Consider the following 121,896-nt stretch of genomic DNA (forward strand, 5'->3'; position numbering starts at 1 on the left):
ATTAAATTAATTATTTTTTGTGGGCAATTAAGAATAGAATAGAATAGAATAGAATAGAATAGAATAGAATAGAATAGAATAGAATAGAATAGAATAGAATGCATGATTTATTTTATTTTAACATTATAGGATTAGACTTTCCTCTATATTTGTTAAACTTCTAGATACATAGTGTGGTAATGTTAACATTAGAATGAAATAGTAGGCAATGGTGACAAGAAGACAAACCTACATTTTATGGGGGTCGTAAATACTTTCAGCTGGGGGATAAACAAAACATATCCCAAAACCTTAGGTATTGACCAGATGCCTGTGTCAGGCCTACTCAATGACCCATGCTGATAAACAAACACCAAGGAAAGTGTCACCTCACCCCCTAGGCAAACAAGAAATGTAAGATTTGTTTGGTGAAATGTTGGTCTCTCTGGAGCAAGCAGAATATGCTGCTTTTTGGAGCTCAAATCCATACATAGGCCTATATATAAAACAGCTGAAGGCAAACACTGGAAATGCTACCACCAACTGCTCCAGCAGTTCACAGTGCGTGTTGCTACTTGCTTAACCCCTTTGCCCTGCACTATGGCTCTCTGCAATATCATAGCAATGTTGTTATGAAGTAGTTAAGCATTTTCAGCGAGTGAATAGGGTCGCCGGCGACCCCAGCTGCAGTACGAGGCTAAGTTAGTAACACTTAATAATAATGGATGCATAAAAGCATTATAAAGACTTAGTAAATAAGTAACTAATGATGGACAAAACATAAATAAATGTTTGTAAATGAGTTGGAATTGTTATACTATTTGTATTCATCAAACATTTGCAATTGTTGTAAATAAATAAGAAATACTGTTGAAATGTAAAATCTTGAACATATTAATTGTAAATATGTTATGAAGCATTAATTAAGTTAGTAGACGATTCAATAATTATTTGCTAAGTCTTTATAATGCTTTATACTGTCATATAGTATAAACTCTTTTTGCCACAATGTGCAATACATGCCACTTGGAATCTAAAACTGTGATAATTTTCATGTACATTTCAACCACTTTATTTCCTTGTAATTCATTAAAATTAATTGAGTTAATTCCCACCCGTTATTGTTGCTGTTGGTAATTGTTGTTATTTGTTGATTACCCACCTCAGATCTGTTCGCCACCAGCACTACACCAATAATCAAGTAGATCAACATCCCTGCAGACACGACAACTGAATACTGAGAAGAATTTTTAAAAAGAAGGAAAAAAAACAATTAGCCTACATATTTTCCCTCTAAAATAGTTCAATGAAAATATATGTGTGTTGATATTGTCCTGGTCTGAGCATAAGCAACACACTTAACCTTAACCGTACTTGGTGAATGATACTGTCATGGAATGAGGATACTGTATTGAAGAAGTATTCTATGAAACACAATATAATATTTTCCTTACCGCAATAAGAGCCCATGTCTTAGATTTGAAGACACCAAAGATCCCAAGAGAGATAATAGTTATTGCTATCACACCACCAAGAAATGTCGTCAGATTGGATTGAGCCTATTGGACATACACCATTATTTAGGTAGCATCATTCCAAAAACAAACCAATGCAATGTCTTACTTGAGAGGAAATTAAAACAGTACACTTTTGTTAAGAGGGAATAGGGGCAGAAAAGAACCCTGAAAAGACAATAAAGGACAGTTACTTACACCATGGCCGGACAGAGCTGCAAATATCAGGATGGCATAAATACCCTAAAGGGTTTCACAGATTAATTAATGTGACAGGGTTCATAATCATATTGTCATGACAGGTCAGGTCAACAGTTCATACATTTTGTGTAATATCAACTTGTCATCATGGGTACACGCACAGATTGAGTACCAATGCATCACCAGTATCATCAATAGTTACACTAAAATAATATTACACTGACTATAATATGGTATATTATGATGTTGTTCCTGGAACAAAATAATTACTTACCAGTAACATTGAGTTATATAAAATAAACAGATTCGACAAACACTTGTTAACTTGCGCCATATCGAGTTTTGAGAAAATCACAGGAGGTGAAGGTGTTGATAAGATCACGGATGACAGTCAATTGCAGGAGAAACGCCCTGACTGTTTGTAAATCAAGTAACCGTGAACACTGTAGATCTGTTCTGCTTGCGGTTATGCTGAAAGTTTCCATGATACCTTTTTTGTTTTCTCAAACCACAGCATCTACATTTTGCAGAAGAGACTCTTGTCTCCATATTTTGTTTCTCTTTCCACTTCTTTGGTCTTACTAGGTTTCGTTTTCTTGCAGCTTCACTCCATATCACCCCAGAGAATGCTTTACTTTACCAGCACATTTATTTTGAAAATGCTTTGAAGGGGAATACCGGCCTTTTACATACAAACCAAGAACCAATAAATAAAAGTTAGGGTAATAGTGGAGAAAAAACACACTATGATTGCAGTCAATCTAGTAAAATAATAATAATATGGGAGCGAAAAATAAAGTAAGAAAAAGAACAGAGTGTGCAGTGTCTTTTGAATTTTGTTCATTGTTCACCTTCTCCTGCCTCACATCTGCACCTGCATTGCTGAGGGCTTGTGCAAAAGGACTCTCTTGAATTTTAATAATAATATGGGATTTCAAGCAAGTGTGTAAGATTTCCCTCTGCTTTATCACAGCCTGTGGGAGTGCATTGCCTACATTAAATGACAATTGCGTTATATTATTCTTGACTACCGGTAGTTGAAATGTATTGATGCAACTGTACCTTTACTTTATGTTTCTAATGTAGGGCTTTAATTAGTAGTCACACAATTATTATTATTATTATTATTATTATTATTATTATTATTATTAGTAGTAGTAGTAGTAGTAGTAGTAGTAGTAGTAGTAGTAGTAGTAGTAGTAGTATTAATAACCCACCTCAGATCTGTTCACTGACAACCTTATACCACCGTACAACAGCATCTCTAGACACAAAAGAATTGAATACTGTAAAGAGAATAATATTTATTTATTTTTATTAAGGTAACACATTTCTAACTTTTATACAATATTACTTTGTAGATCTTGATAAGAGAATAGCGTAATTCCATTATATATAGGTCTAAAAAATATTACCTTGACCTCCATGTAAATGAGCCTTGAAAGGAGATGATAAAATACATGATACTGAAAATTATTTGAAATCTGAATATGAAAATAATGATGATTTTTTTTGTAAAAGAACTCAAACAAAAACATCTTATTTTCCTTGCCAGAGCCCACATCTTAGCCTTGGCGAGAGCCGTGGAGGGGGGGGGGTTGGCTGTGGAGACAGCAAAATGTAGCAATGATGAAATTGAGGCAGAAAAAAAAGTTTTCAGACATGAACATAAAGTTGTCATGAATGTGTTTGAATTTCACCGTTTCACTGTTACTGTAAGTTGATCTTGAACCAAGTGCTACTAATTGTGCAGTTTACTGTTCAGGCAAACTGTTACAATACCTGGTGCCAATAATGACTACATCTAAACTAATCACAATGAGTTTTAGTACACAAACAGACATGCCAAACAATAATTAATCTGCACCATATCCGGCGATGATGGCTTCAGCAGCAGCGTAGGCAGGGTTGGACTGGTCACCTGGCATAGTGGGCATTTCCTGATGGGCCCCGCAGCCTCGTGGGCCCCTATTTTCATAAATGTTCTGTGCCGATAATTATGAGGGGCCCCTTGAAGCTAAAAGTGCCTGGGCCCTATTTCTCCCCCAGCCAGCCCTGACTGACTTCTTTACAACTTTATTCTACTTGTGGTTGTACTGAAACTTCTTTGTGATGCCTTCTGAGTTTGCTCAAACCACAGCCTCCATTCTGCAGGTGAGACTGGCACGATTTTATTTTCCTCTCTGCACCTTCACATGCTATGGTTTAGTTTTCTTGTTGGTACAACCCAACAGCCGCCGTTGGTGAGATTTTTTTTAAGTATCTGCGTGACATTTAATTTCATTTTCAAGATGTTCTAGTTGTGCCCAATGATAGATGCAGAAAAATGACACTGTGACCTGAGTGAAAGAGTTTGTGTTCACCATGATACAAGACTTACATAGTAGCACCTGCAGGTTACACTGCAATGAAATGATAAAAAAAAAAAAACATTTCCTCACAGAAAATGCTGGAGTATGCTTGCCTGTCTTGCATTCTTTGCCCTTCATGCAAGCCTTGCCTTTCATGCATGCGTTGCCCTTCATGCATATGCTGCCCTTCATGCATACACAACATGCACTTAACCATCTAGATATGAGCTTACTTCCTGTTTGGCATCTACCACATTGGCCAAAACACATTTTCACCAAATGTAGTGCCCCCCAGCGTCCGTTTTGTACCAAACTCGGTAGGAACCCTATGGGTGTCCTGGAGATCATGTGTAGGAACTTTCGTTAAGATCCGTCAAGGCATTGCTGAGATATGAGCTAACTTCCTTTTGGATGGTCAATCAATTTTGATTGCCTGCTGTTTTCAGCTATTGCTCTGTAAATATCAGCATAGATGCAGAATAGCCCAACGGTGGTCTGATCAAAATTGTAGATGGGACAAAAATTGTGGGCGGAGTTATTGATTTTTGAAAATGTCGAAATGGCGGGAAATCCATAATGGTAGATATGACATCATAGGGTGCGTTGGATTCGTCTTGACCCAAGGATTCCAGCAATACCAAGCATTTGATGATCGGAGGTCCAAAACACATTTTTTCTTATTGTAGCGCCCCCTAGTGGCGGATTTACACAAAAATTGTTATGTGCCCTCTGGCGATAATTTTAATTATAAATTTGTGTTGCGATACGTGTAGGTGCTGCCGAGATATAAGCTCACTTCCTGTTTGGCCACTCTGCAGCCAAATTTGATTGGCTCCTGTTCGAAGACGATTCATCTAACCAATGCGTAATGTTTAGGGTAGATGTATCTCAGTCAAAAGATGCTCTGATAAAATGTATGTGACAATCAAACAAAAATTGTGGGCGGGGCACCATTTTTATTGATTTTTACAAAATTCAAAATGGCGGGAAAACTATCCTGGATTCAGCTTTGGATTCAGCTTGTCCCAATGATTCCAGGGATACCAAGTTTTTGAAAATCTGAGCTACAGTTCAAAAGTTGCAGTTTTCCTGTTGGTGGCACTAGAGAGTTCAAGCTATCCACAAACTGAGTACAAGCGGCAAACGGGCCGAACCATACGTTTTGACATGGGAAGAGACTGACTATTTCGAAGAATTCTGGCTAATATGATGGGACGTAGAATAAAAGCGTACTTACAGTATATGTTCAACAGCTCTTACGTATGAGTCAGGGCATGTTACAGCAGGGTACATTTCTCGAAAGTAGTTGCTAGACAGTTAGCAACTTGCATAGTTGCCTATGGACAATTGCATTGTAAACAACAAAGTAGGTAATGTACTGTTAGTAAGTATGGTTTCGAGAAATGCACCCCAGGAGTGTCAAACTCAACTTCAGAGTGGGCCAACATCAGAATCTGGCCCGAACTCAATATACTGTACATATCATATATTATTTCATAACGTGTGAAATCAAATAGAATCAATTAAATAAAAGTACATTTTGCATCTTGTCTTCAGCCTCTAGATTAGCTAAAAAAAATACAGTAGGCCTACGGTAGGGTTTCGTAGAAAAAAGTTTGCACATTCCTTAGATTTTTTCTTCTTGAAGTTCTTTTTTCTTTTTATTAATTCACTGGCATGATGACGTTTCGACCTCTCTGTCTTCCTACATGTTGTCAGTTCTCGAAATTTTTACCTCTCAGTCAAGACCATTTTGAAAAATAGAAGGGAAATATTTAAGGTCTCACCAAGGTATGAAATTAATTTGAGTGAAGAAATGAGACTAAATGAATATTGTTTATATTTCTTTATTTCACAAAAACATGTTATGGGAATCGTCAGCATGAGGTAAACAAAAACATCCATGTTTAAAAATAAGAGGATAAGTTGCACGTTGTAATAGTCATTGAAAAGTTAACTACCATGGCACTACACTACTATGACAAAACACAGGGCCTAAAGTAATGCGCTATGACTCAATCATTGCCATTCTGGTAACAGCACATTTGAAAGAGCTGTAGCCTACCCATCGCAAATGCCATGGCCTCTGTTGTGCTCACTGATGACATATTGGTTAGATACAATGCAAAAAAAAAAAAAAAACTGTTTGGGTAGCTCCGTCAGCAGCAGCAGCCAGCGCGAATCAAGTAGACTGATTGGGAATAACGTGAGAACAACAGCGCAAGCAACACTATTGCATTGAGGCCACGTTCTTCAGGCTATTCAAATGTGCTTGATCACACCGTCTTCCAGCACGAACGGATTCTGCATTCCGTAGAATCCTTAATAATAATGTTGATGCATACAATCCAAGGTCGTTTTTTAATCAGGAAACTGAAAGGATTTGGAGTAGCTAAGCTGCAAAATCGAGGAGAGGAAATATGTAAGCCTTACCTACAACATTTCTGGGCTGAGTTTCTCAAAAGAGAAGTTGTTAGCCTGTTAGCAACTTCGGTAGTTGTCAATGGGAAAATGCATTGAAAACAACAAAGTAGCTAATGTAGTAAGCAACTTTGGTTTCGAGAAATTCACCCCTGTTTGGTATGGCCACCTCACCCTACTCATTCTGTTTTTATTCAGTGAGACTAAAGGCAATGTTCATGCTTAAATGACAATAAAAGTCTATTCTATTCTATGGCGTAATGTTAGACTAGATTCAAATGTATTGACAATGTTATAAATAGGACTACAGGGCAATCATGAAATGCATTTTAGATGTGAGAATGACAAAAGGCCTAGGCCCTATATGAGGGATTCCATAGAGGTACAGTTTGCACATATTAAAATATTAGGCCATTTACACAGCCGGCCTACAACCTGGGGAAGCAGGTGTATTATGAGTTGTGCCACTACACTGGTTAAAATCCCTTTTCCCGCGAAAAGTAAAGTAAAGTAATAAGTAACGAGTTACTTTTTAAATTTAGTAATAAGTAAAGTAATTCAATTACAATTGAAAGCAGTAACTAAAGTAAAGTAACCAATTACTTTAAAAAAGTTACCCAACACTGTTTATAACACAATGGTCTAGTAGTGCACTGTAGGTATCAAACACAAAAAGACAGCAAACCCGTCCTCCAATTACTACGAAAGTTACACCCCAACCCCGCCCCCCACCCCTGTTTGAATAACTGGGGAGCGCATTTGTCATAGTGTGAAGAGCAGTTTGAACAATAATGATTGCTGTTTCTGATGGTATGGTGGCAGACTGTAAAGGTTTCATATCCTACAGTCTGGCTTGCCAAGATAGAATAGGAACGAATTATTGTAGTGGAAAGTAAATCTGACTGTGATTCTACAGAGAAAGGCTAAGGCTAAACAATACGTTTGACCTTTGACCTTTTGATTTGAGTTTGCCCAAAATGTAAAGAACACACCCTTTCGGGAATGATGAGTGCGGTGCGGTGATGTGTTATTGTGTTGAATATGAGTTGTTGCTGTACAATGGTATTACAACGCAAACATTTCGTGGGGTGAATGACGCAATACGAAACGCTGCGTGCAAGAAAAATGACTGAGTAGAAGGAATTAGAAGGAGTAGAAGGAGGTTGTCTGAATTCTCGTCCGGGGGAGACACTCTTGGCTTGGTTACTGAATGCTTACCAATATCACATCCCCCATAGGCTACCCGCCACTGTGATCAGTGCCTGGAACTGTTCATTAGTTTCTTAGCCTTGGGTTTCTGGACTGTTCTGCTGTTTTATGAGTCAATAGTTCTTTTCACAAATGTTGCACCCTATGTTGGATTTTAAAAGTGGTTGGAAAGATTAAACCTAATTCTTTATTTGTGATTGGCAATGCAGATCATGATTTTGGTGGTCGGGTCAAAAATTGGGCCATATGCTCTCATGTGATGTTAAGATAGGCCAGGTTACATAGCCTACAGTAGGCCTACACAACAGAACATTACTTCATGAAATCATGAGACTATTGAATTGAATGGGCTTTATTTGCCCAGGTCTTTATTCATGAAGTTTGAGAAAACTGATAGGGATATTATAATAAAGGTAGATTGCATTCCGTTAGGTTTACATGTATTCTGTGACATGCTGTAATGGTATGTGACAATGACTGAAGTGCCACCCAAAAGCGGTCCCATGCGCCGTGGCCCCCAACAACCCCTTTGCCTAGCCCCAAAATTCTAGAAACGGGCCTGCCTATAAACTGTTACATAGACAAACACAGCAGACACTTAAGTGTACTACCAAAATGTCTCCATGTGTCACACGCATGTACACACACACACACACACACACACACACACACACACACACACACACACACACACACACACACACACACACACACACACACACACACACACACACACACACACACACACACACACACCTATCACAATACAATACACACATTCAAACAGACAGATTTACATATTCCTACACACACCCATGTATGCACGCTCACACACATTCTGACACCTATAAACTGTTACATAGACAAACAACTTAAGTGCATACTCCCAAGATGTCTCCATGTGTCAAGCATGTGCACACACACGCACACACACACACACACACACACACACACACACACACACACACACACACACACACACACACACACACACACACACACACACACACACACACACACACACACACACACACACACACATAGGCTAGCCTACACACACGGGCAAAGGAAGAGGCTTGTTTCAGTACAGGGTCATGAACCTTTCAATCAACACACCACATTAATAACTATTATTAAAATGACTGAATCACTTCAAGGTTGGGACACATGCACGCATATGCGTACATGTACACACACACACGCACACACACACACACACACACACACACACACACACACACACACACACACACACACACACACACACACACACACACACACACACACACACACACACACACACACACACACACACTGAAAGTGTGCCAAGGCTGAGTCACAGACAGCAATAGCAGGCTTATGCACTGGCACATCAAGTCCTCTTTCCCTTGAATTGCGTCAACACACGCCAAAGCCAGGTCAATGTTTTATAACACAAGATGCCCGACCCATAACCTCTGATGTTGTTTTGTTTCTTTTTCTGTTACCCCTCTCTAGTGCTTTTCCAGTATTACGCAATGATGCTACCTGCTTGTGGTGACTGTGTGGCATAGGTAACATAGAATAGAATAGAGAGGGAGTGGGAAGCAGAAGAAAAGTTGCAACCCAACAGTCAATTTTATGCATTACTCCAGGATAGGGTTACTCTAACTCAGACTTGAAACAGTACATGGATAGTTTTGAAAACACATCCGTTTATGCCTCTCTAATGTAAACAGAGTTCAAGAAATCTCCTTTTAAAACTCCAGTTTAAAAATATCCCTTAGGGGGCTAAAATGCACCTGTCACAATGCCATTTTTTATTTATACGCATGACGTGGTCAATCATATTCAAACTTAAAACAAAAAATATATGTGTTTAAAAATATCCACATAAGTCTAAACAGCATCTGACATAGCCGTCTAGCAGAAAATGTTTTTGCTGGGCGAGTTGGTCTAGTATTGTAATTGCTAGAGGATGGTCTAGCAATTTGCCCATTACGTTTCATGACAGTGTAGTTTTTCAGGAAGACACTAGGGGGAGACCTATTCCAAATGTTCTGTTGACATGGTATGAGTGTGGAGCTGACCGACAAAAGCACTACTCAGACAGGGGTTAGGGTTAGGGCTATGGTAACAGGCTACTGATTCAGGGGCAGAGCTATAGGGAGGGCGAGTAGGGCATTTGGCCCGGGGCCCAGGGGCGTCAGCTGACCTAATGCTATACAGGGGCACAGTGGGGCACTGAGAGATAATGCGAGCGAGCGCGCTTTTGCAGTTATTTATTTCAAAAAGCTTGTCAATTAATTACAATAAATATAAATATATATAAATATATTATTGCAAGTAGTGCATGTATGCTATTTTGGGCGCATTCTGTAGATTACTCCGTATGCTAAACTTGAGCTAAATTCCAAGGTAGCAAGGTTGTTCTTTTCTTGTGAAACTCATACCGGGGCACAGCAAACCAATACCCAGGCATGTGCCCCTGTAAAATAGGTCTGGCGACAGCTTAACAGTATGAGACAATACCATTTTTTTAAAAATCATACTCTACATCCCTTTAGCATGTACAACTACGTTAAAAAAATTGTCTATGTTGACGGAACATTGCCTTGCTCTCACCAGACCTTTGTGTATTTCTGCTCAGCTTCATGAGCTGACACAAAGGTTCTTGAGGACCTTCCGATTGGCCTTGCTCCCAAACCATGTAGCCGTATCATCATAGGATTTTCAGAGATGTGACGTATTGTGCATTCACATGCTCTCGGACACTCATATTTATGAGCCTCAGAAACTGATTTTGGTTTTTACCATAATTTCAAGAGCATATGAATGCACAAGTAGTCTACATTAAACATAATGAAAAGTGACAAATAGCCTAAGTGAAACACGACAGTTGTTTCAGACAGCAAGCCATTCATATGGACTCGGTTGTCGACATTGATTCTGCTATTTCAACTAGGGCCTACATTTTCGAATCTGTGGGAATTTAAAGAGGCATCTTAATATAGGCCTAAATGTCAGACAAGTGGTTTCTCCACGTGAAAGGATGTTTGGATAAAAAGCACACCTTCGCAGACTTGTATGCGTATAGCTCCAGATGAATATTCGTGGAGCAAGGCGGTACAGTATTAATCTGGTGAGAGTGAGATTAGACTGAACAGGAAACAGATCATATACATTTTGTTAGAAAGAAGTACAGTACCATAAGAGTTCATTAATTTAGATTTTAGGGTTTTTTTATTGATTAAGAAACATCAAATATGTATGAAAATCCGGAACATAAAGTGAGTCAAGTAATACATTAAAATAAATGCAGGAAAGACCTGTGTGACTGAACTGCATGCATTAACCCATTTTAGCCTAAGCCCTTTTTGGGAAGAGGTGCCCTCTCCCTGTTAAAACCTTGCTATCTTAGCCTCCGAAGCACATAAAAACATGAAATAAGTTGCATATAAAAGCTAGAACTTTCATTTTGTACTGGAATGTGTTCATTCAGTTCTACCATACCCACATTTTTAATAAAACAGCTCTAATCACAAGAATCTGACTGCAATGTATATGTCGCTCCAGGACACAATGGGTTAACTCAGTGGTTCTTAACTAGAAGAGTCTTGGGACCCACAATTTTCAATGGTCATTGCGTTCTGACCCATTTCTTTTGGTCGTGCCATCGGAATCTTCAAATAAGTATCAAACATTTATGCATACATTTCAAAATATGTAATTTATTCCATACCACATCTTGTTTCAGATTTGTGATTGACAATAAAAGAGTAAATTAATAGGCACAACAGCTTTGGCACCCAGGGCCCTTCCGTGACCCACTTTTGGGTCCCGACCCACCGATTTAGAAAAAGAAACGCTGAATTAAACGACAATGGCATTATATGGGTTTGACAAAATATTCAAATGTGTTTATGCAACCTTACAAATGCATTCATCAAAATAGGCCTACAGTAGGCCTTTATTAGGCTACCTGTGGTTTGTGACAACTTCAAAGAAAAACTGACACGTTACATTCTCTTTTACTCTTTAATGGAGACCATTGATGAGAAGTCACGCAGCATTTGGATCCTCCCATGCTGACATCTGACGCAGCAGGGGCACAGCCATCGCCACCCCCAGGAACTGTAATACACAAGTACAGAGCATTCGACAACGTCAGGCCATGACATGGTGAACGTGAAAGAACACATGCCTAGAGCTCATTTACGTCCCCGTCCCCAAGTCCTTCTCTACACAGAAAATGGCAACATGAATTGGGGATCAAGACTACTGTTGGCACATCTCTCTCAGCCTTCAAGAAGCAAGTAAAGACTCTTCTCTTTAGTGACTACAACACTAATGCTTGAGCTGATGTGTATTTCGACATGCCGTTGTAATGCTCACATTACCCTGGACTTGTCAGTACCTGAGAATTATTTTTTTTAGCCTATTCCAAGATCCTGGTCATTGTAATGGAGGCAGGCGTTTGTTTACATTTTTTTTTTTAAAATCTTGATTTATTCCCAATAACATCCAAAAGGTTATGCAACATCAGCCAAATGCAATGTAATGCAATGTAATGAAATGTAATGAGTAAGGGGATAAGGGATACTGTACTGTATTTTACAAATACAAATATTAATGGCCATGAAAAAACCTTGCTGCGATACCTCTATTCAATTTGGCAGAATATGTAATATATGTAATAATGATAACAATAATAATAGTAATAGTAATAATAATAATGATAATAATGTTCAAAGTATGTAGGCTATCAAAAGATTGTAAGAACATGTTTTATTTTCAATGCATGTTTTTGGGTGTTGATATAAACAATTTCAGTTACAACCATGTATTTCAATGTGTAAGCCATACCGCTATAACAGCCATTCCAAACGTCATTCCAACTGCAACATTGTACGCAGATTCAGGCAGATGGTTCTTTCTCAGCGCATCTATGATCTTCAGTTTAGACAACACATTTTGTGATTTAATGGGTAGGTAAATACATTATTTATAAGCGCAATGGTTATTTCCTTTAATGTGCTGTTAATCAATTATTTATTTACTTTATAATGTTTTCTAAGTATAAACTCTTTTTGCCACAATTTGCAATACATGTCACTTGGAATCTAAAACTGTGACTATGTTTGTGTATAATTTAAATAATACACAACAACTGTTGATGTTGGTACAGTTGTTGTTGATATGTGTTTGTTATTTAGTATACCCACCTCAGATCTGTTCGCCACCAGCACTATACCAGCAATGAAGTAGATCACCACCCCTATAGACACGACAACTGAATACTGAGAAGATTTTTTTTAAAACAAGAGACAAAATATACTTGGTTATGATACTTGGTTATGAGTGAATGATGCTGTGATGGAAAAAGGATATTTAAGAAGTATGAAACATAATATAATATTTTCCTTACCACAATCAGAGCCCATTTTTTGGTTTTGAAGACACCAAAGAGCCCAATAGAGATAACGACTATTGCTATCCCACCACCAAGAAATGTTTGCAACTTGGATTGAGCCTATTGGATATACACCTTTGATTAGGTAACATGCTCTAATTCCAGAAATAACAGCAAACCAATGTCATGTCTTACTTGGGAGGAGACTATAAACAACAATATTGTAAATTTAAAAAAAAAAAAAAAAAAAAGGAATAGAAAATATAAAGGACAGTTACTTACACCATTGCCCGAAAAAGCTGCAAAAATCCCAATGGCAAACAGACCCTAAGGGGTTTCACATATTAATTACTGTAACATGGTTCATGATCATTTAATCATGACAGGTCAACAGTTCAGGCAAATCCATTTTGTTTAATGTCAACTTGTCATAATGGGTACACGCACAGATTGTGTCCCAATGCATCACCAATATCATCAATAGCTACATGAAAATAATGTGATGTGGTAAATTCAGATGTTGTTCCTGGAACAAAATAATGACTTACCAGAAATATTGAGTTGTATGTCACAAACACACCCTTCAAACACTTGTTAACCGGTGCCATATCGAAGTCCAGTGATGATGGGTTCAGTAAAAGCACTGTACGTCTGAGTGTGAGACAATCACAGGAGGTGAAGATGTTGAGAAGATCACAGATGACCGTCAACTGCTAAAAAAAGCGCCCTGACTGTTTGTTAAGTAAGTTATCAACCTTGAATACTGTAGGTCTGTTCTGCTTGTGGTTATGCTGAAACTTTCCATGATAGGCTACATTTTTCATTTGCTCAAACCACAGCGGCTACATTTTGCAGAAGAGACGGGTCTTATTTTGTTCCTCTTTGCACTTGTTTGTTTTTTGCTATTGTTTGTTTTCTTGCAGCTTCACCCCATATCACCCCAGGGGGGTAAGTGCTTTACATCACCTGCTCATTTATTTTGAAGATTTAATGCTTTAAAGGAAAATACCGGGCTCTTCCATACAAACCAAGAACCAATAAATAAAAGACTGAGGGTAATAATAGAGAAAAAACACACTATAATTGCAGTCAATCAAGTAAAATGATAATAATATGGGGTTTCATGCAAGTGTGTAAGATTTCCCTCTGCTTCATCACACTGAACAGATTTGAGAAGTGACAATTCGATAGCTTTTGCCAGATTATCATATCAAGTGAATAACCAAAAACTTTGACAGCTGTATCCCCCCAATGCCAATGGGATTTCCACATGCTGTTGTTTAAAGTTTTTGAAAGACTTTTTGAGTGTGTGTGAGAGAGGGAAGGTAGGCAGACATGTTTTAAACAAAGGACCACACCCACAAATAAGAAATAATAATCAATCAATAAATGAAGTGGTTAGGTAGCCAACATGTCGTCTAGGTTAAAGCCCAAAGTAGAACAGAAAACTGACATGTAACCAGCTTGCTCTTTAACTTAAAGTGTTAGTCAATGCTGTATGTATGTTGTATTGCATATTGATTATTCACGATTTCCTAAAAGCCCCTATAATTCCATAGTACACTCAGGACTTACTCAAGAGACATACATATCTGAACACAAATCAGCAGACATTTTACTTTGCAATGGCCTTATTGAAGTAGATTATCCAAGCTCTCACTGACACTTTAAATGTACATGGAATATTCACTTGATTGATACGAAAATTGAATATTTCAGTTGGGCTCCTAGGCTTAAATCATTGAGGGCGTCCTAAGGAAGCATCATGCAAAATGTTACGCTTTTGTCAGCTCCGTAACGGTAAGGGCATTTTTCTCCCGTAACAGACTCCACTATATACTAAGGAATCTCATGTAGGCCCTAACTTTATGTGTAGATTGACTTCATCAAGCAATGTAAAGGAAAGTGATACCCAATACCCATGTTTTTTTTTAAAATTTGTATGCCTTTCATGATGTACTGTTTATTCTTATCTGGACCTAAATTCCCATAATGTCATACATTCTGTGTATTTTGTCATATCAAGTTTGACTTAATTTAATTGTATGCTGCTATGAGACACCAGAAATCCAGAGACACCTAACACCTATAGTTGCAGCTCCACCACTGGCCTTCTTACTTGTGGTTGTGCTGAAACTTCTTCGTGATGCCTTCTGAATTTGCTCAAACCACAGCCCCTAAGTTCTGCACGTGAGACTGGCACTATGTTATTTTCCATTCTGCACTTTCACACGCTACGGTCTAGTTTTCTTGTAGGTACAACCTACCAGCCCCCGTTGGTGAGAAATGTTTTTTTTTTTGTTAAGCATCTGTTCGACATTCAGTTTTATTTTCAAGATGTACTAATTGTGCCCAAGGCTAGATGCAGAAAAAATGTCACTGTAACATATGTGAAAGAGTTTGTGTTCACCATGATACAAGACTTGGAATACAGTAGGCAGAGGTGGAACGTAACTAAGTATTTTTACTTCGTTACTGTACTTAAGTATTTTTTTCTGGAATTTGTACTTACTTGAGTAAAAATAAAAATGCAGACTTTTACTTTTACTCAGTTACATTTTTTGACAATTACTTGTACTTTCTACTCCTTACATTTCTAGAAGAAGACTTGAAGAGCTCAGATGCAAAACCCCCTAAGTGCCTTTTCAGAAAATAATCTTAATTCATTTTTATTTAATACAAAGCTATCAAAATTACATAGATTTTTATTTTATTTATGTAACATACCTATAGCTATTTATATGTATTATCAAGTACATGAATGTAAACCAAACCAACAACAGGATTCTCTAAAAATATAGAAGCGCAGGTCTTCAGAAATGGAGTTAGGGGGTTTTGCATCTGAACTCTTCACTTTGTTACTAGTTACATCTATCCTAGGTTTTCCTGTTGTGTTTCGTGGATATTTGAGTAGCCTCAGCTGCGGGCAGGGAGGCGGGACCATGCCCCTCTTCCAAACTGACACCTAGACAGAAAAGATACTTTAAAAAAACATTAACAGGACTCCATAGTCATGTTCAAATAGAACCGAAACCCGTTGCTGAAACTTGTTCCTACTGGATCAAGTAGGCAGACATAGAGAAAGACAGCCATTGCGCGAGTACGGCCTACTTGTACTTTTGTACTCTAAAAGTACATTTAATAGTACTTTGGACTTTTACTTAAGTACATTTTAGGTGTACAACTTTTACTTTCACTTGAGTAATTTTTTCGCAGGGAACTTCTACTTTTACTTAAGCACACAACTTCAGTAGGCCTACTTCTTCCACCGCTGACAGTAGGCCTATATAACATAGTAGTAGCACCTGCAGGTCACACTGCAGTGAAATTATTTTTAAAAAGTTATCCAACAGCTCTCATGAGTCAGAAGATACTGTGCGGCAGGGGTCTCAAACTCAACTTCAGAGTGGGCCAACATCAGAATCTGGGCTGAACTTAGCATTTATTAAAATATGGACTAAAATTGTGCCTATGTGCACATATCTAAAATACTCAAATATACTTAAATCAGGGGTGTCAAACATAAGGCTTGAAGAATTGCTTGAAGAAGGTCAGTAGACCGAAACGTTGCTGTAAACCATGCAAATGTGAACAGTATGCGGGAGCTTTCTTTTCTTAAACATAAGGCCCAGGCCATATGCGGCCTGTCAGATGGTTCAATTCGGCCCCAGACTTGTAGAGAAAGAAAGATGTCCAAAAAAAGTTAATAAATTAAAAAAAACAGAGGTAGCCTAAATCTAGTGTTACAGTTGCTGAAGATGTCTGAGATGTCAGGTTTTTACTGCTTGTTTTCGCCATTTACTATCAATGATCCCGATAGGCCTATACTTGCTGTCATCCTCCTTGAGGTGATAGACTAACAATGCAATTGTTGCGATTTTGCCACGTTTTGTAATTACATAACTGGTCCAAATGGCCCACTTTAGATGATATTGGCTGTGACCCCTGGACTGAAATGACTTTAACACCCCTTAAATGTAAGAACATTTCACAAACACTCGTTCCCATCATATATGGTGTACGTACAGGGGGACAGGTCGTTTCGTCTAAGGTACTATACGAAACGCCCCATGCCTGATATAAATGGTCCCAAGTTTAATGCGAATGGTCCCCTCTGAAAAATTCATTAGATGAATCGTCTTGCATTCACGTACAGTATATGAGTGGGAGAAATCACTACTGATGCATGACACTGGCCTGGGCCCACTTATAATTAGAGGATCAAAAAATGAGAATAAATTCTCTGACTAAGGCACTCCAAATTAAAATGTCTTTATTAATATGACAGGTCCTACATGGACATATTAACGCGTGGGCCTTGTTTTTAATATGTCCATGTAGGACCTGTCATATTAATAAAGAGTCTTTAAGACATTTTAATTTGGAGTGCCTTAGTCAGAGAATTTATTCTCATTTTTTGATCCTGGAAGTACTATACCTTGGACTAAAGAGCACCCAAACCCAAGAAGCCAACAAACTACAAACCCCAACTCCGATGAAGTTGGGACGTTTGGTAAACAGTGAATAAAATAAAAATGCTATCATTTTCTAAACATTCAATCTATTCATTAGATGGAGAATAGTGAAAAGACAACATATTAAGTGTTAAAACCGAGAAAAAATATTGTTTTGGGGGACATATGTACTCATTTCTAATTTGATAAATCCAACACGTCTCAAAAGAGTTGGGACGGGGACAATAAATGGCAGCAAATATCGAGGAAGACTAAAAACAAAAGAAAAGACAACACTTAACAGTTAAATACATTAACCGATGAGATGATTTTATATAAAAAACAGTGTTAATTCCTATCTTGGACATGATTTCACCAGCTTAAATGGTGGGTGTATTCCTTGTCATGTTTTGCAATGTTTTCCTTTCTGTAGTGCTTACAGTGTGACAGGTCTTGACCAAAAGCCCACCATTTTATCACCTGCTGGTCCTTATGATGGAGCCAAACTGTTAAAACATAGTAGAGAATGCAATTTGACCTTACTATGTGGCAGTAATTGAAGATCTCCCTTCAAAATATAATGCATGAGTGGCTTTTCATGCTGTTTAAAACCCATTTATACCATTCAGCACTGTATTTAACTCTACAGATGAGTGAGAACATCTTAACCAATGCACTACTGCACCCGCATGCCATCATGGAGGCTGACTTTTGAAGTTAGCACTAACACAAGTTGGATGGTCCATTTTCACTGTAGCACATGATGTGCAATGCTCTATTATTGTCAAAAAGAATGGCCTTCTACAACTTCTGCTGACTTCTGTAAGCAAAGGACAGTTTCCCATGTCTTCTGGGTTTATTTCAAGTGAGCTCAGGTGCTTAGGAGAATGTTACACCCCTGTATCATTTGCACGCATTAGGCATTCTTAATATGGTCAATTTTCAATAGCTCTAGCACTCCAGGAATTAGAGTGAGACTACAGCCAATATATATTTCATGGTGTCATGAACCTATACAATGATTTTAGTAAGAAAAATATGTCTTATATACACTCAATTGTGGTAAATCAAAGGGAATTCAAAAATGTATGTAATAACTATGGTAATTATTCCCTTTGCATCTTTAATTCTGAGTGACTCAGCCTCTCTGTGATGATCTTATACCTGGACACCTATATTGTCCGTCAGTACAATTCATTTTGAAATGTTCTTCTTTGTTGTTTTATCTTATTTGGATGTTTACTAAATTTCACTGATCCCCGTCCCAACTCTTTTGAGACGTGTTGGATTTATCAAATTAGAAATGAGTACATATGTCCCCCAAAACAATATTTTTTCTCGGTTTTAACACTTAATATGTTGTCTTTTCACTATTCTCCATCTAATGAATAGATTGAGTGTTTTGAAAATGATAGCATTTTGATTTTATTCACTGTTTACCAAACGTCCCAACTTCATCGGAGTTGGGGTTTGTATCTGGATAAGAGCACGCCATACTCCACAAACTGAAAGCCCACTTATAATTACTTTGACGGAAAAAAAAGTCATGTTCATGTCATATTACTATATTTTATACTAGGCTATATATTCTACACTATATATACACACTTGTAGTCTGTCATGATGTATGCAATCAAATAGGATCAATTAAATAAAAGTTGGCTACATTCTGCTGGCTGTCTTCAGCCTCAAAAAACACAGTAGGCCTGCGTGTTGTCAGTTCTCACCATTTTTACCTCAGCAGACCAATTTGAAGGGTGGAAGGGAAATCTTTAAGGTCTCACCAAGTATGAAATTAATTGTAGTGAAGAAATGAGACTTAATTAATAGTGTTTTTATATGTGTCGCCTTTATTTGAGATAGGACAGTGAAGAGCAACAGGAAGCGGATGTGGAGAGAGAGACGAAGTACGGATGGCAAATGACCCAGGCCGTATTCGAACCCTGGGTGCAACCCTTGGGCATACAAGCCCAAATGTTGGGGGCTTAGCGTGCTGTGCCGCAGCGCCCCCCAAACAACTCTACTTTTTAATACTTTCTTCCATTTTTTGTGTTACAAGGGAAAAACATCAGAACATGAAGTGAATTCACAATATTATAAGCGGTGTGACTGCAGCTGTGTGACAGCATTGTTTTATTGCAACAACTGCTCAGAAAAAAAAAAACGTGTGAATGGAGGCCTTTGACGAGTCACACAGCTGCTTGTGTGCACCCGACCTTGTATGTGTTTATGTACATTGGGGATGATGGACTAATGGATGGATGTCTCTCCTCTCCTGACATTTGACGCAGCAGGGGCACAACCATTAACATCCCCAGGAACTGAAACGCACAGAGCATCCAACAATGTCAGTCCATGATGATTGAAATGATCATTCCTGTTGATGGACAATCATATGAACAGGGCTCTAAATGAACATCAGCCGACCAGCCAAATATTGGTGAGAATTCAGTCTGGCTTGTAGAAAAGAAAACTAACTAGGCACTTTGACCCGTTAGTGACTATGTGTTTGGCTGCTGCCACAATGACAATGGGAGTTTAGTCATACTTGAATTATAGGCATGGAAAAGACTTGCTTTGATTCCAGTTCATGCAATCAGGCAAATTAATAATACAACCACTGTACAACTACTCTGACGCCCCTTATGTTCATGTATTACTTCCATAGGTGCGCACAGATAGGGACGAGGAGGTGCTACAGCACCTGCCCCTTTGCCCTACTGGACAAAAAATGCCCTCATTGAAATGTTGTTTTTTTCTCTCTTTTTTTGTCACAATGTACTGTGGTCCAGGTTGACATGATCATCTAGAAATGCTTGACAATCAGAAGCATGTGATGATAATGCCCGACATAATAAAGGCTCTATAGCCTAGGCAGCTGGAAGTTACACCTGACCCCTGCCCCCCCTTTAGACACCTGCCCCCCAAAATGTCTGTGCACGCCACATCACACTCAGTAGACACTGTTATGTAATTACAATGGAAGACCAAAACAAGCCACAGACATAACGTTGACATAAAACCCTAATGCAGTGGTCTCCAATTATTTTTCTCCAAGGGCCAAATTATGTAAATTATGTAGAGCATGTGAGGCTGCGGGCCAAACCAATGTCCCAACCCAAAGAGAATTGAAACAATGTCTGATGTCGGACAGAGAACAGATTTTCGCTGTTCCGTTTTCCCTTCTTGCCCATGTCTGTTATGAGAAGTTTTAGTAGCCTACCTGAAAATCACACCCATGTATGTTTTCATTTGTTCTGCTTCTGACCTTATGGCGGGACAAATGTTTGCCATGCCCTGGCCGGATTTGGCCCATAGGCCTGTGATTGGAGACCAATGCTCTATGATACAGGGAAGTGTAAGTGAGTGGATGTTGGTTGGCTAAGATTAAAAGTAATCTTCACAAGCCTTTTAAATTTTGAGACAGATGACCTATTCTTTGAACAGTTGGTGCATCATCCCATCACTGGTAAAAGGAGAGCCACCAAACCAGGATTTAAAAGTGGTTGTAAAATATTATTCATAATTCAGACTGTCATTGAATTTGTAATACATACCGCTGCAACAGCCAGTGCAAAGTCGATCCCAACTCCAGCATCATATATGCCATTTAAGAACTTGTGGTGAACTTCGAATTCATCTCCAAGCGTGCCTGCGACCTCATCCATAACCTTCAGTGAGGAAATATAGATTATTGTTATTATTGTTTTTGTTATTATTATTATTAGTAGTAGTAGTAGTAGTAGTAGTAGTAGTAGTAGTAGTAAGCCTATTATATGATGTTGATATTGTAGTTAGGCTATATCATAATGGTTATATCATTATTGTGTATTGTATTTGTGTTGTAATTCACACCTCAGTTTTGTTCACTACCATCATTACACCCTCGTACAAACTGTACACCATCCCCAGAGAGACGAGAACTAAATACTGAAAAAGACAAAAAAGATAATTTGTTGGAAACACATTTTAGCATAATATTACATTGTTAGTTGATAAGAAACCGATGCATGTATCAGAGTGCAAGTGCACACATACAAGAAAGATATGGCAATCTTAGTCTCGCTCTTTAAATATTGCAAATGATTAGTTATTTGGGATGGGCGTTTAAAAAGTACAATAATTACATACAAAAATTTCTTTACCAGAATAAGAGCCCATTTCTGAAGTTTGCGGACACCAAAGATTCCAAGAGAGCTGATACCAATGGTTGCTCCAATGAAAACGAACATATCCCAGGTGAATTCCTGAACAACACAGGCAAAAACGCTCATTGTTTTCTTTTGGAAAATATCAGAGTAACATGTGAAATGTAACAAGAAACAAGAGGAAACAGTAATGTTTGAGGTAAAGAGGAGATAGAGGCCGGAAAATTGTTGAAAGTGTACAAAATAGGGAGGCATGGACAATCACTTACAGATACATCTTTGAGAGCTCCAAGAAGTCCCATGAATGCAAGACTCTAAGGAGATGAACAATCCATAACAAATGTTACTGTATGTAACATCATGTGCATTCATGTCGTACTTAAACCAAAAATTTACTTTTACTTTTCATTTTGACACCTCTGCAGAAACAACACATTATGGCAAAAGTGACAGGCATAAATCAACTGTCATAAACATGCTTTACTGTACATGGACTGTACCGGTTCCTCTTACCTAGGCACCCCCAAAATTAAGTACTAAAGTGTGTGTATGGGGAAAATACTGTGCGGGTACTCAGTCAGAATCCCCTACTGTATGTGCAGATAATGATATTGAAACAATGTAGCAAAAATAAATGATAGGCTACATGGTCACCAATTCATGTGTCACCCAGAACAAACAACTAAAATACTTACCAGAAATATTGAGTTATATGTTGCAAACGTACCCCCCAAACACTTGTTAATCTGTGCCATATTGAAGTCCAGCAGTGATGGCTTCAGGAGAAATACACTATAGGTCTCAGTGTGGAGACGATGTCAGATCACAGGCAACTACAGAATCACCCACCAGACCAGACTCACAGGGTAATGCCCTTAACCTTGAGACATGATCTATTCTACAGTACACTTGAGGTTACACTGGCACTTTGCCACACCTTCTGTATCTGCTGCTCAAACCACAGCCTGCTTGCACTCTTTTAGCTCTTCTTTCCACTGCCTTCATATACTATGGCTTAGTTTTCTTGCCGTTTTCTTCGCACACAGATACTATTTCATTTAATTGAGATTCAAAAACGTCAATGTGAGAATTCCTTTTTTTAATGTACTATTTGACTTTTAAAGGCCTTCATGCTTTACAAGTGTTTCACATTGTGTTTGATCCAATCTTTCATTTTCATTGTTTTTGTGTTGTCTATTGAGTTGATGACTTTGTGTGAATTTTGAGACTCTCTGTGCCTTAAACAGAATTCTCTAGAAGACACAACAAGGGCTCATCTTCCTTCTCCTTTGTTTATCAGGGGATCTGTAATGGCTGGTTTGCTTTTACATGAGGCCTACTTTGAGTTTCACCTCCTGTACTACACACAACGGTTGGGACCAAGGAGTCAAGTAAAAATGTAATTAATCTGTCCCGAGTCATCCGATGATTATTTGAGTCATTAGTTGGTGAACGGTGACTCTCCCGACCACTTCCACGGTCCGCTGTCAGCAAACCCCAAATGCAACTTTTGACAGCGCGGTCCGCTTCGATTGTCGTGGGAAACACTTCTTATACGAAAAATCGTTTTACATACCGTATTCATATTTGTATCAACTGCTGGCATTCCGTGATGAAAAACATTCTCACAGCGACTTTATTTAAACAGCATTTTTTCATGACTGTGTAGATTTTGAGACAGGCATGCCACAGGCACCACGCAAACGACGTCATCCTACATTGCGCCCCTGTAACTGTTTAAGTGTCTAAAATCAAAACAATGTGATTGCAAACTATGTTGCTGTCATGAAATTAAACCTAATTAAACTGTGATGAAACATAATTTGTGTGTAGTTTAATTCACAAACGGGGACATTTGTCGTCTGTACGCACTCATCTCTATGCACTTCACTCCGAGGGCAAACATTGGTACTTCAGCACCGCAGATGCAGAACAGCCGCCCATGCACATGCCCTAGCTCTCCTTCCCTGATCTGGCAGAACATGGTGTGTGTGTGTGTGTGTGTGTGTGTGTGTGTGTGTGTGTGTGTGTGCGTGCGTGCGTGCGTGCGTGCGTGCGTGCGTGCGTGCGTGCGTGCGTGCGTGCGTGCGTGCGTGTGTGTGTGTGTGTGTGCGGTGTGCGTGCGTGTGGGTGGGCGTGCGCGCACGTGTGTGTGAAGTAAAACTGAGCTAACAGTGCAAGGAAAGTCCCCTGGCCCTACAGTAGAAGCCACAAAACCACAAAACCACAAAAAACAGGTTCTGAGTCAAAGAGATGGGTAGGAAATGTGTGTGGGAGTGGGGTACTCATTGCATTTGCATACTTAGTAATGTTCCAATTAGGAATATAAAGCCAACTACCAAAAAAAGTGTAAAAAAAAGTTTAGTTTGCCACTTTAGAGAAACCCCGAAAAGTAATGTTTCCTTTCTTTAACCTTTATTTTTATGTGAAGCACATTGATTTGCAACTGTGCATGAAATGCGCTATAGTAATACATTTTACTTGACTTGACTTAAGTTTATGTAACGAATTTGTTCATGTAGGAGCCCTGTGTAAAACCTCTTGGGAACTTCTATGTTCTTCAGAGAACTTTCAGTGTTCATCAGAGAATTTACAAGACACGTTCACAGAACATAGAACCTTGCCGGTGCCAGTTCCTGCACCTAATCTTGAATGGGGTGGCATGTCCCAAACATAGCCTATCACTTTGCAAGTCTGAGCGTTCAAGAACCAGAAGGTTGATTTGCGATGCGAATGGGCAAAAAATATTTGTTTTTTCTCTGCAAACTGTGATGACAATGTGGAAGTCAGCTGGTTCATCTGGTCACAGGTGTAGCAGGAGAGTAAGGTGGAGGCAGTGCCGATAAGGAAGTTACTGTAAAAGACTGAACATGCTATAACTGCCACATAGAACCAACACTTTATTTTAAACAAAAACATCTGTGTTTAAATGTGAGGATAAACTCTAAACAGCATCTGATGAACCCGTCTAGCAGAAAAGATGTTTGCCGGCCGAGTTCGTCTAGTAGTGTACTGTTGGAGGTCAAACAACAAAGGATAGCAAACCCATCCTCCAATCACTATGCAAGTAACAACCCACCCCTGTCTGAATAACTGTGGAGCACCTTTGATATAGTATGCAGAAAGAGACAGTTCAAACAATAATGATGACGTTTCTGACACTGTATGGTGGCAGACTGTAAAGTTTTCATATCCTACAGTCTGGTTTGCCAAGCTAGAATAGGAACATAAAACACCACACAGGGGAAATTATTGTAGTTTGAAGTAAACCTGACTAAAAGGTTAAAAAATAAGTTTGACCTTTGGATTTGATTTAGCTCAAAATATAATGTTTTATTAGCATTAAGCTCCCTAAGCCTTTCTTCACATCATGAGTAACCCCTATCTCATACTCTATGTAGGCCTATACACCTTCCTCTTGCCCAGGGTGGGGAACCTATGTCTCGAGGGCCGTTTGCATTTATCCGGCCCTCGATATAATTTCAATGTTATGCAGCTTCACATGAAATATGACATATTTTGTAAAGGAATCTTTGAAAATACATTTGCAAAACAATTTAGTTATATTCAGTGGCCCTAGAGAAGGTGTGGTCTGTTTTAATATAGGCCTTAAGTGCAGGGGAAAATCCTGGTTTGTGTTCATAGCGTATCAGGTCTTTTCGTCGAATGAATTGGTGAGAGGGGACCATTCGAACAAAACGTTGGACCATTAGTATAAGGCTGGGGATCTTTAGTCGAGGATGGTCCGTCTACCGCAAAAGCCAACGAAAGGTCCTTAAAATTGAACTAAAGATCCTTAGGTTTCAACTAACTGTAAGAGGTGAAATTTAGACCACAGGTTCTATTGGACACTTAGTGACACGATTCAGGAAAGACAGACAAATGGAATAACGGTGATGGTAGTTTATTGTTCACAATTCATGATTTAAAATACAATATTGAAATATAAATAAAATACAAGAGTGTTTCAACCAACAGCGGTATAAAGTGCTGTGTGCGTTTTGCATAAATTAATCACAATCTGGAGTTACAAGACGACGGTACAAAAGTTAAGTTAGGTTAAGTTAGGTTACACAAATCACACCACTGCAATCTATAAATAGGGAAAATAACAACAATTCATAGTCATTTCATCTCATCAGTGCACGAAAGGCAACCACGGCAAACCATAATTACTGACACTCATTAATGCCCGAAAACATCACGTTGCACACTGGGCCACATTACAGTAGAATTCACTACACCCATAAAGACCTAACTGTTGTACAGTCCTCCTATGTACTCAGCGGAGCTACCCAAATGTCACTACACAGTACCGCTGGGTCACACACGCACACACTCGCTCACTGACACACACACACATGCACACAGTTCAACAGCGGGGGAGAAATAATCAATCCCCCGAAAATACAACATACCAAATTCCCGTGCTGCTGCTGGCCTCTCAGCCACTGCTGCCGGACGTGGGCTCCGTAATTGCTTAATTCAACTATAACACGCGCAATACCCAAATGCAACTTACCCACAGTTCCCAACGCGACCGGCCGCACGCAATGGACACAGCTACAGCCCACGTCCCGGCACGACAGCTTGTGGCAGACAGCTCAGCAGCCCTGCTCTGACCCTGCTCTCTCGAACAATGAGCAAAACGCCATTTAAAAACCATACCCTGCTCATCCGCCGCCAACCACCACAGGTGCGCCTGTCAATTACATCAAACGAGTTCAGGTGCACCCATGGCAGCCAGCGCGGCTGAGCCCCACCCCCAGCGCTTAGCGCACCAGCCTACATCCACCCCCCCTACATCAAATGTGTCCTCACATTCCCCCTGCCATGATGATCACACTTGGTAGCGTTGGGGTAGCTGACCCTTCGTAGCCCGTGCAGAGCGGCGCACCCCCTCGGCAACCGCAGGCGACGGGTCCTGAACCCTGGAAACAGTCCGACTTGCACCTGGAAGGTGCGCTGCATCAGGAGACGGCCCATGGCCATCTGGCACATCGTCTTGCGGGGTGGCTGGACCTGGATAACAGCCCCAGACCCAAGGATACATACACACATTACCATTCTTGTTAACATCAACCCCGTCAGGTACCGCTCCCTCTTGCTGCGGCATGGGATTTACATCAAATTTACAGGGATTTAACAGGTTACGGTGCAGCACTCTCTCTTGCCCATTAACCCCCTCAGATTTCACCACATACACAGGTATATCAACATTGGGCTGAGACACAACCACATATGGAACCCGTTCCCACTTACTTTCCAACTTCCCCCTCGTTCTTGACCTCTTATTGAGGACCAGTACCCTTTGCCCCGGCAACAAAGGCTCCCCTTTAACCCTGCGGTCAAACCCCTGCTTCTGAGAAGCTTGCGCCTTGACCGCTTGGTTCTGAGCCTGCTGATAAGCAGTTGCCAACCGTCTATGGTGATGGTGCACCCAGCTGTCTGCAGTCCCTGAAAACCCATCCCCATTGCCCAGCAACACATCCAGAGGCAGTTTAGCATGTCGCCCAAACATCATATAGTAGGGGCTGTACCCTGTTGTCGAATGGGGGGTATTATTGTAAGCGTGCACCAACTCCGCCACATGACAGTCCCAGTCTTCCTTCTGGACATCATTCAGAGTGCCCAGCATGCTCAAGAGAGTTCTATTAAACCGTTCACACTGGCCGTTTCCGGCAGGATGGTATGGAGTTGTGTGGGATTTCTTGATGCCATACAGTGTGCATAACTCTTGGATGACTTTGGACTCAAAATTTGGGCCCTGATCAGAATGCAATTGGTCAAAGCCTCCAAATGGCTGAATGAAATGCTTCCACAGGACCTCAGCTGTTGTTTTTGCCGTCTGATCTAGGGTCGGCACGGCGACTGCATAGCGGGTGAAGTGGTCCACCATGACCAGCACATTACAGACCCCGCTTCGTGCCGCTTCTAGGGATAAGAAGTCCACAGACACAAGTTGAAGGGGGTAAGTAGATTGAATGGGGACCAATGGGGCACTTACTTGAGTACTTGGCGTCTTCCGCAGGATGCAGCTGTTGCATTTAGTGCAGTGGTTGTCGACGTCCTTCGCCATGCCACGCCAGAAGAAGCGCCTCCGTGCCACGGGCAGGACTTTCTCTGTTCCGAGGTGACCAGCCCGATCGTGTAGCCACAAGAGAACCTGCTTCTGCAAACACTGAGGCACCACCACTTGTTTAATCTTTTCCCCAGTCTTGTCCCATACTTCTCTGCATAGCAGGCCTCGTTCTTCGCACAGGCGGTCCCACTCTCGCAGCAACGCTTGCGTTGGCCGTCCTTCTGCTGCCCTCTCTCGTGGGGAGGGACCCCGACCCCGGTCCATGTAGAGCCATAGCCGCGACACCTCGGAGTCAGCCCTCTGTGCTCTCTTCCAGTCCGCCAGTGAGCTGGGTCCCAGCCAGCCTTCCCGGTCAGCTGGCACCGCGGTCTCTCCACCTGGACTCGCCGTCGGACCCGGGTCTTCTGGAACAAATGCATGCAAACAGGCCTGGACCACATCAGACTGGACACTCACCACCACGTCTGCAGGGGCCGCCGTCTCCTCCTCCTCCTCCTCTTCGTCCTTTATTGCATCCTCCAATGACCACCGGGACAGGCCATCTGCGTTGCCATTCGTCCTTCCTGGTCTGTACTTCACGTCGAACTGGAACCCCGCCAGCTGGGCCACCCAGCGTTGTTCGACTGCACCTAGGTTGGCTGTGTTCAAGTGAGCCAGGGGATTGTTATCGGTGAACACCGTGAAGGGAGACACTGCAAGGTATTCACGAAACTTGTCCACAATTGCCCATTTCAATGCTAAAAGTTCCAATTTAAAAGAACTGTAGTTCTTGTCATTCTTTTCTGATGGACGGAGGCTCCTGCTCGCATAAGCAATCACCCGTGCCTGGCCGTCTTGTTTCTGCGCCAGCACCGCACCCAGCCCTGCATGGCTGGCATCGGTATAGAGCAAAAATGGCAACTGAAAGTCTGCATATGCCAAAACAGGTGCTTGCATTAATACCTCCTTCAGCGTCCGAAAGGCCACCTCCTGTGGCTCCCCCCATTTCCACTGGTTACCTGCCGCAGCGCGGGGGTGCCGTTTCGATGTACCCCACAAGAGGGAGTTCAGAGGAGCAGCCAGGCTGGCGAAGTTCCTGATGAAGCGCCTGTAATACCCAGCCAGACCCAAGAAGGCTCGGAGCTGGGTGCTGTTCTGAGGGGTCGACCACGCCTCCACCGCCCGCAGCTTTTCTGGGTCAGGGGACACCCCTCCTTCTGTAATGACATGTCCCAAATAGTGGACTTTGCTCTGAAAGAGACAACACTTGTTAGGCTTGACTTTCAATCCATAGGCTCCAAGTCGGGTGAATACCAGGTCCAGATGGGCGATGTGTGCGTCAAATGTGGGGGAGAAGGCAATAATATCGTCAAGGTACAGTAACAATGTTTCAAAATTTTGGTCCCCCAAGCAACTTTCAACTAGCCTCTGGAAGGTTCCTGGAGCGTTACATAAACCCATAGGCATCCTGTTAAATTCATATAAACCCATAGGGGTCACAAAAGCTGTCTTTTCTTTATCAGCTGGGTGCACCCCCACCTGCCAATACCCATGTGCTAAATCTAAGGTGGAAAAGACACAAGACTTTTTCAGGGAGGCCAAAGACTCCTCAATTCGAGGAAGCGGGTACGCATCTTTGTGCGTGACGCCATTGAGCTTCCTGTAGTCCACGCAAAAACGAAGGGTGCCGTCCTTCTTTCTCACGAGGACCACAGGTGCCGCCCATGGGCTACTGCTCTCGCTAATGATTCCACTGTCAAGCATATTACCCAAAAGTTCTCTCACTTCTTGGTATAATTTAGGTGGGATTCTGCTGTAACGATCTCTTATTGGGGCAGCGTCCCCTGTCGGAATGACATGAAGCACTTTATCAGTGAACCCATAATCCTCATCATATTTGGAGAAGACATTTTGATGCTTCCGTAACAACTGAGTGATTCGCTCGCGTTGCTCTACAGTGAACTGGGAGTCATCCAATGGAACTGCCACGGGCCAAGAGGAGGTTTCTTCCGGCACCTCTTGCACCTTTACCTGCCTAACCCCTATCTCCACTGTCGCTTCATCCACTTCTCTTAACTCCACCTCACCTTGAGATTGAAGTGGACACACCTCAACGTCAAACACTTTACCTATCTGACAACGTCGAAACAAAGTTACTGGGGATGAAGACGTGTTTAGCAGTCTAATGGGGACTCTGCCATCCACCACTGTGCTTAGTGAGCGTGCCACCAGTAGTTGCCCTGGGAGGCGGTTTTCAACAGGTTCTACAAGGCCCACATAGGATTTACCATCAGGACGTGGACGTGCACAAGCTTCAATCACTACCTCAGATTGTGCTGGAATAACTGTGTGCTTACCTTGGGGCCAGTAGACGGAGCTCATCTGTCCAGTATCATCTGCAAACTTCAGTAGGTTATCCAACATTGAAAATGTCTGTTTCCATACCTTAGCATCTGCCGTAGTCCGTGGGTCTCCTTTGTCATCTGTTCCTTGGGCCATGATCACCTCTCGACATTCCTTAATCACATTCATACCAATTAGCCCTGGGCATGTGGGGACACCATGATCTTTAACGATAAGTATTCCCCTTTTTGGTATCACTTTTCCACAGATATTTAAATCTGCTTCAATATACCCAATGTATGGGATCTCCAAGCCGTTTGCTGCCACTAAGTTAAATTTCTGTATAGGAACATGTACTGTAGTTCCATCTGCATCAAAATATTTTCTAAAAAAACTTTCAGTCAATGTTGTTACCTGTGACCCAGTGTCCACCAGACATGCAGTTTTCACCCCCTGTATCATTACATCTACTACTGGACACTGGCCAACTAAATGCTCCCTTTGGTTTAAAAGGCCACTAGGAGAATAACCCACTGTTTGGGCCTGTACAGTGGGTGAAATTAGTTTAAATTCTCCTGTGCAGTTGCTGGTGCTCTACATTGTCTTTCAATGTGCCCAGCTTTCCTACAACGTCTACAGATGGGTCTTCCTTGCTGGTCAAATTGATCTGAACTCGGACGCCCCCCTCTATAATCATACCTGCGCCTTACCTCAGTTTGTTGTGGCGTCTGTGGGCGCTCTCGCATTTCCCGCATCATTTCCGACAGCATATCTTTCATGTCACTTTTTAACTCGGTAAGTACCTCCTCCTTAATTTCTTTTGCCAGCTGTTTTACATCCATTGGCGTCTTGTCTTGCGTTACGCGCACTGCAGACGCCATCGCTTGTGGCGGGTTATCCAAATCATCTATCCTTACAATAGCTTCCCGCTTTATGTCTGCAAAAGTCAAAGTGGATGTTGTTCTTACCATGTTCCGAAGTTCTCGACGCAGCGCGTTATCCAACAGCCCGGAGATGAACTGGTCGCGTAAAACGTTCCCGCTGGTTGTTGAATCTCCTCTAACCGTGAGGCGATTACTCAACTCCTGCAAACCTAAAGCAAACTGTCTCACATTTTCATCAGTCCTCTGTTTACGCGTGAAAAACTGTGAGCGCAAATTAGCCAAAGGTGTTGTATCTCCATAAATTCCCTTCAGGAATTTGATTATGTTTTGCACAGTAGCGCGCTGATCTGCTGGCATGGCCAATACTTCACGTCTCGGTTCTCCTTCCAAATTATTAATGAGGGTGGACACTTTTTGTGCTTCAGATAGCGGATACATGTCAAACATCGTGTTTTGTGCCGTAAGCCAGTCTTGGAAACTGTGCTCTTGCTCTCCCCCTTTAAACTTTGGGCCCCATGGATTCCCCATCATCATCGGAAACATAACCATGTTTGGATTGTTAATTTGGCCCCGTGCTGTACTAGACTGGGGGTGTTCCTGACTCTGTTCACTAGAGACAGTGGAATCATTTGCTTCATTACCTGAGAGCGACATTTTCCTGATCCGTGCCACTGGTCCAAAACTGCCAAAGACTACGCCAAGTTGTAAGAGGTGAAATTTAGACCACAGGTTCTATTGGACACTTAGTGACACGATTCAGGAAAGACAGACAAATGGAATAACGGTGATGGTAGTTTATTGTTCACAATTCATGATTTAAAATACAATATTGAAATATAAATAAAATACAAGAGTGTTTCAACCAACAGCGGTATAAAGTGCTGTGTGCGTTTTGCATAAATTAATCACAATCTGGAGTTACAAGACGACGGTACAAAAGTTAAGTTAGGTTAAGTTAGGTTACACAAATCACACCACTGCAATCTATAAATAGGGAAAATAACAACAATTCATAGTCATTTCATCTCATCAGTGCACGAAAGGCAACCACGGCAAACCATAATTACTGACACTCATTAATGCCCGAAAACATCACGTTGCACACTGGGCCACATTACAGTAGAATTCACTACACCCATAAAGACCTAACTGTTGTACAGTCCTCCTATGTACTCAGCGGAGCTACCCAAATGTCACTACACAGTACCGCTGGGTCACACACGCACACACTCGCTCACTGACACACACACACATGCACACAGTTCAACAGCGGGGGAGAAATAATCAATCCCCCGAAAATACAACATACCAAATTCCCGTGCTGCTGCTGGCCTCTCAGCCACTGCTGCCGGACGTGGGCTCCGTAATTGCTTAATTCAACTATAACACGCGCAATACCCAAATGCAACTTACCCACAGTTCCCAACGCGACCGGCCGCACGCAATGGACACAGCTACAGCCCACGTCCCGGCACGACAGCTTGTGGCAGACAGCTCAGCAGCCCTGCTCTGACCCTGCTCTCTCGAACAATGAGCAAAACGCCATTTAAAAACCATACCCTGCTCATCCGCCGCCAACCACCACAGGTGCGCCTGTCAATTACATCAAACGAGTTCAGGTGCACCCATGGCAGCCAGCGCGGCTGAGCCCCACCCCCAGCGCTTAGCGCACCAGCCTACAACTAAAGGTCCCTTCAGTCTGCCTATATTAGAAATGTAAATCAGATTTTTTAATGCTCATTTTAACGGGTTTTCTTAGAATCAGCTTTTTTCATGCTCATTTTAACGGTTTTGTCTATTTAAATATGTTCATTTGAACGGTTTTGTCTAGCCTATTTTAAATAGCCTATTTGTTTTTTGTTGATTTAAACATGTAAATCTATAAATAAAATGTACTTAGGCTACTCGTTTTTACTGGTAGGCTATGTTGTTGTTGTTTTTACGATTAAGTCCATGGCTACAGTAAAGAGAGAGAGAGAGAAGTTAAATCGTTAACACTGCATAGGAGCGCTCTCTCTCTCTCTCTCTCTCTCTCTCTCTCTCTCTCTCTCTCTCTCTCTCTGCCCGGCGAGGCAATGTTCTTGGGCGGTAACTTTTTAGATGCGAAGCACCAGCAACAAGAGAATGCTGTCTGCCTTACACACAACAAAGTTCGCGCATGAGCCAGAGCACTATGCATATAACAGTGTTGAAAACATTACAGAACCCATGCACCTGTGTTAAGTCCATGGCTACAGTAAAGAGAGAGAGAGAGAAGTTAAATCGTTACACTGGACCGCTCTCTCTCTCTCTCTCTCTCTCTCTCTCTCTCTCTCCCTGCCCGGCGAGGCAATGTTCTTGGGCTATAGTTTTATTAATTGAATAAGCTGCCTATTTTGTTTCATATCCTGTCTTTTATTGTTGGAAATCGTCCATCGATCCAGTCAGGCTGCCTATTTTATATCCTATTATTCCCGTGTGTCCTAGGCCTATTTCTTTTGTTCGAAGTCTAAATATAACTAATATATAACTGATTTACCCGCGATTCATATAGGCCTAGGCCTAATAACGGCACAAACTGAATGACAATAAATAGTTCGCGCATGAGGCAGAAAAAATAACAGTGTCGGAAAACATTATGGAACCCCTGCACCCGTGTTAAGTCCATGGCTACAGTAAAACAAAAACAAAAACACTAAGAGCGAGAGAGAAGTGAAATCGCTATATTAACACTGCATAGGAGCGCGTTCTCTCTCTCTCTCTCTATGTATCTAGTAGGCCTATCTAGTAATCTAGTATGTAAATCAAATGTTTTTTTTTTTGCTGTTTTCAGATGTGCTTCATAAATAAAATGTACTTAGGCCTACTCATTTTAACTGGTATGTTGTCGGTTTTTTACGTTTATGCCGTTACATTTTTTGACAATTATCTAGGTTACTTTCTACTCCTTACATTTCTGGAACAGTATTTGAGTAGGCCCTAGCCCCAGCTGCGGGCAGAGAGGCGGGAATCGCTTTGAATCAGGGCAGCGTGCGTCTACTGAGCACATTTGGTTGTCATGCAGAGAGTTTTCTGACTTTCCGGTAACTTTTTAGATGAACGCTTCTAGCTACCGTCTTCTGTAGGTCTGGAATATACCTACGTGTGGAGTAGGCCTAGAGGTGCGCGGTGGATGTATTATTTCATCCGCAACCGCTTCTTAGAATTTCTAATCCACCTGCTATCCACCATTTAAGATGCCTGGGGCACATAGTCGATCGTCTTTTTCAAGCAGTGCAGGTCATTTACATCTTGCCAGCCTATGTTTTAAAAAAAATCTCTAACTTACAGCGATTCCCAAGTTGTCTCCACCCATCGCACAAACGTGCGGATGCTTTAATGCAGCCTACATTTTAGCAGTTTAAATACCTCCAGTCCAAGCAGCACAATCGAAACTATTGGCTATCTAGCTTACAATTTTGGCTGGTATCCAATAAGACGAGTCAAGTGACAGTAGAGTCTTGCAAAGAGTGCAGAGAATTATGTCGCGCGTGTGTGTGTGAGCGAGAGAGGGAGAGAGAGGGAGCGATTCCAAACTTGTCTCCATCCATCGCACAACGTGAAAGCTAACGCGTATGCTTTAATGCAGCCTAAATTGTACCAGTTTTGCCTCCTCTCCAAGCACCTTTTTAAGTGGTGGCAACCATGCATGTTTTCAACAGGGCCACGCAGAGTGGACAGTGGAATGCTGCTTGAAATAAGTCGATAATGAAGAAAATATTATGCGCAACGTCTACAAGAAAAGTAATGGCTATTATTACCGTTGCGCGTAAAGATGAGGAAGGGATGGATAGATGGATGGATGCTGTCCTATGGAAGGGGCCGTCAAACAGTCTACATGACATCTTCATTAAAGTCGTTAAATAAGTATCCATAGCCTACTGTGTTTGACGGCCCCATCGTCTTGCAAATATTTACGCGCAACGGTCATAATGGCGTCTCGCACTACACATGCTCGGATGATGCCAGAGGCGAATAGCAAACAGCCAAATTAAGGCATATTCGACATAGACTACCACGACAAGTTACCGTTTGGGTCGCAGTTGGATGTTTATTCAGTAGAATTATGTGCGTAATATCAGCTCCATCCACCAAATGCAGCACAATCCCCGTTACTTTCACGTGAGGTTCAAATGGACATTACTCGACAAAATGCAAGTCTGGGTACCAACAACTGAAGTAGGCTACAACATAGAATATGTACCACATATAGGGGTATTTTCATTTTCAGTCCTTTATGTGCGTTATGCCCAGCTTTTATCGAATACAGCGCAGGTTTTGAAGTTCACCAAACGAGCATCAACTTTGTGCAAGTCATTAAAACTCTTTTTTTTACCAGCACTGACGTGTACACTGTTTCATTTATTAACTAATTGCACTTTCTGCCTTCTCGTTTCACATGTGATAAATCCACTTAGTATGCTTTATCCAATTAGCCATGGATGCAGGATCATTCACTGGACTGGACACTATTGTAAGAGGTGAAATTTAGACCACGATTCAGGAACGACAGACAACGGGAGTAAAGGTTATGGTAGTTTTATTTTTACAATTTCATAAAATACAATTAGGAGGGAAAACCACCACAATATCCATGCAACCAGCAGCGTCTGTAAACTGCTATCTTCTTTGAATAAATGAATAAATAATCACAATCTGGAGACACTCGGACGATAGTAGCCTACAAAAGTTAAGTTAAGTTAAGTTACACACTCAGCCACTGCTGCCGGACGTTGGCTCGTCAATTACTTAATCAATCAACTATAACACGCGCAATAGCCTACCCAAATGCAACTTACACACAGTTCCCAAAGCTACCGGCCGCGCGCAATGGATACCTACAGCAGCCCTGCCCCACCCCAGCGTGTAGCGCACAAGTCTACACTATTGTCCGAATGTTGTTATTTCAAGACAGCAAACTGTCACTGTCCGCCGGCCGCTGTCGTGACATATTTTATTAACACTAGTATGTGAGTAACAAGTGAGGAGTTCCTTGATAGTTTCCTTAAGGGTGAAGTAGCCTGGAATACTGTCGCAGATCAGATAGTTCATTTCTAAATGATCCTGTTATGAACCCGAGTTTAGTAGATATCGCGCAGTGAACGAGGCAGCCTGCAAACAGTTTGAAGCGCAATGTGGCTGTAACAAGTTAGAAAGTAGCCAAACTCTGTTGCTTGTTAACCTTTTAAAATTATGCGCGTAATGGTGGGGTGGCGTCCGCGCCAATGTAATATCTTGAGCGTGCTCGGTGCGTAATTCCAAGAGCAGCATGAAAAGGAAGAAAAGGAAGATGATGGGCTGACCGAAACGCTTGTCCCCTGTCTGTCGGTTTCATTTACTTTTTTCGGCTTTGTTTAATACAGTTTTTGATTCTGCATTCAGCTCCAGTGTGCTACTCCTTTCTTTCTTTTTAAATTATGAGCGTTCCACGAACTATCTTTCTTTGCGCACGCTATAAAATGGCAATAAACATGTTACTATAAACCACTGGTTTACTATGTATGCTTTCTAATGTTGGTAAAGGCGGCATAAGCGGGATAATGTATTGTCCACACGTGACTACGGAAAATATATTTCCTTCGAAGCGGAATAACAGCCCTCCTCCTTCGGCATTGGGGGTGTTATTCGCCCCGTAGGAAAATATTTGTAGTCTAGGTGTAGTCTACTTTTTTGAAGTGGGTATACTGTATATTCTCGCATTTTTGAAGTGGGTATACTGTATATATTTATGCCATTCTAAATAATGGATCAATCAATTTTAAGTTGGTATACTGAATCCCCTAAAATTTTGAAGTGGGTATACTCCGTATACCTGCGTTCTACCACTGCGTGTGGACAATACATTATCCCTTACCTTAAAAGCTGTTGTAGGCCTACATTTAAAAAAAAAAATCGTCAAAATGCCTCCTGCTCGCTTTGAATCAAAGCAGTGCGGTTTAATGTGTCTAGAAGTAGGCTATTGACCCTTGTGCTCGCTTTGAATCAGAGCATCGCGCGTCTGATTAGACTATAGTGCATCTAGAAGTAGGCTATTGACCATTGAGCACATTGTCATGCAGCGAGTTTTCTGACTTTCCGGTAACTTTTTAGATGCGAAGCACCAGCAACAAGAGAAAGCTGTCTCCCGATACTTTGATGTTTCTGATTCTGAATGACAACAAATAGTTCGCGCATGAGCCAGAAAACAATATAGGTCCTAACAGTGTTGAAAACATTACAGAACCCCTGTGTTAAGCCCATGGCTACAGTAGAGAGAGAGAGAGAGAGAGAGAGAGAGAGAGAGAGAGAGAGAGAGAGAGAGAGAGAGAGAGAGAGAGAGACGTTAAATCGCTACGTTAACACTGCACAGGAGCGCGTTCTCTCTCTGCCGCGTCTTTGCATGAACAAATGAAATGGTAATTGAATAATAGTTTGCCAGTATTGCAGGGTGTATTAAACCCAGTGTACGTTGGGGTGCAAGGGAGAGCAAGGAAGAGAGCAGCATCTGTGATTAACCGCTTCGAAATGTGTGCGTAAAACCTGCTGTTAACCAGTGGGTTTTGTGAAGCTTGAAGTGTACCACATTAAAAAAAAGCTTTCGCAGATGAGGTTCTGGAATATTTTGTAGTGCATTGTAGTGCAAGGCTACTGTATTGACAATTGCAGTCATGCCGCTTGTCTTGAACTGTCTCTTCCCGTTCCATATCGTGACAGCCAGATGAGAAGCGCAAAGGTGGGGGCTATCCGCGATCGCGGAGGAAAGGTGTCAATATCCATAGCCTAACCCTTGAACTGTGGAGCAATTACATATTGTTTAGGTTCTTGAATACTTGGAATTAGCATGGAATTAATTTTCCATTAATAAGGAAACGTGTAAGATTTATCCTCAATCCTCCCCGATAATGTTTTTGTCATAGGCCTAATGTTAATGCCCTCCCCAACACATATCCCCAGTACAATATTGCGACACACGCTTGGCACAATGATAGGCCTACTAAATGAGTTCAATGTTCTTGCAACACTTTTCCCAAGAAAAGTCAGTTTTCATTTCGAGATTCCAGAGCAAATCAGCTGGTACTGCGCTGCTCGCTTGCTGGTCAATAAACGTTGAACTGAACCGTGTTGTGTGCGTGTGTGGCTATGTGTGTACCATCGTATGTCCATGATCGTCCGTGCTCTTATCATGCAAATGACATGTCATGCAGGCAAGGGCGTCCGTTTGATTTCAAAAGTGCTGGCCCGGACAATTACCATAAACCCGAGTAAGGTTTGAAAAGTGCTGGGTACAAGATAAGGCTACTTCCGATTTGAGGTTTCATGATAAATAGCCTAATACGCATTGGCGTATTGACGCATAATGTGGCCATGTTAAAAATTAAAAGCCATCTGCGCTGTCTTGTTTATTTCTGATATCCTGCGCTGAAGTCATCTTTATCATAGGCTACATATTATGAATGCAACGGTAACTGAGTGGTTAACCCATCATAACTACATGTAGCCTTGCATAATGGTGCACGTCAATTTGTTGTCATAACTTCGCTCTGTCCCTTTTGATTTCCTCAAGCAATTCATCCCTTTTGTCATTGTCCCTGTTTTACTGTTAGTCTTATGGACCTAGGGCGTATCGATCACCATTATTTGCCTGAAACCTGCAAACTAAACACTGCATGCGCGCAGCCACACAGAGCATTCTCTGTGTCAAAGGAACCCTTTCTCCGCGCCTGTGCGGCATTCTCCTTATCGCTCCTAGAATGGCAATACATGTTGGCAGACTTTATTTTGCATAATTCACGATTATCTGGATATATTTGGCTAGGTTACTCAGCAAAGAACATCATTAACGTTAGTGAGGTAACTTTTGGTGTGCTGATACAAACACCAACGGTGAATCACGACGCAGGCCCTACTTCCCCAACCATAGCCTACTGAAAAGGTCCATAGCCATTGTGTTCAACGCCCTTTGATAGGCTCTGCCTGTATCAGGGTCGATAGGCTAATGATGGTGGTCAGGGCGCACATCAGTGTTTGGGTTGTCTATGCTTTTTTCTGGAATACTGTGCCGATTAGATAGAAATGATCATGTTATGAACCCGAGTTTAGTAGATATCGCGCGGTGAACGAGGCAGCCTGCAAACAGTTTGAAGCGCAATGTGGCTGTAACAAGTTAGAAAGTAGCCAAACCATGTTGCTTGTTAACCTGTTTAAATTATGAGCGTTCCACGAACTATCTTTCTTTGCGCACGCTATAAACTATGGTTAACTATGTATGCTTTATAATGTTGGTAAGGGCGGGATAAGCGGGATAATGTATTGTCCACACGTGACTACGGAAAATACATTTCCCTTCAGAGATAACAGCACTCCGCCTTCGGCGTCGGGGGTGTTATTCGCCCCGTAGGGAAACATTTTCTTATTCATGTGTGGACAATACATTATCCCTTAGGCCTACCTTTAAATTGATGTCGTACATTTTAAAACATTTCGTTGATATTGTAGTGGTGCAAACGACTGTAGTTATGAGATGGGCGCCAGCCAGGCAGCAAGACTGCCTACCTTTCCAAAAATGAATAAAAATCAGTGACCAACACACTAGAAATAATTCATATCAACACAACGAATATCTTTTCTTACGTTTAGTAGTGCACTTTTGCAAAACCCTCTCAATTTGGAACAGCTCACATCAATGTCTGGCTTTAGCGATTCTTGCGAATGGTGATCTTCTCGGCGCACACTTCATGGTTCCCTCTCTCTTGCTCTCTCGGCTTGTTGCTTCCTGACAGTCTCACCCGCCATTTGAAATTAACTCCATTTTATAGGCTGCGCATGTAGTTCACAGGGGGTAACGCTGTTATCTCACTCCGGAGGAGGCAGAGGCAGTCCGTTACAATATAGTATATATAAAATAGGCTATAAAATAGGCCTAATGATAAAAAAAGCAGCCTGAACTAAAATTAATAATTAATTTAAAAAAATAGAGACGCACGCACTTTCTACATGGTTCGATTTTTGTTTTCATTGCATTGTGGTGGTAGGCACACAAGTTTGATAAAATATAAAAAAAAATGATAGGCTAATAAAATAGGCAGACTAAACTAAACATCTGCCCAGTTACACGAAAGGTCTGCATGGATTGAACGTAACGTCCTTAGGTCTTCGACGAAAAATCCTCAGGTACTGCACGAAACGCCCCATGCCTTCTACGAATGGTCCAACGTTTTGTTCGAATGGTCCCCTCTCACCAATTCATTCGACGAATCGTCTCGAATTCGTTCATAGTACGGCCCTCGGAAGACTTTTACGGCCCTTGGATGAATTTGAAATGACCACTCGAATGAAAAAGGTTCCCCATTTTTCCACATACCCCTGCAGTGTGGTACACGCACTGCTGGTTGGGAACCACTGATGTAGTAGTCTGACCATCTTTCTTGAACATTTTGCGTGTCAATTTTGGTAGTTCTTGCCTCATGTCTTATTTTTACTCTGAGAAAGAGGCACGTGCATCAAAATGCCAGTTATCTTGTGCACCTAAATAAAAACAAACTTAAAGAAAAATATGGTTTAGTGCTTGGGTCGTGTCCAGGTCCAATCGTGGATAGGTTACCTAGTGTGAAGTCCTGTTTTTGCATCATTACTTTAACAAATCATATGGTACTTGACTGAGTCATTAATAGCCAAGTGAAGTATCTCTCTGCCATTTCTTCTGTCTGTGCGCTAGCCACGCCAGCAAAATCTGCTTCCCTCTGGTGCCCTTGGTCTATTTTGTCATTACATTTTAATGACAGTGTAGTTTTTCAGGAAGACACTAGGGGGAGACATATTCCAATTTTTCCTTTCGACATGGTGTGACTGGAGCTGAGTGATAAAGCACTACTCTGACAGGTATTAGGGTTAGGGTTAGGGCTATGGTAACAGGCTACTGATAGAGTAACTCATTTCAATGGAGCAGTCAATTTCATCAAAATGCTTACTGAGACATGGTTCATACATATTCACATTTTTCGGGCCTTTCATTTCAACAGCAGTCGACATACGCACACTACTGTATGGTGTACTATATGGTACTCTATCACTGTATGATTTTGACATTTTCTCATAGGCTGGCATCAGTTGATGGGCTATGATTGATATGAAATGTTTCCAAATAAGCCCCTGAAACTTGCCTATTGTGACCTAGACTTACTGTCCTCCCCAGACCTTTTCCATTTCAGTTCTGTCACACTCCATTTGAACATATAGGCACAAAGATATGAAGCCCCATAATGTGATAATGTGCACTGTTCTGCCAGTAATTCTGCTGTAATAGTTGTTTAAAAACTTTACTACCATCCTTAATAAACTACTTACTACAACATTAGACCCTTTAGTAGTACAGTACATCACAACTTGGTCATTCTAGTAAGGAGAACTGACACGGCTCAATTTTAACCTCTCTAGAGTACCAGCGGTTTTTATGGGGTATCCTGAAAAGTGTTAGGTTTTTATTTTTTTAGTAACAGCATAGTCTACATTAGCCTGGCTCTCACACAGACCCTTCGTGCATTTCCGCTCAACTACAACCATCGCGTGAGAATCAGGTTAAGTCTATATATCTCATTAGGTACAATGGAGTGATAATAATAATTTAATAATAATAATTGTATTTATATAGCACTGTATCATACAAGGCATGCAGCTCAAAGTGTTAGAGATTAATTTAAAAGGAGAAATAGAGAGGAGAAACAGCAAGAAGACAGAGGAAGAAGACATAGATAGAGATTGTAGAGCCATAAGGTCCACGTAGGTTGGGCCCAGGATTCTTAGAGGCGTAAGGTCCACAGTGGCTGGGTCCAGCATAAGTCATAGATAGTCACACTGAATTTGGGAGCTCAGGGGTGAGTAAAAACTCCCTTTTCACTTGATTCATAGTTTGTAGGGGGAAAAAGCTCAATGAGGTCTGAGAATAAACACCCTATAGTCAGAAAGAAACCTCCGGCAGAGACCAGCGGCCACCTAGGGAAGCCCCCTGCCAGGGCTGGTTGTGAACAATAAGTACGCTGCGGCAGCTGGGACGCCTTGGCAGCTAGGAGTAGGCAAAGGTGAAAAGGTGAGTCTTCAGCTGCTTCTTGAAAGAGTCGATGGAACTGGCTAGCTCGATGGGAAGGGCACTCCATCTCTTGGGCGCATAGCACACGAACGCGCCGTCGCCAATCTTCTTATGCGGGGGTGTGGGAGTCCTTAGCAGCTTTGCGTCAGTGGACCTGAGAGCTCGAGCAGGGGCATAGAAAGAGAGCATGTCAGAGACGTAACAGGGTGCAAGTCCATTTAATGCTTTAAATACTGTCAGCAGGATCTTAACCAGTTAACGTTCACTGGCCGCTGGCGGGAGAAAGCCCGGCCGGTGGTTACAAATCAATGAGCTTTCTCCACCACCATGTCCACACCACCATGACTGCTCGAGAGACACTTGCTATAGGTAATCAGGGCACATTAGACAGCCCACTCTGCCAGGACCCACTACCACTGCACAGGGCTGAGCTGATACCACCCAGCCTGCCCAGATACCACATTCCATGGGCACTAAGCATCAGTAGACACCCCCAGAGTACCAGGCCCATGCAGCCGGGGTTTGCAGCTGCATGTGTAACACCCAGCTGCAGCTGCCAGCTGACGGCGAGTGATTACACCCATCGGCTGGTTTCAATTAACAATCAATCAACCCCGCGGGCGGGATGAACCCCGCCGGCGGGTTTCAATTAACAATCAGACAGCCACGGGCGGGTTGGTGCAACATCCAATCAGCATGCAGTTCTGTACTTCAGTGATGCCAGATTTTCTACGACAAATAAGCGACTGACGTCCTAAAAACAAGCCCAAAAGAAGCGACTGACGGGCGTCGTGAAAACAAGCCCAAAAGAAGCGACCGAAGGGGTGGGTCGCGTGCCTAATAAGGGAGGACCTCTCTTTGCTGGGGTCTGCATGGCAGCTAAAATCCCCAAAAGTGACCACAGAAAGTGAGAGTTAACAATGCTGTAGTAGGGTCACTTGTAAGGATGAGTGAGAAAAAAAACGAGTTGACATTGAGAAACACATCCACATTCAAATCACCGGCAGAGCAGGTGCAGGTGAAAAGAGCAGGTGAAAACAGCAAGCCCAACCCTGAAAAGAACAAGCCCAAAAATCCGCAACCCATGACTGTACAAAAAAAGAAGCCCAAAGTCGCTTATAATAAGCGGAATTGGCAACACGGCTTCACAGGTGCAGCTTGCTATTGAAGCTGAAGTGTAAAAGGCTACATGCTGCCCAATATTTGCCATATTTTTTGGCGTTTTTCCGCAGAACAAGTTGACTAATTTCTGCATAATGTCACAAAATCCTCGGAAAAGAATATGCAACACGGATGAGGCGAGCACTGAACCAACAGTATCCACTGACGGGGACGAAACAGACATTGATTGGGAGCCTGACAACAGCGAGGAGACAGACACCACCCTTTTGAATTCATCCCTGGACGAATGCTCTGAGTAAGTACCATGGACAGCGCTTCTGTGTATTACCGGGGCCAAGAGCTTCTCGGTCGGGTTAACATGTTTTGAAAGTCTCTGTGCTTTGTTTTCTATTACAAAGATGAATACATACCCCCGGCGAAGAAGATTGGGGGTAGAGGAGTAGGCCGGCTGCGGGGTAGGCCTCCTGGACGTGGCAGGGCTAGAGGAAGCAAGGGCAGTGGCACAGGCAGAGGAAGAGGAGTAGGCCGCCCGCCTGGAAGGCCAGGAGGAAGGGGGAGAGACTTGCCCCAAACTGAAGATGGACGTGGATGGCAGGACACAGAGGTACAAGATATACTTCCACAACAACCAGTGTTTAGACCAAGTCGTAGGACTGGTCCGCAAGTTATTACTAGGGGAAATTATCCCCTCTTGGATTTCTTCTGCCTATTCATCTCCGACGCAGTTTTACCAAAGGTCCTCAGTAACACAAACAAATTTGGGAGACGGAGGCATGCACATCTTTGGTAAGAACTGACCATGGCAGATATGTTCAGCTATCTATCTCTGATCATTTACATGGGTCTTATTCACGCTCCAGCTCTTACAGACTACTGGCGAAGGTCAGAATTGTAGCTTTCCATGGGCTGGGTCAACCATGTCAGACAAATCTCCACCAATATCCATCTGTCTGACCCTGATGATGACCAGCTCAATGCAGCTCGGAGAGGCACCCCTGAGTTCGACCGCCTTCAGAAGAAACCCCTGTACACTGATATCCGGCAAAACTGCATGGCCAACTTCCAGCCAGGCCAGAACATTGCCATTGACGAATGAATGGTCGCCTCCCGTGCCAGGATAGGAATCCGGCAATACTGCAAAGATAAGCCATCGAAATGGGGGTACAAATTGTTTGTGGAAGCAGACTCACAATCTGGGACTTTTCAGGATCTGGAAAAGGGTTGAGCTTTGATGTAGTCATGGATTTGGTGCCCTCCCCAGTTTTGGGGACTGGGAACAAGCTCTTTGTGGACAATTTTTATACAAGCCCAATGCTGTTCCAGTAACTGCTGGATGATAACAAGATATGGGCATGCGGTACCATTCGCGAACACAGGATCGGTTTCCCCAAAGACAGATCTGGGGCAATTAACACTCGCCACCCAAGGGGTATGATACGTTGGATATGGGAGGGAAGTCTGCTGTTCGTACAATGGAAAGACACTCGACTGGTTCGGATGTGTTCTAGCATTCATCAAGCCCACAGCGAAGGCAGCACGATACAGCGGAGGGTGAAGACAGATGGCATATAGACAGGTCATCAGCTGGGAAAATTAGGCCTTTCGTCCTACCGCACTTTTCTCTGTGGATTACTGACCAGAAGGCCTATTGGAAGAAATTAAAACATGGGGCCATGTCAATTTTTGCTCAGAATTCAATATGGCCGCCATTTTCCAAAATGACTTGTTTTCATGCATTATTACATTGTACTATAAGGTGATATTCATGAACGATTAACTACTTTCAGCACTATTCTGTCCTATTTCCTTACATACATGTTAACAAAGCTTGACTAAACTAAAACAAATGAAAATAAAGTTGGCCACCTTGCAATATCCAAAGGAAAGTGCTGAAAATAATGATTGAAATGCACATAGTCTATGGCTGGGAAAATTAGGCCTACAGTATATCTCGAAAGTGAATACACCCCTCACAGTTTTGCAGATTTTTGAGTATATCTTTTCATAGGAAAGCATTACAGAAATGTAACTTTGACACAATGATTAGTGACCTTTTAACAACATATTTAACCGCTTAAATGTCTTGTTCACTCAGAAAAAAACAAAATACAGCCATTAATGTTTGAACATGTACTCAATGCATGTACTTTGCATTGAACTTTTACATTTTGAGTCTGCATCTGGCTTGCATAGATTGGTGTGAGATTTGAATGCAATCCTATGGAGAATATCATGATCTGCTTCAGTAGTCACAGTGCATGTTGACATGCATGTTTCTTTTAGGTGTATTTCAGATTGCCAATGTTGACAGCATTCATGCATCCCCAAACCATGTCAGTCCCACTACCATGCTTGGCTATTGAGAGGATACACTTTTTTTGTAAAACTCACTTGTTTACCACCATACATGCTTGACACCATCTAAAGTAAATTTGTTAATCTTGGTCTCAAGAGAGACTGGAACCATGTCGTGTGATCTGAAGAGACCAAGATAAAAAAATATACTTTAGATGGTGTCAAGCATGTGTGGTGGTAAACAAGGTAGTTTAAAATAAAAGTGTATCCTATCAAAAGCCAAGCATGGTAGTGGGACTGACATGGTTTGGGGATGCATGAATGCTGTCAACATTGGCAATCTGAAATACACCTAAAAGAAACATGCATGTCAACATGCACTGTGACTACTGAAGCAGATCATGATATTCTCCATAGGATTCAAATCTCACACCAATCTATTTAAGCCAGATGCAGACTCAAAATGTAAAAGTTCAATACAAAAAAATGTTGAAACGCACACTGATGACCTCCCTTTTCATCCCTTTTCATTTCGTTTCATTTTAGAGACGATTCGAGCCAACACAGCCCCTTCTCTACCGGATTTTAATCTGGGGTGTACTCACTTTTGTGAGTACATGTTCAAACATTAATGGCTGTATTTTGTTTTTTTTTTCTGAGTGAACAAGAAATGTAAGCGGTTTAATATGTTGTTAAAAGGTCACTAATCATTGTGTCAAAGTTACATTTCTGTAATGCTTTCCTATGAAAAGATATACTCAAAAATCTGCAAAACTGTGAGGGGTGTATTCACTTTCGTGATATACTGTATTGTCCTGTCAGGGTTTTCACAGTGGACTGCAGACCAGAAGGCCTATTGAAAAAGATTAAAACTTGGGGTCATCTATGTCCTCCAAAATTCAAAATTTTCTCTGTTTTTCAGAATGGCAGACTTTCACACATTTTTCTCAATACTTTAAGGCCATAATTAACTTATCAATAAAGATTATCTATTTTTCAGTTAAATTGTCTTATCTTCTTACAGAAGTGAGTATAAAGGTTGTCTAAAAAGGCATGAATATATATATATATCTTGCCACTTTGAAATATCCAAAGGAATGTTGTCAAATGATTGAATTTCACAAACACAGTGGACTGCTGAAAAAAGGCATATTGTCCTGCCAAACTGTGTGTGTGTGTGTGTGTGTGTGTGCGTGTGCGTGTGCATGTGTTTGTATGTGTATGTGTATGTGTGTGTGCCTGAGTGAGCTCTCAAGTGTGTGTGACCAGTGTGCTTCTTTACATACACTGACATAGACACAGTAGACCGTGTGTGTGTGTGTGTTGGGGGGGGTAAGGTGGGGGGGTAGGAGGGACCGAATGATGTGGAGGAGCGGGTGGATGAATGAGGGGGTGAGCGGGGGTAGGGGGGCAGACTGGGGAGTGGGGGGGAATGAGTCGGATTGAATTAGGGGGTGGGTGGGGAGAATAGTTTGTGGGGGGATGGGTGAGGTGGTGCGGGGGATAGTGTGGGGGGTGCAGGGGAGCAGAGTAGTGTGTGTGTTTGTGTGGGGGGGGTAAGTTCAGTCGGGGGGGTCGACCTGCCAAACTTTTCACATTTGATTTGGGGTGGGGGGAGAATGAGTCAGGGGGTAGAATAGTGAGGGGTGGGGGGCAGAGTAGCATAGGGGGGATGAGTGAGGGGGTTGGGGGACAGAAACGTGTGTGGGGGGGTGGGTAGGGCAGAATAGTGTGTGGGGGGGATGAGTGAGGGGGTGGGGGAGGCAGAATAGTGTGTGGGGGAAAGACACTGTAGAGCAGGGGAAAGATGAGCGGGGGATACGCGCAGGCACACACACACGCACACTCACCCTTGCTTTATGCAAAAAAATGTAGGCCTGAAAAACTTTTGGTCAGTAATCTAATGTGAAAAGTTTGGCAGGTCAATAGCCTTTTTTCCAGCAGTCAACTGTGTATGTGTAATTCAATCATTTTCTGACAACAATCCTTAGGATATTTCAAAGGGGCAAGATATATATTTACATCACTCTTTTGCCAACCCTTTTACTCACGTCTGTAGATAGGAGATAGGACAGAATTTCACTGAAAAGTTGTCTTTATTGATAATTATGGTCTTACAGTATTGGAAAATGTATGATAGTCTGCCATTCTGAAAAACAGAGAACATTTTGAATTTTGGAGCACATTTGAGATGGCAACCAGCTGGTGAATCTTTTTCAATAGGCCTTCTGGTCTGTAATCCACTGTGAAAACCCTGACAGGACAATAGGCCTAATTTTCCCAGCCATAGACTATGTGCATTTCAATCATTATTTTCAGCACTTTCCTTTGGATATTGCAAGGTGGCCAACTTTATTTTCATTTGTTTTAGTTTAGTCAACCTTTGTAAACATGTATGTAAGGAAATAGGACAGAATAGTGCTGAAAGTAGTTAATCTTTCATGAATATCACCTTATAGTACAATGTAATAATACATGAAAACAAGTCATTTTGGAAAATGGCGGCCATATTGAATTCTGAGCAAAAATTGACGTGGCCCCATGTTTTAATTTCTTCCAATAGGCCTTCTGGTCAATAATCCACAGAGAAAAGTGCGGTAGGACGAAAGGCCTAATTTTCCCAGCTGATGACCTGTCTAATATGGAATGTGGAACAAGTGCCGGTCCCTCCTGCTGTGCAAGACTACAATCGTTGTATGGGAGCAGTTGATCTGAGTGATTCTTTGATTTCTTACTACTCCATTCTGCACAAGACGAGGAGGTGGTACAGATCTTTCTTCTACCATTTCATTGACATTGCTATAGTGAACAGTGCAGTACCACCCGGGGAGTACCACCCTGTGAAATGAAAGCCATCAGAGGGAAGGAACAAGGGAGCCGTTGTAGCCAATCGGAGACGCCAAACGCGGTTGGGCGCAATATCGTCCTGTGTTTCGCAAACTCGCACCTGGCGAAGTGGCGACTCTGTTTCCCATTACAAGCTCTCAGAGAACAGGAGGACTGAGCCAATCAGAGACGCATTTCCACGAGAGCAGGAGGAGTGAGCCAATCAGAGACGCATTCCACGAGAAACCCGGAACACCCTCTCGTTGTCACCTTGCTAGCTTGCAAAAACAGCTTGAAACAAAGCAACCAGAATGTTTTTTAAAACGGGACCAACGCGTAACACTTTCAATAGCAATGGGGAACACAGCAATATTAATGAAAGCATTATGCTTGTTGTCTGTTATGATTTTAGAAAAATAATAGTAAATTGTACTATTTCCTCCCAAATTCCACCAAAAACGATAATTTTGAGATTTTGATACGATAGTTGGACATTTTACATCTGGCAACACAGCCAGTTGTCTGAACAACGGCTGAAACCCCTCCCCAGACAAGGTATCAGACTATTTGTGGATTACGATGTAGTCGGACTAGGCCAGTGCATGGAGCGGCACATCCAGAAACACCAGTGCAAGCATAGGGGTGGGACTGTGGTTATGCATGGGCTGCTGAGAAGAATGTGTGAAGTTGTCCTTGCACACCGGCAATCTGCTTTGCACTGTATCATACTACTCCAACGCACCCCATGCAACACATCAGAAAGAAAAAAGCTGATATACCAGTATGAACTTCTATTGGGTCACATTCCATTCCATGGAACAAATCTCTTCACACTTGCATCTCAAATAATCCTGAAAATATTATTGGCATCACAGACTGGCATGTAAAGGGGTATATCCCACGCCAGTGCATTCTCTACACTCATGTGGGGAGTATGCGTGACCCAGCACATGCATCCTCTGCCCAATCGAAATGCTTTCCAGACGTTTATTCGGAATTAAAGGAAAGTTCAATGTAAACTCGACAGAAAATAACTTAAATTCCGAACTATTTAATTCTGAATTATTAATTCGGAATTAAAAACATCATGTAAACATAGTGATTTTGTATGCCCATTTCTACCGGTAATACTTCAAGCTACACAAATATGCCTGCACATTTTGCAGATGAGACTGTCAGACACTCCTCACACTTTTCACCTACGTATACAGTAAACTATGGTCTAGTTTTCTTGCAAGCATGACCCACATAACCCCTTTGTTAAGAATTGCTTTGTGGTGTACCAGCTCAAGGTAAGGCTGCCTACTCTCATTCGTTTTTAGGGTCTTTGTGTTAGCCTTGATAGATCAGTCAAGAGTACGACAGGAAGGGAGATAGGGCACGGCAAATGGCACGGTAAGACTCGAACCGAGGTCCTCAAGGACATGCAAGCCCATATCTGGGGGGCTTAGCACACTCACAGTGCGCCACAGTGTCCACATTTTACCATCAGTTTAGTGGTAACGTTAGGTTATGGCTATAACCCTCGGTTCTTTGATAACAGAGTGAGGTGTTTCACTATGGGATACGCTTCGGGCGTGACCATCTACGGAAGCTCCAATGACAATACGTCTGTCAAAGACAGACAGGTCGACGCGGTCGGGCTCCGCCCCTCAGGGTGTATACCCCGGCGACCTCCCGTGATCCATCATTCTTAACGGTTTCTTCCCTGCCTGGAGGGAAAGATAGGTGAAACACCTCACTCTGTTATCAAAGAACCGAGGGTTATAGCCATAACCTAACATTCTTTTTCTAACTTCGCTCGGTGTTTCACTATGGGAGATATAGCCCACTCCCGTATTGCACACTAGACGTAGTCCAAGGTACTCTAGCTGAGGTGCTGTGACATCTAGACCACTGCAGAGGAGCCTACCCCCAGTACTGCGTGAGCTAAAGATGGGCCTGATACATCTAATCTGTAAAAGCGAGCGAACGTGTTCCCCGAGGCCCAGTTCGCCGCATTACACAGTTCTCCTATTGACACACCCCTGAACAGGGCCCAGGAAGTGGCCATGCCTCTGGTTGAATGGGCTCTCATGCCCTCTGGCGGTAGAGAGCCCTTACTCTGATAAGCCGCTGATATGGCTTCAAGGATCCAATGAGACAACCTCTGGCGAGACAGAGGTAGTCCCCTGTGGTGAGTGGCCCATGCAACAAACAGCTGACCATGTCTCCTAAACTCAGCTGTTCTCTGTATGTAAATCCTGAGGGCTCTGACAGGGCAGAGGCAGTTGAGCACCTGACTCTCCTCCGAGATGAATGGAGGAGGGTGAAAAGCCTCCAACTCTACCGTCTGACACCTGTATGCTGAGTCCATTACCTTAGGCACAAACCCTGGATTGGGGCGAAGGCGAACCTTCTTAAAATCAGTACTGAATTGTAAACATGAGGGCTTCACTGAGAAGGCCTGTAGTTCACTCACACGTTTTGCTGTGGTCAAGGCTACGAGCAGAGCAGTCTTGATCGAGAGGAACTTCAAACTCACGTGCTCTACTGGTTATGGGCCCTGAGAGCACTCAGCACCAGAGCTAAGTCCCAAAGAGGGACTAGCGGTCTAGAGATGGGGCGCTTGCGTCTCGCGCCTCTCATAAAGCGGCACACCAGGGGATGTTGTCCTGCTGTCTTATCTCCAAAGCCCACGTGGCAGGCTGAGATTACAGCTAAGTACCCCTTTATTGTGGAAAAGGCCTTTCCCTTATCTAAAAGGACTTGTAGGAAGTTTAGCAGCTGTACTACTGAGCACTGAAAGGATATTATCTCGTTCTGTGAGCACCAGGCCTCGAACACACGCCACTTACAGCTATATAGGTTCTGAGTGGAGGAAGCTCTAGCCCCCTGAATCGTCTCGATGACTGCTGGGGGCAGGCCTACTGCATCTAAATTCCACCTCTCACGGGCCATAGACGGTGGGCTAGATTTCGTAGCTCCTTTAGAAAATGAGTTTCGTTCTCACACTCGAGTGGCAACTTGATTTTTCTAATATGACCTCCTGACAATATGTAAAGCAATATTCTGGCTGTTGCCACGCTGAAAAGTTGCACGTTGATATTAAAAAATAACGAAAATAAAAAAGACTGGGGGTGACGTCACATAATGCACAGTCAATGGGAAGTCTCCGCCCCTCAAAGTTGAAAAGGGAATATTTATCCGCATATCGGCCTTTTTTCATAGGCAGATAATTCACCTAATCATTGAGACAACATAGGCATTTCATTCCTGACCATTTTCCTGTTATTGGAAAAAATAACTTGCATTAAATAGCTTGCATTTCTTTACTGACAAGTAGTTTTTTGGCGAATTGATCTACCCCGTCACCTCATTGCTCTATTGCTTTGAGGGAACAGACCTGTCCTCTTTTTGACATTTATCTCTCGTTGCCCAATGATGGTCAGACAGTCAAACACTAACGGCGAAAAAGAGCACTTCTGAAAGTTTGAGAAAAATATATTTTTTTGCATGTACACAACAAGAGAGCCCACTTACCCCCCAACTTGTAACTTTTTGCCATGAAATCTGACGGTTCCGGGTAGCATGCACGCGCTAGCTGTATTCTGCCTCGTTGACTTTGCATTGACGTGACGTCACTCGGTCGGCTAGTTTTTGTTGTAATTTTTATAAATCAATGTGCAAGTTTTGAGGATGGCAACAGCCAAAATATTGATTAATGGGTTGTCAGGGGGTTATATAAGCAAAAATAAAGTTGCCACTCGTTAACACCAACGAACTGACAAGATATGAGACTGGGCCCACCACCTACCAGGCCCATAGAGCCAGCCTCTCTGGGTGTGGGTGGTAGATCTCTCCTCTCGCCTGAGAGACTAGGTCTCTCCATATGGGGAGGGGCCACGGGGGGGTCTCCAACATCTGTACTATCTCTGCTACCCAGTGTTTGGATGGCCAATACGGGGCTATCAAGATTAGTGACAGGCGCTGTACCCTGACTCTGGCTAGAGTCGGGGATATCATGCTGACTGGTGGAAATGTGTACAGCTTGGAGTTTGGCCACTGGTGAGCTAGTGCATCCACACCCAGTGGTGCATTTTCGTCTGCTAGGGAGAAATAGAGAGGGCATTGTGCGTTTTCTCTCGAGGCGAAGAGATCTACGGTTGCCTGCGGTTACCGAACCTCTGCCACACCTGTGTTATTACTTGTGGGTGGAGGGCCCAATTCCCGTATAAGGGGTTCCCCCTGGACAGGAGATCTGCACCCCTGTTCAGTACCCCCGGCACATGTGTTGCTCGTACCGACAGGAACTGAGCCCCGCACCAGAGCAACAGTTCCTTCGCCAACTTGTGTAGTTTTAGGGATCGAGTGCCGCCCTGGCGGTTGATGTAAGCTACCACTGTTGAGTTGTCTGACTTCACTAACACATGATTGTTTCTCAATATGTCCTGGAAGTGTTTCAGTGCCCAGAACACTGCAAGCAACTCTAGATAATTTATGTGTTCTGACTTCAGTCTGTCTGGCCAGACACCATTCACTGTTCTGCCCCCCAGTGTAGCGCCCCATCCCTGTAGGGACACATCTGTCGTTAGCATCATTCTCGATGCCACCCCCCCTAAAGGTACCCCAGTGGTCAGCACCGCTGGGTCCCTCCAGTGGCGTAGGGCTATCATGCATGTCGTGTTCACTCTGACTCTGCGGTTTAGGTGACGACGGGAACAAAGGCGTAGTGCGCTCACCCAGCGTTGGAAATCTCCCGTGATCCATCATTCTTAACGGTTTCTTCCCTGCCTGGAGGGAAAGATAGGTGAAACACCTCACTCTGTTATCAAAGAACCGAGGGTTATAGCCATAACCTAACATTCTTTTTCTAACTTCGCTCGGTGTTTCACTATGGGAGATATAGCCCACTCCCGTATTGCACACTAGACGTAGTCCAAGGTACTCTAGCTGAGGTGCTGTGACATCTAGACCACTGCAGAGGAGCCTACCCCCAGTACTGCGTGAGCTAAAGATGGGCCTGATACATCTAATCTGTAAAAGCGAGCGAACGTGTTCCCCGAGGCCCAGTTCGCCGCATTACACAGTTCTCCTATTGACACACCCCTGAACAGGGCCCAGGAAGTGGCCATGCCTCTGGTTGAATGGGCTCTCATGCCCTCTGGCGGTAGAGAGCCCTTACTCTGATAAGCCGCTGATATGGCTTCAAGGATCCAATGAGACAACCTCTGGCGAGACAGAGGTAGTCCCCTGTGGTGAGTGGCCCATGCAACAAACAGCTGATCATGTCTCCTAAACTCAGCTGTTCTCTGTATGTAAATCCTGAGGGCTCTGACAGGGCAGAGGCAGTTGAGCACCTGACTCTCCTCCGAGATGAATGGAGGAAGGTGAAAAGCCTCCAACTCTACCGTCTGACACCTGTATGCTGAGTCCATTACTTTAGGCACAAACCCTGGATTGGGGCGAAGGCGAACCTTCTTAAAATCAGTACCGAATTGTAAACATGACGGCTTCACTGAGAAGGCCTGTAGTTCACTCACACGTTTTACTGTGGTCAAGGCTACGAGCAGAGCAGTCTTGATCGAGAGGAACTTCAAACTCACGTGCTCTACTGGTTATGGGCCCTGAGAGCACTCAGCACCAGAGCTAAGTCCCAAAGAGGGACTAGCGGTCTAGAGATGGGGCGCTTGCGTCTCGCGCCTCTCATAAAGCGGCACACCAGGGGATGTTGTCCTGCTGTCTTATCTCCAAAGCCCACGTGGCAGGCTGAGATTACAGCTAAGTACCCCTTTATTGTGGAAAAGGCCTTTCCCTTATCTAAAAGGACTTGTAGGAAGTTTAGCAGCTGTACTACTGAGCACTGAAAGGATATTATCTCGTTCTGTGAGCACCAGGCCTCGAACACACGCCACTTACAGCTATATAGGTTCTGAGTGGAGGAAGCTCTAGCCCCCTGAATCGTCTCGATGACTGCTGGGGGCAGGCCTACTGCATCTAAATTCCACCTCTCACGGGCCATAGACGGTGGGCTAGATTTCGTAGCTCCTTTAGAAAATGAGTTTCGTTCTCACACTCGAGTGGCAACTTGATTTTTCTAATATGACCTCCTGACAATATGTAAAGCAATATTCTGGCTGTTGCCACGCTGAAAAGTTGCACGTTGATATTAAAAAATAACGAAAATAAAAAAGACTGGGGGTGACGTCACATAATGCACAGTCAATGGGAAGTCTCCGCCCCTCAAAGTTGAAAAGGGAATATTTATCCGCATATCGGCCTTTTTTCATAGGCAGATAATTCACCTAATCATTGAGACAACATAGGCATTTCATTCCTGACCATTTTCCTGTTACTGGAAAAAATAACACGGCTTGCATTTCTTTACTGACACATAGTTTTTTGGCGAATTGATCTACCCCGTCACCTCATTGCTCTATTGCTTTGAGGGAACAGACCTGTCCTCTTTTTGACATTTATCTCTCGTTGCCCAATGATGGTCAGACAGTCAAACACTAACGGCGAAAAAGAGCACTTCTGAAAGTTTGAGAAAAATATATTTTTTTGCATGTACACAACAAGAGAGCCCACTTACCCCCCAACTTGTAACTTTTTGCCATGAAATCTGACGGTTCCGGGTAGCATGCACGCGCTAGCTGTATTCTGCCTCGTTGACTTTGCATTGACGTGACGTCACTCGGTCGGCTAGTTTTTGTTGTAATTTTTATAAATCAATGTGCAAGTTTTGAGGATGGCAACAGCCAAAATATTGATTAATGGGTTGTCAGGGGGTTATATAAGCAAAAATAAAGTTGCCACTCGTTAACACCAACGAACTGACAAGATATGAGACTGGGCCCACCACCTACCAGGCCCATAGAGCCAGCCTCTCTGGGTGTGGGTGGTAGATCTCTCCTCTCGCCTGAGAGACTAGGTCTCTCCATATGGGGAGGGGCCACGGGGGGGTCTCCAACATCTGTACTATCTCTGCTACCCAGTGTTTGGATGGCCAATACGGGGCTATCAAGATTAGTGACAGGCGCTGTACCCTGACTCTGGCTAGAGTCGGGGATATCATGCTGACTGGTGGAAATGTGTACAGCTTGGAGTTTGGCCACTGGTGAGCTAGTGCATCCACACCCAGTGGTGCATTTTCGTCTGCTAGGGAGAAATAGAGAGGGCATTGTGCGTTTTCTCTCGAGGCGAAGAGATCTACGGTTGCCTGCGGTTACCGAACCTCTGCCACACCTGTGTTATTACTTGTGGGTGGAGGGCCCAATTCCCGTATAAGGGGTTCCCCCTGGACAGGAGATCTGCACCCCTGTTCAGTACCCCCGGCACATGTGTTGCTCGTACCGACAGGAACTGAGCCCCGCACCAGAGCAACAGTTCCTTCGCCAACTTGTGTAGTTTTAGGGATCGAGTGCCGCCCTGGCGGTTGATGTAAGCTACCACTGTTGAGTTGTCTGACTTCACTAACACATGATTGTTTCTCAATATGTCCTGGAAGTGTTTCAGTGCCCAGAACACTGCAAGCAACTCTAGATAATTTATGTGTTCTGACTTCAGTCTGTCTGGCCAGACACCATTCACTGTTCTGCCCCCCAGTGTAGCGCCCCATCCCTGTAGGGACACATCTGTCGTTAGCATCATTCTCGATGCCACCCCCCCTAAAGGTACCCCAGTGGTCAGCACCGCTGGGTCCCTCCAGTGGCGTAGGGCTATCATGCATGTCGTGTTCACTCTGACTCTGCGGTTTAGGTGACGACGGGAACAAAGGCGTAGTGCGCTCACCCAGCGTTGGAAATCTCTCATCATGAGAAGACCCCACCTCACCACTGATATGGCCGATGCCATCAAACCCAGTAGGCTTAGACACTGTCTGAACGACACTGCTCTCTGAGGCTGGAATAGGTCCAGACCCTTTGTGAAGGATGTTACTCTTGCATCGGACAGCCTCACACGATACGAGAGGGAGTCTAAGTGTAGTCCCAGATAGTTCGTGAACTGCGCGGGCTCTAGCTGACTCTTTTCTCAGTTTATCTTGAACCCTAGGTGTGACACTGTTGTCGCGGAATCTAGGAGATTGCTCCTTCGAATGTGAACATAGGAGGAAATCGTCCAGATAGGACAGGATTCTGATCCCCTTGTATCTTAGCGGAGCCAGTGCTGCCTCCACACATTTGCTGAAGCAGCGAGGCGCTAAAGCTAACCCAAAGGGCAGAATTATGAATTCTTAGGCTATGCCCTCTAACGCAAATCTCACTAACTTCCTGTGCGCCTTGAATACCTCTATGTGGTAAAATGCGTCTGCCACATCTATCGTGACAAACCAATCGTTGGGGCGAAGGGATTGACAAAGCACCTTGTGTGTTAGCATTCTGAAACGTGTATTTGCAAAGGTACCTGTTCAGTACACGTAGGTCCAAGATGGGACGAAGTGCGTTGCTGCCTCTCTTTGGGATGAGGAAATATCGGGAGTAGAAGCCCTGGTTGCTCTCTGCCTCCGGTAATCTTCTGATCGCTCGTTTCTGTAAAAGAGACTCTATCTCTTCGTTTAAAACTCGAGCAGAATCCCCGTTGGCTATCGACAATAGTATTCCACTGAACCTCGGTGGTTTCTTGTCGAATTGTAGCCTGTAGCCCCGCGTAACAGTAGCTAAAACCCATGGGTGAGTCGTAACTGACAGCCACTGGCTCTTCTGTGTTGTGAAGGAGCCCAGTGTGTCGCTGGTTGATGACGTGGCTGGCTCTACATGTGCGCGTGGTGATGATGTCACGCACATACTGGAGCCTGTGCTCACTGTTAATGGTATGTTGTCTCCCCCTAGCGGGGTTATGTGGGGGAGGCACCCATTTTTTGGTATTTGTTTCTTTTTTGACACTGTGGACACCGAGTGTCTCTTTTGAGGTGGAATTTTTGTTTTGGGGGGAACATTCGCCCTTGGCCTGGGTGCGAAGTTTGAACATTTATTTTTGTAAATGGAACATTGGCCCTTGGCCTTGGTGCGAAGTTGGAACATTTATTGGAACATGTGTGTGGTGACATTGTGCTTGTTGACACTGAACCAAGGGGGGGAACGGGAGGGCCCCCTTGAAACATTTCCTCCATTCTCCCCCTCTTTGGAGCAGGAGGAGAGGTGGGAGAAGTGGGCCCTCGTCGTCAGGGCTTCTAGCCTTTGTTCTGGGCCGGTTCCTCGATGCCGCGGCAGCGAAGGAGGGTTTGGGCCACTGGCCCGGGTAGGGCTCCTGCCCCTGCTCTGGCTTCCTTGAGCCTTGGGTGGGGGACGCTGGCCTCTGCCCATCTGAGCTCTGCCCCTCCCCGGCGTGGCGTAGGCTGGCTGGGGTCAGGGAGTTGGCTTTCTCGGGAGGCACAGGCTGAACGCTTCGTCCTCCTGCTTTCGCTGGGAGGACGCCTCCCTCATCTTCGTCAGGGCTGGGCCGAAGAGTCCCTTGGTGGGGTCGTATGGCGCGTCCATGACCTCCGCTTTCTGGGCGTCGCCTAGGCCTGATAGGTTCAGCCACAGTGCTCTCTCTCCGGCGATAGCGAGGCCCATGGTCCGGCCGCTCGCTTGGACAGCTCCCCTGGCGGTGCGGAGAAGGAGGTCGTTGACGTGAGATCTGGGCTGTCTACATCGATTTGCCGCCCCATGTCTTCGAGTACGTTGCCTTGGTAGGCTGCCAGCAAGGTCACGGCGTTTAGGGAAGACACAGAGCGGCCCGCACACTTGTACATCCTCTGAAGGATGGATGACGTGAGGCGGTCTGCTTTGGCAGGCAGGGCAACGGTGGCGGTGGCGGGCATCGAACGCCTGTTTGGATGCAGGTGGAAAGCCAGAGACGTCTCCACTGGTGGGGGGGCGCCGAGGCCTAGGTTGGCCATGTTGTCGACCTCCAGTGTTGTGTAACCTCTGGTGGGCAACTTCGACTGGAACGGGCTGTCCCAGTGTTTTCGGACCTCCTTAATGCAGTCAGGTACCGCAGGGAGCAGCTGCCTGGTGTGTGCAGTCTGGGGGGGGAGACGACGGCCGTCGTAAAGGTCCCTCCCCTGTCCCGGGGCGGCGGGCCACTGCACGGACAGGCTGGTAGCTGCTCTCTTGCAGACCTCGAATAAACTCACATCCGCAGGTCCAGTACGGTCGCTGGAGCTGGAGGGTCTTGAGTGGTGGAGGAGGGCATGGTCACCCTCCTCGTCGGTGTCGCCTGTCAGGTACAGGTTGTTGCCGTCGCACTCCATAGCGCCCTGGTCCTCTTCTGTTCCCTGGGAACGGGGGTGGTCGACGCTGTGCTCGTCATCAAGCGGATATGCGCTCTCCACTTCATCGGCCCAGAAAGGTCTCGGGCTGACTGCCTGTTTGGGGCCCCTGTTGTTGGCGGTAGCCACCTTCAGGCGCCGGTCCAGGACCTTCTCAGGCAAGTCTGCGCAGTGTGGGCAGACTCGGGGGTTGGACACCGCCAGCCGTGCGTGTTCCACGCCGGTGCAAAAGATGCACATGATGTGACGATCTCTGCCGAAGATTGTAGATCCACACCTGGCTAGTCAGGGGCTTGAAGGAGGCTGTTGGTGCAGCTCTTTCCCTTCTGGACCCTTGGTGGGGGAAGAAGTAGTTGACATATTCCTGAGAAAGTATCAGAGGAGAAAATATTAGTAGACAATTCGTGGAGAACAACTCGTTGCGAAACCTGCGTGGCTCTAGCTAACACCTGCTAGCAGCTTAGCCAACACGTGCTGCTAACTGCACTTGCTTGCTAGCACCCTTCCCGCCTAGAGGGTGAGGTCCGGCAAGCACGTAACATTAAATTTAAAAATACAACGCAAGTTATGGCGACTTACTGTATTAAACGGTTTGGTTCACCGTAAAAACTTTCCGCCGGCTGGTGAGCCGGTGGGGAGTAAGCTGAAGCAAGTTAATGCTGCATCTAGGTGGGCGGTGGGTAGCTGACCACGCTACTCTGGTCAAGTTCGTCACGACACAGAACTTTAGCAGAATTTGAAAGTACCGTAAACAGGGTGAACTGCCAACTTTCTGCGCACTTTTATGCGAAGGCACACAGTATAGCACTATCGGGCCGAATTCGCGTTCGGTGGCGGAGTCCTGGCGGTCCGTCGGCGAACGGTTAAGCGAGAACAGCCTTACCTAGTGCTGGTTTGTTCGGGAGCTCCGATCTCCTTAGTCAGGAAGAAAGCGAGAATGATGGATCACAGGAGGTCGCCGGGGTATACACCCTAAGGGGCGGAGCCCGACCGCGTCGACCTGTCTGTCTTTGACAGACGTATTGTCATTGGAGCTTCCGTAGATGGTCACGCCCGAAGCGTATCCCATAGTGAAACACCGAGCGAAGTTAGAAAAAGAACTCCTATCAGTTGTACATCATCCAATAGTTGAGTCAATAGCTCTCTTCTCCAGCTAAGGCCTACAGCCATAACGATAGGCATGTTTTAGCACAGATTTTTTTTTTTCAGAACTATCATGTCAATGTGCTATAATGCTGCATCCAACCATTTAGCCATCATGTTGTTGTATCTACTGTACAGCATTATTTATGAGAAGTTTTGTTGTAATAGTCAGAAAAGGAGACAAAAAGAGAAGGCCCAAGTAATGTGTGTGTGCTTGAGAATGTTGGTGTGAATACGGTGTGTGGTTTCGCAAGGGTGTGTATGTGTTATGTAGAATGATAACACTTCGTTTTATAAAGCGCCTTTCAAAAAACCCAAGGCTGGCCAGTGAAGAGGCATTTTGAATGTGGCTGGGTAGGTTGTTCCAGAGGAGTGGGGCAGCCACATGAAAGGCTTTGTCACTGGTGGCCTTGAGTCTAGTGCATGGGCTGTTGAGAAGAATGTGTGAAGTTGTCCTTGCACACCGGCAATCTGCTTTGCACTGTATCATACTACTCCAACGCACCCCATGCAACACATCAGAAAGAAAAAAGCTGATATACCAGTATGAACTTCTATTGGGTCACATTCCATTCCATGGAACAAATCTCTTCACACTTGCATCTCAAATAATCCTGAAAATATTATTGGCATCACAGACTGGCATGTAAAGGGGTATATCCCACGCCAGTGCATTCTCTACACTCATGTGGGGAGTATGCGTGACCCAGCACATGCATCCTCTGCCCAATCGAAATGCTTTCCAGACGTTTATTCGGAATTAAAGGAAAGTTCAATGTTAACTTGACAGAAAATAACTTAAATTCTGAACTACTTAATTCTGAATTATTCATTCTGAATTATAAACATCAAGTAAACATGGCCATTTTGTATGCCCATTTCTACCGGTAATACTTCAAGCTACACAAATATGCCTGCACATTTTGCAGATGAGACTGTCAGACACTCTTCACACTTTCCACCTACGTATACAGTAAACCATGGTCTAGTTTTCTTGCAAGCATGACCCACATAAACCCTTTGTTAAGAATTGCTTTGTGGTGTACCAACTCAAGGTAAGGCTGCCTACTCTCATTCGTTTTTAGGGTCTTTGTGTTAGCCTTGATAGATCAGTCAAGAGTACGACAGGAAGGGAGATAGGGCACGGCAAATGGCACGGTAAGACTCGAACCGAGGTCCTCAAGGACATGCAAGCCCATATCTGGGGGGCTTAGCACACTGCGCCACAGTGTCCCCATTTTACCAGCAGTTTAGTGGTAACTACTATCAGTTGTGCATCATCCAATAGTTGAGTCAATAGCTCTCTTCTCCAGCTAAGGCCTACAGCCATAATGATAGGCATGTTTTAGCACAGATTTTTGTTTTCAGAACTATCATGTCAATGTGCTATAATGCTGCATCCAACCATTTAGCCATCATGTTGTTGTATCTACTGTACAGCATTATTTATGAGAAGTTTTGTTGTAATAGTCACAAAAAGAGACAAAAAGAGAAGGCCCAAGTAATGTGTGTGTGCTTGAGAATGTTGGTGTGAATAAGGTGTGTGGTTTCGCAAGGGTGTGTATGTGTTATGTAGAATGATAATACCTTCGTTTTATATAGCGCCTTTCAAAAAACCCAAGGTTTTAAGGTGTTGTTTAAAGATGGCCAGTGAAGAGGCATTTTGAATGTGGCTGGGTAGGTTGTTCCAGAGGAGTGGGGCAGCCACATGAAAGGCTCTGTCCCTGGTGGCCTTGAGTCTAGTGCGGGGGATGACCAGCTCACCCATGGAGGAGGACCGCAGTGATCTTGTGGGGTCATAGGAGTGGAGGAGGTCGGCAAGGTAGTGGGGTGCCAGACCATTGAGGGACTTGAAGGTGAGGAGGAGAACTTGAGAATGCCCCCTAACTGTGGTTTCCATTGCAGAAAAAAAATGCAGGCTGAGGTGATGAACTAACCACATTGCATGCTAGAGTTTGCTTCAGGGGAACTACCAATTTCTAAGTTGAAAGGGGTGTTGACCTTGAATGTAAATCGGATTGTCATTTTTTTTCACATGAAAAATATTTGTGCACCTCTTTAGAAGAAGTTAAATTTGTGGTGGGTATACTGTTGCCTATATTTGGGCAGCTATTGGTGCATATATACTATACGTGCTCAAACTAGGGGCCAGGGCCCCTCGTGGGGTGCGGAGAGAAAGGAGTGATTCAGAGTCAGAGCAAATTTTGATTGTGATCTCGTCATATTGTAAAATTACAAGGCTTCCATGGTCATTCGCCATTGATTAAACATAGCTGTGCTATTCTAAATAGGCCTATTGAACAATCAATTGTATGTGGGTATACTGAAATCCCTGACCTTTTCTGGTGGGTATACTGCGTATACCTGCGATCTACGTAGACTACACCTCTGATACACGCATAGTTTGTGGTCACTGACCTCCTTCATATATCTCACCTCCTACCACCCATCTCCATCTGCTTTAAGGGTCTTTGCTTAGCGTTTCTCTCCGGCATAACAATTCATAATGGCAATTGTGAAACAACACCTCAAGTGGGCTTTCATCGGACTAAACATTATATTCACTGTAAGTAACTGACCTTATGACACGCACACAAACCGAATACAGCATACAGGTTTGGTAAACATTGACATTTTTAAACAGTGCAACTAATTACCTATTTCTTGAATTTTGTGAAACTGTAGGTTATGTACAAAATTAGCAAAGTAAACCCAACAATCTCTTTGAAGAAAAACTGAACAATTGTACATTACAGTGCAGTGTAATCTACAGTTTCTGTCTATTGAACCAATTTCAAACAGTTTCTCAGAGAGCTTATAAGGGCTCCAACAGTAGCAAACTAAATGTTCTTTGGGGAACATTTGCTTTTTAGGGTATACAGTATTTTTACGTGTAATGTGCACAAGTGACAGGATGTGAATAAGAAGCGTAGTTTTGTGTAAACTCATTCTGAGAAAACTAAGAAATGTAAAGCATACACATGGGGAAAACAAGAGACAAGAGATAGGGTTTACTAATGTAACAAAAGTAGTAGTTGTATAATGATTCTGTAATGTAATGCCTTTTGTGACATGCTTGTTTCGGTAGTGACAAATGGGACGATTTGTTTCTTTTGATCTTGTTTTTTCCGCCAGAAAATTTTGGGGAAAATAAAACGTTTTTTTGTTTTCAATATTTTTGTTTTCTGAAAATGTTTTTTTTATTTTTTGAATTAGACAAATATTCAAACTAATGGATCATTGAACTCTGTAATCATCATCAGCAACTTTATGGTTTTTACAAGAAAATATTGTTTCCAAAATGCACTTAACGCTTGTGTTGTGTTAAAAAGCTGCATACACCTGTGATATTTGCTCAACTTTGACCTGTGATAAATTCAGCCATAAAATACCTAAAAATACTAGCTGTCATCATATAGTGTTATTCATCACATAGCGAACTTAGTTTGCATTCATATTGATGAAAATACTGTTTTATTTATTCATCTTTTTATCTTATAAGCAACTCGTTTTTGACCACGAAAACTATCAAAGCCTGTATAAATTCGCTCTTTATACTTCCTAAAATTATACAATTATGTTATCCATGTCTATCTTACAGCCGATATGGGTGTATAACAATCCAAAAAAATCTTTGATAATTTTTGTTATATTAAAAATGATCAACAATAGTGACATCTGTGGTAGGCCTATTCGGGGCCAAACCGACCCAAAGAGATTCATAGCAGATTTATAGATGAAGCCTCACACCAGAACAAAAAAAGTCTAGGCTTTTTACTCACCTAAACTTGAAAACGGGTCAATTTTGACCCGAACACAACAGAAGGGTTGGTAGCTGAATCAGCATGTTCTTTGAGTTTATTGGGTGCTGGATATTGAGCATCACTTCATTCAAGCGAGAAAAGTTCATCCAGGCTCTCCAAACAAACTCTGTTGGCTTTTTTAATGTAACTGTTGCCCAATTTAAGGCTTTTTAATATAAACTGCTGCTTGGATGCCTTGTTTGCCTGGATGAACTTTTCTCTCTTGAATGAACTTTTTTCAAGATGTTTAGAAGTGTGAATATGCAGGACATTTTTTTTTTTAGAATCGCCCCTATAAAATGCTGATGAAAACAGAAAACTAATAAGCCTAGATCGGTGATTCATCTGCGATCCACAGATCGTCCTCAGAGTTTAACCTTAACAATAGCCAAGTTGGTGTGGACATTTTTTCTCCAATTAAATACAGTATATATACAGGTTAAATATTCACCATGTAAATAGCCTCCTTAAATATAAACAGCTTAAATATTTCATCCTATATAGGCCTATGGCAATTAAATGAGGAAACTTCCCTTGTGAGCTGTCTGTTAAGCCGATTAGAGGCTATTTTATGTGTTCTGTTTAAATGAAAAGTGACCGGCTACTTTTCAACATCAGTACTCATACATGTACATAATACCATTTCAAATACATTTCTGTGGCCCATACAGATTCTTGGTATAGTGGCTTTTGTCGAAGCTATTAAGACTGATGTGGTCATTCAAACGGCATTTCAGGTACAGCATATGTCTTTCATATTATAATTTTACCCTTTCACAGCTCGTTGTGCTCATGTTACAATTTCTACATATTATTTTGTAGTGTAAAATAACATGGTGTATCACTGTCATACTGCTATGCAGGAACGGTATAGCCATTTCGCATGGATGCAGGCACCCATTTGGCCATTGGTTTTTGGACTCTTTGCTGTGGCTGGTCTTGGTTTCCATGGAGCCTTGACAGGGCAGAAGTGGTCCCTGATATCAGTGAGTTAACATACACTTTACTTTTTTCCATTTTACATTTACAGTTACATTTACCAGACACTTTTATCCAAAGGAACTTACAAATGTTTTGATATAAACTACTATCATCCACAATCCCCATCCCCTATAACCTTTGTTTCTTCAGTTTATCACAGCCAATTTGATTGGACTGGTCACAGTGCTGACATTGGGAGCCATGTTTGCTAGGGTGAAAGCAGTGGTGAGTGTCATGGAAATAATGTTTCCAGAATAAATCTATTGACGATAAAACAATACTATTGACAATAAGCATTAAAAACTATGCACTCATTTCTTACAGTATATGGACTTATTAGGCCTACAGTAGGCCTATACTGCCCTTACCATCCATAAACTCCCACTCGAGTGTCATTTTCATCCATGTTACGGGGTCTTCCGGGTTACCAGAAAACAACATGAACAATCAGTGAACAGAGGAGAGACAAGGAAGTGGGTGAACTCATTGCATGCAAGCAGATTGCACATCATGACCAAACGGTACCGATTGTGTAAAATATAAAATCAGATGCACATTCCAGACTTCAACTGAATTCCCTTCCACCTGTAGGCCCTAATCGATTCTCAATTGGCCATTTGAATGAAATTACAAGGGTAGTCTACTGTATATAATGGCAAGATCAGGCTGCCCTTTTTTTACCTGACATTATGTAAAATGTGTGATCCCCTGTTTTGCCACAGGGTTTGTTTGATGTTCCAGTGCACCGTGAAGATGTTCCAGAAGATGTAAAGTTCAAGGAAGTTGTAAATCGTACAATAGGCATCAGTTTTGCCTTTGCTGTTTTGGAGGTAAAAGCAGCAATATTTTTCCCTTCTTTTGATTACAAATGAGGGGGCAAATGATTATGAATGATTTTTTTTTCTTTTGAATATTTTCAGGCCACTGGGATTGCCCTTGCTGCCATGCTCATGCGTCAAGCAGCTTAGAGGAGGAAGACAGCTTCGGAAAAATCCAAAAGTGGGACAACACCATTGGCAAGAAAGTGGGGAGGGTGCAGAAGACTTTCTATCAAGCCTCGTACCGCTGTTATAGACATGAGTAAAAAAAAAAATAAGATTACAATTTAGAAATAAAGATCTTTATGAAAGAAACATGCAAACCTGAGTTATTTTCATGATATTTATTATATGTCATCACCACATAGCGATTGCCTGGGTAGGGGGAAAGAGGGAAAGATTGAAAGAGTCTTCATCGAGCAGCTGTAGGCCCATGTAGGATAATAATATCCTGCTTAGCAGCAACGCTCTTCAGCACACAGCAACGCTCTTCAGCACTCAGTTGGAGGTCAGTATTGATCAGTATTGATTTACAATATAAGGAGAGAGTTGTGTTGTTCTTAAAGAAAAGCTATGAAATGTGAAAGCTTAACTAATGTTCTGATAATGATTAAAACATTGCTACAATCGCCCAATTCTAAATGCATAAAACAGTCGAATGCATCCATTTTGAAGCTGCATAGGTCTGAATAAATGCTTAAAACTCTTTTTTTTCTTGAAACTAATGAAATAAAAAGCCAGAGCAACACACATGCCATTATTTTCTTATTTAATCAGGTGCACGACAGTAACACTCTGATGGTCACCATCATGGACTCATCAGACGTCTGCAAAAACATGTTAAAAAAAAAAAATTAGCCTACAGATTATTTTTTATTTTACTGTTTCTGATGGAGGCTTTCTATAGGTAGTCACGCAGTTGTTTTTTCATCCATTTCTTCATTGGTTGGCACAGGAGGAGAACACAGACAGCTCTTCTTTCCTGACATTTGACGCAGCAAGGGCCCAGCCATTAACATCCCCAGGAACTGTATGATGAACACAGCAGTGTTAGACCATGGAGGTTAACATTCTTAATCAGAATAATTACTGCTTGAGTTGCGGAAAGGATGTAATTTATGGGCATATGTATTAAAAAATACATTCCATGGCAGTGATAAGGCAGAAGCACAGATTGCATCATGCATTGCATTACAATAGGCTGATGATGTTATCCAAAGTGATTTACAAATGAGTACAAATCATAGATATACATTGACAATGTATTATAGCCTAACTCACTGCCGTTGATGTAGCACAATAGAGTATTAAAGACATAACCAAGCTATTGTATCTAGGGCACAGAAAGGACTGGTTGTCCTGACAGAAATGTACATAGCCTACCATAGTAAAGCAACAATAAGCACTATTAGAGAGTTACAAAAGGTTATGGCAATCTATGTGCTTAAATTTGTATCATACCGCTGCAACAGCTAATCCAAACGGATTACCACCCACAACATCGATGACTCTGAACACACAATCATCTCCAATCTTCAGAGAAGAAACAAAACATTGTTACTCAGTCGGTCACAGTCAATTGATATTTTGATATTTTTATGCATGTGGCCTATAATGTGTTTGGGTTTTTTTGGTAACCAACCTTAGTTCTGTTGTTCACCTGCTGATCTGTTCCCCTGTACAAGCAGAGCACCATCCCGGTAGACACAAGAACTGAATACTGAAGAGAAAATGAGATTTTAATGAAGAACCACATAAAATAACGAAATATACTCTGTAAATTTGGTAGGCCTGTGTATATACTTGAAATATAACCTTGGTCTATGTGTAAGAGCCTACAAAGGAGAGACTGGCAGTTAATGTGGAACAATATTAAGTGCTTTAAAAACATAAATATTTTCCTTGCCACAGTAAGAGCCCACATCTTAGCTCTGGAGACACCATAGATCCCGAGACAGGAGATGGCTATTGTCGTAGCTCCAGCAATGGCCGATTCCGATGTGACTTTTGTCTAGGACACATTTAGGCAACACCTTTTTAGTGCTTTCAGAAAATATCAATGTAACAAAATGGAACATAGCAAGAGCAAGTAAAAGGAAAAACAAAAGTCGAATAGAAATATGATTCGGGGCAGACCTCTTTTTTCAATGTAGCTGAAAAATGTGTGCAAATTAGGCAATAATTGTGAAAGAAAGTGGTAAGGTTACAGCAATGAAATACAATTACTTACACATGGCCATGTCACAGCTCCAAGAAACCCCAGGAGTGCAAGTGTCTAAGGGGTTTAACAGATGAGATGAACATCAATAAACTGTCATCAATGAAGTGCTAACAAAGATGGATTCATCTAATCCAGTTGTGCTCTGTGGTACGTGTACCACTGGTGGTACCTGAGACATCTCTGGTGGTACTTGGAAGAATTCATTTTTTTGTGCATTGATTTGAAGCTGATCAAGTTGTTGCAGTCGGAAATGTCTCTTTGGTCTCACATTTTGTAATATTGAACTGTATGAATCTGAAAACATAATGCAGAATAATACTAGCCAAGCAAGACGTTTAAAAACAAACTTGGACTGAATGTGACCGTAGCTGTTGATGCCATTATGAACCTCTCTTGTATTGACTGGCAAAAGTGAATAGGGAAGGCCTTTACTGCGATATTCTAATGTTGGTTATCAAGGTGGTACTCGGAGTGCTCAATATTTTCTCAGGTGGTACTTCACACAAAAGAATAGAAGAATAAAGTTTGGGAACCGATGATCTATACCAATGTATCAATATTCTTTGCACAATGGTAGTAAACAGCATGGCACATGGTCAATTCAAATTTTTGGATGAGTATGAAAAAAAATCACTTACCAGAAATAATAAGTTATAAGCTGCAAAAGGACCCTGCAAAGACACCAACGATGCCATATCGAAGTGATGCATATGCAACAGCACATGAATCAGTGCGGAGAAGATCTCAGCCAAGTGCAGAGTAAGACCGCTGAAACGTTCTTGACCTTGAAAACTGTACATCTGTTCTATTTGTGGTTGCACTGAAACTTTCTCACGATACCCTCTGAGTTTCCTCAAACCACAGCCTAATTATTCTGCAGGTGAGGCTGGCACCTTTCTACACTGTGGCCTAGTTTTCTTGCAGGTAAACCCAGCAGTCTTAGATGACATTGCATGGAATGTGAGAGAGAGAGAGAGAGACAGAGAGAGAGAGAGAGAGAGAGAGAGAGAGAGAGACAGAGAGAGAGAGAGAGAGAGAGAGAGAGAGAGAGGTCACTTGAACACCAACACCATTTGTGTGGTTTGTAATTGACTGCGTAAATGCACAGCGCTTCTGTCTTTTTGGTGAAATCAAATGTTTAATTTAAAAAAATATATTTCGAAAAGTTTCATTTCAAGAAATTAAAGAAAATAGGCCTACACTATAGTGCATCATCTGTAACGTGAGTTATGTCCTCTACATGGAACATAATCCAGCGCTCACCGTTACAATTGGTGCTCAGTTATACAGATCCAGACTCTCTGTATAAAATGTGTTTTTAGTAAGGTATTAAGTCATGAGAGTGCTAAAATGTATGCAGAGTGTGCTGGCTTCTTGGTCATGTTAATATTTTTGTTAATCTCAACACCCAGTTTGCTCAAGGGTCTTTTCTTTCTTTCTTTCTTTCTTGCTTTCTTTCTTTCTTTCTTTCTTTCTTTCTTTCTTTCTTTCTTTCTTTCTTTCTGTGAGTTTGACCCGTCTTTGTGCCTGTTGTTTACAAGTGTGTCTTGGAATGTTCTTTTTGGGCATTAAGTGTATTGTGTGGAAGCCACCTGACACCTTTATTTGACCTTGGAGATCAATTAAGCTCTACTCTACTACTCTACTCTACTCTGTATGGCTGCAGTAACGTCTTGCAGCTCCCGTTCAGTGGACTCACTGAAGAATTCAAGGTGTCCAGAACACGGGAAATCCTGCAGTACAGGGAGTCCAGGGATGAGAAGGTGGCATCTGCTGGGATCCAGGTACGAACAGGAAGAAAATGGAGAGCAGACAAAGCTCTGGAGGTGGCAGAGTCACGGCTGAGGCAGAAAGCCTTGGTGGGGTCCATAGCCTCAGGGCGCGCAGGCGTGGGACATTTCCCTACAACCAGGGCGGATAAGGCCCAGGGTAAAGAACGGCAGCGTCTTATCCAGGAGGAGGTGCGAGCAGGCGTGGAGGAAGAGCGGACCAGCAGGATGGTGGGAATGGGCCAGCAAGGTGCATGGACTAAGTGGGAGAACGTTCTGCAACGAAAGGTAACCTGGTCCAACATCTGGAGAGCAGACGTTCATAACATCAGGTTCTTAGTCCAAGCTGTATATGACGTCCTACCAAGTCCAAGTAACCTTCATGTCTGGGGGAAAACAGAAACGCCATCCTGTCCCCAGTGTCCAGGACGGGGATCCCTGGAGCACCTGCTCAGCAGCTGCCCAAAAGCCCTAGGAGAAGGGCGCTACCGTTGGCGCCACGACCAGGTCCTTAAGGCAGTTGCTGACAGCATAGCCACAGCCATCAACACCACCAAGAGCCATGGCAGGGTGCAGACCATCAAGTTCCACAGAGCGGGAGAGAAGCCTGAAAAACAACCACGGGCAAGGTCAGGTCTCCTCACCACTGCAGCTGACTGGCAACTGCAAGTAGATCTAGGCAAGCAACTTAAGTTTCCTGCAAGGATAACATCTACGCGACTGCGACCCGACATGATCATTATGTCAGAATCCACCAAGCAACTGATCATGTTGGAACTTACCGTTCCCTGGGAAGAGCGTATGGAGGAAGCAAACGAAAGGAAACGCGCCAAGTACCAGGAACTGGTAGACGAGTGCAGGAAGCAGGGCTGGAGAACTATCTGTGAGCCCCTGGAGGTGGGCTGCCGAGGTTTTGCAGGGCGTTCCCTCTGCAAAGTTCTCTCGGTGCTCGGCCTCACAGGGGAGGCGAAGAAGAAGGCCATCAGAGCCGCGACTGAAGCCGCAGAGAAGGCCACAAGGTGGCTATGGATCAAGAGGGCAGATCCGTGGGCAAGAGCTGCTGGGACACAGGCCGGAGCTTGATCACCTCCGGTCGGGTCGCCTGGGTGAGGGTGTATGATGTTGAGAGACCCGAAACACCCAATGATCGCCAGGAATCACATCACTGATGATGTGTCCCAGCGCATCCGAGAGATGTATCTTTCAACTGTTAATCTGGCCTAGCCAGTGACACTCAGGAATAGACTGGGTGGCAACCAGGGATAGTCTGGTGACAACTGGAAAGACAGATGACAGCTCGGAAAGACGGCAAACGGGACAGGAAGGGCCAGCACCCCGACCTGACTCTCCCGTGAGGGAGAAACCCACCAAACGCTACGAAGAAGCCTTCTAAGATATACCCCCAGGGGAGCCCGAGAGGGGGGGAGAATGAGAACCCCAACCGGACGGACCTTACGGCATCGACACAGGACAACGGACTTTCGACCATGAATTCAAGATGCATCTGCGGAAAAGTATGCAAAAATCCACGAGGCCTAAAGATACATCTGGCCAGGATGAAGTGTAGGGACAAAGAAAGTATACTGCAACGCACAGGACCTGGTCCTGGTGAGACGCAGGAGGAGCCGGGCCCGGAAGCACCCCACAGTGCCCAGCCCCTCCGAGCAGTAGAGCCTCTGAATCCCTGCCCAACAGTCCAACCAAAGCGGATCAAGTGGCCTTCAGCCAACAGCCACACAGTGTGGGAACAGTTTGATTCAGATGTGAGCCAGATCCTGGAGACTACCGCCAAGGGAGAGGTGGACAGGCGGCTGGAGACCATGACTGCGATTATCATCAGCTATGCTGCAGAGAGGTTTGGCCACCTTGAGAGCAGGAGCGTCAGGAACAGCTACACTCTGAACCGCAGAGCCGCCCAGATCCACAAATTACGCCAAGAACTCCGGAGTCTCAGGAAACAGTACAAGGCAGCTAGAGAGGAAGAGAAACATCCACTCGCTGAGCTCCGCAACATACTGAGGAAGAAGCTCATGACGCTACGCAGGGCAGAAGGACATCGAAGGCGGGCAAAGGAAAGAGCAAGAAAGCGTGCTGCTTTCATCTCCAACCCCTTCACCTTCACCAAGAAGCTGCTAGGGGACCGGCGTAGTGGCAGCCTCGTTTGTTCACCTGCGGAGGTAAATGCCTTCCTCCATAACACCCTCAGCGACCCGGAGAGAGATCAGGAACTAGGACCGCAGAGGGCCCTGATAACCCCGCAGGCTCCAACAGTGGACTTTGCAATGAGAGAGCCCAGCTGGACGGAAGTGCAGGAGGTTGTGAAGGGGGCAAGAACAGCTTCAGCCCCCGGCCCCAGTGGTGTTCCATACACTGTATACAAGCGCTGCCCTCAAATTCTGCGACACCTGTGGAAGATTTTGAGGGTGATATGGCGTAGGGGAAAAGTTGCAGGCCAATGGCGACATGCGGAGGGCGTTTGGATCCCTAAAGAAGAAAACTCCAAGGACATCAGCCAGTTCAGAACTATCTCGCTGCTAAGCGTCGAAGGAAAGATATTTTTCAGTATCTTATCACGACGGCTGACAGAGTTTCTTCTGAAAAATGGCTACATTGACACCTCTGTGCAGAAGGGCGGGATTCCTGGAGTGCCTGGCTGTCTTGAGCACACAGGAGTGGTGACACAGCTCATCAGGGAAGCGCGAGAAGGAAAGGGAGACCTGACCGTGCTTTGGCTGGATCTTGCCAATGCGTACGGCTCCATACCGCATAAACTGGTTGAGCTTTCACTCCTGCGGCATCATGTTCCCAGCAAAGTAGCAGATCTTATCCTGGATTATTACAACAATTTCAGGTTAAGAGCCACTGCTGGGTCAGGTACATCAGACTGGCATCGACTGGAGAAGGGCATAATAACTGGCTGCACCATCTCTGTCATTTTGTTTGCCCTTGCCATGAACATGATTGTCAAGTCTGCAGAGGTGGAGTGTAGGGGACCCTTGACAACATCAGGTGTACGGCAGCCCCCTGTAACAGCCTTTATGGACGACCTAACTGTCACCACCACATCTGTCCCAGGCAGCAGATGGATCCTTCAAGGCTTAGAGAAGCTCATCGTATGGGCAAGGATGAGCTTTAAGCCGGTGAAATCTAGATCTCTGGTGCTCAAAAGGGGAAAAGTGACGGACAAGTTCCGTTTCACTTTGGCTGGAACCATCATCCCATCCATCTCAGAGCAGCCAGTTAAGAGCCTGGGGAAGGTCTTTGACTGCAGCCTCAAAGACTCCACCTCAATCCAGAGAACCAACAAAGAGCTGGAGGACTGGCTGAGGCGCGTTGACACATCAGGCCTGCCGGGGCGGTTCAAAGCTTGGATTTACCAGCATTCCATCTTGCCCCGAATCCTGTGGCCGCTCCTGGTGTATGCGGTGCCCATTACAACGGTTGAGGCCATGGAGAGGAAGATAAGTAGCTTCCTGCGCAGATGGCTTGGCCTGCCCCGCAGTTTGAGCAGTTCTGCCCTGTATGGCTGCAGTAACGTCTTGCAGCTCCCGTTCAGTGGACTCACTGAAGAATTCAAGGTGTCCAGAACACGGGAAATCCTGCAGTACAGGGAGTCCAGGGATGAGAAGGTGGCATCTGCTGGGATCCAGGTACGAACAGGAAGAAAATGGAGAGCAGACAAAGCTCTGGAGGTGGCAGAGTCACGGCTGAGGCAGAAAGCCTTGGTGGGGTCCATAGCCTCAGGGCGCGCAGGCGTGGGATATTTCCCTACAACCAGGGCGGATAAGGCCCAGGGTAAAGAACGGCAGCGTCTTATCCAGGAGGAGGTGCGAGCAGGCGTGGAGGAAGAGCGGACCAGCAGGATGGTGGGAATGGGCCAGCAAGGTGCATGGACTAAGTGGGAGAACGTTCTGCAACGAAAGGTAACCTGGTCCAACATCTGGAGAGCAGACGTTCATAACATCAGGTTCTTAGTCCAAGCTGTATATGACGTCCTACCAAGTCCAAGTAACCTTCATGTCTGGGGGAAAACAGAAACGCCATCCTGTCCCCAGTGTCCAGGACGGGGATCTCTGGAGCACCTGCTCAGCAGCTGCCCAAAAGCCCTGGGAGAAGGGCGCTACCGTTGGCGCCACGACCAGGTCCTTAAGGCAGTTGCTGACAGCATAGCCACAGCCATCAACACCACCAAGAGCCATGGCAGGGTGCAGACCATCAAGTTCCACAGAGCGGGAGAGAAGCCTGAAAAACAACCACGGGCAAGGTCAGGTCTCCTCACCACTGCAGCTGACTGGCAACTGCAAGTAGATCTAGGCAAGCAACTTAAGTTTCCTGCAAGGATAACATCTACGCGACTGCGACCCGACATGATCATTATGTCAGAATCCACCAAGCAACTGATCATGTTGGAACTTACCGTTCCCTGGGAAGAGCGTATGGAGGAAGCAAACGAAAGGAAACGCGCCAAGTACCAGGAACTGGTAGACGAGTGCAGGAAGCAGGGCTGGAGAACTATCTGTGAGCCCCTGGAGGTGGGCTGCCGAGGTTTTGCAGGGCGTTCCCTCTGCAAAGTTCTCTCGGTGCTCGGCCTCACAGGGGAGGCGAAGAAGAAGGCCATCAGAGCCGCGACTGAAGCCGCAGAGAAGGCCACAAGGTGGCTATGGATCAAGAGGGCAGATCCGTGGGCAAGAGCTGCTGGGACACAGGCCGGAGCTTGATCACCTCCGGTCGGGTCGCCTGGGTGAGGGTGTATGATGTTGAGAGACCCGAAACACCCAATGATCGCCAGGAATCACATCACTGATGATGTGTCCCAGCGCATCCGGGAGATGTATCTTTCAACTACTCTTCTCTACTAATGTGTGGGTGGGTGGAAGACTTCCTCTTTTGATTTCCAATTCAAGAAATAAAAGGCAAAGAACTTGGCATAGGGCCTACATTTCTGATTTATGCTTGAGTATTTGTATGTTCTCCTGTGATGGTATCATACTCTCATAGGCAAAATAAGAGCTGGGGAAATAAGAACACCATACTATGTCTGTATTCCGTGTTGAGTCTCTTCACTCAGAGGTTTAAAAGTGTGATGCACTTCTGAGATGTGGCAATACAAACGCTGTGTGGTACATCTACCTACTCCAGTGTAGGTGAAAGCAAAACAAAAAACGAGAACAATGTTGGTATCTGTAGCTTTCTGTATACTTCTATGTAGGCTATCTTATGGCAAAAATGAGAAAGCAGTGCAAGGACACTACCCTTGCGCTATAGTGGAAGCTGCAAAACCACATTCCAAAACAGAAAGACAGATTTTGTCGTTCAGGTTCTGAGTCAAAGAGATGGGTAGGAGGCAGAAAGGGTGGACATGTGTGTGGGAGTGGGGTACTCATAACATGCTTAGATTATTAATGTTCCAATAAGGAATTTAAAGCCACTATACGCTGCCGGCCTGTCTGAAACAGTAGTAGGCCTACGGGTTCCTCAGAGAACTTTTTGGTTCCCCCACAGTCCAAATGAAAATTCTGTGAGGAACCTTCATTTTTTTTATAGTGTAGCAGGAGAGTGGGGGGAGAGTTCATATATTTTGTTTTTCTACATACCATAATGACAATGTAGCCTACCATAAAGTTGTTTTATAATATTTTGCCAAAGTGGTGAGTGTGGCCATAAGATTAGGTCATTCCCGTATGAATGCTAAATCACATTGTATGAGGATCACTTCCTGTATTTAACATGTTTTCTGAGCTATAGCCTGCACATAGTTTATGTAAACAAACACTAGTTTTTTTATTTGATAGTTAATTACATTAAATCGTTAAGACATGATAGTGTCCCTTCTCTATTTATAGATATCACTGTATGCTGGTGGTGGCGTGGAGTAGTCAAAGGTTGGCACAGCCATGACACCTGGCCCTTGCTCTCCATCCTTGATCTGGCAGACCATGGAAACAGCCATGGTTATCCCCATCAGCTGAAAATGAGAAAATAGAAATTGAGAAATATTTTCCACTAGTACAGTAGAATAACACAGCAATATATGGATATCCTCAACTCATAGTTTTTTTGTTTTTGTTTGTGAAAGGCTGAGCTGGCTAAGTTGCCAGAATAGTGTACACAGTTAGGCCTTGCTCAGTGGAACGCCATGTGGAGCTTTGTGGAACTACATTCATTTGTTGAGAGTTAGGATTGTACCTGATGTACCTAAATCCTGAATGTAATCGTCATCACTATACAGTAGTATGATATTAAAAATGGTAGCCTTACTAAATAAATAAATAAAACATATTCCTATAAATCTGACATTCCATTGCAATTTCATACCGCCACAAGAGCCAGTCCAAAGAAAATCCCAGTTATGCCATCCATTATCTCGGTGAAGCCTTCATACTGAAAAGAATTATAAAGAAGGTTAATTTAGTTATCCACATAAATAATACAAGGGCTACAAGAGCATCCTCTAGGGACTGCATAAGTGTGTTTAGAAATTCGACTTTTGGTCAAAGTGCCTTCTCAGTAAAAATAAATAAAAAAACATCAGGCTATGGCATAGTATTATTAGGTAAAGCAACACACTCAATACTTTTAAATCAAGTCTTAAGAAATGGTTAAAAGCACACCTTGGATATTTTTAGTCATTGATCTTGTGTTTTTGTGTGTTTGTATTTATCATATATCATGTTTGTGTTTCTTTAGTTTATGTTTTTAATTATGTATGCCTATTGGCCCTGCGACAGCCTACTGTAGGTCTATATTTACACATAACACACCCATTACTTGTTTTGTTGGCATATTTTTTTGTATTTTGAATTTTAATCTTTTTTTTTTGCTGAACACCAATTCCTGTCCAGTGACCAGAAAATTAGCCTTGTGGCTATAATCTGGTTCAATATTATGTTGTGCACTGTCCCTGTTAATAAACATGAAACAAAACTAAACTTCAAGTTCAAGTTCAAGTTTATTTAGCCATATCAACAGTATGAAATGCGGTTAGGAATGTTACTTGGTGTGCTCACACAACAACACAACAAAAGACACTAAACTGGGGTGGGGGGAATGAAAGAAAAACAGGGGGGTACATAAATAAATAAACAGGGAATGGTATACAAAAACATTGGAGACGTAGAAAAGTGCAATGTAATATTTAAAGTGCATGGTATGTACAGAACAGTAGTAGCATTGTGCAAAGTAACAAAGGAGGTAGGAAGGCCAGGTAGTGGAGTAGCTGTAAAGTGCTAGTGCGTGTTTAAGTGGCTTGTGGGTAGGTACTGTCCCTAGACCGTGTGGTGTTGCTTGGGATACTGCGGTACCTTTTCCCTTGTCATAATGTGTCAGATTTTTGGATGTCATGACACCCAAATAAAATCAGCTGATGGTATATTACAATCTGAATATATTATAATATTTTTTTCTGTGAACAACAGATAATTCCAACATCAGAAATGCACACGTGGTGTTTGTATGTAATGCACTTTGAAATATAGGCCTATAGTTTGTTTATGCCTCTTACCGTAGACCTTGATATAACAATCACCATGCTTACAACCAGGCAAATGGCCATTCCAAGGCCCAGAAAAACTGAAAACTACACAAATAAGAGATTTCTGTCAGGCATGATGCAATTCTGTTTAAATGTCATTGCAATTCTGTTTAAATGTCATTTTCAAGGTTACACGCATGCTATACACTACCGGTCAAAAGTTTGGGGTCACCACACTTTCCTCCCACAATACGTCTTTCTGACAGTTTAGCTTGTTCCTTTTTAATTTCAGTTCTGGTATAAAATCAGTGAATAGAGTTATTGTTCCCTGAAGTTAATGCATGCAACAAATAAGCAATTTGATATTGGAAAAAGTAACTGTTGAATGGATATACAATGCATAAAATAGACCAAAATGTATCACTAACTTTTGACTAATCAAAGTGTACCTTTACTAATATACTGTCTAGTCAGGTGTACTAATCAAAGTGACACCTTTGGCATTAATAATAGCCAGCTGCGGTTCTACAAATTCATTCCCGGGATGAGATGAGGTCCAGAATTGCCCAATGAACTCTATGAGCCCCATGCATGCAAAAGTTGATGTCTGCTCCTGTCGATCCATACAATGCCGGATGATATACATATCATTTCAAAGAGGAGAATCTACACTTTCCAACAATGTATGGCACTGGCTTGTACACTAAAACATGACTGAGACAATGGATCGTGCATTCATAAGTAGGTTCATTCTGATGGCTAGAAAATCATGCAGCTACTTTGACTTGAATTTGTGGACGAGGTGGCAACTCAACAAATGTCATACACCTACCATTGGAAAGGGCAGAAACTGAGCTTTCCAATAGTTCCATGCATTCTCTGATAAACCAAAGAAATGTCTGTAGAAAAATGGACTAAAACATGTATTTCTATGTAATAAATGGGTGAAAAGGCTTGGTTAGATTTCTCTTCTGTCCAATTTAACCAATTTTATGGGTAAACATTTTTTCACTTGTGGCTGTTCAGTACTTTCGATTATTCCATTTCAAGCTATTTAAAATATGTCTGCGACTTGAATTGCAAACAAATAACTGGAAAAATGAAGGTGACCCCAAACTTTTGAACGGTAGTGTACGTATGAACGGCCATCCGGGTACTTGCGTTACGCCCCTTTTTGGGGGAAAACAAACTGAATGTCTCGTAAACCTACATGCTACATTGGCTAAATAAACACAGTCCGTGCTTTAGCCACGGCTGTTTGGCTATATTATTTGAACAACCGAAAACACAAGACGTCTTCGGCATGTTGAGCATGAACAACTAGTCTACAGGTCCTTGTCTTTCACTTATTCTTTCCCAACACCACCAATAGACTTGCATTGGCTTTTCCCCCACTGTTTTCCCCCAAAAAGGGGTGTAACACACATGGCACACGTCACACCGTTTATACTTATAAAGTAGCTGTTGTATTGTTATTGTAGCATAATGAGGTCTGTGCCTTTAATTCATGGCAGCAACCTGCTGTGACATTGGGTAGGCCCATCATGTGACCGGGAGGCACCAATAGGCAGCAGTTAAAGTTCTTTAAAAACAGGGCACCGGCTACTGGCAAGGGGGAGATCTTATTGTTGTCAGTTTAGCAGTCTGGTTTCATTGTTGTTCACGGGGAAGAGCCAGTCCCGTAGAGTCTCAGTATAGGAGCTGGTGACTTGAGTGTTGCGTTTCTAGCCAGACTGCTGGGAACTACTTGGTCTGTCACTTGGCCTATTTTCGGTATGTACCATATTGCCCTGTCGTTCACCAAATCAAATCAGGCTTTCACAGTATATATGTACCTAAATTGCTGCTGTTGCCCTGTCAGGTTTTGGACTCCGGTGTTGTGTCCTTCTCGTTACTGCTATAATCTGTGCCTCGCCGGTCACGGTATGTTGCCACCATTCCCTCCTTTGTCTATGATGTCTGTATGATTGTTGTTATAATGTGTTCTTCTGTAACCTTTGTGTGCAGGTGACTGGCTGACCCGGTGCTGGGCTCTGTCTGCTGAGTGGGCTGCTGTTTTGGTTTTAAGTTTCAGATGTGTGCATGAGTGTGTGAGTGCTTGGACCGACAGTGAATGCATGGGTTTTGAGTACTTAAGAGAATGTGATCTGTCCTGGTTAATGTGTGAGTGCAGGCACGTTATTTTCTTTTGATTTGGTTTGTTTCTTTCTTGTGATTGTGGATGGGAAGTGAGAGTTACCGTCTGATTGATATGTGATTTATGTTCTTTGTTTGTTGGTACTAGCCTACACATATTACTTGCACCAGTCTATTGTCTGGATTGACCCAACCCAGTAGCTTTTAGTGTGCTGTGCTTTGAAGTGCTCTTGTGTGACTTGTGGGGTGGAATCTTTCATATGCATGCCTGTTTTAAGTAGAAGTGTTCACCTGTCTTGCCGTGCTTATCCTTAACTAAATCTACCCTACACTTTGGGGATAATCTGGGCATTTTACTGATTTATATGTGTGTATCAAGTCCGACATCAGTGTTTGTGTATTTATATGGTGTACTATATGAGATAAATTGTATTATTAAAAGAGAAGTAATAATTTCCTGACATCCTGTGCCTGTGTCCTAAAAACGAACCTGTGTGTCTTCATTCATGTGCTAGTGGGTTAGCTCAATTTTCCAGAGGGACTGTGGCGCCCTCTGGTGGCGTAGTCGGTAATTACATTTACAAACCTAAAAAGTCAACCTCTATTTCCACTCGGTTACATTATCTTGCAATGTTTTTATTTATGTAATATAACTATTTATATGTATTATCAAGTACATTAATGTAAACCAAACCAACAACAGGGTTCTCTAAAAATATAGAAGTGTAGGTCTTCAGAAATGGAGTTAGGGGGTTTTGCGTCTGAACTCTTCATATATATATATATTTATATTAGGCTATATATCATTTGAGGTCAACGCTTACCAGGTTGAGGGCATGTTTCTTCTCCTTGTATGCGCCATAGATGCCAAGAATGGAGAACCCAGCCACAAGTCCTCCTGTCAGGTACCCCGGGCCAGCTGCTGCTTGACCACGCTCTGCCTGTCATAACACCAGTCATTGGAAACAGAAATTAGATTAGGAATGATGTAACACACAGTTAAGAGGCGAGTGGTTTGAAGTATCCAAATTGCAAATCCCTTTAATTAAAAACACTGCGTGACACAGCAGGTTGTTGTGGATTGCAATGTTTTCATGCCTATAACACTGAGCAGTATGCCATTTATGTGTCCAAAACACTGCATTCAGAGCACTAATTCTTCTGTAATACTCAAATAATTCTACAGCTACATTGTTTTCCCTGAAGTGAAGGAAGTAGTCAATGCATTGTTCAGGTGACCAGACCATGATGTCATGCTCCGCCCTTACCTGGTAATGGTTCCTAAAGTCTTGTAGACAAATGACGATACCAATCACCTGAAAGAGAACAACAACAAACCGGAGCAATGAAAAATAGGCTTTACTCGATGGTGGATAGCCTACTATAAATGGTGATGTGATGGTGAAAAGAATGAGAAAAAGAACCAGAACAAGTTGTATTGAGTTGTATTTAGTTAAGCTGAGTTGAGCTGTATTGTAGCCCCATAGAGAACTGCGGTTAAATTTGTGCTTCCAACAGTCTGAAAAATAGTGTACTATTGTGTTTAGAATCTATACTTACAGCAAAAAGTGTATTAAAGCCTATGAAGATCCATTTCAAAGACTTCTTAATAGCCATTGCAAAGTCAACTCAAGTGTACTTTACCCCAGTGTAGACTGCACACAACTGATATGGCTCAGTGAGTGTCAGAGAGGTATGCTTGTGAAACCGAAAGTGTTGCCATCACGACAGATTGGTTTGGTGTCTCTTCGTGAGGTGAAGGTGAAGTGCAGGCATTTCTCACATAATTCTCCACAAGACAATCAAATTTAGCAAATGGTCGCTTCTCACGCATTTAACTGGAGATGTATTTGTGACTCCACTTCACATAAGCATGACCTTGTTTGTTGTTTGAAAGCCGAATAAACTTGCCCAAATGTTTTAGCCACCTTAACCACTAGATGTCACTAATCTGTAACCTTTACCAGAGCCAGACTTTGACCTGTAACAGAGCCGTATGGTGAATTCGGGTAAATTGGGCTACTTTGGGCCATTCACTTATATGCAAAAAAGTGGCCCAATTTACCTGAATTCACCATAATTGTATCTTGTATACACACGGCTATGACCTGTAATGCAGAGCCTGTAGATTTGTAGGCCTATCTGATATAGCCTGCTAATAGAGGCCTTTGACTGGGTTTATCATTGACAGGGATATTACAGTGATAGGCTAACTTGGAAATATTTTCCAGTGAAGGACAATAACCTGTAGCCGCTAATTTAACATCCAGATGAACTGAAGAGAGCATAATAGAGATAAAGTTTGTGTTCATAATCAAAATACATTACTTTTTAATATATTAATTCATGAATAAATCAATGCATAGGCTAATTATCTTAAGCAGAAACCAAATTAAACTAGGACAAGACCACGACAACCAGATCAGAGTACAGTTGACTTTCTCGAAAGGAGAGAGATTGATATGTCTCTAGAACATGCTCTTTGGCTTCTGTACTCTCTCTGTCTCTCCTTTCCACTATGGCCTTATAATGAGTGAAAGAAAGCTGTGAAAGCCCATTGGGAAACTCCAACTCCCATTGTCATTGTGACACAGCACTCCACAGCACACAAGTGAACACTGCACACAACGAAATTGCATGTATGCCTAAGCCATGCAAGGGGGCAGCCCTCAATGGCGCCCCAAGGGACCAGTGCGGTGGGACGACCATGCTCAGGGTACCTCAGTCATGAAGGAGGATGGGGGAGAGCACTGGTTAATTACTCCTCCCACCAACCTGGCAGGTCGCGAGTCGCAGGTCGCAACCTTTGGGCTACAAGTCTGACGCCCTAACCGCTTACCCATGACTGCCCAAAAAGGGAAACACACACACATGCACACACTTCCATGTATAAATCAACACATCAATAAGATCTTATGTGCCCATCCCTTAAAATAATCACAGAGGAACACCAGTCCAGAGTAAGAGCACTAGAATTGAGCAGTCTTATGGCTTCAGGGTACAGGCTAGGATTTAAAAAAAAAATTGTAGTCCGTGCCTGAGGGCAGCAGATGGAGCAGGTGGTAAGCAGGGTGGTGACAGTCCTGCAAAATGTTATGCACTCTTCGTAGAAAGTGTGTGGTGTAGATGATACCTATCTCCTGGGGCCTCATGTACAAAGAAGTGCGTGGATTTCCTACCAAGAAAGTGCGGACGCAAAAATCTTGAAAGTTACTTACAGACAAAAAAATCCGGATGTATCAATAAGTGCGTAACCAGGTTTTGCCGTGAAATCTTGCGCACATGCACGAGCACACACGGGCCCAAGTCTCCGCCTTGCCTCCTCCCTTAAATATTCAATATGAATATTCTAATTAGTATGAACAGACCCATTCATGTGCATTCATTGGTTGAAAGAATGGGAAAGGGAATGCGGGAAGGGGATCGCGGGAAATGCATTTCATGATGCGAGGTGAAGGCGCTGTCTCGGATAGCCAATGTAAAAGGAAAAAGGCTGCGCGCAATAGCCTAACAAAATTACTTTGGCTTGTATAGAGTCAGGCATTGGTAATACTTAATGTGAGGACTGCAGAAAAAACTGTCATGTTATACTGCAGTACAATGCAGGTTTCCCAACAATTGATATAAGGCATTCCATCAAAGCACATTGCGATGAGGCAGTCGTCAAGGCTTCCGAGAAATAAACATTTATGTCGGGTATAAATATGAAAGATGACACATGTAGGCTACGCCACATGTAGGCCTATGAATAACTTGCAGCCAATACTCAGTTAGCCTATAAAATAACATGTTAATTGATGGACTAATTTTACATTAAAAGAGAAAGACAAGCACTGCGGTGAGGACTTTCCCAACAAATGCGAGAAGACACATCGCAGATCCAGAAAATATTCAATGTTTAATAGCTGCCAAATACTTGAAATAATTACTGCCGATGGGCATCCAATTTCGTTGTAATTCCAGAATAGTTTCAGAGTCCGCTTCATTTTAATCAGCTGTCTCAATTAATAATATGGTTGAGGTGGTTTTCTTCTTCTTTTTTTTAAAAAAAAAATCACGGGCCTCAACATTAAAATCTACGTTTAACTGGCTGCATCTCTGCAATATTTCCGACTGTGTACAACACATGTAGTTGCGCTGCATGCCTCAGTGTGCCGCCAAAAAGACGCAATGCACAACTTCCCCGATAGCAAAATGTTTTTGGCAGAGTTTTGGGCCAAATCGTGTCTTGGCCTTTTGGCTGGCTTCGGTTTGAGTCCCCGGGCCAAAAGTGGCCCAAATTTGGCATGCCAAAACCAACCAAACCCAGCCATAAATTGACCAAAGTTCACCCAAAACCTATTTGGGATTTCCACGTACAGCCTTAAAGGCCCCAAAAGGATTCCAGACCCCACCCTTCAGCCAAAATGCAGCCATAAAGTACCCATAACTGTCCCAGAACTGCCATAAATGAGCCTAAATACTGCCATAATGTACCCATAATTCAGCCATAATGTACCCATAACTCTCCCAGAACAGCCATAAATGACCCTAAATACTGCCATAAATGTACCCATAATCGATCCCAAATGTAGCCATAATGGGGCCAAATGGATTGTGTCACTTATTTGTCTTATAAGTTTCCCTGTATACTTTAAAATGTAAGTACGGTATACAGAGGAACTTATAAGACAAATATGTGACATTTGGCCCCATTATGGATACATTTGGTTATCACTAAATATTCCTGTTTTTATTGTTTGAAAATCGCACATTTAATAAATGTGTGATTTTCAACAATGAAACTGGAATATTTATGAATATTTAGAAAAAAAAACCAAGACAATTTTAAATACATTTCATTATACTTTATTGCCTCCAAATGCTGTGACTGGTTAGGGTGGGCAAGTGGCTGGATTTGATGGATGGGTATAGCTGCACGGCAAGGTGGCGGAGGACTGGGTGACTTGATGGGTGCTTGGATGTCTGGGTACAGGCCTCTTGTTTTCATCTTGGTCCCCTGGCCAGTAAAAGCAGGTACTCTATTGCCACATAGAGGTAGGTAGATCAGATCAGATTCGCGACATCTAGGAAAGAATAAAAAGATAAACCAAATTGAATTACTACATGCAAAAGTAACTTTGAAAACAGTGGCATTACATTTTTTTTCTTCTTTTATTTAACCTTTATTTAACCAGGAAAATAAACCTGTTGAGATTAAAAATCTCTTTTGACAAGGGTGTCCTGGCCAAGTGGCGGCACAAATGCACTTGATTAATAGAGTAATAGACGGGAGAGGGGGGAGGGGTGTTATTAAAATTTGGTACCTGTTTTTGAGATCCGATTTGATTGACCCCTCCCACAGGTGACTGCAGTGTCCGTTCGCAGCACAGCATCTGAAAAGAGAATGTAGATGTTATTTCATATTTTATACATTTTAAATGACATGAGTAGTAGTAGGCTACAGTAGATTGTACAACCATCTACGGAATTGTCAAAAGTAAAAGGGAGAAAAAGAATAGGAAAAAAACAATTCTCAATCAAACAAAACCCTGCCAAAACGTGCACTTGAGTAGATAGTTGCCCACTGATTCTAAGATCAGAATACTGGTCAAATCTTTTTTTAACGTAGCTTTTAGGTTTTTCAATAACAACAAAGCAGTAGGCTATCTATCTCATTGGGTGTGCCTACAGTAGAATAACTGGTGAAACAGACTGGTCACTATGTTATATCATGTGCCATTGTTAAAGCTTTCTGCTAATTAGTAGCATTAATGCTCCCACTACCCTGGACTTGTCAGTAGGCCTATCTGATGTGTTTTTTTTCCCCCTTATTCAGTCTTTTCCGAGATCCTGGTCTGGGGGCAGGCCTTTGTTTACATTTCACCATGAATTCACTTCTACTTTTACCTTTGACACCTCTAGTAAGCTACTCTCTGTGTTGAGGTATTACAAATGTTAGAGCAAGACTACATAGGCCTACATGGGCCACATTTCTGTATACGGTTTACCCCCTGTTGTTGATAGCTGAACAATACACACTGCCTTAACAACTGATCATGTTAAATAGCCAGCGCTTAAACACAAACTGACCATTGCATTACCCAATACAGACGTATACTTAAAAGCAGTTACATTAAAAGCAAGGACATTCACAACGAACGAAGATTAGACCAGAGAGAGAGGTTAATAAATTGTGGAACCAACCTGTAGTATGCCTGTCAAAAAACAAGTTCCTCCACCGGGTGACTGCCTTCAGCAGCAGCACATCTGAAAAGACAATGTAGAAAAAAGCAGATTCACTCGATTGCTTCAGTAGTAGGCTAGAATTACAGTGAGTCAAACACTTTCCGTGACAGACAGATATTGCTAGATAGTGCTCTGCTTTGTGCCAATAGGTAGAAGATGCTCCATGCCTGAGTTAGCTAGCTCCCGGCTTTTGCTAGCTATCGTTGGCCAGTTAGCTGGGATTGCTAGTGTTGTTGTTCTTTGATTGAAATTCCCTTGGCATTGATATCTGAAAGTGAATTTCAACCACAGAACAACACTTAATCAACCGTTACTGAGTATGAGGGTAGCAACTAAGATTAAATGTCACAGTTGTGTGTCACAGACGTTTGTGTTTTAGCTCCTGTTAAAAGAGTATAGAAGTTTCAGCGCATAAGACGGAAACCGACGGTCACAGACCTATGAAATCAACATGAAAACCGATAACACAAAATGCCTCATCTCTTAAGTCATCGGCGGTTGTATTTAATATAAAAACGTGTCAACTGCACTTACCTGCATTAACTGAAGTCTGACACACACTGGCGCTGGGGAAACTGAAGTGAGGCAAGCAGCACGAGTTTCTCTTGACAGTTGATTTTGGCAGTCTTTTGGATTGCCGTAAGCGCACCAATGTAGAACGTTGCTGTCCCGCTCTCCACCCGAGGTTCAGATTAACCTGACACATGCCATAACCTGGCCATAACTCATTCACTCACAGTCCGCGCGTTTTAATGTGTTGTGGGACGCCATAAACAACCCATATTTTAGCCAAATCTTGGGTTTTTTTGCTTTCCAGAGGAACGCCCCAATTCACTGGCGCCCAGGTAAACCATAACCATGCCAAAATTTTGCCAAAAGCGTATGGCTTGCCAAAAGGAAGCCATAAATTGCAGATATCTGCCAAAACAAAGCCAAAATATCTGCTATCTGGGTTACGACAACTTCCATGCTTACGGAAACTTCCACAGCAGCCCTGAAATTCGCGTGGAGATCCGCAGTTTTCCACGCCTAGTCTGTTTTAGTACATCTGACCGTGACCGTGGAAAACAACTTAAGTAGCTTTTTTGTCCGTAAGTGAGCTTCGTACATGAGGCCTGGTCTGCTTTTGAGGAGCTTGAGACCGCACCAAAGACCCATACATCAGAATGCTGCTGTTCGCACAGTTACAAAAGTTCACTACACAGCAATGTAGGCTACCATAAAGTTGTTTCATAATACTTTGCCAAAGTGGAGAATGAGGCCATATACAGCAAGATTAAAGGTCATTCCCATGTATGAATGCTAAATCACATTGTATGAGGATCCTTTCCATACCGATTAATTAACGTTACAGACTGAGCTATAGCCTGCACATAGTTTATGTAAACAAGCAATTATTTTATTATTTTATTGATAGTTACATTAAATCGTTGACATGTTAGCCACTAATACACAAATGAATATGGTTTATTTTTTATTAATATTTGAATATTCCTGTTCACATACCAACAGGACAAAAGGGTTGGTATGTATCACATATGAGGCAAGCTAAAGACCTAGAAACTAGTTTTGATTCTGCCCTCTGCCTTAGAGCACCATACCAGAGATGGTGTAACAAGGTATCTCTGACCATACTAACTGCCATACAGTCAATCAGAACAGGTGCTGCCAATAAAAGGTTCCATGTCAACCCATGACACTTTCTCTCAACATTCTATTCTTAACGAGCACCTGCAACTACCATTCTAGAAGTCTACTGTTCAGCTCTTCAATGCAATCTGATATTGTCTTGCTGGAATGTTTATGACAGCCAGCTGCTTGGCTCAATGGCAAAGGTGCTGGATTAGAGATATGGAGGTTGTGAGTTCGAATCCCACTTGGACCCATGTTGATTTTCAAAATTATATCATATGCAGTGTTCCTTAGCCAACGTAAAATACCATGTATGTCATTTAGTATCAATGGCAAAGGTGCTGGATTAGAGATATGGAGGTTGTGAGTTCGAATCCCACTCGGACCCTTGTTGATTTTCAAAATTATATCATATGCAGTGTTCCTTAGCCAACTTAAAATACCATGTATGCCATTTAGTATATCCCCAAAACGTGGAGCTACAACACTTTCAAGATGGCTGAATGAAGTGAAAAGAAATCCCGCACACTGTCCGTTCCACCAACAAACTTTAATACAACGTTTCGGTCATCCGACCTTCTTCAGGTAAAGTTAAGATGGCTGAATCAAAGATGGCTGAATTGTTTGACCCATAACTTCTGACTGGGTGGATGGATTTTTTCCAACATTTCTTTTAGCTTTGTTTTCTGAATAGTAGTTTGTTTTTAATTTAGGGATAGAGATATCAAAAATAACACTGCTCATCTCTGACCCAAAAGGCAAGCCCGCTTCCAGCATTTTCTGTGAGAATTTCTTTATTTTTGTGGCTATTCAGAACTTAGTACATTTTCAGGGAGGGCATGATAACTGTGAATGAACACATGTATAATTATGTGCGTAACAAAAAAATAAAAAATAAATTAAAAAAAATATTGTAAAAATATAAAAAAATGCCAAACAGTGACATCAACACAGCAAAACTGAGAGCCCCTCTTGGTTCAACAAGCTTATTTTCAAGTAAAAATACCCAGTCAGTCTAGTCCATTTTAATTGATACAAGCATTACAAGAGATATTTCCTTGATCTGATAATGGGTCACTTGTTCTGCATAGTTGGTTATCTAGGGGAAACAGTGATACAAAAAGTAAAAGTAATAGTGAAAAACCCTGCCACAGATTCCCTCCAACAGAGGTCTCCAAGTAACTGGCTATGACTCAATATCAGATCAAGAAAATGTCTGTAAAATGCTTATATTGACAAGTGTAATAGTTTTTAGGTCTCGAGATTCTAGTTCTATAATTCTAGTGAGTTATTGGAGGGCTTTAATGTTCGATTAGGATTGACATGACTGACTGGGCCATTTTATTTGAAAATTTCACAAAAATAAGCTTATTGAAATGTGTGGGGCCATCAGTTGTGCCGTGTTGACGTCAGGTGGATAGACAGCTGACATTGCTGTTGGAAAACAACTAGAATGATATAGATAATTCTCCATGTTTTGATTCCCTGCATGGAAATGCACAATGAAAATCCAAGAAAATAAAGAGAATGCATAAATGAGAAGGTGAGTCCACACTTTTGGCCTGTACGGAATGTTATTTAGAAACTTTAAAAAAAATGCATTGTGGTAACTTTTCAGATTTGCCAAGTTATAAGCCATTGACACTCTTGGACACACATTCATTAACAAAAAGTGATTTGGCCTATTTAAAAATATACTGTATAATAATAATTAATCTGCATTCAGATTGATTCAGTGTTCTATGTTCTAGAAAATAAACACTTGCCTTTTTCAATGATTGTGATAATACTGCTGAATATAGGAGGGTCCTCTGGTTTGACACAGTAATATAATCCAAGTTCATTCCGAGTTATATTGTGAATGAACAGGCTACTTGATTTTTCCAAGTACCGGTATTTGCTTTTGAATTCCTTCTCGTGTTGCTTGTTGTATCGATACATGTTAAATGAGCGTAGTATGTAGATTGGACGCCCAGACTTGCGTTGTATGAACCAGTAAATCTCATCTTCAGCAACAGAACAGTTCAAAGTCACATTCTGTCCTAATTCAACTGCTAGCTTGGTTGAGTTTTCTGATGAGGATAATTGAAGCTACTACCACCATGGTGATAATCAATGATGTAATTGATTTAAAGTTTGTGAATCAGATCAATTGATGCAATCAAATAGGTTGCTCCTGACAAGATTTTGAGTTGCAAGTCTGATCTGAAGACAAACAGGGCTTTGCAGACAACTAATAGGGTGGGCATTACAGGAAACTCAGAAAAAAAAAACTGTAGAAAAAAGTAGTCCATTACCAGGAAATGACCACTATGTGTGTTTGCTTCATTAGTTTATTAATTGCTAGGTTTATTACATGGAATTACATTACATTTAGCAGATGCTTTTGACCAAAGCGACTTACAGGTTGTCTGAAAAAAAAAATCTAGTAAAAATCTTAAACTCCCCCTCATTGTATGAAGCAAAGCAATCTGTGAAAGACAACATCTATTTTCAGATTCGAAATAAGACTGGTTTCCTGTCTTTTCATGTCTGCCTTGTTGTTGCACAGCAGTAGGGAGAGCAAGGCCCTGCATACATGATCAGCCAGTACAGCAGGATGTTTTCCCCTGACCTCCAAGCACCATGAGTGAACATCGAACTAGTTCCTTCTTTCCTGGTGCTTGTGGCCTCTGGTCTTGGTGTTGCCAATAGACAATAGTTTCCCTGCATCGGCAGAGCCGCTTTTATTTGATTACAAATCAGATAATGACCTTTCAACTGTACTTTTACAAGATAATGAATAGAACTTTGATCATCAACAACGTCGAGCTTCGTGCCACAAGGCCACAAGGAACATCGCTGGATGGGAAGAACTAGTTTGACTTTCTCACATATGTGCAGACATGGAGCTTGAAGCTTCACAATGTGACTCTTCCACTGACAGACACATTTAGGACAAGAAAGGTTGAGGCCAGGTGGAGTGAAAAGAAGCATTCATTGCCCACAACTTAACTCTTTTGAGGCTGTAGGTGTAAAATTTTTACAGGCACAGGGATGTTAAGATGATGACTCTCCTCACACGTTTATGTTTTTTCTGTTAAGCTCACGGTGACAGCCCTGACTGTTTTATTGTTTCCTATTCCTTTCAATGTGTAGGCCTACGTGTATGTAATTTAAGTGCAGCAACTCCACTGCAACATGCTGTGCAACCTGCATCCACTGCACGGTTTACATTACAAGCTGAAGCCAATCAGTTATCAGGCCAGAAATCTAAGCGGTTGGAAACCATTTTTAATTGGAAAAAGAATGCCTATGCCACCTGAGCGTGCACAATTCTAATGATAGCCCATGTGATAAACAACCAACTCAAACTGTCTTTGTCCTATTTCTGTGTAGCCTGAGAGAGCGGCTTGCCATTGTTAAACACACAACGTCCATTTGAGTTGTTGAGAAAATGACAGCAACGAAACATGCACTCCACTACAAAGTCTTTGTGTCTGTAAGGCCTCAGTTCATTTTCTACATTCTGTCTATCAGTCAGGCTTCAGTGCGGCATCTGAACACCACATGGGTGGTGGTGGTGTTGTCTCTGATCAAAGCAGCTGTTGGAGGGTCACACTCAGACAAGGTGTCATCACTGCTCTAGAAGAAGAATAACAGGAAGTCATTCACTACATTTTAAAGTTCAGTTATATTTGCATATAGGCCTAGTAGCCGATTTACCATCAAGTTGATCTGATGACGCTCCCCCATACTTGAGTTTGTTCTTCTTCTGTGTCCAACAATACCCACTGGTTTTCATGTTGTACAGAAAGGACATGACATGTTTAGTTTAGGCAATGTTACTCTGGTTTGTAAGCAGCTTTAGATAAAAGTGTCATGTAATGTAATGTAATGTTATAATAATAATAACAACAACAATAATAATAAAACTAATAATAACAATAATAATAATAATAATAATAATAATAATAATAATAATACATTTTATTTTAAGCGCCTTTCAAGATATCCAAGGTCACTTTACATTAAAACAGAGAAATGACAGTAGAAAAAGTAGGCTACAAAGCATCAATGAATTTATACATCACATCTAAAAATAGGAGAATAATGTACATATAATGTAATGTTTTATATTACTCTAGTCAGGGTTTATAGAACCTTACCCACGAGTAAAATGAAGAAGACACCATTCAACACACACGATAGAACAAAGTGGTTTAGCCATGATTGTAGATTATCCTCTTCATTAATCCTCGTGCAATACTTTGGAACCAACACATCTTCTATTACAAAAGGAATATTTGTCTGTCATCCATTAACTACTTGTGACTTTAAGTCTTTGACACTCCAGAAAACATATTAATATAGGACAAAAAGGCTATTTAGACTACATAAATGCACAAAAATATTGATTTTTAAACATGTAGGCCTATATCTTACGGTGCAATTTCAATAAAAATAACAAACATGGTTTATCTACAAAAAATCATGCATTTTATTTACTCCATTGTTTGCTTAACCTTATTTTGACAAATATAATGAATCACTTACCTTTTTCAATGACCACTATAGACCTGCTGAATTCAAGAGATTCAGGGATGCCACAGTAGTACAATCCAAATTCTTTCCTAGTTACGTTGCGTATGAACAGGCTAGTTTGATCTTTTTGTGAGTAGCCCTATTTGTTTTTAAATTCTTGGTGTTGATGTTTATACTTTGGGTGACCATATACGTTAGTAGTATGTATGTAAATAGGAGAATCAAACTTGTGTTGTATGAACCAGTAAACCTCCTTTTTAAGTAGCGAACAGAGGGGTATGGCACTATTTTGGGGCTTAATACAGTTAAAATCATTGGCCAGGGTTTATAAAGGTGGTAAAGTGTCTTATTTTTCATGTTGAGCGTTGTCTTGCTTTCAGACAAGTTAAAAGAGGGAATATGTCGCTAAGCTAGTGAAAGTCAATGGATCCGTGTAGCATGCTACAATGCTACACGGATACATTGACTTTCACTAGCTTAGCGACATATTCCCTCTTTTAACTTGTCTTAAAACAAGACAATGCTTAATATGAAAAATAAGACACTTTACCACCTTTATAAACCCCAGCCAAAGATTTTAACTGTATTAAGCCCCAAAATAGTGGCATACCCCTTTAAAGTCACATTCTGCCCCAACTCTACTGTTATGTTCGTCAAATGATCTGCCACGACACACAAGGGTAAAAACACAGAGAGAAACCACAAGAAACAAAGCATACTTCTACTTAACAATACACTATATGATCTTGCTGCCTCAGATTTGTGAATCAGATTAAACATGCAATTAAATGCATAACTGTCACTGACAAGATTTTGAATTGCTCTGAAGACAGACAGGGGTCTGAAGGCAAATAACAGATTGAGCGTTAAGCACAGGAAACAAGAAAAAAAGGTAGACCACTACCAGGAAACAACCACCATAGTGAGTTCCTTCATTATTACAAACCTTCATCTAACTCTGAAAACAATTCTGTTATGCATAGTGTTCTGTAGATGTCATTGTAGAGGGAGTGTGACAGCAGTCAAATATTAAGAACAGAAAAAACCCAAAAATGTGAAAATGAGTGTTGGGACTAAACATAACCGAGTGGATACCATGATCTTTTTTGGCAGCCTTGTCTCTTGTCGGCCTTGTCTCTTGTCAGTTCCACTCCCCATGCGTAAGCTTAAAGATTAATTCTTAATTCTTTCTTTGTAAGGCCCAAAAGATACAGGTACATGTGGGCAAGCAAACCTGAAGCAAAGCAAAAGGAAAAGCCTTATTTTCTTTGTCTGGACATGCAGCTGCGAGGCAATATTTGATAGGATGTTATGTCCTTAAGTGCTAGAGGCCATAAAATGAATGGGCTAAGACAACCATCTGATTGTCCTACAAATGGATATACATCAATCAAACAAAGGGGACATTCTGATTAGGTAGGGCTTATTGAGGGGTGGTCACGGACCTACTCCATCCTATAGTTGTGGCTATGCCTACAGAAGAGTAGGCCTATGTACAGTACAATTTATTGATCCCAGGGGGAAATTAAGGTGTCAAGTTGCATTCTTACATAAATAGTACAGAATACATTACATAAAAGACATTACATCATTACACATATTTTAACCATATTTCACTCTTACATTCAGCCCAAGCACATGCATTCATTCACACATACAAACCCCAACTCCGATGAAGTTGGGACGTTTGGTAAACATCAAAAATGCTATCATTTTCAAAACATTCAATCTATTCATTAGATGGAGAATAGTGAAAAGACAACATATTAAGTGTTAAAACTGAGAAAAAATATTGTTTTGGGGGACATATGTACTCATTTCTAATTTGATAAATCCAACACGTCTCAAAAGAGTTGACGGGACAATTAAATGCAGCAAATGTCGAGGAAGACTAAAAACAAAACAAAAGACAACACTTAACAGTTAAATACATTAACCGATGAGATGATTTTATATAAAAAACAGTGTTAATTCCTATCTTGGACATGATTTCACCAGCTTAAATGGGGGGTGTATTCCTTGTCATGTTTTGCAATGTTTTTCCTTTCTGTAGTGCTTGAAGTGTGACAGGTCTTGACCAAAAACCCCACCATTTTATCACCTCTGTCCTTATGATGGAGCCAAACTGTTAAAAACATAGTAGAGAATGCAATTTGACCTTACTATGTGCAGTAATCGAAGATCTCCCTTCAAAATATAATGCATGAGTGGCTTTTCATGCTGTTTAAAACCCATTTATACCATTCAGCACTGTATTTAACTCTACAGATGAGTGAGAACATTTTAACCAATGCACTACTGCACCCGCATGCCATCATGGAGGCTGACTTTAGCACTAACACAAGTTGGATGGTCCATTTTTACTGTAGCACAGGATGTGCAATGCTCTATTATTGTCAAAAAGAATGGACTTCTACAACTTCTGCTGACTTCTGTAAGCAAAGGACAGTTTCCCATGTATTCTGGGTTTATTTTCAGGTGTGCTCAGGTGCATAGGAGAATGTTACACCCCTGTATCATTTTCATGCATTAAGCATTCTTAATATGGTCAATTTTCAATAGCTCTAATTCCTGGAGTGCTAGAGTGAGACTACACCAATATATATTTCATGATGTCATGAACCTATGCAATGATTTTATTAACAAAAAATATGTCTTATATACACTCAATCGTGGTAAATCAAAGGGAATTCAAAAATGTATGTAATAACTATGGTAATTATTCCCTTTGCATCTTTAATTCTGAGTGACTCAGCCTCTCTGTGATAATCTTATACCTGGACACCTATATTGTCCGTCAGTACAATTCATTTTGAAATGTTCTTCTTTGTTGTTTTATCTTATTTGGATGTTTACTAAATTTCACTGATCCCCGTCCCAACTCTTTTGAGACGTGTTGGATTTATCAAATTAGAAATGAGTACATATGTCCCCCAAAACAATATTTTTTCTCGGTTTTAACACTTAATATGTCTTTTCACTATTCTCCATCTAATGAATAGATTGAATGTTTTGAAAATGATAGCATTTTGATTTTATTCACTGTTTACCAAACGTCCCAACTTCATCGGAGTTGGGGTTTGTACATACATTCTCTCTCTCTCTCTCTCTCTCTCTCTCTCTCTCTCTCTCTCTCTCTCTTTTCGCTCTCGCTCTCTCTCTTTCTCTCTCTCTCTCTCTCTCTCTCTCTCTCTTCCCTCTCTCTCTCTCTCTCTCTCTCTCTCTCTCACACACTCACACACACACACACACACACACACACACACACACACACACACACACACACACACACACACACACACACACACACACACACACATGCAGGTGTTACTTGAGACCAGTGGGAATTAATTGAGATGAATTTGTGTTTTGCTGCCTCAATAGCTCTGTGCTACCCCCTAAAATCTCAAGTACTGTATGTCTGGTCTCACTTGGTTGCAGTTTCATTTTCCAGATCCTGATTTTCCAGATAAAGAAAATTGCAAGTTATAAGCATTTGAAAGTGGACATTTTTGTCTGTGAATTTGGTATGTATTTATATGAAAAATAATCTAATTGAAAGTGCATCCTCTCACAGTGACAGTGTGTGCATATTTTGTGTGTTTATTTAGGCTACTAATCTAATACAACTCCTGCAATATTAAACTTTCTTGCTTTGGAGTAGTGGCGATGGGGCATAAAGTGACAGGCCTCTCTCTTAGCCACAGCTCTGCTAGATATTATAGCTCCCTCTGGTGGAGGTTTTGGAAAAAGAGCAATAGGCCTATAAGCTCTCTCTCTCAGGGCCCAAGCCATGACAAACAGTGGCTCTATACACATTTTGCACTGCAGAGGACTATACAAAGCTGGTTCAGGAGTAAGCCAGGTTAAGTTAAGAGGTAAATAATTTACTAGAAGGTCCTGGAGTATCTCCAGTGTCTTGGAAATTATGTCTCCGGGCTCTTCCATTGGATGATTTGCCTCTTAACTTAACCTGGTGTTCTCTATGACCAGTTTTGTAATATAGGCCCCTGCAGTCAGCATGGAACTGTCTGACTATTTGTAGCTGTCTGTGTCAAGTACCTTTGCGGTGTAATTACAACACTAGCACATGGCATTACAAAGCTGTTACACCATTTACTCCGTTGTACCTAATGAGATAGATAAACTTACTTGTTTCAGAGTTGTTACTGAAAACCTAACAAGGACAAACCACAAACTTCATCCCACCAGTGCAGTTAGCTGATCGTAAGACAAGTATATGGGTCTACTGGTTACTTAGATAAGTTGCTTGTGTTGGAAGGAAACTGTGTTTTTTTTAAACTTTTACTTTTGACACCTCTGCATAATGGTCAATATCAGCGCACCAACTGCAGATCTGATATGCTACACACATTAACGTAATAAAACACATGCATCTCTTGGCATGTGTGAACTCCACACACTGGGACAGAATGACATCAGCTGCTGAGGAGATGTGCAAATGAGTCACACTACTGCATAGGGATGCACCGATACCACTTTTTTGAAAACCGATACAAGTACGAGTACATTAATGTGTGTACTTGCCGATACAGAGTACCGATACCGATACCTTCTACCACCAAAAAGCAATGAGAATAAATGCATGGCCTTGTTTTTTCCACCTGCGATATTTTTATTGTCCATTTCCATGTAGATTTAAATGTTAGTAAATGTATGAGGTGGCACTTTTTTCCATGCTGATTTCAAGTCCACAGAACATGACAAGATTTTGCATTGTTTTGAGTAATAGTAGTACTCGTAGTTGGTACCGGTAAGTGCTTGACGAGTACGAGTACGAGCATAATGAGCAGTATCGGGAGCTGATACCGATACCAGTATCGGTATCGGTGCATCCCTACTACTGCAGGCAGACAACTGTTTTTGACTTAGTTGCGACTTTACCAGGTGTTCATACACTGATGGGGTTTGTAAGTCAAATTAATCTACGGTCATTTATTTTACGTATAATGAATGCATTTCTGGATAGGCCTACCTTTTGTTGTAGTGGTCTTTCTATTAAGAAGGGCAATGACATAATTTTAGATACATTCACAAATTTTTATTCAAAATCAAATAAGCAAAATGAAAACAAAAAATAATGTCTCCTTAATATCTTATGACTGCTTTTTCCTGGATAAATCTCTACTATTGCAAGAAAGAGCTCAATCAACAAGCCAGAATAAAAGGACAATAAAAGAAATAGTGAACATGAAAATAGAAATCGAATATAGTCTCAGCACAAGCTCATACAGAATTATCCACATAACTGCAGCAGATGAGGAAACAACTAAGAGAGAAACCCTAATATAATAATTACACATCAGTTGATAATATATTATGTACATTTATGGAATACATTTCTATATAAAGTGCAAGGGTTATCCATTTCCAAACAAACAAAATGCATATCCATATTTCTACACATTTCTAAAATTAGAATAATCAGTATAGCTTGAATGGATACATTTAGGAGGGACAGATCGAAGGTGATATGTCAGAATAACAGAATGAACGACTCTTTAGGTCTTAAGAGACAAATGTACACTTCTTCTGTTAATATATGGAGACCGAGGAGATCTCAGACAACCATAGGTTAGGTAGGTCATCGACTTAAATTCCTGCCAGTCCACTCTTGCACTATATGCACTGACATGATCGTGTATTTCTTCTGTCAATAGTTCTTGTGGAACAAAACAGTTGAAAGATTTTCTTTCCTCCAGAACATTTTGGTATCTTTGTTAGATCAGACTCTATTTATAGCCTACTTGTGAAGTAAAGACAAAGAAACAAAAATAAAATCGGCACCTTGAAATGGTGAGAGAATTTTTCTTTTGTATGTCTCTTAAGTAGGCAAAAATAAATCATAAAGAAAAACATTAGTGTCCCATATCACAGTGACAATAGTGTTGTGTGTGTGTGTGTGTGTGGAGCTTATATACATCAATGTAATCATGAAAACCATGAGCTTCTAAAAGAGACTGCTCTGCTGTGACTGGAGCGGCAATCACCAGCATTCTACATGCTGCCCCCTAGTGTATGTCTGTAGAACAGCACAACACAAGGCGCTCCATCTCTCTCTCTCTCTCTCCTCCCACCACAGGCAGGCCTATAAACTCACAACAACTGTCACTGTAGTTATACATACATGTATGTATACACACGTACAACACTTGGAAACTATACACATCATCGTCATCATCATCATCACACCAAAGTCATTGTCGTTATAATCAATACAAATCACTGATTGATACAAAAAGCAGTATTACACCAAATAAATTATACAGGATCAGGCAAAGTTTTGGACAGCTATGGGACTGAGGGTAAGGATATCGTTTGGGGGCGGTGGTAGGGGTGAAGGGGGAAATAAAGGGCAGAAGGAGAAAAAATGAACTCACTTTCCTCCACATCTCTTTGCAAGCAGAACAAAAAGATTACATTTGAGAAGGTCAGGAAATTCACCCCAGCTCGACAGAAACCTGTGTTTTTCATCCCTTTCAAAGACAAAAAAAGCCTGCCTATTTATGGAGGGTACAAAAATAGCCCAGTTAGGCCTCTGCTTCCTGCCTGTGCGGATAGATTGTGTGCGATACTTGAAGATAATGTTGGACCTGAAGATGTTTTAAAGTATTTTTGGGGGGGCTTTTTGGCCTTTATTATTACAGGACAGTGTGAGAGTAGACAGGAAACAATTGCGAGAAAGAGATGGGGCAGGGCCGAAATGACCCCGGCTGTATTCGAACCAGGGGCTCCGTGGGCAATGTAAGCCCAAATGTGGGGGGCTTATCGTGCTGAGCCACAGCGACTCCCCGGACCTAAAGATGCTAGATGGATATCCCCAAGAATCCTCACAAGGATACACTTCCTAAAACCAAAATCGGATGTGGCACCAAGGCAGAATAATGCACCACGTCCACTCCACTACCCCATTGTGCATTTACCGACGAGGGTTATTGAGACGTCAGTTGCACCACATTAATGTCACACACTCACTCCCCATTGGGTATCTACCAACGAGGCCACATGGTATTGAAACGCTAATCGTACATTAGCATCACACATCATCACCATGCAGCCCGGAACTGATCCACACTTACCCTCCATAACCAGGAACTATGACAAACTATCTTAGTATGTCCTTCTGCTTGGGTGCCACCAGAGAACAAACACAGCGGCTACCTGGAAAAAGGTACAGGGGAGTCATGTGTAGTACAGACCAAAATGCATGAAAGGGAGCTGAAATACGACGCAACAATGCATTTGGAATAATGTGTTTGCAACATTTGCTTGCGCGACAATGCCTTTGTAGTGTGTTTGCAACATTCGTTTACATGGGTTCACAGCTCTGCGGCAGGCCAAAGCACATGCAAGATCATAACCGGTAGGGTAACAGACAGAGGCCATACATGGTGGTACCACCTGGGAATCCATCAACACAAACTTCCTGTAGATTAATGAACATGGCACACCTTCCCGGAGGTACACTTGTAACTTGCCAGACACCTTGATTTTATGATGACATTTTTGCGAAATAAACAAACTGTTTGGACTTCTTCTAGCTAGCATAATTGAGGATAAGCTAGTAGAAATAACAAATATGTACAAAAAATAATTAGCCGTTTTTTTTTCGGTTTTATAATTAAAATTTTCCTTCATTTCTTCTACGAAAAAGTGCTCTATTAATTATTCTGACATCCAGAAAATATCCAAATGGATAATATTAAATACCTTCCAGATACTTCCCAGAAGTGAAACTTGCTGCAAGACCCTAGACACACTAGCATCAATTTCAACACCCACTGACTACCAATCAAACGACAAACAGTATTTCAGCTATTCAAACACATGCAGGTCTCCATTTCCTGAAAGCATTGTCGCTTATCAGCTAGTAACTTAGTAGGTTGCCAATGGGAAATAGCATTGTATCCAAGCGAGTTGCTATCTTAGTTAGCAACGACTTAATTAGCAACGACTTAGTTAGCAACAACTTGGTTAGCAACGACACTGTAAAGAAACGCAACCCTGAACTGCTGATTGCCTCCATTTCGTAAGAAATCACTCAATCACTCAGTTCCTAATCTCAAATGATTGACACCTAGCTGACCAATCAGAAGAGAGCCCTGTGTGAAAGCGATGTCCGATTTGTCCAATCTCAGGTTGCTAGTTTCGAGCCTTTAGACTCCCCATTTTTCAATCTGCTAACACTCGAACTACGTTTCTACAAACAGAAAAGAAACTCAGATGATCAGATACTGGAAACCTAGTCACCATATTATGTGAATGCAGAACGTCTTCTTTTTATACACAAACATACACACTGATGTCATGTTTTTTTGTCTTTTATAGCTAAGCCAGAGCAACAACAACAAAAATAGAGCACAACAAGAGTTTAAACACAGTTCTCTCTCCCTAACTTTCTTTCTCAGTCTTACTCTACATATTCACTGTATATAAAACACATCAAAAGACTGGGGAGAGTTTGTTTGGGGTGCAGGGATGGGCCTGGGTTAGGGAGCTGAGAAGGGGCCGGTGAAACTCAAGAGATCTACATAGCGATTGTCTCAACCGTTCCAACAAAGAAGGCAAATGGGACCGACAGGAGGACTAGGGCATAGGGGAGGATAGAGTTTGTCGTGGGGAGAGGGAGAGGGAGAGGGCCGGGGTCCACAGTGGGAGGGATTGGGAACAGAGCCACATCTGAACACGCAAAGCATCAAACTCTTCTCCATCTCACTTTGATCAGATGTGGAGGCGGGTGGAGTAGGGTGTCCATAACGGAAGTGAAGTTTAGTGGAGAGGATTTAGCTGAATCTTGAGCACACAAAGCATCAGACCCTGCCTTCTCCTCTTGTCTCTTCCACATGCCACCTCCCCTTCCATCCACTCTAAGAGCTGGGCATAACAGAGTTAGTCATGTCTCCAGCACACAAAGCATCAAACCTCCACGCTCCTGCCCTCCCACCTCCACTTCCCCATCCCCCCCCTGGGACAGCAGTCTACAAGCTAAGCATCATGAAGTTAGTCATGTCTTGAGCACGCAAAGCATCAAAACCCTCCTCCACGCTCCTCTCCCAACTCCACTCTCCCATCTCTTCCCATCTCCACTTCCTTGGCCTCCTTTCACCACCAGTCTATCAGGTAGAAATCAAAAGTTCCATCCACACCTCCTCTCCTCTCCTCTCCTCCCACCTCCAACTCCTCCCACCTCCAACTCCTCCCTCCCACCTGGGCCAGCAGCAGTCTACCAGGTGGGCATCATATCGGGGAACCAGACGCGGCCCAGGTGCTTGGACACCTCCCAGTGGATCTCGTCCAGCTCGTACTTGTGGTCGGGCACCAGCACCTCCTCCATGATGCTGAGCTGCGAGAGGCGCCGGCCGCACATCTTGACGAACTCCACGAAGGCGCTGCACGACACCTCGCACTCGCCCAGCCCGATGGCCGTCAGGTGCTTGCAGCGGTCGGCGATGCGGATCAGCTCCTCGTCCAGCGGGCGCAGGCCGTTGGCGCACACCACCAGCTCCACCAGGCGCGGGCAGTGCAGGCCGACGCGGCCCAGCACGTCCTTGCTGACCGAGCGGCCGAAGTAGAGGTGCGTGACGGGGATCTCCTCCTTGAAGAAGGGCTCGAACTCGTCCTCGTACAGGAAGAAGTACATGACCAGGTTGAACTTGGGCGAGTGGCGCACCATGGCGTCCCAGCTGCTCTTCTTGATGGTGTGGAACTGCTGCCCGGGGTTCTCGCTCACCACGTCGATGCGCAGGTGCTCCAGGTGCACGTGCTTCTCCGACGACAGCGCCAGCAGCAGCTCGTCGCTCAGCAGGTGGTAGTTGAGGGCCAGCTCGCGCAGCCCGTGGCACTGGTCGGCCACGCACAGGATGCCTGGGGGAAAAAATAAAAACGGATTAGACGGGAGTTAATGACCGTTGAAATGTGTACGATTAACACAGGACCCCATTTCTCGAAAACATAATTGCTAACCAGCTAGCAACGTACTAGCTTGCCAATGGCAAATTGTATTGCAACAGAGGAAGTTGCTGACTTGGTTATCAACGATGCTGCTGAGAAATGCACCCCTTATTGGACGAGTACAGGATACAGGATACAGGAAAAGGAGACAGTATATGGTGACTATACAGTAGTATTAAAATGCTGTAGAATGGTTTTGTCAGCCACACACAGGATATCTGGGGGGAAGTGGAGACAATATGTGTCAAAATAAACATAGCAAAAGCAGGCTCAAATGGCTCAGCATAAACGCTCATAAAAAACGCCTCTCCTCTCTGTCGCTTCACAGCATACACTGCAGAGCATTTGTAACAGTTTGTGGTAATGACCACACAAGCAAAATACAGAAGTAATAAGGTTGACAAACCAGCAGTGGTGGACGAAGTAACAGTAAAAGTAAAACAAAAAAGAAACACAGTTTCTTTCCAACACAGGTAACTTATCTGACTAAAAAGTAGACCAACGTACTTGTCTTATGATAAGCTGATTCTGCACAGGTTGGGTTGAGTTTGTGGTGGGTCCTTGTTATGTTTTTAATTGTTTTTCTGTAAAAACAAAGTCTATCATAATAGGTAGGTAAAATGGAGTAAACAGTGTAACAGCTATGTAATATCATGTGCTACTGTTGTAATTACACCACAAAAGAACTTTTACTTTTACTTTGTCCACCACTGCAAACCAGCCATGTTAAGGTCCTGCCATGTGCTCTTAACTTTGCTGATTTCATCAATTAGCTCCTAGACGTGTATGACGAGTTTTGCTTATTGGGGTCAGCTGGTTTACTGAATTGGGTCAACAAATATGTGACAGGACTTTTACTTTGCAACCCTGAAATGTCTGACTGTCTCTGTATCCGATAATGTTAAATGTGTCAAAGGTCTGTCCTGTAGTTGCACCTACGATTACCATATTGCAGAACTCAACATGATGAGCATATTCTAGCAAGCACAGCTGTATAAGAGGGAGTCGCAACTCCCTTTTTTGTGAAGGGTTAAATATAGCAAAAGTGTAGTGGAAAGTGCGCACATCCAGCGAAAAAGCATCAGCAGGTGCCAAATCAAAAAACTGTCACATGTAGGAGCAGGAAAGGATCTGCACACTGCTTGCAAAAGACTTAATTTATTAGGAGCAACGTTTCGATCATAGATCTTCAAGATGCCTGAAGAAGATCTATGATCGAAACGTTGCTCCTAATAAATTAAGTCTTTTGCAAGCAGTGTGCAGATCCTTTCCCGCTCTTAAATATAGCAAAAGGCACAAGGTGTAGAAACAGTCAAACTTTTACAGCACATACACTGTACGCTGGAAGTCCAGAACTGATCCCCACTTTGCTTCCATGGACATGAAATACACTACTGTATGAAATACAGTATATTGCTCAAGCTATTTTTTTCCAGATATCCAACCACTGTTCTCCCTATATTAATTCTGTGCACCCATCAACTCATCATCAAACTTGCTAACACCACATCCCCCTAAAATGGCAGCTGGTCACCTGGAGGAGAGACATGTGCTCAGCTGCTCATCTACTCATACTCATGAACGGCGTGACGTTTTCCATGTGCGTTACGCCCATTTGTGGGGGAAAACAACCCATGCAAGTCAATTGGTGATGTTAGGGTTTAATAAACGAAAGATACGGACCTGTAGACTAGCGTTGTTCACGCGCAACATGCCGAAAACGTGTTGTGTTGCCGGCTGTTCAAATAATATAGCCAACCAGCTGTGGCTGAAGCATGGACTGTGTTCATTTAGACAAGCCGATGTAGCATGTAAGTTGATGAGACATTCGGTTTGTTTTCACCCATAAAGGGGCGTAACGCACATTTACGAGCAAAGTACCCACATGGCCGTTCATGAGTATACCATATATCCCTGACTATCCATCAGTTTACATATCTATTTCGTCATCTTCATCCACCCTGCAAGACAGATGTGTGAACAGCTGCTCATCCATGTAGAATGTATGGATTTGTTTGAACATAGGAAGATCAGTGCTCATGTAAAGGGCAAGCTGTTGTGTTGTCAATAAACCAATCAATAAACCAATCAATCCAGCTACATATCTGTCCATCTATCTGCTATACATCCGTTATCCATCTATTCATCCATTTATTCATCTACGGCAGTCGTTCTTAACCTGGGGTGCGGGCACCCCCTGGGGGTGCGCCAGAGATTTCAAGGGGTCCACAGATTGTTTTTTTGTTGAGGATGCGACCAAAGTTCTGCTTGCTAACATTATATTTAGGCCAAATCAAAACCAAATTAAAACATGTTTTGGTCCCCATGTAAAGTGATTAAGGTATTGATTCATGTCTCAAGCAAGAATGATTGTAATTAATCACTTAAATCAATTTCTACTGTGTATACACGTGAAGACATTTGGGATGAGGGGTGCACCATCTATCCATCCATCCATGCATCCATCCATCCACCCATCCATCCATGAATCATTTATCCATCCATCCATATATCATTTATCCATCCACTCATCCATCCATACCTGCAGGGGAGACGTGAGGGCAGCTGCTCATCTTGAGTAATTTGAGGGTGTCGCTGTTGTTGGCCACCAAGACCTTCAGAGAGGGGTCGTCCACGGGGGTGTCGTCGATCTTCAGGGACGACAGCGACTTGGAGTTCACAAACACCACAGTGAGCGCCGAGATGAAGTGAGACTGGTGAGGAGAGAAGAACAGGAGATGGAGGTGAATGTTAACAAGCAGAGTCTCTACAGATATAGGTTTCCCGTTTACAAACGTTGGCGCTGTGAGGAGGGGCAAGATGCTAAACAGCCAATCACTTGAGTACATTTTTTGAATGACAGCAGTTTCCAAAACAATCAGAGGTTTCAGAGGCATCCTCAGCAGCACGCGTAGACAGTAATGTTTGTAAAAGAGGGCATACCAATGGGTAACACCTTAGAACACTATGTGCCAAATGCAGAAAGTTGATTCAGAACCAAGAAAAAAGCTATCTTAAAAAATGTGTTTGCACTATGAGCATACATATTTGGCGCCCATTTGTGAAAGAAATGAGGAACGGTAAAACTGCACGAGGGCTAAAACCCCAATAAACTTCTTAACCTTGCATCAAGCGTTAATGAATAACAGAGTGCGTTTTCTATCGCCACACTTTATGGAGGTGTAGCTCAGGCAAGTGGCGATCCCGCCTTCAGATAGTGACAACTACACCATTCACAGACTTTTTGCCTTTGCACAGATGATGTCACTACTTGGAGAATCTATCTGCCAGTTTAGTATGCACCTTAGGTATGAACTTAACGTATCTCTATGATGGGGCTTTCTGTCCACTGTCAGTGTATTTTGTTGGTGTGATATATTGTGTTATGCGGCAGCTCTGTGAATGTCAAAGGTGAGCTTTGAGAGAATCTTGAAACTACCAGTACTACTATACATATAGTGCTTGAGTCTACCATCATTACTACTATGTATCCACTACAGAGCTATACATTTATTTTTTTTCCATCACTAGCCAAATTTGGCTAGTAGATGTTAATCCCATTAGCCAAACATACACTTCTCAACAGTACAAGGCTAGCAAGCTGTCTTTTCTACCAGCCAAACTGTTTTTTTTTTTTTTTTAATTATTATTTTTTTTTTTTATATATTTGGCCGGTTGGCTGGTGTTACTTTAGAGCCCTGCTCCACTACCAGCATTGGGGTTATGTTATACCAATCACCACCATCAATCACACTACCAAGCGTTAGGGTTCGTTATACCTTGGATAGCTCCATAAAGCTACTACTCCTACCAGTGTTGCTACTACTACAACCAGTACAAGCTGTGGTTGTACCTTGGGTAACTCCATCATAAAGCTACTACTATTACTACTACAGGTATATCTATGCTACTAAGGCACTACCACTGTTACTACTAGCACCACCAGTGCAGGGTGTGAGTGTACCTTGGGCAACTCCATGAAACTACTACTACTACTACTACTACTACTACTACTACTACTACTACTACTACTACTACTACTACTACTACTACTACTACTACTACTACTACTACTACTACTACTACTGCAGCTACTACTACTGCTACCGCTACTACCACCGCTACTACTACCGCTACTACTACCGCTACTACTACCGCTACTACTACCGCTACTACTCCTGCTACTACTACAACTACTACTACTACTACTACTACTACTACCACCGCTACTACTACTGCAGCTACTACTACTGCTACCGCTACTACCACCGCTACTACTACCGCTACTACTACCGCTACTACTACCGCTACTACTACCGCTACTACTACTGCTACTACAGGTATATCTACTCTACTAAGGCTCTACCAGTGTTACTACTACTAGCAGCACCAGTGCAGGGTGTGAGTGTACCTTGGGCAGCTCCATGAAGCTGGGCCTGGCCGTGGAGATGAGGCCCAGGGTCTTGAGGGAGCAGTTGACCAGCTGGGACAGGATGTCACACGCTGCCTCCGCAGACTCAGTGCTGCTATCCACCTGCAGAGGAGAGAGAGAGAGAGAGAGAGAGAGAGAGAGAGAGAGAGAGAGAGAGAGAGAGAGAGAGAGAGAGAGAGAGAGAGAGAGAGAGAGAGAGAGAGAGAGAGAGACACAAAGAGAGAGAGAGAGAGAGAGAGAGAGAGAGAGAGCGCGCGAGAGAGAGAGAGAGATGGGGGATATCTATTACTAGTCCTGTAAAGTAAATGGGTTGAAAACTTTGTTGGACTTCAAGTGACATAACCAAAACCCTAGATTTCTATTTTTTTCCCTTAGTTAAAAAAGACCTCTAGTTAAAGCAAATCATTTAATTGAATAAGGAGTGTGAGACACTGCATACGTAATGTACAAAGAATGTTTGAGTTCACATGGATACCCACTAATTTCATATTTGGTTGTAAAATGGTGAAATTGAATGCTGCAGGGCCTCCCATACATGTGTTGGCTGTGACATCATATGGCTATACTGCCGTGTGGTGTTTGTCAGTGAGCACATGGAAAGTAATGAAATCACATGACATATTGACATTGAAACTAACAACACCTCAGACACACACACACACACACACACACACACACACACACACACACACACACACACACAAACACACAGACGCACACACACACACACACACACACCTTACCTTGAAGCAGACATTTGTAATAGCCACACGTGCGCGCGCACACACACACACACACACACACACACACACACACACACACACACACACACACACACACACACACACACAGTACAGCAGTGCCGTCCTCAGTCCTCACCTTGAAGCTGACATACTGCAGGTGGTTGGAGTGCCTCTTGATGATCTGCTTGATGAGGTCCGGATGGGTGGCCTTCAGGTAGGAGCTAGCAGGCTGGTTGAGCTCAAACTCGAAGCAGCGCCAGAGCTCCGGCATGTGAAAGGCCTGGTTCCAGCTACGGCACACCTGTGTTTGTTTGTTTGTTTAGTTAAGTTTATTGGCAATAAAGCAACAGTGACTTTTTTTATGGCCACAAAGACAGGCACAATTTCGCCCATTTATGTGTCTAAAAGAAACAATCAGATAAATAGATACATTCAAGGTCCAGTGAGTAGCTTAGAAGTGATTTTCAAAATGTATGCTGCCCATTCATAAATTTCGTCTTTTTCCACGAATATTTACTACCAACACCAATAGAGGTTGCGAATCATCTGTAATTATACAGTTTTCCTCGCTGGCATTTGTCTACGGGAAGGTGAATGGGGTTTTCACAAAGCCATCTCAAATAAGGTATGAGGGAAAGCATGCAAATCGTGAACCTCCACCTTCTAGTGGATAATTTTAAAAATAGGCTGTAAGCATGACGGGTTTGATTACTTGGTACAACAAAATAAACACAATATTGCTACCAACATGCTATGGCATTAAACCGGATGGACTAACTTAAACAAGCAAAATTTGTATGCACTTCGAAGGTCACTGACCGTACCGATTATAACCACAAACCATGTCAATCTGTGTCATTTTCAATATTTCTCTACAAGCCCTGATACACACTGTTTTTCACTCCTGACAACACGGTTTAGATTTGCATTGAGTCCTATTGCCATGGTTTAATAATACAATGTCAACCTTACCCTGGAGCTGAAGTTTACTAGGTAGCCATTAGTAGGCCTGTCACGATAACAATTTTTGCCAGACGATAACGATAACAAGAAATTATTGCGATAATCGATAATATTGTCTCTCTCGCCATTTTCAAACAATATAATGTGCAATAAAAAAACACTGCTATGCAAGGTGCGGCCTCCTTCTTGAAACATTGAATGTAACATTTGGGCCAGCAGACTCAGAGGTTTAAATAATTAAGATTGACACCTGCTCCAAGAAGAAATGTGTCAAACAATATAATGACGTAAAAATGTGACTACACCCCTTCACATTTTTAAAGCATCACGGCGGGGGATATATATATGTTTTTAAATACATCCTCATGGAGCACAATAGGCTCTAAATAGGCTTTTTTTGTATTTATTATTAAGGTAAGTTATATAGGCCTAGTCTTTCTTTAACATTTTCTGTTATTTATCTTTCTAAGCACACTGAATGGCTTATAGGCCTATCCATGGTGTGATGTAAAATAACCTACCGGTGGGGTATTGTTAATTCACAAATTATTACTTAGACATCTTATTTCAAACAAATGCACGTTGTTACTAGCTAATTGTCAGTCAAAACCCAAATCAGCCCTGTTAAAGGCATTTCAACATCAGCAAAAAGCAAAAGAGCATGAACAGATGCACAAGTTCCAGCTCTCTCTCTCTCTCTCTCTCTCTCTCTCTCTCTCTCTCTCTCTCTCTGATACCCTCGACTGGAACAAGTTGCAATTCTGCGCACTTTAAAGTCCTTCATGAACGCCCATACATTGATTCTTATGAGTTATGAGTCGCCATGCCTCTGTTTCCCCTGTAGCGCGCTCAACCGTTCACATTCTCCTGGTGTGACAGATTTAAATCCACAAATCTTATCTTCATGATTTGCTTGCGGACTGCCTACTCATATTGTTAGGTCTAAATAAACAAGAAATATAGCGAAAATCACAAAAAGAACAGACAACGAACGTCGGGGTAGGAGGCGCATTGAAATAATAGTGGAAACTCGGCGAGGTTTAAAATAACAGCCTCAGAGCAAGTTTGTCGCGACGGCACCACTATTTCATGTTTGCACAAACACGTCTTCGTCGTGGATATTGGGTTGCTGCCGCTGCGCATGTTTCAAAATGAACATTTGCCTCCGTGTTGGATCTGTTCATTCCCCTCTCTGAGGAACGTTGCAGATGCGCTGACTGAGACTGGAAGAATATTGCGCTCCTAGTCTCTAGCGCTGATTCTTTGTCGAGGCTTATAAGCGACGCGCGGGAACACCAGCGTTCTATTTCAAAGACGCAAGTAGCCAGATCAATGCACTTTTTTTCCTACCATAACTGCACTGAAACGTGAAAATACACCAACATTTAAGCGTCATTGCGCTGCGTTGGCCTATAACGCGCCATCAGTAGTCTTACGACTACGGTAGAGAAAGGGAGAGAGGGAAAACAAAACATCACGCAAATAACTTATCGTTACTTATCGGGGCCAGAAAAGTGATCGTTCTTGTAAAAAGTTATCGTCCGATTTATTGACTTATCGTATATCGTGACAGGCTTAGCCATTAGTAACTCGGTTCAGTTCACGCGAGATGATCAATGTCTTCCTCAAATTTTCGGGGTTGGACGAGGGACAGTAACATTAGTTTATTATTGTTATGTTTTGTCTAATAAATACATCCATACAGTTGAGCTGTATCTTTCATCCATGGAGAAGGAATGCTGGGACACCAGAACGTAGGCAGATAAGGCCCTTTATATATGTATGTCCAATGTAATTTGCCCATGTTATTTGCCATTAGGATTTTTTAGAAACATGATAGAATGTTAATCCGCTGCATACATAGTGACGTCACCCACTTGCCAGTTCTATTCTTCTGTTTTCAATGTAGTTGGATTCTAGCTAACAAGAATAGGTGGATCCTCTCAACATGTAAATCCAGCAATTTTAATGACCATTTATAGACATCTTAGGCAGCAAAAAAACCTACTCAGGTCAGACCAGACCAAAATTCGTGAAAAAAGATTAAACTTGTGAATGGGCAGCATCATTCTAGGAAATAAAATGAGGGTTATATAACCACGGTTCTATGAGTTCCGGATGACCGCCAGGCGGTGCTTTCAGCACTGAGTGACAGCCAAGGCCTGGCGGTCAGAAGGAACAAAAAAGAACTACTAACATTACACACTGGATCTTCAAATAGGTTTTGCTTTTCAGATCAATCAATATACGTTAGAAAGTTGTGGCAAACCTGAGAGGCGTACGCTCGGTCCAGCAGTGGCAGGTACTGGAAGATCTGGAGCAAGATCTCTTGGGGGAGGTGGCTCCAGTGCGGGACCACGCCACTGCACTCGTCACTATCCGGGTCTAGGTCGGGGTCCACCACTGCCAACACGCCCTGGCCAATGCTTTCCTCCTCCACCTTAGGCTGGTTGAGTTGTGTAGTGGTGGTGCTGGTGGTGGTGTCATCACAGAGGATGCTGGCATCCTTCTCCTTGGTCTGGTTGGGTGGTGTGGTGGTGGTGGTTGTGGTTGTGGTGGTGTCACCAGTATCCTCCTCTGAGGACAGGCTTCGCAGTCTCTTGCACTGCTCAGAGGGGCCGGGGTCTGGGCTGCCCTCTCTGTCACTAGGGCCTCCTCCGCCTCCTCCTCCTCCTCCTCCTCCTCCTCCTCCACCACCACCAACTCCTTCTTGCTCCTCGTCACCTCGCTTTGTCCTTTTCATTCTGAGAAGGTACAAATAACACATTCATGAGAATCTTAACAGACATAATGACAACACAGGTTTTAACAGAAAAGATCTTGGTTTATACAAACTATACCGACTAGCAATTTACTGCAATAGTATTTGCCAGCCATTTGCGTTTCACATACCAAAGTGTATTGCAAGACGCCCCACAGTACATCATTGTGAAGTTAGTTAATTAATTATGTTATGCACAGCACAACGTTGAGGTAGGCGCACCAAACTTGGCTACATCAGAGAGAGTTTATGGGTAATACGAGAGAGGAATCTCGCTACTTTTTCCGGGTGGTACTGTCCACTAAGTGGCGCCATCCAGACAGCGCAGAGGAGCGCCAAGGAGCGCAGAGGCTGTTGAAATGAATGGGGTCGCATGGAGCTCAACCACGATGCTGCCATTGCTTTGGGAGAGAATTGGTATCATCGTTTCATTTTATTTTTCCAAAAGGCAGGATAGATTATCCTTTCAAACAGCAGTTAGTTTGAATGTTTAAACTTGCTGGATCTTTGTAAAATACGTCTTTATTGTCAATATGACGTCACGAGTGGCTTCACACACTGCGTTTAGATTGGTCGGCCGGCTGCATTGCTGTGATCACGACGACCGTAAAGCAATTTTGTTAGCAAGATGCTAGCGGAGCCTGACTCATAAATGCCAACGCTGTAGGAAATCAGAAGGACATAATTCCCAGGTTATTGTACATTTCATTGAAATCCACATTGGTTTCTCAGAACTTACAGTAATATTGTCAAGTTTCGGCATACAGTGAGCACAATTGTCAGTTATTAGCGCCAGCCTTATGAGCTCTGCTGTCTCGACAGCGCTCCCTAGGTGAACTGCAGGCACGGGTTTGAGGGCGAGATTCAACACTGTATGTAAACCCACTGTGGCTACATTCTCAAATGAATATCACCAACGAATCGTAACTTGTAAATTGCTACTGCAAGGGCTGCAAACACTCTTTGAAAGCATCCGTGTTCTTTCCTTTCACGAGGTGTCAGGAGCTAGTTCTATAATTTTGGTCACACCCCGCATTACAGGCCTATCCCCCGCTTGTGACCAAACTGGTCAGTCCAGACTGGACATGCCAGCGTTTATCTTATTCTATGTGACAAAGCCAAGCGAATGAATGAATAAATAAATAAATAAATAAATAAGTCGTCACCGTCGTGAATAGGACGATAAATGGCTTACTTCTGCGTTTCAATGCTATGTTTGAATACACTGTCACTCGATAGACTTTTGACAACCCACGACAGCCAACTCATTCAGTTGCTGCGTCCGCCCATCTTGGGATAGTTGTCCAATTAGCTGGCTAACACGCTAGCCACGACAGCTTGCTAACCCTGCGCCGAGTTAGCGTTTTAAGTAGCTAGCCAAACAGCTAGTGATTCGTCTGCAAAATCTAACTGATTGCAGACCGCGTAATGCTTACGAAAACAGACCATACACGCTGTATAAATCAACCTGAGTTGTTAATGGTTTAAGTGATGTCTCTAAATGTTGGATCGAACATCCAAATCTAAGCGGAGTTGTGGCTCCACACCCCTCTCCCCCTCTTACCTTGTTTGTTTAGCTTGCAGTCGCAGTGAAAAAGGCGATCAACCAGGGCCCGCACTAGAATACCGTATCCGAGATAGCCAACCGATCACAATCATTTGCTCACAGCCGATATGCGATGAGCGGAAAGGTTGGCAAATCCAAACCTCTTGTTTTAACAAGACTCTGATTCAGTATTTTGCCGTCAGTCTTGTGACCTAGTTATTTCTGTGATCAACACAGTGCTGAACAGCCAGACATCTGAAAATGGCGTTGTGTTGTGTTTCTCGAGGGCGGTGCATTGTGGGTATTTCAGTGCCTGCATTTCACTCTCTAACCTGTGGGGGGCAACTCATTACACAACATTGTGTTATGCATCATCAGAGGCATAGTCTAGGCAGGATTTCTGAAAAGGTGCTTATTTAAGGTCCTGAAGGCAAATCATGTTAATTTTCGGCATACAACTGATATAGGGGTATTCAAGGGTGCTGAATCCAAATCTGCCGTATGCCGGACGCAAAAATGTACCGAAATGCCTCAAAACGGGCAAAATCCAATATGGCCGCCGCCACCGTGTTAAAATCCTACAATCACTTTTCTTTTGGACTAAATAAGGTATGAATTTGAAAATAGCACTTATTTTTATGTTTTCAGACATGGGGAAAGCCATTATGTCATCAGATTTAAGCTCAGATTGGAAGAAAATGCTTATGTCATTGGCTGGCAGCCATTTTAAAAGCAGAGAGCCTCATATTGTCAACGATTTTTAACATTCTTACTAATCTTTCAAGATCCACAGAAAAAAAATGCTCTTTGTTTCTGTGAACACAAATACTACAGAAAACTGCACTGAACTGTCTACTTTCACCTGCAAAAAGAAGTTTGTGTCTACCTTTTTCCATTCTTTAGTTATGGGCAGTAGAACATGGGATGACACCACAAAAAAGCACAGATTTTTGACCCCAAAATACTGCACTTCTCACTGCCCATATTTTTGCTTTAAGGACATATTGTCTAGTGTTCATGTTTGATATACAGCATTTGAAGGGTTTGAAGGGTGCTTAATGCCTTTAATGCCCATAGTACATCAAAATGAAGGAATCCAATATGGCCGCCGTCACCAGTCTACAGTGTACATTTCTTTGATTACACAAGGTAAACTCTTAAGTAGGCCTACATTATGTAGCATCAGGTTTTCATACAAGGAGAATTAATTTCCATACTCAGATTTAAGATAGATATCAAAGGAAATTATTTCAGTGTAGACTGAATTCATGTTTGCAACAGGAAATTATCTTTTCCATAAATTGACCATTTGTATTTAAATCTCTCCCTATTTCAATTACACTTTTAATGCATTATACCATGAAAAATGTTCCCACCTTAAAACACCACACAATGTTTCCACACCTCTTCACCCATAAAAAATAAATGACCACAAGAGTCTGAAATCGAATATTTTCAAATATTATCCTTTGTACAATGGGAATTACTTCATGTTTGCCGGTTTAATTGTTGTGCTCAGATCACTGTATATCTAGAACAAAATAAAAACCAGAATAGAATAGAATAGAATAGAATAGAATAGAATAGAATAGAGTGTACAGATAAGGGAGTGGCATTGTGTGTGTGTGTGTGTGTGTGTGTGTGTGTGTGTGTGTGTGTGTGTGTGTGTGTGTGTGTGTGTGTGTGTGTGTGTGTGTGTGTGTGTGTGAATATATACACAAAGGACATACTCAGGCTGGTATTGCACATCAGTCATCCAAAGTTATTGCATAGATTGTCTTGCTTAATGTACATATTTCAGCTGAGATGGCCACTCTGTGACAATTATAACCATTAATTACAAGGCTGGCCTTTGTTCTGTAGTACGGCAAGAATTAAACTCAACACATTGCACTGTATCAATTAGGCCTATTTCACAACAACCGGAGGATGGAAGGAGATCAGGGGAACAAGAGATTGTAATCAGACAGTCCATGTGTGTGAAATGTGGTTTTAGTCTTTGGTCCTTACTTTGATGATACATCTGTAGTGCCAATGATACATCTGTAGAGACCCAAGAACTCAGAACCAGGATAATGTCCAAGACAATGTTTTAACTCTGTGACAGTGGGAAGTTCAGAGAGGGCTAGGTCTATTCTCGCTATAGGTGTGCCTCCTGAAGGCAGCAATGATCTCTTTGGTTTTCTTTTCATTCAGAGCTAGAGAAATTTGTCTCGGTCTCTGTACACCAGGCTGCCACCTTCACTCCCTTTTGCTGGCCATGCTGCAGTCATGGATGGATAGACTTTAGATGGGGGCTCAGCATGCAGCCATGTGGGGATCCAGCCCTGCTGAACAGGGGAGCAGGAGGAAAAGAGAGTCTGTCTGTTATCTTCTGTTGGTAGAATTGTGCAAGTATAGACTTTAAATTGGCCTAGTTATAATATACTGGAATGTACATCTGCAGTGTATCAATAACGGTGCTCAGCTGGAGAGAGAGAGCCAATGGCAGGCAGAAGAGCAAGTGGTAGTTTTAAGGTGCCTAGGCACAGAAATGGGCACTTCCCTGTCTTTCTCACAGCACATGAACACAATACTCAAAAATGGACTGCTAATTAACCCATTTTGTCCTACGCCCTTTTTGGGAAAGGGTGCCCTCGCAATGTCTCAGCCTCTGAAGCACATACAAACATGAAATGAGTTACATTTAAAAGCCAATACCCTCCCCTTGCATTGTAATGTGTTCATTCAGCTCTAACATACCCACATAGTTAATAAAACAGCTAAACTATCAAGATGCTGAAAAACCTATATGTGTTTCCAGGACACAACGGTTTAAGTTATACGAGGCGGAGGTATCAAAAATCAGAATGTCCTTGCTGACTTGGAATGTCCTTTTTTGAATATTGTGTTCATGTGCTGTGAGAAAGACAGGAGGGTGCCCATTTCTATTAACCTTGCCCACCATCCTACGTATTTCCGCCAAGAGACTTGACTCCACACTACTTCTGATACCAGTTTATAGGCCTATATACCAAATATATATGCACATACAGTCACCCTCCTCTACTCTAACCAAAATTGTTTACTTGGTAAGTTATATTAAGTTAACCTATTGCTAATCACCCCTCCTTGAGTTGCTGAATTGCAGCAACTGCTTGACTCCATGTACTCCATGCCACTTCTTGCAGATGCAGTGTTGGATGAGGCAAGCACAAGTTGTGATGTCTTTGTGTGCCTTGAGAATACATGGGTTCTAAATTTTGTTTATAACCTGACTGCGAACCTAGCCGCGCACAACTCAGCCTCTGATTGTTGGAAACCGCTGTCTGTCAAAAAAAAATAGCTCACGTGGTTGGCTGCCAGTGTCTTGCCCCTCTTCATAACATTGTGTTGATAAACAATGAGAACCCATGTATAAGTGGCAGATACAGGACCAGTGGGACTAAAGCCCTGTTCAATACCACCCATCCCACTTCGGTGACTGGCAGGAGGATAGGAAGGGGTATGTGGGCCTGACTCAATACAGAGCTTTGATAATGTGGGGCATTTTATGTAACCATGTGACATCTGAATTAGATAGGACTGATCATTGCAAAACGCCATACTTTGCTTTTGTTGCATTTGCAGCCAAAGTGCCATGCAGTGCATGATATTGTGTGTCCTGCCAAATCACTGGAGAGGAGGAGGTTGATGGGCCTAATGGTTGGGAATGAGTTAACATATATCAAGTAAATTCCTCACAATAACATAAACTGTTTTGATCCACGTTTCACCTTTCCACCATTCAAAGATATAATGTAAGCACCGCAATAAAATCAGCAAACAATGAATTCCTAATGCACAAAATGTAGATGTGCATATTACATTTCGGCACATTCAGACTTATGTGTATACATTTGTCTCATAATGGAAGAGGTGGATTGAGGTGGACATATTGCATCATGTTATAATAAGCATTAAAATAAAAGTGGAAGTAGAGAAACATTTTATTGTTTTTATTGTAGAACAGCTTATTGACATGAAAGTCAACTGTCACTTGTAAACATGAATTCAACCTATGAAATCATGTCCTTTGATTCTAATCTTTAATCTGAGTATGGAGATGAATTCTCCATGTATGACAACCTATAGCTACAATGTAATTAAGAGTCCACCTTGTCTGGTGATGGCGTCCATATTCGATTAATTCATTTTGATTTAGGCCTATTAAAGAGGTTTTGAGCCTAATACACAGCATAGGCCTATTTGAATATTTGAATTAAGCACCCTTCAAAACCCCTGAAAATGCTGCATATCAAACATGGCCACTATCAAAGACACTTTGTCCTTAAAGCAAAAATGTGGGTTGAGACAAGTGCAGTATTTTGGGGTCACCCTATGTTCCTGTTGCAATCATGAATTCAGACTACACTGAAATAACTTCCTTTGATATCTATCTTATTCTCCTTGTATGAAAACCTGATGCTACAAAATGTACTTAAGAGTATACCTTGTGTAATCAAAGAAACACACTGTAGACTGGTGACGGCGGCCATATTGGATTCCTTCATTTTGATGTACTATGGCAGTGTTTCCCAACCTTTTTCACATCACGTCCCCTTTGGAGCATTTCAGCTCCATCCGCGAACCCCCCCCCCCCCAAAAAAAAAAACCAAACAAACAAAAACACAAAAACACTATGCACATAAACAGAAACGTCCACAGATGAATGGGCATAGAGTTAACATTGTTGCAACATGTTGTGTGAAACTTCCAGCCAAAGATGTAATGGCCCATTAAGGTTGCTAAATTCACATGTTTTCAACCAGCCATTATTGTTTAGCGATCTCTCAGCACTTATTAAGGAGAGGGTACTTAGAGGTGTGAATGTAGATTAAAACGTGCCATGGCTAGTAGCCATGTCAACTTTGTAGACAAAGTTAAAATTTGAATGAAATTACATGGACCTGTGACTGCGCTAAAAGTTACAGGAGTCACCTAAATTGAACACACATAGCCTACTTGTTCACGGCTAATTACGGATATTTAGGGTGGTGTTAGAACGTAAGATGACTGCTCTTGGCTAAAAAATGACATTGCATGAACATAGCAGTTCGCTAAAAGCATGCTAACAAACACATAGCCTGCAGTCTGCCTGACGAACCAGACCTGACAAAGCTTATTTTGTCAAAATCCCAAAAGTAGCAAGTTATTACCTTACTCTTGGCGTAATCACAGGTACTTGTGGATTGAAGCACATGTCCCAGAAACTCTTCACCAACTCCAGAAATTAACGTGATGATGCTTTGTTTATTAACAATAGCAATTAATTTGATGCTGCACTATGCAGACTGGAGGAGATGGAACACACAGAGATGTGCCACGCACGCGACTCTCCTCAACAGCTGATTTTGCGATTAACTCCCATGGAAAAATAAACTAAGATGTGTAGGCCTACTGAAAACAATGTTTACAAGGAAACAATTTAACCAATACCCATGAAATACCCAAAGCATTAATGCCCATGCCTGATTCGAATATTAAAGGCTATTGATTTTTTTCCCAGCATTTTTTTTTTTTTTTTTCAAAATTCAAAATCTTCTCGCGTACCCCCTGCCATCACCTTGCGTACCCCTAGGGGTACGCGTACCATAGTTTGGGAACCACTGTACTATGGGAATATACATTTATTTATACATCATATTGGCATTAAGCACCCTTCAAACCCCCTGAAAATGTTGCACATCAAACATGAACACTATCAAAGACAATATGTCCTTAAAGCAAAAATATGGGCAGAGAGAAGTGCAGTATTTTGGGGTCAAAAATCAGTGTTTTTTTGTGGTGTCATCCCATGTTCTACTGCCCATAACTAAAGAATGGAGAAAGGTAGACACAAACTTTTTTTTCAGGTGAAAGTAGACAGTACAGTGCAGTTTACTGTAGTATTTGTGTTCACAGAGACAAAGAGCATTTTTTTCTGTGAATCTTGAAAGATTAGTAAAAACAATATGAGGCAATATGACAATATGAGGCTCTCTGCTTTTAAAATGGCTGCCAGCCAATGACATAAGCATTTTCTTCCAATCTGAGCTTAAATCTGATGACATAATGGCTTTCCCCATGTCTGAAAACATAAAAATAAGTGCTATTTTCAAATTCATACCTTATTTAGTCCAAAAGAAAAGTGATTGCAGGATTTTAACACGGTGGAGGCGGCCATATTGGATTTTGCCCGTTTGAGGCATTTTGGTACATTTTTGCGTCCGGCATACGGCAGATTTGGATTCAGCACCCTTGAATACCCCTAAATCAGTTGTATGCCGAAAATTAACATGATTTGCCTTCAGGTGTCAACTTTTTGGAAAAATGACCCTGACTANCAGGCCTTCGAACAGGGTTGGCTGCATTAATTTCACAATACATAATAGGTTATACAACAGTATGTTTGCACATATCATATCCTATCCATAACCCATAGGCCTACATTTATTACCACCTCAAGACTTAGGCCTACTCACGAAGCCCAATATAGTCAAGTCAAGTCAAGTTTTAGTTTTATTGTCAATTTCTTTACATGCACTGGTCATACAAAGAATTTGAAATTGCGTTTCTTGCTCTCCCATGCAGACATAGACTAATCTAGGTAAGGACATAGACAGTATAGACATAGACAGTACTCATACATGGACATAAGACAGTATGGACATAGACATTGCTCATACAGACATTTAAAGTGCAAGACTGGACAACAGAAGAATTGTAGAGAACATACATTAAGAGGAGGTATTTTGTTGTGCTTTTCCTAAAAGTCCTTTATAGCGTTCTGACATAGTAATAGTAGCATTTGAAGAAAATAAATAATTAAAATAGGTTTATTAAATACACCAGCAGCAGTATGTGTGTGTGTGTGTGTTTATATGTGTTTTGTGTGTGTTTTGTGTGTGTGTGTGTGTGTGTGTGTGTGTGTGTGTGTGTGTGTGTGTGTGTGTGTGTGTGTGTGTGTGTGTTTAGTGCAGGTAGAAAGTGCGGTGTGCGTCTGTGTGTGTGTCTGTGTATCTGTGTGTGTGTGTGTGTGTGTGTGTGTGTGTGTGTGTGTGTGTGTGTGTGTGTGTGTGTGTTTGTATGTGCGTGTGTGTGTGTGTGAGTATGAGTTGTGTGTCAGTGTGTGCATGTTTGGGTTTAGTGCAGAAAGTGCGGTGTGCTTGTGTGTATGTGTGTGTGTGTGTGTGTGTGTGTGTGTGTGTGTGTGTGTGTGTGTGTGTGTGTGTGTGTGTGTGTGTATGTGTGTGTGTGTGTGTGTGCATGTGTATGTTTTGAGTTAGTGCAGGTTGAAAGTTCAGTCACAGATGTAGTAGTGCAGGTGGAATGTTCAGTCGCAGATATGGTGGTGGGGATGAGGGAGGGGGGGGCGGGGGGTTGTCAGTGGCCTGGCTGGCTAGAGGCTGACAGTGGAGGGAGAGTGGGTTGAGTGTTCAGTATCTTGATTGCTTGATGCATCGTGCTGCTTGCAAGCCTGGTGGTACGGGAACGGAGGCGCCTGTACCTCTTTCCAGAGGGCAGGAGGCTGAACAGTTTGTGTGCAGGGTGGCTTGTGTCTTTGATGATCATCAGTGCTTTCCGGGTGAGGCGTGCGGTGTAAATGTCCTGCAGGGAGGGGAGTGGTACTCCAATGATCTTCTTCGCTGTGTTCACAACACGCTGGAGTGTCTTCCTGTTTTTCTCCGTGCAGCTTCCTCCCCACACTGTGATGCAGCTGGACACGACGCTCTCTATGGTTCCTCTGTAGAATGTTGTCATGATGGAGGGTGTAGCACTTGCCTTCTTTAGTTTGCGCAAGAAGTAGAGACGCTGATGGGCCTTCTTCGCCAGTGATGTAGTGTTGGTGGTCCAAGAGAGGTCGTCGCTGATGTGCACTCCAAGGAACTTGGTGCTGCTCACTCTCTCCACAGCATCACCGTCGATGGTCAGTGGTGGCAGTTGTTTTTGGACCCTCTGAAAGTTGACAACAATCTCCTTGGTCTTGTTGACATTAAGCAGGAGGTCTTTTCCTTTGCACCATCTGGCCAGCAGGTCTACTTCTTCTCTGTAGTGGGTCTCATCGCCCTTAGTGATGAGGCCCACCAGTGTTGTATCATCCGCAATCTTCACTAGATGGTTAGTGCTGTGGGTCGTTGTGCAGTCATGTGTCAGCAGCGTGAACAGCAGGGGGCTGAGAACACAACCTTGCGGAGCCCCCGTGCTCAGGGTCAGGGTGCTTGAGGTGTTGTTCCCTACCCGTACTGCTTGTGGTCTCTGCATCAGGAAGTCCAGCAGCCAGTTGCAGAGGGAGGTGCTGAAACCTAGTTTGTCCAGTTTTCTGATGAGTTGTTGTGGTATTATGGTATTGAATGCTGAACTGAAGTCAATGAACAGCATTCTCACATATGAGTCTTTATTGTTCAAGTGGGTGAGGGCTGGATGGAGGGCAGAGCAGATTGCATCCTCCGTGGATCGCTTGGCTCGGTATGCGAACTGGTAGGGGTCCAGGGTGGGGGGTAGGGTGGCTTTGATGTGTGACAGGACTAGCCGTATTATATTTTAAAGGATAACTTCAGTCAATGTCAACATGCAGTTGTAATGCTCACAATAGGATACCCTGGACTTGTCAGTAGGCTACTAGACCTAGCCTACCTGAGGGTTTTTTTTTCTTCTTCTTCAGCCTTTTCCAAGATCCTGGTCCTTGTAATGAGGGCAGCGGTTTGTTTACATTTCAATTTTTTTTTAAATGTAGGCCTGCCTATTCCCAAAAACATTCAAAAGATTAGTATATGCAACATCAGCAGACAACTATCAAACAGCGGTACCCTTTGGGAAAATATTTGGAGTAGGCCTATTTTAATTTTTTTAAAAAATGTAAACAAACTGTGCCCCCATTAGAATATCTTATATCTTGGAAAGGGCTGAGACGAAAAAATGTGGCATCACCAGGTAGGCAACTGACAAGTCAAGGGTAGCGTGAGCAATACAACAGCATATTGAAAATGACTGAAGTGGTCCTTTAACCCATTGATGCTGGATGTTGAGTTATGCAACAATGGCCCTGGCGCCTGGAGCGGCATGATGCAACATTCAGGCTCATGAGATTTGAAACAATTTTATTAAAAATCTTGGTATGTTATAGCTAAACGAACACATTCTAATGCTAGATGAGGGTCTTAGCGTTTAACCCCTTAAGACATGGCTTTATAAATTAGCTGTTACCAGAATGGCAATGACCAAGTCGTAATGTATTACTAAAGGCCCTGTGCACTATCATAGTAGTGTAGTACTATAGTAGTTAACTTTCAATGTCTATTACAGCGTGCCACAGGAGGTACGGCGTGCATTAAGGGGTTAAATGCAACTTATTGCATGTTTTTATGTGCTTCAGAGGCTGAGATATTTTGTTTTCTATATCCTGAGGGCAAGGGCTCAGACATTCAGCAGCTTTTTTTGCAGGTGCTTTAGGCATCAATGGGTTAAGGCCACAAACAGGCAGCAGCACACAACCTTTCCATTACAGAATGTTTGTTTCTCAGCACAAATTGCTGACTTTCTAAATAGTAGCACTTTCCCTGGGGGCTTTCAGTGGAGGTAAAATCCTCACTGGTCTTGAATTTCGGACTACCTTGCCTCACACCTTAAACTGTAGATCTAGTGCAGGGGTGGGGAACCTACGTCTCGAGGGCCGTTTGTGGCCCTTGAGGCCGTTTCATCCGGCCCTCGATATAGTTTTAATGTTATGCAGCTTCACATCAAATATGACATATTTTGTAAAGGAAACTTAGAAAATACATTTCCAACACAATTAAATTATATTCAGGGGACCTAGAGAAGGTGGGGTCTGTTTTGAAGATGGCTGCCTTCAATATAGGCCTAATGTGCAGGGGGAAATCCTGGTTTGTGTTCATGACACAGCAATCTGAGGACTTTTACGGCCCTTGGATGAATTTAAAGTGGCCCTTCGATTGAAAAAGGTTCCCCACCCCTGATCTAGTCTAACTTGAGTCGACTAAAGGCACCACCGGCTGCTTCACCTAATCATGGACCATTTCAACAACACCAACGTTGCTTTGATAACACTGTATGGCCTTCAACTATAACCCAGGCTGTTCTAACCTGCTTTTTCATCATGCAACAGGTGTATCAGAAAAGAAGAGAGTGGGAGCGTAGCCTAATAGCTAGAGTAGGGGGCCTATTGACTGAGGTCAAAGACAGGCTCCTATCCTATGTGAACTCAGACATCAAATTCCAAGC

The 121,896-nt window shown here is 42.6% G+C and overlaps 2 protein-coding genes and 4 long non-coding RNA genes across 6 annotated transcripts; 2 read left to right on the plus strand and 4 right to left on the minus strand.

Moving 5' to 3' along the window:
* Nucleotides 1-19,717: 19,717 nt before the first annotated feature.
* LOC134460225 (uncharacterized) lies at nt 19,718-21,747 on the minus strand. Its single transcript, XR_010037024.1, has 4 exons — nt 21,667-21,747; nt 21,377-21,451; nt 21,079-21,192; nt 19,718-19,842 (listed from the first exon to the last, which is right to left on the minus strand). It is a non-coding gene; the product is annotated as an uncharacterized LOC134460225 (long non-coding RNA).
* A 44,360-nt stretch (nt 21,748-66,107) lies between these two features.
* Nucleotides 66,108-66,980, minus strand: LOC134460227 (uncharacterized). The gene is made up of 3 exons (XR_010037025.1): nt 66,902-66,980; nt 66,721-66,792; nt 66,108-66,287 (listed from the first exon to the last, which is right to left on the minus strand). It is a non-coding gene; the product is annotated as an uncharacterized LOC134460227 (long non-coding RNA).
* Nucleotides 66,981-70,736: 3,756 nt separating this feature from the next.
* LOC134460228 (uncharacterized) lies at nt 70,737-74,060 on the plus strand. Its single transcript, XM_063212680.1, has one exon. It carries the CDS (start codon nt 70,737-70,739, stop codon nt 73,965-73,967), a length of 3,231 nt encoding a protein of 1,076 aa, XP_063068750.1. The 3' UTR covers nt 73,968-74,060.
* Nucleotides 74,061-78,213: 4,153 nt separating this feature from the next.
* On the plus strand, nt 78,214-79,317 carry LOC134460229 (uncharacterized). Its single transcript, XR_010037026.1, has 3 exons — nt 78,214-78,493; nt 78,582-78,643; nt 78,728-79,317. It is a non-coding gene; the product is annotated as an uncharacterized LOC134460229 (long non-coding RNA).
* A 4,476-nt stretch (nt 79,318-83,793) lies between these two features.
* LOC134460231 (uncharacterized) lies at nt 83,794-85,800 on the minus strand. Its single transcript, XR_010037027.1, has 3 exons — nt 85,043-85,800; nt 84,163-84,231; nt 83,794-83,922 (listed from the first exon to the last, which is right to left on the minus strand). It is a non-coding gene; the product is annotated as an uncharacterized LOC134460231 (long non-coding RNA).
* A 14,644-nt stretch (nt 85,801-100,444) lies between these two features.
* On the minus strand, nt 100,445-111,935 carry fbxl3b (F-box and leucine-rich repeat protein 3b). Its single transcript, XM_063212116.1, has 6 exons — nt 111,676-111,935; nt 109,620-110,094; nt 106,524-106,688; nt 105,624-105,746; nt 103,755-103,926; nt 100,445-101,125 (listed from the first exon to the last, which is right to left on the minus strand). The coding sequence occupies exons 2-6, from the start codon at nt 110,091-110,093 to the stop codon at nt 100,485-100,487; spliced, it is 1,575 nt and encodes a 524-aa protein (XP_063068186.1). The 5' UTR covers nt 110,094; nt 111,676-111,935; the 3' UTR covers nt 100,445-100,484.
* Nucleotides 111,936-121,896: the final 9,961 nt, after the last annotated feature.

Source organism: Engraulis encrasicolus, chromosome 12, assembly GCF_034702125.1.
Source record: "Engraulis encrasicolus isolate BLACKSEA-1 chromosome 12, IST_EnEncr_1.0, whole genome shotgun sequence".
Taxonomy (NCBI): Eukaryota; Metazoa; Chordata; class Actinopteri; order Clupeiformes; family Engraulidae; genus Engraulis; species Engraulis encrasicolus.

Excerpts from the sequence above, each read along its gene's own strand:
- fbxl3b (XM_063212116.1), bottom strand. The coding sequence starts at position 110,093 with ATGAAAAGGACAAAGCGAGGTGACGAGGAGCAAGAAGGAGTTGGTGGT. Across the intron at positions 105,747-106,523 it reads TGCAGTATGTCAGCTTCAAG|GTGGATAGCAGCACTGAGTC; the intron begins GTGAGGACTGAG and ends TCTCCTCTGCAG. Across the intron at positions 103,927-105,623 it reads GCTTCATGGAGCTGCCCAAG|TCTCACTTCATCTCGGCGCT; the intron begins GTACACTCACAC and ends TCTCCTCACCAG.
- LOC134460228 (XM_063212680.1), top strand. The coding sequence starts at position 70,737 with ATGAATTCAAGATGCATCTGCGGAAAAGTATGCAAAAATCCACGAGGC.